The sequence below is a fragment of the Centrocercus urophasianus genome, unplaced genomic scaffold (genome assembly GCF_019232065.1).
Source record: "Centrocercus urophasianus isolate 14NV4802_14NV808 unplaced genomic scaffold, USGS_Curo_1.0 seq_31, whole genome shotgun sequence".
Classification (NCBI taxonomy): domain Eukaryota; kingdom Metazoa; phylum Chordata; class Aves; order Galliformes; family Phasianidae; genus Centrocercus; species Centrocercus urophasianus.
Genome location: NW_024884878.1, coordinates 454,254 through 576,499, shown reverse-complemented (window position 1 = coordinate 576,499; position 122,246 = coordinate 454,254). Strand labels below are relative to the sequence as shown.

The 122,246-nt window shown below is 40.6% G+C and overlaps 3 protein-coding genes across 8 annotated transcripts in view; 2 read left to right on the top strand and 1 right to left on the bottom strand.

The window, feature by feature from the left end:
* The first annotated feature begins 36,893 nt into the window (after positions 1 to 36,893).
* On the top strand, positions 36,894 to 69,657 carry GRAMD2B (GRAM domain containing 2B). 5 transcript variants are annotated; one of them, XM_042829486.1, is made up of 14 exons: positions 36,894 to 37,018; positions 52,065 to 52,187; positions 53,797 to 53,884; positions 54,176 to 54,242; positions 54,910 to 55,013; positions 59,086 to 59,181; positions 60,272 to 60,343; positions 60,464 to 60,544; positions 61,203 to 61,314; positions 62,435 to 62,557; positions 62,745 to 62,832; positions 63,226 to 63,327; positions 65,105 to 65,198; positions 68,434 to 69,657. In XM_042829486.1, the coding sequence occupies exons 1-14, from the start codon at positions 36,927 to 36,929 to the stop codon at positions 68,473 to 68,475; spliced, it is 1,284 nt and encodes a 427-aa protein (XP_042685420.1). In that variant the 5' UTR covers positions 36,894 to 36,926; the 3' UTR covers positions 68,476 to 69,657. The 5 variants fall into 5 exon arrangements, with proteins under 5 accessions (XP_042685420.1, XP_042685419.1, XP_042685418.1 ...); XM_042829485.1 differs by having other exon boundaries at positions 62,742 to 62,832; XM_042829484.1 differs by lacking the exon at positions 68,434 to 69,657 and adding an exon at positions 68,127 to 68,427 and having other exon boundaries at positions 62,742 to 62,832.
* Positions 69,658 to 82,351: 12,694 nt separating this feature from the next.
* On the bottom strand, positions 82,352 to 99,979 carry ALDH7A1 (aldehyde dehydrogenase 7 family member A1). Its single transcript, XM_042829487.1, has 18 exons — positions 99,857 to 99,979; positions 99,681 to 99,734; positions 99,420 to 99,485; positions 98,357 to 98,437; positions 96,593 to 96,716; positions 95,920 to 96,052; positions 95,265 to 95,309; positions 92,438 to 92,515; positions 91,647 to 91,744; positions 90,657 to 90,698; positions 87,925 to 88,019; positions 87,015 to 87,099; positions 86,631 to 86,737; positions 85,212 to 85,328; positions 84,701 to 84,798; positions 84,464 to 84,537; positions 83,444 to 83,519; positions 82,352 to 82,820 (listed from the first exon to the last, which is right to left on the bottom strand). The coding sequence occupies exons 1-18, from the start codon at positions 99,962 to 99,964 to the stop codon at positions 82,766 to 82,768; spliced, it is 1,536 nt and encodes a 511-aa protein (XP_042685421.1). The 5' UTR covers positions 99,965 to 99,979; the 3' UTR covers positions 82,352 to 82,765.
* A 20,357-nt stretch (positions 99,980 to 120,336) lies between these two features.
* LOC122166015 (protein fem-1 homolog C-like) overlaps positions 120,337 to 122,246 on the top strand; it is a 40,461-nt gene continuing 38,551 nt past the window's right edge. For both annotated transcript variants that reach the window (XM_042829474.1, XM_042829475.1), the window contains exons 1-2: positions 120,337 to 120,421; positions 120,599 to 121,335. In XM_042829474.1, the coding sequence (XP_042685408.1) occupies positions 120,792 to 121,335 (544 nt within the window). In that variant the 5' untranslated portion in view covers positions 120,337 to 120,421; positions 120,599 to 120,791. The remainder of the gene's footprint in view (positions 120,422 to 120,598; positions 121,336 to 122,246) is intronic.

Genomic DNA, 122,246 nt, shown 5'->3' with positions numbered 1-122,246 from the left:
ATCAGAATGTATAAGTAGTTGCCAAGCTAGCATCTCCTGCCGTATATCTACAAGTTAAGTTTACTTAACCAGTTCTTTTTCTCAGATTTTATTTTCCTAGGACATTTTATTCTTTCATCTTTCACCCCAATGTCCTCTGAATGGATTTGCCAGATGCAGATTTGAGGAAACATCCACAAGAAAATACATAAGGAAAGCCATCAAGAGTCATTTTCTCAAAGCATAACTTCATTGAGAATCAGTCAGTGCAAAAAAGTTTGCACACTTCATTATTGATTCCATACCTTCATATGTGTAAAAAAAGCTTGATTCTCCTTATTCATGCTTGTTCCTCACAGGGCTTCCGCCATCACTTAATTCCTGCTTGCTCTTTGTCACTTTGCCATTATCATGCCTTACCTCTGGTGATTTGAGTGCAGGACATCCCAGGACACTTCTTTCACAGGTGTATGTGAGTGGGTAAAGAACAACACTGCACTGGAGAAGGAGCATAAGGAAGGCATGTGACAGCACAAGGTAATCATGACTTGGACCTATATTACCAAATAAGAAAATCAGAAGAGTGTGTATATGAGGGAGGTTGCCAAACCATTCTAAAGACAATTATTATTTTGTCAAAGTTATAAGATTTGCTCTCATTCTCTTGTTAAATGAAAATACAAAAAAGTATCTTGCTTAATATGGTTCTCAAAATTAGTCAAAATCCTTAGTTCTAAGTGTCTGTAGTTTTTTTCAGACAGACTTTCTATCTGCTTATGCACAGCTGTACTTCTGGTTTAGAAGAGACACAGATCAAGAAAGTAGGTGCTCTCTCCTCTACTGAAGACTTCACAGGGAAATCAGCTGAAGGCATATACTGTTGTCAGCAACTGCGAGACCCCCCCACGGGATGTGACGCGATAGGCCCTCTCCCTGCTCTATGATTGATGTGTGGCACGTGCCCTTAGGGGCGTAGACGAAGCACATAGGTTATATAAGCTAGAGTTCACGTGTAATAAACGCCATTTTGCTGTTCATCATATTGGTGTGTGTGTGCAGTCATTTGGTCCTGGCCTGGTTTTAGGTCAGTACCATAGGAGGCAATGCAACAATGTACACAAAAATCTACACTTTTCTATTGTTTACCACCAGGCCAGTTATGACTTCTTTCTTTACACAGATGGTACATTCATGATATAAGAGCAACCACATGTACTTATCTATCTAATACTCAAGCTGATTGTGTTTTCATTGTTATTTTGACTCAGTGACTAATGTTAGGTTCCCCAGCTGTTTTCAGTCCTATTAAGGCACAGTTCTCCAAACTGTTAGTACACAAAGCCTGTATATTTAACCAAATACTTAAGGCACATGCCTAATTTGGACAGACACACATATCTTCCATATTGGCATTTCAGTTCTGCAGTTTGGAGATGTGAAAGAAGGTTTCTCCCCATGAGCCCATGCCTGCACAACATCTAGAAGTCAATCTTAGTGTTTCAAAGTCTTCAAAGATCTTGTTGCAATTCATACACTGACACACTGGTTTGCAAGCATTATCAAGAAGGACTTGATATTTACAACTTTACCAGCTGTTCACTTTTTCTTATACAAAGAGTCTTTAACTTTTCTGTAGGGTCTTACAGAAAGTTTAAAACAAAGATGCCTTCATTGCTATATATCTCCTCTTGTAAGAGGAGAAAAAACATCATGACAAGACAAATGAACCAAAAAAACAAACCAGTATGAGGCACAAAACAGTCTACTTCAGAAATAATTGGTATGCGCAGAGTACTTCTAGCTACAGAAGTCCCACAGCCTGCTAGCAGGAACACAAACTGTGCATTAGCTGAAACCTGTCTAACCCTGGGTAAGTAGTGCAAGGTTAAGGGCAGAGCAAGTCAGTGGTAGGCATAGCCTGAACTTCACAAGTGCTATTGATTTCTTTGATGGAGTCACTGAAGTGCTGTTGTACATTAAGTAGGGAGGAACAGGTGAAAACTGCATTAATTCAAATTGTTAAATCAATATGTAACAGCATATTTAGTGGCTGTTGACCTTAAATGTGCCTTCAGTAAGGCAAAGATGAATCAGAAAAGCCCGACTAACAGGCAATCCAGGTATCACAGTCAGAATTGAAGATATCTCTTCAAGATTTATTAAATATAGACATTCCTTGTTGCTACTTCGTTTTTTGTTGCAAGAAAAAGGGTCCTGCTACTTCATTGTATTGAACAAGAAGCAAGGATAAACCATTTTCTTTTAAATTCGTGCAGCTTGTTTAAACTGTTCATTCAGATAATCTTTGATACATAGTAGGAAGAAAAGAAGAAAAGATCTAATATTCCACCATAGCATGGTTTTTCTGATCTGAGAGCAGAGATATTTTTAATCATACTTCAGAAGAGAAGTAACGGTAAGATACAATCAAGTGAGAATGAGAGATAGGATGCTGACTTGTCTGAGTGGATGTAACCACTGCACACTGGTGGTGTTCCTTTCTCAGGGAGGTTAGTTGCACCCCAACTACAAATCCCTTTGAGCCATTGGAATTGTTTGCATGGGAAGAGGAAAATGTAAGATTTAATGAATTTTTCTTGTCAGCATAACACTCCAAAAATCGGAGCACTACAAAAAATACTAAGATTCAGATTTATTTCACTGTATTTTACACTCACAACAGCAGCCCAGAATGTACCAAAGCTACTGCTGACCTTGCTCCTCAGGTATCATCTATGCAGCCAGACTACTGGTCCATAGTGCACAACAAATGATTCAAAAACCATGTCATAATTAAAAGAATGGTGGCACTGCACTATTACATCCAGTAGAACAGAAGCATCTTGATCCATTCAACTGAATTAATAAGCTATATTAAACCACATCTCTTTCAATCAGCAAGGCCACTAAGTTATTAGTCAGGAAAGCTAGGTTCAGCTCCTTGCCTTTCCACAAACATCTTTCATTGCCAAGAAGCTATGTCAGACATAATTTTTTTCCATTCAATTACTCCTCTTTAGCAGAATGATAATACAGTTAAAACAAAAAGAGTGAGGTTTCATCTCAATTTTCAGCTAAGAAAAAAACTTAACACAGTGCTGTGATCTAACATGACAGGTACCTGAGCACCTCACAGTCGTTTGTTCACTCCAACCCCCCTGCCACATGCAGAGCCACCAAACTCCACATTTAATATTAGACCAGGCTGCCCAGGGCCCCATCCAACCTGGCCATAAACATCTCTATGGAGACATCCACAGCCTCTCTGGGCAGCTGTTCCAGCACCTCACCACTCTCACAGTAAAGAACTTCCCCCTGACATCCAACCTAAATCTTCCCTCCCTCAACTTAAAACCGTTTCCCCTTGTCCTGCAGTTATCTACCATTTCCAAGAGTTGATTCCCCTCCTGTTTGCAGGCTCTTTTTAGGTACTGAAAGGCTGCAATGAGGTCACCCTGCAGCCTTCTTTTCTGCAGGCTGAACAAGCCCAGCTCCCTCAGCTTGTCTTGGTAGGGGAGGTGCTGCAGCCCTCTGATCATTTCTGTGGCTCTCCTCTGGACCCTCTCCAACAGCTCCCTGTCTTTCTTGTACTGGGGGCTCCAGACCTGGACACGGTACTCAAAATAGGGCCTCCCAAGAGCAGAGTAGAGGGGGACAATCACCTCCCTGTCCCTGCTGGCCACCCCTCTGCTGATGGAGTTCAGGATACCATTTATTTTCTGAGCTGCAAGAGCACACTGCTGGCTCATGGTAAGTTTTTCATCCATCAGGACCCCCAGATCTTTCTCTGCAGTGCTGCTCTCAAGGGCCACTCCTCCTAGTCTGTATGGGATTCCTCCAGCCCAAGTGCAAAACCTCACACTTTGCTGTGTTGAACCTCATTAGATTCTTCCAGGCCCGCTTTTCTAGTCTGCTGAGGCCCCTCTGAATGGCATCCCTTCATTCAACTGTGTCAACCACACCACTCAGCTTGATGTCATCAGCAAACTTGCTGAGGGTGCAAGCAATTCTACCACTAATGTCACTGATAAAGATGCTAAAGAGCACTGGTCCCAAGACAGACCCCTAGGGGACGCTGCTCATTACCAGCCTCCACCTGTCATAGAACCATTAATCACCAGCCTTTGTCTGTGGCCTTTCAACCAATTTCTTATCCATCGAGTGGTCCACCCATCACATCCACGTCCCTCCATTTTGGAGATAACGATGTGGTGGGGGACCATGTCAAAGGCCTTGCTCAAGTCCAGGTAAATGACATTGGTCATTTTCCCTTGTCCATCAGTGCCATCACTCCATCATAGAAGCCACCAGATTGGTTAAGCATGAGCTTCTTCTGGTGAAGCCGTGCTGGCTGTCTCGGATCACAGCTCATTCTTCATGTGATCAAGCATTACGTCCAGGAGGATCTGTTCCATGATCTTCCCAGGCACAGAGGTGAGACTCACCAGCCTGCAGTTCCCTGGGTCCTCCTTGCTCCCCTTCTTATAAATGGGAGTGACGTGACCCTTCCTCCAGTCATCCGGGACCTCACCTGACAGCCTTGACTTTTCAAATATGATGGAGAGCAGCTCAGCACCCACAGCCAGCTCCTTCAGAGCCCTGGATGCATGCCATCCAGCCTCATAGACTTGTATGCATCTGGCACTGGTTGACTAACCAGGTGGCTTTTGCTAAATGTGTGCCCCAATGTTTGAATGTTCCAGCTCACTGCTCTCAGTGCAGTTTTTAACAGTATCCCACATTGCGTCATCAGACTTTCCTGGAGGCTGGTGTCTGATAGGGATGTGACACACCTACTCACTGCCATGCTCTTTCACCTAGGTGTTTATGAGGTTATTTCAAAACTGAGACCCATTGTCTGACACAATTCTTTCTGGGGTGTTGTGTCACCATAAGATTTGCTTTTCAAGACCGAGGATAGTGTTTTGGATGGTGGAATGGGACAAGGATATGTTTCCAGCCATCCTGTGATTCCTTCCACCATCCAGCAGTCAGGTGGAGGTAGAGTACTGATGTCTTCTCTCATCCAGCAATGCCTAAAGACAGCAGGATGGCCTTAACTTCTGCAAATTGGTTCAATTCACCCTTTCCTTCAGCAGCTTCTGCAGCTTGTCATGTAGGACTCCATACAGCAGGCTTCCATTTCCAATGCTACCCCGCAATGCAACAGGGCCCACCAGTGAATGAGACATAATTCTCATTTTCTGGCAGTTTGTTGTACACTGAAGCCTCTTCAGCACAAGCCACATCCTCTTCTTGCAATATTCCAAAATCTTTGCCTTCAGGACAGTTTTTATTCACTTCCAAGATCCTGGACAAATGCTATTTCCTGTTTGAGCCTGCTAGGTGATCAGTGCAATCCACTTACTCCACGTAGCATCAGTTGCAGGATATGTGGAGGGGACCCTCTCTCTGAACACCCAGCCCAGCACAGGTAGTCAGGGTGCCAAAAAAAAAGCTGTGCTTCAGTACCAACAACTTCTGAAGCAGCTCAGACCCTTTCATATGCTGCCAATATCTCACTTTCATTAAAAGTATAAGCTGCCTCAAATCCTCTGTATCCTCCATTCCAAAAACCTAGGGCTTGATTTCGACACTCCCCTGGGCATTTCTGGCAGAAGCTCCAGGTGCGGCCATTCTCCCCAGTTGCAGAGGAGTACAAGAATTTTACATCTGGTCCTGCCCAGACTGGCCCAAGACCTACTGCGTGAACTGTCTCCTGTTTAGTTTGTTCAGAGGTTTGTTATTGCTCAGGGCCCCATGTGAAGTCATTTTTCTTCTGAGTCACTTGATAGTTTACAAACAATAATCCAGAATACGTGTTCTCCAGAAGCCCACAACATATAAGAAAGCTTGTATTTCCTTTTTGCTAATTGGTGGAAACATAGCAGTTATTTCCTTGATCACTTCCATGATGTTTTTTTGCCATTTTATTCTTAAGAACTGGACATCCTATGCAGGTCCCTTGACCTTACCTTTCTTTATGGCGAAACTGACTTTTACGAGGCTTTGAATTATTTTCTTCCCTTATCAAAAACCTTTGCTGTGTTATCCCATGCAATTACGCATCAGTGTACTGCAGGTTCTCAGGAGCTTCTCCTGCAGTCCATTCTCAGTGCGAGAGGCAAGGTGGATACAACTATACTGCTCACTGTGCTGCAGAAACCCAGAAGACCTTGACTGCATCACCCAGAATCAGAGATCACAAATGGAACATCGGAGGCTTTTGGGAATAGAAGTTCTTCTTGGAGAGTTGGAATTCACATGAAACTGCTAGAGAACACAGGACTAGGAAGTATAGCTCCACAGTGCACTTTGCCTCTACACACAATAACCTGCTATATGATGTCATGATATGAAATGCTGATAAAACCAGGACACCCTCCAAGTAAAAGCAAACTGTGGCCTGCACTCTTCTGCTAAAGGGATTTGGAGAAACACACTAGTTATGCTACTTGTGGCACAGTCTGCCTTTGACTCTAGTTCATACTGCAGTTCTAGCATGTCTGACACACCAGCACGTAGCAGTGATGTGACTTCATTATGTCCATGAAGTCCACCATTAGCCTCCACTCTCTATTGAAATTTCACTCTGACCATATGGGACTGCTGAAGGGTGAATGAGTATTGCTTTTTACTACTTGGCTTTACAGTTGACAAGTCCATTTATGGATGGGAATTTCAGAGTCTCAGTTGATGTGATGTTTTGGCTGGTGCACCACTGTAGTAGCAGTCAGCACCTACTGTTCTGCTCCTAGCAGTCCTGTGTATAAGGTCCTCTTAGTGACCAGGCAAGGTAGACAACTCCTTAATGTCCTCCATACCCACGGTCACTATACCGAAAGCCAACTCATACCCTTCTGGGTCTTTGAAGTACCCTCTACTGATAATCTTAACCAAGGGCACACAGAAACTCCAGGCCAACCACAGTGGGGTGCTTTTGCCACTCTTTCCCAGTTAGGCTCAGCTCAGTAATTCATCAAGCACACTTTAAGAATTTGAACTGCATACTAATGTTAGAACGTTTCCTTTATTGACTAACTCTATTTACAATTACTTTGGTAGTAGCAGCAACCATGAAACAGCAAAAAAATATGTACAACTAAGTTACTTTGTGGCTTTCATTTCTCAAGACCTCCTAATAGAAAATCGTGTTTTCTTAACTTGGTTAACTTCTCAGTGTTACTAATATGATTTTAGTATTAACTGTTTAGCTAAATATTCAATTGCAAACACAAGGTTCATAAGTTAATGAAGAATTTTATAATGATATGCCTGCTAAATTTTTGAACACATACACCGGGGCCTAATAACTTAATTTAAAAAGCTCACTGAATCTTTTCTATTCATGATTTTTACCTGTATGGCTTGGAAATTTTCCTGTTGCTTTGAAGGTTAAGTCTGGAAAACTGAGATGTAATAGAGGCATCACCTTTCCTTTAATACCTGAGTTCAGGAGGCACTAGAAAGGCAGAGTGACTATGAATTAAGGAACAAGCTCATCCGAAATCAATTTTCTATTATAGCAGGACCTTAATGCAATACACTGGAGTCATGAATGTCATACAGACACATTTTCTAAAAGCTTATTTTCTTTTAATGCACCTTCCTGCTAAAAACAAAGAATACTATGCTGACTATGCCACTATATATATGTATATATAATACTATGCTATTAAAGCAGGAGCAATACAGATGTTTCCCTACTGATTCCATTTAATTCATTAGTGTAAAAGATCTAGAGTCAGAGCTCGTATAATTACGCCTTGGGTGAATTTGTTGAGTGGCTTCTTCTCTTTTGTTAACTCATTTTCATAACCAACTATTTATTTCCTGTTGTTTCATCAGTGAATGGATTTCATTGCCAAAGTAATTTCTTCTAGTTGGAAAAAACACAATCATGACAGAAAATAGCCTAATCTCTGCCAAAAAAAAAAAAAAAAAAAAAACAACCATGACAGGTTTTTTTCTATCATTCAGGTCTCCAAAAGATTTCAAACCAGCCTTGGTGCACACACAACAAACACAGAATCACAGAATCATACTGTCATGGTTTTGTGATTTTTGGCTTTCGGTATTCCACATCATAACATCATGTGGGGCACTGGGACTTTAACTGTCAATGCTCAAGTCCTGGGTACCTGCCCTGAAGAGAGGAAGAACTACATTCCCCAGGGGACCTTGCGGTCAGGGAGAGGAGGTTTAACTCCTGCAAGGCCACCTGATGTTCTCCTTCTCGCCTGCCCTTCGTCGTGGGCGCTGCTCCCGTCTCCCTGCTGCTCAACTGCACTGCGCATCTCACCTCAGCCTTGTGGTGAGGCCTATCCACCTTTCAGACATTCTCTCTCTCATTATATTTGATTTATTAGCTTCAATTCTGATTATATTGTATTATAGTATGTTATCTTGCATTCTGATAATATACTTAGTAAATTAGTTTGTTTCTCCACAGATCGGTGACGCTGTTTTAATTATTTTGGGGTCTCCTGTTTCTTTTTTTCCGGAGGCGCGGATCTGCGGATCCCTCCGCCACGCTCGTCACGGAACCGGGCCGAACCAGCCCGTAAACCGTTGGCACATACAATCACTTGAGTTGAAATTGACCCTTAAAGCTCATTTAGTACAACTTCCCTGCAATGAGCAGGGATACCTAAGGCTCACTCAGGTGTTCAGAGCCACATCCACTTTGACCTTGAGTGTCTCCGAACACATGCCATCCACCAACTCCCTGAAGCAAACTGTTCCAATGCCTCACTACCCTTATTGTAAAAAACATTTTCCTTATATCCATTCTAAATCTTCCCTGTTCTCAGCTGAAACCTTTTCCCCTTATGTTATCACAACAGATTATGCTAAAAATTCTACCTTCTCCTCCTTTGTTATAACCCTTCTTTAGATACTGAAAGGCTGCTCTCAGGTCACCTTGGAGCCTTCTCTTCTCCATGCTGCATATCCCCAGCTTTCAGCCTGTCCTCATAGGAGAGGTGTTCCATCCCTGGGATAATTTTTGAGGCTCTCCTCCGGGCACGCTCCAGCAGCTCCATGTCTCTTCTGTACTGAGGTCTCCTCATCTGGACTCAGTACTCTGGGTGAGGTCTCACCAGTGCAGAGTAGAGGGGCAGGATCACCTCCCTTGACCTGCTGGCAATTTTGATGCAGCCCAGGATATGATTGGCTTTCTGAGCTACCAGGGCACGTTGCTGTGTCATTCCCAGCTTGCCATCCACCAGTATCCCCCTGCTTTTCTTGCCAGAGCTGCGCTCAATCATTTCAGCCACCATCTTGTACTGGTAGTGGGAGTTGTCATTACCCAGGTACTTTCACTTGAGTTTCTTGAGTCTCACAAGGTTCTCCTGGGCCCACTGCTGAAGCCTGTTTAGGTCTCTATGGATGATATCTCATATATACCTTAGCTTTAATTTAACATCAGTTGTACTTCTTCATGACCGAGTTATATATGCCACAAAAAGAATCAGCAAAAGAAAGTTCTGTTTAAAATTCCTCACTGCTAAATAATGATTAACACTTGCTAACAGTTTTAAGACATCCAGTCACCCAGGAATATGCTATATTTGCTGCATTCACAAGTGACCTGCATTTGTTATTTTATACATGTTTCATCCCAATAGAAATGCTGCATCCATTCAAATGAGTGTATATCTACCAGTGACTGCCTTTTAACTAAATGTAATCATAGAAAGAAGCATCATGATTGCTGGAAACATTATGAAGTTTTCTTGTTGATTTTTGTAAAGGTAATCAAAAAAAAAAAAGCCCATCATTGGGCTTTTATGTTAGAGTGGGTTGTGTTTTACTGTGACAAAAAATTATGTCCTGTGCAAAGCTAGTTTTGTGCTGCAATGATGACAATCTTTTTAGGGCCAAATGCAAGTACCACTCTCAGGGTATATGTTGATATCAATAACAGAAATAACACAAGATCACAAATACATTAAGAGAGTATAACATCATTTCCTTCTGTGATACCTACAGGGTTTCCAGTAGGTAGAAAGGAATTACGTTAAATGAATGTTCTTCATTTACAACATGGTCATAGGAAGACATTAATTTGCTTGTCTCCGTGATATTTAGAGAAAAAGTTTTGATTAAAAAATAAACACTAGAGAAGCTACAAAAATAAAATAAGAATAATGAGTTATACGAAGGCTATAATAAAAATGTGTACCGTAAAACATTCACGTTCTCTTATTTCAACAGATTCATATCTCTTATTTTAAACTGGAGATGCTGGTGGACTTTTCAGAAGAGTTAGGCACTTGCTCTGCAAGCATAGCTGTAGGCATCATGTGTAATTGAAAGGCTGTATTTGTTAGGTATCCATTTTCAGCTGTGGTCAGATTTCAGAGCTACGTATCCAGCAACTCCTAGCATTTTACTTTGTCCTGCTGGATGCCAAAGTCCATTTATGACAAATCAGACTACTGAGGCATCCATTGGGACGTATAGTTTGTAACAAGGCCAAAAAAAAGGTGATTTTCTTTGGAACAGTGAAGGCATTCCTTAAATAAGAACTATTGCTCTGTCAAAGTATATTTTTCTATGTCTCACATTTCTGGCATCAGAAACTGTGAGAAAAACATGTCTGAGAGAGCATGCTTTTTACCACTTTTTACCTTTGTTTTTGACGCCTCTAATCGTAAAGGAAACAACATTGCTCTTGCCCAAACTTTCTTTTCTTAAAGTTTACAGAGAATCTTAGAAAGTTCCAGGGTTTTGTTTTGTTTTGTTTTGTTTTGTTTTTTTGTGTTGTTGCTGTTGTTGTTGTTTTGCCACAAAGGACCTGAAGATACAGCTGAAGATACAGATGTAAATTAGAAATAATGACATAACCTCATCTGCATACTGTATCACAGTATTAATTACCTTTTCTCTAACAAGATATTATGTGATTCTTTGATTCTATGTTTTACATCAGGATTTTAATACTGCTCAATAGTGAGTAAGAGTATCCTTCCTCATCTTAGGTAAAACAGTTTAATCATTAGAGGGTTCTCTTTATTCTTGTGCATAGAAAGCAAAGAGGATGTTAGCATCTCATTGGAGAATGGCCAGGAAGAGAGGCAAAATGATTTAATAATTAAGAAATCATGGAAGGGAGAAGGGTGGAGGAGCATTAAATATGCAGCATTTCATGCAAACTCCTGAAGAAATGTGATTATAATCAATGCTTGCTACAGTTTGTCCAGGCTTTTCATGTAGCAAGCAACACAAAAATCAGTAAGTGCAAAAGATTTGTGAGCTGAAACAGGAACGTCCTGTTATTGTAGCTACTCACTATTCCTTTCCTGTCCTTCTGTTCTGTGTTCTATAAAAAGTATAGAAGGAAAAGCTCATTTGCTGCATTGTCTCTTAAATTCACAGGAGGAAAAAAAAAAGAAAAAAAGAAAAAAAAAAAAAAGACATGTAACTCTAAACTGACAGTACTATTTAACAAAAGAAATACATGTAATGTTCACTGAGATATCAGAACCCAGGGAAGTTCCTTAAGGTAAAGTGCAGAGATTAGAAATCGTCTTAGGGCACACAGATTAAGCTCATACAAGAGGAAGCAATAGTTTAGCCAGTACTGCTCTGGGGCCACTGCAGTCTTATCAGCACCAACTTAAATATAACTAAGGCACCCTTACCATTAGAGTCTGAATATCTGTGATCCTGAAGTATTAGCATGCACAATTAAAACATTCCTAGATCAAGAGGTTCCTAAGCAGTCTACTAAATCTAACCTGGATGAAAATGTCATAAAAGTTTTTGTTTTCAAAAAGAGACACCAAAATAGACATTTCTAGAAGAAAAAACCTTTTTCCCACCAAGGGTTTGTCCAGAAACTTCTGTTACTTCCAGAGCATCAGCAAATTACTCCAAACTCATTCAGTTCAGACTTATTTCAAGTGCAAACTCTGTTACACACAGGTGAGTTCTACTGAACTGGAACAGTGTTGCACAGAACATTAAGGCACTAATATTCCAAGTATTGACACATGTACCCAGTTTGTCACAGACAAGTAAACTTGTTTAGTTCAACTACTGAGGGGTATCATACTGCACATAAGCATGATTGTGCTCAGGATCAAAATCTAACCTAAATTACAGACCCATATAAATGCTATAATATGCTCAGGTGATAGCAGAACAGACAAATACACATACATGTATACATGTACAGGTAGTAAATGTTATCCTTTCTGAATGGAACTCAAGGCTCTGTGCCAACGAGAACAGATGATCTTTATTAGACTTTCAGAGAAGAAATTGTCCAGCTCTGATGAGAATACTGATTTCGGATTTTAATTATTATTCTAATGGAAAGACTTTCATTTGCAATTGCACAGATCATTTTACAATTTAATAAAAAGTCAGCACAGTGGGAAAAAATTCTGCAGATATTCACCGAAGACCCAAATTTCTAGTATGATTTGTACACACATTTCAGAGAAAATGCACACTTGGTTATATTTTTATATAGTAGGAATAAGAGCTACAAGTAGGAGTAAGAGCTTCAGCAAGTTCTGATGTTTTAAAACGATTAACTTTGCTGCAAATATTGAAGTACAGAAATCCCATGATGATTGTTTGATATCATGTTCTTGAGAAATAGAGTAACTTCTCCAGAAACTCATGATGTTAAATGCTACCAGTGAAATAACCCTGACATTGCACTCTGCCATCTTAATAAAAAGCCCTCACACTTCCACAGAGCTAGTATTGTACAGACAATAATACTATGTGTCATAGCAAAGACAACTGAAAAAGAGCATGAGTTTTATTGACCAGGGGTGTGAATCTTGTATAACAGATCAGTAGCAAAGAATCACAGTGTGCCAAGTGCTCAGCAAAAGCACACATACTTTTGCTCTAGGTTTTAATCTTGTAGCTTACCTCACAAGCTACAAAATTGTTTTCTGAATCAAGTAAACTTCTCTTCTTCGTCAGAGGAATAATGGCATCCCTCAGTATTGTTCTCTTCTTTCAGAGCACTAACCGATTTACAGCTGATTAAAGCAACCAAACCAAAAGCACCACATCATACCATTCACTCTAGGTTCAGATGCATTGTACAACACTGCACATTTTTCAGGAATGGTCTGCTACACTTACAAAAAGACCTTATGACAGTTACACTGCAGTCCATGATACTTCTTCGGGCTAGGAAAATCCTACGGAGGTTTGCAAATGAGCATGCTGATGTAAGATTTTTCTACCTTATAGGTAAAAATGTGTCTCTCATACTGATTGTAAGGTAGCAGACACTTACGTAAGACAACAGCTTGGAACCACAAGCACGGGTTTTACAGAGTAACCCTACATTGTAACCTAAACTTCAGGTTTAAAAGGATCCTGGGAATCTTCTCTAACACTCCTGTTTATTGTGTGTGATTCAAATTCTTTGTTATCACATTACCGTGTCTTTTTTCTTCTTGAAATGATGGCAGCTAACCCTTCTTCAGATTCCCCATCTGCTTTGAGTGCAAACAAAGACCTGGTCTAAACAAACTGAGCACCAGCTGCATTGGCACTAAAGTCAGATTTAAAGGAAAAGCACCTGAAACAACCTATACGTTGAACCCACATGCAGAATGGTTTCTACCAAGAAAGACAGTCCCTTGGCAGCTGCTCCTCGGGACATGCTGACATCTGAACATAGGATGTCCACAGCTACCAAGCAACATGCTAAATCAACTGTTCAAATCTGAAGAGCCTGTACATCTTCACATGCAACTTTGCCACTTTCAGACCCTGTTGTAGCAGGAAACAGGAAGAATTTAAATTCCTCTCATCCCATTACTTGTACTGCAGTACAGAGGCCAAATCGCACCCAGAAACCAGAAGGCTTTTTATACTGCATCTGCTATTTCACCATACCACTTTATGCCAGCTGTACTAAAGCATATTTTCCTGGAAGGATTTCTCACTTTTCCATTCATGTGTCTAGCACATAGGCTACCTGCTCCAGACGTTGCTTTCAGCACTGGGAGCAGACTCATCTTTTTCTGTGCCAAATTTTCCTCACTGCCAAACTCTAAAATATCCTTATTAACCTAATCCTAACAGTGTTGTTGCAGGCAATTCAATTGTGAGAAAAACATAGGCTGCTTCAAAAGTAATTTCTCTTATTTATTTCAATGGAAACTATAGCAGATGCAAAGAGCACAACTACACTACTTGATGGAGAAAATTCCCAGCTATGAAATACTATTTTTCCACACGGACACTCGTTGCTCCAACTATCAAGTAGTATTACTGTGCTCTTAATATCTGTTGTAGTTTCCATGGAAGTAAACAGCAGATAATACTTCTGAAGGGATCAGTGTATTAAATGCCAGCACTGAATAATCATTTTCATGCATAGTAAAGTACTTGTGTTATCATTATCAACAACCAACTCCTCAGCCTGTGACAGTTCCAAGGACTCTTCACAATGAGTCAAGATGCAGGAAAGGTAGACAGAGACAAATAACCCCAGATGGAAAAAAATGGCCCACATTCCATGTACTAATTCATTCTGCCTCTGTCTTTTGCCATGGACCACATTATATTGTGACAAAGAGTTCTCACTGTTTTCAGACTGAATGAGACAGGTAAACCAATTCCTTAGCAGTGTCCAGAAATTGCTTCATGTGGGCATTACTCTGTTTTCATCTCAATAAATATTAGCTGCACCCAATTACCCAAATAATTTGCTCAGCCTTATTCTGTGTCCTCATAGGCTTAACAGCTGAGCATAGCAGAAACTTGTATGATGCAAAGAGACCCTGGTACTGCACCCAGAGACAGAGCTGATATCATTGCCTATAAAATGCGCAGATGATTTTAAAGGTTCTAATAAAATCGTTGTCTGTTCATATGTCAGACTTCCTTTTTATTTTGTTTGACATTTTGCATTCTTGTGTGAAAGAAGCTCCAAATAGTTCTCAATCCATCACTGCTTGCTTAGTTATTTATCTTTAGAATGTCATTTGAAGCTATCCTCGGCAAAGATGATTAATCTGAGAAATGCAGCAAGAACACAACTTTTTCATCAAAGGAGCCTAAAGAGATTGTATATCTGAACCAGTTGTTAGCAACAAAAGCTGAAGGCACACGTGGAAAGCATGCATTTCAGTGCTACAGCCCCCAGAAGCAGCACACAGGACCCAACACAACCTTCACTGTGTACCTTCAGTAAAAGTACTGCAGGTCAGAATAATATTTCCTTCAGTGGCTGCAATCTTTACACATTTCATCAACAACCTCTTTCACTTTTATGCACTGGGCACCCTGGACCCTGGAAGGAAAACAAAGCACTGAGAATTTAACAGCCAACTGAAGCTCCTTTGAGAAGAAATAAACACAGATATGCTCAGGTACCTTTATCTGCATTTATGACAGGCCTTAGAAATGACATATCACCACCTGCATGCTTTGGATTACTTTCTTTGGGTTGGGATGAGAAGAAAGACCAGTTTTCTAATAGGAAGCAAATGCTTGCATTTTGTTGAACAGCTAGCTGAGGGAAGAGTTTTATATTTATTAAAGTGCATTCAATAAATTTATTAGAATAAAGTTCACTCAATATGTGATACGGGAGGCATTACCAAATCTAATGTACTTTCTTGCTAATGGTGTTTGTTGTTGAGGAAGTGTACTGACACTCTTCTTCTTTCCTGTGCACAGTGACTTTGCATAATAAAATCAAGAACACTATGAAATCAAACACCTTGAGTCTATCTTATCATGTACCAGCTCATCCAGTTGTCAACAGCAAAAAAAGATGCAGGGAATGAGATTTGATTCACAACTAGAAATATCTGAAGAACTGCTTTCCTCAAGAGAAGAATTAAAAGGCACTAGATATTATTCTCCTAAACTGCAACAGAATGTCCAGTGGGTCTAGCTCAGACAAAAAATAAAAATTGAAGAAAAAAGAAAGCCAAAACAAAACAAAGAAACAAACAAACAAAATACCTAAACACTTACAATAATGAAAGCTGTTCAAGCTTTTTTGATATGACATCTAAATATTTCTTTTTCCTCAGGGACTTGTAACACACTGTCAAAGTAAGTTTTGTGCATTATTTCGGTATATATCCTTTTTCTTTTTTTCCAATTAAATTTAGAAAATCCCAGACAGAAAATGAATTTTTTATTAAAGCTTAGACAGTGTACAATCCAGAAATTCCAGATAGGCCTTTAAAGGCCTGAAGTGCATGACAAACAGAACAGATTTCTTATATCCCTAGCACAGTTCTTCACATCAAGTTAATTCCCAAAGTAACCCATACATCCACATGACAGATGAGCCATGGCTAAGGCAGTAGGACCTCACTAGTACTTATATAACATGGACAAGTCCAAATCTATTGTTCAGTAATCTTAGGTGTAAAAATGCAATACTGTGTCAGAGTGCAGACAGTGCTGAATTAAAAGCAACACAAGTTCTTACATAGAGAAAATATATCTGACTTCAATTTGTAAGTGCCTTTTGTTCTGTCATTTTCCATTAAAAACAGCAAATATGTCACAGTAAGGATTTGCTGTGTACTTTCAGATCACAACTTCCTCATGTGTTCCAGCATTCTCAGCTCAATCTCTTCAAAAAACCTTTAATTTTTCTTCTTGCAAAAACAAACTGTAGTTAAATTTCATTTTTGTGAAAATCAGAAGGACTAATCATGCTGGAAAATAAATGACTTAGATTACTGCTGAGGAGCCAGACTAGCTTTTGCTAAGTGCACTGTAGCAGTAACCAAAGGGTTCCTCCTAGATCATCACCATGTTGACATATGGACAACATTTGTAAAGGATGCTTTTTAATTGAAATGTCAATGTTATAGTTCTACAACAATAAATGTAAAAAGTGCGCTAAATTCTCCCTAAGCAGTAACAAAAAATAGTAATAATCAGTGCTATGCCAACCTGACTCGGAACCTACAGTCAGTCGCCGTTATTAGCTACAATCTATATAGTAAGGGAACGTCCGCCTCCAGTCCCAAGCGTGCGAAGGTCCGCCAGGTGGTGCTGTTCTATCAGAAATCCAGGAATTTGGGCTTCTGCTGGGGGTGAGAGGCAAAAAACAACAACAAAAAACGACGAACTGGAAAAACATTTGCTAAGGGTTTGAGGAAGTTTTTGTTTTTGTTATTTTAATTTTCACTGTCAAGAAAAGAGGATAAAGCTGCAGAGGGAAGTTCTATCAGCAGCATCTTACCTTTGTGACTGTGGCTGTATCACATCTTTGCTTGAGAAAATGGGGTAAGAATCCTGCTATTTAGGAAATCAAGGTTTTCTAAGTTCATTTTTAAAGGTTCTTCTCTAAAATAATTAATGCCTTAAATTACTCTAGTGATAATTTCTAATATCCAATCAAATCTTATGTTATCCCATTAGGAAGCATGCTTACTTTTATTAACTCAAAGAAACATTTGAAAACAGTTTACGTGGAAAATAATAACTTTCTTGTAAGTAAAAACAAACAAGCAAACTATACAGTTGGTATCAGAACTTGACTTTTTGTTTCCTGCATTTCTGTCGATTTATACACTGATAAATGCCACAGCTTCACTAGAAAGACTTTTTTTTTTTTTTTTTTTTAAGACATCCTACTGTATTTTGTCTGTACTTCAAATTAATAGTCTATGTTGTCCATAAATCTTGAGGGAATACTAGAAGGGAAAAGAGTTGCTAATCAGAAAGGGAAGATGATGTCTTGGCCAGATGGAGAAAACAGAAGAATAAAAAAAAAATTATAATAAATTATAGCATTTTCAGAAAAAAATGGTGTAAATGCTAGTTAGTAGTTTTGTGCATAATAAAAAGTTGAACACATATGGGACTATGAGGTACAGCGGGTAAGTTTTCTGAAGGGTAATGGGGAGAAAAGTGTCCAGTTGCTGTCATGGAGAGCAGAGCCCAGCACTGCCCCTTCACTCCCTGTGAAGAAGCTGCAGGTTGCCATGAGGCCTCCCCTCAGTCTCCTCTCTGGGCTGAACAAACCAAGGGAGCTCAGCTTCTCCTCATACATCTTCCTCTTCAGATCCTTCCCCATCTTTGTAGCCCTCCTTTGGCATTTCCCAATAGCTTTGCATCCTTATATCATGGTGCCCAAAGCCTCACACAGTGCCTGAGGTGAGGCCGCACCAGTACAGGGACAGTCCCTCTCTCACTGGCAGTACTGGGTCTGTGCACCCCAGGGTACAACAGGCTCTTTGGCTGCCAGGGCACACTGCTGACTCAGCTTCAGCATTCAATCAAACAGAACCTCCAGATCCCTTCCTGTGGAGCTGATTTCCAGCCTCTCATCCCCCAGTCTGTACATGTATCTATAGCTACCCTAGTCTGGCACCTGCTCTCATTAAACTTCATGTTGATGATGATTGCCCAGCTCTCCAATTTTTCAACATCTCTCTGCAAGGCCTCTCTGACCAGCTTAACTTCATGATGCCCATGAAGTTATTCAGTAAACCTTCAAGTCTAGTGTCAAAGTCATTGTTGAAAGCATTATAGAGAACTGTCCATAGAATGGAGCCTTGCAGAATTCCATTATATCAGGCTGGTTGCCTGATATAACCCTTTCAGTCTAAACAATTAGCCAACTGTTCACCCATTACATCGTGTTTTTGTTTAGCTGTAGGCTGGACATTTTGTCCAGAAGGATACTGTCAGAAACAGTATTGAAAGTTTTTCAAAATCCAAGAGGATTGCATCGACTGGCCCTTACTAACTGGATGGATAACCCTGTCATAAAAGGAGATTAAATTAGTTAAACAGCTGCCAGTCAACTGGGACCTCTCCAGATTCCCAAGATTGTTGAAAACCATAGAGAGGTCCTGTGATGATATCAGCCAGCTCCTCAGGTGCCCTAGAACGAATCCCATTGGGCCCCATTAGACTTATATGTTTCTAACAGAAAGCTCAGAAACAAAGATAAATCCTAAGCAGCTAAACACCACAAAGTTAGAGGGTCCCTCCCCTCTAGGCTGGTGGGATGGGGGAGAGAATCAGAAAAATAAAAGCAGAATCTGTAGGCTTAGGTAACTACTGAGTCAGAAAACAGAAATAACAGTAATGATAATAATGTATATGTATTTACTAAATAAGTAATGCACAGAGCAGCTTTTCACCACCAGCCAACCAGCCAGTCCCCAAGCAGCAGCTGTCTCCAACCCAGCCAACTCCCCATAGTTTAATAGTTTTTATGTGACGTGGTGTAATATATTATGAAACATCCCTTTGGCCAGTTCAGGTCAGCTGTCCTGGGTCTGCCTCCTCCCAGCTCCTTGTGTACCCCAGGTCTATCTCTGGCAGGACAGAACGGGAAGCTGAGAAAACTGAAATGTCCTTGGCTCTGTACAGCACTGTTCAGCAACAACTAAAACATAGGTATTTCATCAGCACTGTGTTGTTGTTGTTGGTTTTTTTTTTCGTAAAGCTGAGACATGGCATCATACTGTACACTATGAACAAAAACAACTCTGTACCAGCTGAAACTAGGACAATATTAAGTGAAGAACAGTTCTGGTGCTTTTCTGAAATCAGAAAACAATCTGCTGAAGGAAGCTTACACGTGTAAAGTTAAAATCACAATTTAAAATGCTTGTATATAATAGAAAACATAAACCATACTTTTAAGAATAGGATATGCTTCACAGTCACAGTATCAAGAATGGCCCGGGTTGGAAGGGACCTCAAGGATCATGAACCTCCAACCCCCCTGCCACATGCAGGGCCACCAAACTCCACCTTTTATACTAGACCAGGTTGCCCAGGGCCCCAATCAGTCTGGCCTTGAACATCTCTATGGATGGGACATCCACAGCCTCTCTGGGCAGCTGTTCCAGCACCTCACCACTCTCACAGTAAAGAACTTCCCCCTGACATCCAACCTAAATCTTCCCTCCCTCAACTTAAAACCATTTCCCCTTGTCCTGCAGTTATCTACCATTTCCAAGAGTTGATTCCCCTCCTGTTTGCAGGCTCCTTTTAGGTACTGAAAGGCTGCAATGACGTCACCCTGCAGCCTTCTTTTCTGCAGGCTGAACAAGCCCAGCTCCTTCAGCTTGTCTTGGTAGGGGAGGTGCTGCAGCCCTCTGATCATTTCTGTGGCTCTCCTCTGGACCCTCTCCAACAGCTCCCTGTCTTTCTTGTACTGGGGGCTCCAGACCTGGACACAGTACTCAAAATAGGGCCTCCCAAGAGCGGAGCAGAGGGGGACAATCACCTCCCTGTCCCTGCTGGCCACCCCTCCGCTGATGGAGTTCAGGATACCATTTATTTTCTGAGCTGCAAGAGCACACTGCTGGCTCATGGTAAGTTTTTCATCCATCAGGACCCCCAGATCTTTCTCTGCAGTGCTGCTCTCAAGGGCCGCTCCCCCTAGTCTGTATAGCCTGGGATTCCTCCAGCCCAAGTGCAAAACCTCACACTTTGCTGTGCTGAACCTCATTAGATTCTTCCAGGCCCGCTTTTCTAGTCTGCTGAGGCCCCTCTGAATGGCATCCCTTCATTCAACTGTGTCAACCACACCAGTCACCACTACAACCATACAACTCACCAGCAAACTTGCTGAGGGTGCACTCAATTCCACCATCGTTGTCACCGATAAAGATGTTACAGAGCACTGGTCCAAAGACAGACCCTGGGGGACGCCTCTCATTACCAGCCTCCACCTGACACAGAACACAGAATCACCAGCCTTTGTCTGTGGCCTTTCAACCAATTTCTTATCCATCAAGTCGTCCACCCATCACATCCACATCCCTCCAATTTGGAGATAACGATGTGGTGGGGGACCATGTCAAAGGCCTTGCTCAAGTCCAGGTAAATGACATTGGTCACTTTCCCTTGTCCACCAGTGCCGTCACTTCATCATAGAAGCCACCAGATTGGTCAAGCATGAGCTTCTCCTGGTGAAGCTGTGCTGGCAGTCTCGGATCACACACTCATTCCTCATGTGATCAAGCATGACATCCAGGAGGATCCATTCCATGATCTTCCCAGGCACAGAGGTGAGAATCACCTGTAGTTCCCTGGGTCCTCCTTGCTCCCCTTCTTATAAACAGGAGTGACGTGACCCTTCCTCCAGTCATCCGGGACCTCACCTGACAGCCATGATTTTTCCAATATGGTGGAGAGCAGCTCGGCAACCCCCTCAACCAGCTCCTTCAGAGCCCTGGCATGCACACCATCCAGCCCCATAGACCTGTACACATTCAGTCTCATGAGGCAGTCTCAGACTTGCTCTGCCCTTACAGTGGGGGGGGTTTACTGCCCTAGTCCCCACCTAGAGGTTTAGGGATGCAGGGCTCAGGGACATGAGATCTTGTGCTCTCAGGAAGGCATCCTTGAAGAGTAGCCAGCTCTCCTCAATGTCTTTGTCTTTAAGGACATCATCCCAGGGGATCTTGGCCAAGAATCCATTGAACAGCTTAAAGTTCACTCTTCTGCAGTTTGAGGTTCTGACCCCACTCTTTGCCAGGCGCACATTCCTCAAGATCACGAACTCGACCAGGGCATGATCATTGCATCCCAGGCTGCCTCCAACCTTAACACCTTTAATGATCTCCTCCGCATTGGTGAGCAGCAGGTCCAGCAGCGCTTCACCTTGGTCAGTCTGTCCAATACCTGAACCAGAAAGTTATCATCAGTGGATTCCAGGAGCCTCCTGGACCTCTTCCAGCTCGCTGTGAGGTCTTTGCAAGAGATATCCAGATGGTTGAAGTCCCCCACCAGCACTGTGGTAGGCCCACAAGAGCCTGTGAGCATGATGCCTCCTGCATCTGAAGCAAGAAAGCCTCGTCAACAGTCCCCCGTTGATCAGGGGAGTGTAGGCTTCTCATATCATTTCTTATGCTGTTAGCTTTCTAAATAGCTAGCTAGTGTTTCATGCGCTATAGTGGGCATTTTTCCAAATACAGAGTAACAGTGTGCACTATCGGACAAACTGAAGAGAAGAAATTCTAAGACCTCCTCCACCTTGCTTAAGTGAGAGACATATGCAGTTTGAACAGGCTTCTCAAACACTCAGCATTAATTGGTAACAGAGACTAGATAAAATCAGCTGAGTTCCCTTTGCCTTTGGCAAATACCTTCACATCTTCAAATTTCACTTAGTGTAATTGTAACAACAGGGTACTGTTATTCAATTCTCAAATGTGGTGTTAACTTCATTACCTTGTGTTTGTACAGTGTTTTAAGCTTCTCATTAGAACATCCACAGAGGTATTTTTGACTAATGAGGGACTATTGCTATTACCTATCACTGCACAAATCCGTCTGCATTACATGTAGCCAAAATGGGTCAAATTCTTCTAAATGATAAAAAGTGGGTGTCATAGAAATTCTTGCCATTATGCTGGGAAAAAAAAAAAAAAAAAAAAAAAAAAAAAAAAAAAAATCTAAACAGAGCTGGTAAACATCTCACTCACCAGCAGCAGAGTGCTGCAGAATACAGCCTCATCAGGCAGCCTGAGCTGCTGGCCAGGGGGCTCTGCCGACAGTGTGATGGGCTCCAGCCCCTCAACCCTCTCCTTCGAGCAGAACCCTCCACAGATACAGTGCTGCCTTCCCCACATAATGGAATGGAAGTGGCCCCAGAGATCTGAATATGCAGTGTACTCAAAACAAAACAAAACAAAAATCCTGTATCCAATAAAATGTTTGCTTCTGAAATAGCTCTCTTCAGGACAGTACACTTTCTAAGATTATCCTTGCTCTCAAGAAGGATGCTAAAGTATCTTTGCTCCCAAGAATGGGCTTAAGTAATTTAAAACCTGTACGTAGCTAAATATAATAAAATCTTCAAGGGAAAAGAGCCATACCTCCATTTGCTTCCTCTTCTGCTCCAGTAAGTTATCTTCTAATCACAGTTTAGAAAAAGAAAAAATGTGTTGCCTTTAACAGAATTGCACAAGGAAAGATAGCAGATTAAAGTAGATCTTCACATACACAGGGGCTGAAATTTATTTCTGAAAAGATGCTCAAAGGAAAATATTTTTTATTGTTTTTCAAATGTAACTTTATTTCACATTTAGGAGACAGTCTGTTGTATAATCATATAAGAGTAAGTCAGTCTCCCTAATTCTTTTTTGTGTTAGGCATAATAAAAACACACAGTAGAGGTTGTATGGAAATCTAACAGTGGGGCTCATATTATGACAGGACAGCCAGCCATCAGAGTAGTAAGCTGCCATCTTTCTGATAGAGCAGAAAGACAAGTCTAAATTTCCCGTATATTTATTTTTCTCGTGGACCAGTCTAATCATTTTCTGAGAAAGTCAAAGCAATCAAATCTATGATTCATTCAAACTGTGGGAAATTGCCTATCAGTTGAGTTTTTTCCATTCCTCCTATTAGGCTAACTGTTGCATCAGAGGATTATCTGACAATGGTCTGACTGATGAAACAGAATCACAGAATCACAGAATCACCCGGGTTGGAAGGGACCTCAAGGATCATGTAGTTCCAACCCCCCTGCCTAGCAGGGCCACCAAACACACACATTCAGATCAGGTTGCCCAGGACCCTGTCCAACCTGGCCTTAAACACATCCAAGGACGGGGCATCCACAACCTCCCTGGGCAGCCCGTTCCAGGGCCTAACCACTCTCCTTGTATAGAACTTCCCCCTAACATCCAACCTAAATCTTCCCTCCTTCAACTTCAATCCATTTCCCCTAGTCCTGCTGTTGTCAGCCCTTTTGAAGAGTTTACTCCCCTCGTGGGTGTAGGTTCCCTTCAGGTATTGATAGGCTGCAATGAGGTCACCCCGCAGCCTTCTCTTCTCCAGGCTGAACAAGCCCAACTCCCTCAGCCTGTCCTCATAGGGGAGGTGCTCCAGCCCCCTGATCATCTTAGTCGCCCTCCTCTGGACCCTTTCCAAAATCTCAATGTCTTTCTTGTACTGAGGGCTCCACACCTGGACACAGTACTCCAGATGGGGCCTCACAAGAGCCGAGTAGAGAGGGACGATCACCTCCCTGTCCCTGCTGAATCACCTGAAACCTGCTGAATTACATGAAACATGTAAAGTTTTTGTTTACCTCAGTGGAATTCTATGAAATGCCTCAAAATCTCATCTTATTTTAGCAATTTGCTTTACTGACATTCTAGGGCTGGCCTTGCTAGAGTTTTATTCCTGTTCTAATCTTGTTGCTGTTTTTCTGAAAGCTATATTAACAGCTGTTATCTCATTATGTGTCTCATATGTTGTTATTGGCTCATGCACTCCTGGTGCTGCCACACTGGATAAACACTGCTGGAATTTTAATATTTTATTCACTATGTTGAGTCATATAGCCCTCAAAAGAGGGTGCCAGTGCACAGCCAGTGACAGCACTGCACACTGTGCAGACCAGTACCTCATTTATAAATAGCTGTGTTCCATAAAGGAGAGCCTAAATGGATGATAGCCAGCATAAGCTATGCTTATACCTTAGATATGATTACAACCCTATGGGTAGGATGAGATTTTCAGCATTTCATTGAACCTATGTCATTCACCTCAGCAGTCGCCAGCCTGGTGAGATAAAGCCTCTTCTCAATTCTCAGCAGCATTTTACTGCAGGCTATAATCCTCACAGTCACCATACAAAGAATAAAAAGAAAGGTGCACTTTTTAATGTAAAAATCAAAGAAAAATGGCTAGCTTTGCACAGCTTCAGCCAAAGCGAATTGCCATTAGGTAACTGTAGCTCTGTGCACCTTTCTGCTGACACCCATGATTCTAGGGATCAAAACAGATTAATTATGCACAAGGATATTCATTTTAGGGCCCACAAATTACAATCTAGGGCAAGCTGATAAGACACCCCCTCATCAATTCTGCTATTTTTTGTAAAATCTATAAAGTTTTGTTGCTACACTCCAACCAAGACACAAACTATCTTAAAGTTGTACATAAAAGCATTTGCTACCATGTCAAATCACTAGTATGACATCTTGCCACGAATACAGCAGCTGGTTTCTTGTTCAAATTTATTCTGGGATAGCAGTAAAATTGAGTCTTTTCTTCAGAATGGAATTTCAGACATCTCCTTTTCTTTGTTTGTCTAATCAAATCTTCTTTTACCTTCACTTTAACCTGTAGTTTTTAGGCAGTTTATCAGTTATTTCCTTCTCAGCATAAACAAAGTTCTCACTCAGAATACCCAGATTTCACCACTTTTTTTTCCTCGTATCTGATAACATGAGATTATTTCATCATCATACAGTGACTTAGAATAAATGTAACACAATTACAGTTGCTCATGTTTTTCATGGTATGCCTTTACACAGAGTAAATACTTGTGGAACTGAGAAAACAAAAGTAAACCACCATTTCTATTACTGGATTAACTTTCTCTGAAAAAAATTCCCACCATAAGAGGATAGAAAATAAAAGAGATTGTAAAATTTTCAGGAGAAATAGTAACCTTTCAGTAGTGTCTGCACAGATGGAATAAAACTGTATGAGGTTCAAAGACACAAGTGACTAATTTTTTTCCTGCCTACCTATCAGAAGCAATTGCAACAGCACTAGACTCCACAATATACAGTCTAGTAGGAGAGCAGTACCGAGTGGCAAAGGTCAGAATTAAAGGACGTTGTTCAATGAGTGAGGAAAATATACATCTGCTTGGCAAAGTAAAGTGTTGAAAAAGTAGATTAGAGGAAGAAAAACAATAAAGAGAGAAAAACAGTTTTTGTGATGCTGGCCTTGAAGAAAAAAAAAAAAAAACTATGTATTCAAGCTTACACACCACTGAGCTACCAATCTCTTGAGAACACGGAAAACAATTCTCTGGGAAGAAATGAATGCACAGCAGATAGCTACACCATCAGGAGTATAAACTTCTCACTACACCTAATCCATTGCTGCAGAACAAGGAAAGATACATTGACAAAATTTGTGTCCGTTAACTACTGTTAAGAGATCTGAAAGAGCTCAACAAAGCACTGTCTCTGCCACATGCCTGTATATGTAGGTTGTAAGTAATGAGTCTTAGCGTGGAAATTACAGCAGATACAAAGAGTACAATAATACTACTTGATAGATCAAATTCTTAGTTACAAAACACTATTTTCCAACACAGTCATCACCATTAGCTGTATACTTTTGCCAGAGCAAGATCCTGAATGCCACATGTAAAAATCCGCTCCAGTGCAGGTGACTCAGTGTCACAGCTTCTGCTGCTGAGAGATACCACCCACCCCCTCATTGTGCTGACATCCTTGTTTGGTCTCAATAATTGCTCAAAAAGCGTCAGAGAATTTCAATGGGTGCCATTTTTTCCACATGGAGGAATTCAGCTCCACACCTTTGCTTCATATGCACTTCCATGCCAGATGCCATTCTGTCACGCTGCTCCTCTGCTGCCACCTGTTGCACAGCAAGAAAATGTAATAAAATACTGGTGGGAAGGTTCACCCTCTACTGCCATACTACCAGTATCCGCCTATGACATCGTGGACCAACATAATAATATAGGAGGCATTATTTTCAGAGTAGCTCTTGCAAGTGTAAAGTGTGTAGCAACCTAAAACTCCCCCACAGAATGAGAGCAGCTGCTGCAAGAAGTGGCACCATGCTTACGAAGTACAGTACATGACATACATGTATCACAGCAGGGCATTCTGCCTGCTGACCTTGCTGTTGAGAATGTCTTCCAAAAAAATTGCATGAATTCAGGTTTCATCTCATACATAGCCTTGTAAACTCCGAACTGCAATCCACCTTCTTTACAGGAGGGATGGTGTGGATCTGGAACAGCTCAGGGAAGCTGTGGATGCCCCGCAGGATCCCTGAAGGTGTTCAAGGCAAGGTTGGATGACACCTTGGGCAGCATGGTGGTGTCTGATGGTGGCAACCTTGCTCATGGCAGGGGGTTGGAAGTAAACAGGCTTTAACATCTTTTCTTACCCAAATGTAATTCTGTAAGCATATTCAACATGGTCATGTTATTGAAGGCTGAAAAGCACACACCTACCCTATGGAAGCAACATGACAGAAAACAGTGGTTTTGAAAGAGTCAGGGTGCTCGGTAAGAGAAGTTACCTGTTCTGTGGACAGCAGTGTGGGTGCGTAAACTTCAAGGAACTGAAATAAAGCCACAGTGGCTCCTTGCTGAAAAAAAATCCTGCAGTTATCTATTCATAGAAAAAATCAATTGCCCTTTTTCTGTACTTGCCTCCAAATGGCCAGGGGGAGCACAGTTGTCTTGCTGACTTTTTATGAAAGGGTTTCATTACACTTTCACATTTAAATAGTTAGTTTTCAAATGTAAATATTTCTCATTAATGATTCACAAATTCACTATATCACTTTGGCTTTCTAATCAGTTATAATGATGTTTGTTTCTTTTAAAAGGACTTGTTATCACAAGTGGGAGGATGTCAGCAAACAATGGAGCCAAGGCTGATTCTCTCCTTCCTAGAAGAGGAAAAGAGTTTCCTTTGATATATTTGTTGAAGTTTATAACAGAGTAGGAATACATAGGAATAAATTGAGAAATATTTCATTGTTCACCAGCCCTGCATCTATAATCTGTAATCAAGCAGCATCAGGTAAAACCTGAATCACAAAAAGGCCCAGATGGCAGGACCCAAATACATACAGCACAGCTACTGAAAAAGGTAGACATTCTGAAAATTTAATTCAGTAAAATTTTAAGCAGCTTGAGCACTGCTCCTAAATACAAGAGGCTTGATTTGTTCCATCTCACAGAAGATATCTAAAAGGATCAAGAGTACGTATTTAATTCTTTTCTTTCCTTTTTTTCTTTCAAGAAAAGAAAATCACTTATTTGAAATGTTCACTTTGGAGAAGATGGCTGTTTCATGTTTATGTGTGCTTCTTGACTCTAATGATATTTCTGAGTTTGAACAGTCAGTTTTTGTTTCTGCCATTTGTAGATATCATTATGATTTGTTTAGTAATGATCACAAGATAAAATTTATACTAAAAAAAAAGACTGCAGTTTTTAATAGTGGGAAAAAAACAAAAATGAACAAACAAACAAACAAACAAAAAAAAAAAAACCAGAGAGAAATATCCAGGTTGACATCAGAGTTTGACAAGATTTCCTTCAGCTCACCAATAAAACATGAGAACATTCCAAACGCAAACATACTGCTTCACCATTTCTTTATAGATGCTGAGAAAAGAAAGAGAGGGCTGAGAACAGAGCTACATTCCATGTGTTTGTTCAGTCTCACTGCAGATGCTTATTACCATGCAGAGCTGAAATGAAGATTAGCAGAAGTTCTGGAATCCTTGCAATGTTAACTCAATATTATACTGTGCTTATTGTTTCTTCAACTAACCTTATCACTTATTAACCTTATCATCATCTTCAACAAACAGCAATCCATGCAAATTTGCAATTAATATTTGCCAATTAAAAAAATATTGAGCAATCTGGTTTTGTCCAGTAGGTGTTTCATGCATTGAAGTTTAAAAGCTTATCTGTATTTCAGATTAACGGCATTGGCTTTATTTTATGGCAGCTACATGCAGGCATTTGCAAAAATAAATTACTGCAGGAGTGCAATCTAATAATTTTGTCATGTCAGAACAGGTGGATATAGTCACTTTTAAATATATACTGTTATATTGCTTGAACTTGGATAATAAGGGACAGAGCAGAATTCCTGAGACGATGTTAATTAACACTTTCGGTAAAAGTCTGTCAATGAGCCATCATCTGAATCAGAAATTGTTTTATATTCTTTTTATTAACTCATCAAAACAATTTATTGCTATTAATGCTGACATGCTACACCCAGACTAGATGAGATTTATTACAAAATAAACTTATGAAGTGCTCCAGATAAAAGAGAAAACTAGCTTATCATGTCACATGAATTTCTCACTTATTAACTGATTTTAAACTCCAGCCAGAGGTGTAATCAGACCAGAAGTGCATTTCCCACTGCAGTGAAAGGCTGTGCATTTGAAGGATCACTACATACCAACCAGAAGTTGCCTGACTCTGCAGTTAGCTCCATTAAAATGATGAGAAAAGGGAATTCTCTACATGATTCCATTTTTGAAATGCAGAGCAGCTTCGGAAAGTCAAGCAGCAGCCCTCCAGCCAGCCCTACGGAGAGTTCTGGATCAGTATTTCTAAGGTAAATTCAGAGACTTTTGACTGCTCTATGCATGCTAGATGCTGGGATGGAGAGTGCAGCAGCACAGCAGGGCACTGGCACAAAGAGACAAACACAATGGCTAAAATGCCTGTTAATTTTTGAAGGCAAGGCACACAGAGATGATCATACAACTTGGCATTGCTGAAAAATGAGAGTAATAGTGAGTGTAAATGGGAAATTTGTAAGAAAAGACAGAACAGTGTTGTTTTCTCTTTGTCTAACTATTACACTCATTTAGGGCTTTGAATGTGTACAATACACTAATACACGCAAGTCTTAAAATGACCTCTGCAGAGTCTAGGCTAGAACACAAATTGAGAAAATGTTTTCATGTGTGTTTTGGCCTACAGCTCACACAAGGTGAGATTGCTACAGGGTTTTATGATAGAAAAATCACAAAAAAAAAAAAAAAGTTTCAAGATGAAATCTCTTTTCTTTGAAGTGTGAAGTTGCTTGATTGTGGACTTACAGCTGCCCTGTAAGGCAGGAAGATTTCTTGGAAGATTTCTGGACAAATCATGCATATTTTTTGACAGCATGGATAAGTGAGGAAATGTAGTTTCAAAGCATTACTAGCACATACCTATGTGATTTGCAGGGATCACCTCTAGATACTGTCTGTGTGATTAAATCATATTTCTTTGTAGCAGGGTCACTTATCATATTACTAATTAGCTAACAAGTAAAAGTAAGTCTGTTGGCCTCATTTTTTCATCGTGTGAAATGTTTTGGCAGCTTTTTAAGACTGTATCTGTATGTCTTTCTTTCCAACCTAACTGCCCATCAGTCTGAACAAAGAGTAAGTAACCAGAAATTCGGTTAATTGGATGTCTTGAGAGCTCTTACCCAGAAGTAATTACTTAAAGCCTGCTTTTTGAAAAAACATCCACATGGCTCTTCGTATGCCTCTCCAGATTCATCTTGCAATTCGGCATCAAACATAAGTACATGCAGTGCTGGAGGGAGAGATCAACACAAGTTGGTGCTATTAAACTATTTGCAATTCAGGCAATAAGAATTTTATACTCTTTCCTCTCTCCCGCATGGAACGCCAAGCAGACACTTACCCACTTTTTATTTATCATTAGATAACATACAAAGCTATAAGTACTCTGATAACAATGTGATGAATCCATAAAAAGAGCAGAGTCCTTTTACTTCTGTTTCTCAGTAATCAAGCTGTCTTCCAAGTAGAAAGTGGCAGGATTAAGACCTAGATATCCAGTTTATTCAATCGCTGCTCCAGTAAGAAGGAATCGTTGGGATCTGGTGTGAAACAATACCTCCAACAGCAGCGAATACAGAATAACAGGATGTAAATACAAGTCTGTCTAATAAGAAACATGCATGATTATACACTGTGAGTTCAACAGCTCTACTGTTCTCACTGAACTTGCATTTCATGTGCTTGTCATAGTCACAATTTGCTTATCCAAGACAGAGCACATGAAAAATCAGGGAAACTACTCTTCAGAAAAAGAAATTTGGGTTTTCAGTTGATATTTTCAATACAATCCTACTCACTGAGGAGATATTTCCCAAAACTAAGATGTATCCACAGAGACTATTTTCTGTATTAATGATTGCTCCTTTTCATCCTAATTATTCATGCCTGAGGCCCCAAACTGACTATATACCTAGGTTTTATACACTTCTCTTTTCACTTCACTGTAATTGGCACCATGCAGATGAACATGAATTTGCCTGAATTCAGGAAGTTATTAACATTTCAGACAGGGAAGCTCACAGCTTATCACCATGGCAGCATGTTATTTCTGACACTGAGAGGAACTGATTTCAGAAGCAAATTAAGACTCTGGAGCTGTAGCTGAAGTGTCACCCACGCATAATTGTTTAGAGATTTGGACACACATATGAAGCATTTTATCACTATGAATGTACTGAGTTGCTCTGACATCTGAACAAAAAACTTCCCAGTATTCTAGGACAAAACATTGAACAAAAAAAGGAAAGAAAAAAGAAATCTCAACCACTGCAACCCATTTCTATAGTGCAAGCCACTATCCTGCATCAGATCTTCTGAATTTTTTTAAAAACTTTAAGTCTTGTGGTGCTGACCAATCTTCAGAATGACCCTGAAAAAAAACACATCAAACATGAGGAAATCAGAATCAGTTTTATCAGAACTACGGACAAAAAGTTCTGTGAGCATTAGTGAGCAGCAACATTGAAAAATAAGAAAAAAAAGTATTGCATGGAGAAGCTAAGATTTCTAAGGGCACAGTGATGGAAATGGATGTCAAAAGTGTCCTCAACATTGCTCCTGGTAGGTTGTCTTATTAAATCAATTAAACACTGTCCTTGTTTTTGCTGGCTGTGATTGGGCATTAATAACTTGCCTACTGCAGAATAAGAAAAAAAAATGTTTAACAGCTTGCAACATAAAATGTATACATCATAAATGATGAATGTATAAATGCATCCATATCCCTTCAAAGAGGTATCAGTGTATATATCTTTACAACACGCTGATTCAGTTGTATACATGTAATCAGATTATTCATTGGACACATAAATCGGTGCCTCAGATTGAAAACTGTTTGGTGCACTTTGTTTGAAAATTTTGTCCACGTAATCTATGCCCAGAGCCACTTGGATGACATTCAGGAGGCAGTAATGCCTCCTATTTTAGTGCATGGAAACTACGACAGATACAAAGAGCACAATAATGCTACTTGATAGAACAAATTCTTGCCTACAAAACATTATTTTTCAACAGTGTGATATATGAGCTTGATTCTTTTGAAATAATGCATCAATGTCTCATTTAACATCAATGATTGCAATTCTGAGTAGGTTCTCAAGGCAAAAGTAAAGATTTTTGATGAAATTTTACTCTTCCGGTACTTCATCCTTGAGAACTATTGTTCACAAGTGTACATACTGCCAAAAAGCAATGGCATGAATAAGTTGTGATTGTGAAGTGAGGTGTATTACTCTTCTCTAAGAGAAGTCTTACAAAGATTTGGTGAAGACACATGATCAATTCTTGAGTTGAATATCTGATACCAATTCTTTGCATTCCATTTGAAAATTCACAGGTAAGATATTTATGTTGACTAAAAATATTGACTATTTAAGTTGACAAGTATACTACATACATATATGCAGCAGTCTTAAAGCTTGTTTTCAAACTCCTTTGTCCAAACAGAAAGCAAGACTGAATACTCTCCCCTGTTTACAGGGCTGTATTTAGGCAATTATCAGAATGCACAGTTGCCATAAATTCATTGTTGCATTGCACCATCCCCATGTCCTGATTTCAGGCCATACCAATCACACACTGATGTGACCGTTTCTGAGCAGTGGGTGCATGCCTGGGGTCAGGCCAGGCTGCTAACTGGGGAAGAGTCACCTCCATGATGGTGCATTAATACACTAAATGCACTTTTCTTTCTCACATTGTGTAAGTATGCAGTGTATATCCTGCAGCTCTTTACAGTCTGTTGTGTGAAGGGCATGGGTATCACAATGGAAGTAAATGTGTTGATGGAGTACATGTAAAATGTGTCACATATTCACTATGAGGGAGGCTGGCACCACATCGTTAACACTCCATAAATTTTGTGAGAGAATCTCTCCCTTTTTCTTTCTGGATGCTACAGTGTATAATCGCAGTGTAGTCTGTTGCATTCATTTGCCTCAGAATTCAGTCACAACAGCCTCAGCACTCCTCACACAGTTTGTGATGAGAAATTCTCCATCTATGAATCCAGTCTACTTTACATGCCTTTGTCTCGCTCCAATTTATAGGAGGGAGAGGAGGTTCTTTTATTAAATAATATCTTACAGCCTTATACATCCACCTCTATGTCGAAAGGGTGATACAACCTTTGCAGTAAGCTAGGCTCCTTTCAACAACAACAGAAACTGATAAATAGATGGAATTCTAGCAAAAAGATAAGGTGAAACCTATCATCTGGTTTAGGTCTCTATAAAGCAATCTCACACTTCTAAAAATGAATAAATTGCTAAAATACTAATCCAAGTAGGGAACAGAGTGGTCAGGTGGTCAAAACAGCTTTTCACTCTTTACAGAACTGCACAACTCACTATTCTGGCACTAGCAATCTTCTAATATTTAGAACCTTGATTTATTACAAGCGAATTTATTTTCTATCAACATGATACCTTACCTCAGAATTTTCAAATGGAATGTATAGAATTGCAATCAAAAAGTTGATCATGTTTCTTTGCTGGACTTTTATAAGACCTCTCTTATGAGAGAGAAATATCCCTCACTTCACAATCACACCCTATTCTTGTCATTGTTTTTTGGCAGTATGCACATTCATGAACAACTGTTTTCAAGGATGAAATACAGGAAGAGTAAAATTCCATCACCAGTATCTGACGAACAGTCTGAGAATTCCCTAGGACCTGCAATCACTACCATCAAACCAGACCAATACATCAGTTTCGCAAAAAAAAAGGTCATATACTCCACGAGTTTTATGAGTTTGTTGCCCTTTTTCCGCTTGTTTTAATTGAAAATATTGAACATTAAAATAATTTTGTTACATATAGACATTAATTACATTTTTTATGAGGGCTGCTCTGAAAATTATCCCTCCTATTTTATTATATTGGACCATGATGTTAGAGGAGGATGTTGCTGATATGGCAGTCAAGGGTTAACCGTCCCTCCAACATTCTGTTACATTCTGTTGCCATAGGACACAAACAGCTGGCCTGGTAAAATAGTGTCCAACATGAAGTGTGGGTAAAGTAAAGGTGTGTCACTGAATTCCTCCACATAGAAAAAATTGCATCTATTGATATTTCTCAATGCTTGCTGAACAATTATGGAGACCAAACAATGGATGTGAGCATGAATTAGGCATTTCAGCAGCGGTGACACTGACAGTGGGGATCAGCTCCACTGGTGCAGATTTTTATCAGGATGGCATGGAAATTTCTGTTCATTGCTGGTGAAAATGCATAGCTAATGTTGACTGAGGAAAAAATAGTGTCTTGTAGCTGAGAATTTGCTCTATCAAACTGTCATTTTGCTCTTCGTGTCTAATCTCATTTCCATGGACATAAATAAAAGGCATTACTTTTGGAAAGACCTTTGTATATGCAACCCAAGATGAATTCCCTCTAAACAATGTGGCCCACGCAAGCCGAAAGGTTGGATACCCTTGGAAAAAGAAAACATTGTAATTGGGAGAGTGAATGGTGATCCAGCAATTTTGTTTCTCTGTGATTTCATATGTAACTTAAGTTATTTTTGTACAATAACAGCTTTTCATACTACCTCAACTCTACTTTTTCATCCTTTATTGTTTTGCCCTTTTCATCTTCGTTATTTCACCCTTTAATATAGACTTTTCAGGGCAGGAACAGTAAAAGATCCTTCACAGTTGTTTTTTTTTTTGCATATGTAAGATTCACTGTGCCTTACTAAATAAAAACAACGTTCTTGATCATATTCCACCCACATAAAGAGCTGCACACTATTCAATATTGTTTAATATAACACATTCAGAATCTTGTTACACTGGAATGCATTATTTTGTTCTGGAGTTGCTGCACCACGCACATTTTGATGAAGCTTGGCCACTTTTTCTTTTCCAAACCCTCCAAAAAGAACAAGCTATAGCAGCCCTTATTACTTCCACTGACATTAACAGAAGGTAATAGGAAAGAGACACTAAAGAATTGAAACTATGCCAGAACCAAGGCTCTGACAAGAGTAAAGATATCATTATATGCCACCAAGTATTATTCACTTCTAATGCCCAGGCAGCAAGCATCCCTTTATTTCAGTGTAACTTTCTTTTCACAGCAAATACCTTGGCTATTCAATACAGAATGCTTTGCATACCTCAGTAACAGAGCCGGTCAAAACTAGAGCAGAGACAAAGCTCCAGGAGACAAGCGATTTCTTCCTTTTTTTATGTCACCATGTCGAGGAATTAGTCTCTGGAATGAGCAAAACAGGCAGCAGTAGCATTTCTCTCACGCAGCTAAATCTGTCAGAGATTGAAAATCAAAGCACTCAGAAGGTGACTGATTTCTTTTTGTTCAAATATTTGGATGTCAGATTCTCACAACAGTGTAAATCAGCATTATACTGCTGGAGGGAGCAGAACAACACAAGAGGACTAAAATAGCAACTGATGCATTTTTAGTGCATCCCAGTAATGAAAAGCCTTCAAAAACAAGACAGAGGGCAGGCAGTCACTTTTCCTACTGATTCCAGACATACCGTGTACACCATGGTAGCACACACTTAGTGAGGACTATTCCTAGGAAACTCAAGGCCTCATGCAGGCTGCTGAACCCCAGCAAAGGATCTTGGCTTCTAGCAGATGTGGGAAGACAACCCTATTTGTAAGTAAGTTCCTGCTCTATTTGTTGCCCAAATGGCTGAAGTGAGACCTATTCTGTCATCCTTTCCATGAATGGGACTCAGCTCTGCAAAGCTCTGCAGGCAGTGCTAAGTTTGCTCAGGTGCTGAGTAGGACAGCACGAGGCAGTTTCACAGGTACAGGACGTAACAGGTGTGGATGATGTTTTCTACAACATACAGGTCTACAACATAGGCCTTGATTTTTACACTGAATAATGCAAAAATATTAGTTAATGATTTATCCCAGAAAATAACCTATTTTAAGTTCCTTCCTTTCTGCACACTTGTCACGCATTCTTTACAGCTGATTAGACTGGAGATAAAACACATCCAGTCTAGCTAAGATCGTTCAATCTCATTTTCTGCAGGTTCTGTGCACCCAATCAATTGCAGGACTCGTGAGCCTTTTAACCTTTAACTGTTGTTTCCTCTTAGTGAGTTCCCAAATATAGTGCAACATTTCTTAATACTGAGCTCCTCCTCTTTTACGCTGTGCAAGCATCAAGCAATGCACGAATCTTAGTAGTGCCACTGAAACACGTATTTGCATCTATATCCCGTCCTAATATCCACAGAGAACACTGCCACATATATATTTTGCCCATGAATTCCAGTGAAGTCTGATAGCTACAAAGAAAACTTCGTAGTGATTATTAACTCAAGGATATATTCTAAGATGTTAAGTCATTAATACTGACCCTAGCTTAGAGGTGCTACTTTGGCCTTTCTGAGGTCACTTTCCTAAAACCACAGGCTCTTTCTGCGTGATGATGTTTCATGAGACTAGCATCCCCCCACATTGAACAGCCACCCAACCGTTCATCACGTAATGAGAGCATTTCCCTTATATGTACCCTCATGTTTTGTGCTCGTCATGCAAAGCATTTTGCACCAAAATGCTGCCAGTTGGCAGCTGTGTCTGTGCAAAGATTCCCTTACAACCTGACAAGCACCAAGTGCAGGAACACGTTAGATTTCTTCTATTGTAGCCCACTTTCCCACTGATGACCAACCAGCCCGGGGTGGTGCAGAAACTCCTCCAAAGCCCCGGAAAGGTGGACGGGGCTCACGGCTAGCGAAGCCCCCGTTGGGGCGGGCATGAGTGGCGGGGATGGTAAGTGGGTGACAGAGCCCACGTACGAGAGCTTCCAACCTCCGCTGCGTGCAAAGACGCTTCTCTGCTGCCCTCGCATAAAGGCGCTCTTTTGCCCGAGCAGCACCTCGCGCTGCGGCGTCCCGCCGCACAACCGAGGCCGCAGAGGCTCCGCGACCAGCTTCACCACTAGGCGCAGGGGGAACCGTTTTAAGCAAAGCTTCCTTCGCGCTCCGCCCCCAGCTCCGCGCTCCGGCTCCACGGCGGCGGGGCCCGCCCCGGGGCGGGAGCAGCAGCGGAGCGGTCCGTCCCGTCCCGCCGCGGCGGCGGAGGGTCGCGCAGTGCGGTGCCGATGGTGCTCATGCCGGAGCAGCGCTGCGATGCGGAGGAGTGGAAGGCTGGGCGGCCGGCCGGCCGGCGGGAGCACAGGAGCGCTCTGCATCTGTGAGTAGGGCCAGGCGCGCGGACCCGGAGGGGCGGCCGGGGGGCTGGGGGTCCGTGCGCGTTGGCTGTGGTGCGAAGTTGAGGGGAAAGTGGTGAAGAGCGTCGCGCCGAAGCGCGGCCGCTATCCGCTGCGGTTTCCGGCAGATCGCGGAGTTGTGCTCCGCTCCTCCGGAAGCCTTCAACTCGGCCAAAAAGTGCTCGTGGCGAGCGGGGCCGGGCTTGAACACAGCAAAAGTGCTCCGGTGGGAAGGAGAACAGGCTGGCTGTCAAAGGGCACCGAGCAGCGCGAGGCGGGCAGTCCAGGGGCCGCAGCTTTGTCGTAAAAGAGGAAGCTTTTTCAAGAGGAAGAGTGAGAGAATGAGGGAAGAAATCATTACTTGCTCCTAGTATTCTTCCCCCCTAAGTATTTTTCTTCAAACAGTTGTAATCTCCTGGGGGGGTAAAAAAAAAAAAAAAAAAAAAAAAAAAAAGGAAAGAAAAAGGAGAACAAATTACTAGCAACAAGTTCCCTTTCTAGAGGGAAAGTCTGCGAAGTTCTGTATTTTTTTCGTTGGCAGCTGTATCCCCACTCTTTGAGTAGTTGTATTCCCAAAGTTTCTATCACAGTTGCAAAAAATAACTTGCCTGTCAGAGAGCAGCAATATTCAAAGCTTATTCTAAGTGTCCAATGTCCTGTGTGGCCACATTAGTGACTTCACATGGGAGGTGTAGCTCCATGGCCTCTAGAACCTTTTAACTTCCAGTCTTGTGTCCTTATCCCCACACGGAAATATGGCAACCTCATGAAGTTATTCAGGCGTTCAAAATTTGTGTCTGATTCTGCACTTAGGGCCAGGTGCACCAGACAGCATAGAAAAAAAGGTGATGTCAGAGCTGCTACACAATGCTCTGTTTTGTCCCATCTTTGAGAGGTGAATCTAGTGTAGTTTCAGAGGTAAGTCTTAACCAGCGTGATAAATGTTGAAAACTCCTGTTTAACATCTCTGGAAAGGGAAGGGAAGGGAATGGAAGGTCAAGTAACCTGGTTATGGTTCTGGGGGAAAAAAAAGACAGAGAGGATCTGATTGATGTTTATAAATACCTAAAGGGAGGCTGGAGGCAATTGGATAAGGTCAGACTTTTCTCTGTGGTCCCCAGCAACAGGACGAGGAACAATGGCCTAAAACTTGAACATAGGGTTTTCCATACTAACCTGCAGAGGAGCTTTTTTTACAGTAAGGGTGACAGAGCACTGCCCAGAGAGGTTGTGGAGTCTCCTTCTACGGAGATATTTAAGAGCTCTGTGAAGACCCACCTGTGCAACCTATTGTAGGGAACCTGCTTTAGCAGGGAGGTTGGATTCAGTGATCTCTTGAGGTCCCTTCCAACCCCTGCAATTCTGTGATTCCTAGCCATCAGTTTTTGTACCTACACCTAGAAAGTAGCATCTTGGTTTTTTGTTCTGCAGGCTACAGAATGTTCAGTAATGCTGGCCTGGGCAACAGGAGAATGAAAGTATTGAGGTAGCAGAAAATGTTGAAATACTAAATTAGAAAATTGTGTTAGTGTATAGTGACTGGAACCAAAGTTGGAATGTATTTACCAATCCTATTTTAACTGATAAGTGAATCCCCGAAGAAGTGCTGTGTTAGTTTGGCTCTGAGTTAATGTCAAAAGTAAAGTAACATTGGTTTGACTGAAGTGCAACTATGAGGCGATTGTTCAGCTGAAGAACAAAGACAGAATCTTGGTCTTGATTCTCTCAGAGGTGAGCTAGCAGAAAATTGAATTGCTGAAGATTTGTTTCTTTAAAAAAACAAACAACAACAACAACAACAAAAAACATAAATAAGCACGTGCATGTTGGGATGGAGGGAGTGTTCTTTCACTTCATGTAAAGCCCGGGAACAGTGTGCTACCAGCAGGGCTTGTGCTGGCTTCTCCTTGAAAAAAATTCCATTGGAGTGGCTGAGGACCACGGAATCTTAACATTTTCCAAAGCACAAGAGATTTATGTGCATGGATTCCTGTACTTCCTGAAGGTATGCTTGAAATATTGTTCTGTTTAGAGATGGACTTTATAGCTCAAAATGCTTCTGCAGCCATAGTGGTTTCCCAAGTACTCCTGTTGGATTGAAGCTGTAGAAGTTTTTATTTTAGTTAATTGATTTAAAGATTTAATCTGAGATTATATTAATCTGCTCCGTGATTTGCACAGGAAAATTTGAACATGTTTCAACTGATTTAGGAAATGGGATTCTCTGGCATATCCAGAAATAGGCTCATAGTCTCTACAAAGCTTGCATGACACTTGCAGGATAAAATACCCCAGTGGTTTCACTGGACAGAAGATGTGTGCTGTTATTCACACACAGAGTAGTGTTGTGCCAAAACTTTGTTGTTAAGTGGAAATTTTTGCAATTGAACTGTAAGTTGCTGGGCAGAAAACACTTCCAAGCAGTCACCAGTACCTGTTGTATCCTAACATGGATAGCTGGTATGTGGTCCAGCACCAGAAAGGAATTAACTGTTGCATTGTATAGAATAGAAGTTTGTTTCTCTGACTTGCAAGTGGGGTGTATTCTTGGGACACTTGTGATGTTGCTCTAAGAGGCTGGAAGCCTCACTGCATGGATTGCTGTTGAAACAGAAGTTGTGTCACAGGAAACGGGGCCGTGCATGACGGAGAAATGGCAACGATGTACTAACATGTGGTGCATATTCAGTGTCAGCATCTTTGTTTTTTCACATGTATTTGTTTATGTTGTGTCAGGACAGAAATTTTTGGATTCCACAAGCAGTATTTATCCTGAGACCATTATATCTGTCTGCACTTAAGGCAGTGTACTGAATTACTGAATGGTAAGGTGTTGCTAACGTTAAATGGAGCGATGTTGCAGGCACAAGGTGGCATCCGGCTACTGAGTATAACTTAAGCAAATGAGGAGCTGAGACTTACAACACTGAAAGATTTGGAAACTTTTCCTTTTTTTTTTCTTTGAACAGAATAGGGTCCTGAGGAACATGTACTACTGAAAGCAGTGGAAAATGCTTATACTCAAATTATGTACTTCTTGGAAAAGATAGAATGTGATTTTTATGGTGCTTTTCTCTGTATTGTGCTGCAATAACAGATGTTAGCTCAAAACTACTTACCAACTGATAAGTGAAAAGTTTTTTTTATTGGTTGACCTGTGCATAAACACAACTCATTAACCTTTGTCTTTAACTACATTACTTGAAGTATAAAAAGGACAGAGGTAAGTGATGATTGCTTAGTACTTATTAGAAGTTGTAAGCTCTGATCCAGATCCTTTCCAGCAGTTAAACTCCTACTATGTGTTTGTTATATGTGGTCTTTTTATTATTATTATTGATTGTTTGTTTTTCAAGGACTGCAGGGCACTGTAGGTGTGTGCCTACATACATGTTCTACACTAAATGGCACAATGCATCTTATTTTTTTAATTCTTCCCTGTTAGTTCTTTCTTATTCTTTGTAGTATCATTTGCATTGTGTAACCTGAAAATAAGGTTACGTCTGTAAAGTGAAACATTTCAATTTCAGATGTGACATAATAGAGTTTTCTGGTCTGGACAATATTTTTTTGTTCATAATTGTTTTTAATTGATCCTTTTTCTTTTCCTATTTTGTTCATGTATATACATGCTAAAGTTACAAGGCAACTTTTCTTTAAAAAAACAAACAACAAACAAGTGCCATGTTTAAGTGCATTTAACTTGTGTGCAGGTTTAAGTATCTCATGAATCTGAACTGATGTTTTCTTTGTACCAAAGTGCATCACTGATCAGCCTGAAATGCTCCCAAATGTGCTGCCCTTTACTCTTTATTTGTGGTCTATGAGAACTGTGAACTATGAGAACTTAATACTCTTTGCAGATAAGCATTAGGCACTGGGATTGATTGCTGGTGTTTGACAGGTGATACCATGCTTACTGATACCACTGCTGGGACCAATAGTCTCCATGTTCTCTACATGGTAGTTGCCACAACTGTATACTACACTGGTTAGCTGGAAAACTTATACCCACATCATCTCAACTAGACTGGGATAAAAGAAGTAAACTTGCAGTGTTAGAGCTAGTTCTGTGTTTTCACTGTGTCTTGAAGCAGATGATAAAACCTTCAGCCCTCAAATAAAATTTTACCTGGAACAGACATTCTTCAGCCTCTGTCCTTGAAAAATAACATGCTAAGGTGAGGACGGTTAGTAAGCTTCCAGAAAAACTAGCAGGAAATAATGTGGAAGTTACAGGTGGGCAGCAGGGAAACTCAGCAGGACAGAGGATGTACTGATAGAATGAAGTGTTCCTCCTCTCAGGTAGAAAATGTCTGGATATTTCACTGTGAAACAGTAGTTCCTGATAAACCTCAAGAGTCAGTCCTTCCTAGGTGTACTGTAGACATCCATTCCTATGGGCAGTTCAGTGATTGAGCTGTCTGGCAATCTTGGCATGGAAGAAATGCTAAGTTTGAGGCAACTGGTGCAAATATTGGCAGACAGATTGGTTCAGTTATACATTGGTAAACCCACATAGTCTCTTCTTGGGAAAGCTGCTCTGGCACCCTTTTTCCTTAAAGTGTGATTTTTAACACAATTGGAAAGGAAATCTTGCAAGCCACTAATGCGTGCCTCATTAGACTTGTTTAGAGGCCTAGCTTCTGCTTCCCTCCTCCTTGCTAGTTTACTAATACATTCTTTTGACTTCTCGTTATTTTTTTTTTTTTTTTTAGTTTAGCCTGTCTATTAAACAGACCACCTGTAGTTCTTGAGGACAATTTTGTAATTACAACTTATTCTGCACTAGTTGAAGTTTTGTTTGGCTTTCCTCTGGACAAGAAGCAATGTTATAGTACGAAAGTCTAAAGTGTAATGAAATTTTATATTTGTTCTTTAGATCTTCAGAAATCTTAGAGTCCATGTAAATTTGCTAAGCCCAGCATAGGAAGGACTGATTATTGCCCTTCAGAATGGCATGTAGACCATGAAAAAGCGCAGTAAAATGAAGATTTACAGACTCAGTGTCCTGTGATGCAGAAAATAGAAAGACAGCCTAGCACAACAGAGATCTGGTCACTATTTGTTACATTTGATTCTGATAATGTGTTTTTCAAGACTGTGAAAGAAAAATGATTTTTTATATGCTGTGTTACAGTCAAAGTTGCTGCTGTGATTAATGCTGGGTAGAACCATTGTTAACAGTATTTCCTACTAAGAAACAGTGACTTTTGTATTAGATAAATTTATATTGTCCTTTTCTGTGAATACATGAATTATAGATTGCGGAGATAATTATGAGAAAATATACATTGTTAGACCCTTGGAGAGCAGGGAGCCTCCAGTAGTTACTTCACTTTAATCAGTTTGCATCCTTAATGTAAAGTATGATAAAACAGGGTACATGGACACAATTAGATAATTATTTTCGTTTCAATTGGACATTAGTCTTTGTTGTGTACATTTCTTGTTGGAAAACCTACAAAACCAGATGTTGTAGTTGGACACTCCTTTAAGTAACTTCTTTAAGTTTTTTGTGCACAACTACTTGCCTTTTGTGCAGAGAAACCTCCTTAATGCTTGTAGATTACCTGCTGTCAACACCAGCAATCAAAGAAACTGCTACATGATAAACCCCCATCATACTTCTATTCGTGAATATCCTGATTGAAAAACCAAAGAACCAATTATTTTTGGTTGGTTTTTTTTTTTTTTTTTTTTGGCTTTGCATTTATTAAAGCAGTTTGTGTGCAGCATATGGCGTTATTATGTAAAAAGAGTGAAGAACCAGAAGTGATCAAGTGATTCCTGGCAGCCTTAGTTTATACCTGTGAGAACAGGGGAAGGAAATAAGGTATACATAGGTTTGCTTCCAAACTTCTGCAATCCATTACACTTTTGCCTTCTTAATAGCAGTCACCAATATAGTTGCTTATGCCTTGGGTTTTGTTTGCTTGACTATTTGTTTATTTAAATCCTGATGCAGTCTGATATAACTGTAGACATTTTCTTTTTCCAAAAACACGGTTAATGCTGGCAGCCAAGTCTCATATCATGTAGAGGCATGTTTGTGCTTTTTCTCCAAGGCAAAGCTTCGGAGAGTGAGGCCAAACCTTTGCACTTCTGCTCTGATGATCATGCCTCATTTATAAGGATGTTCGTGCTGTTCTAGAGAGAAATTTATGCTGTTTCTGCCTGAATTATACAGCAGATTGAACTGGTAGACACGTAAGCGCCTTTATCCTGTTTTCTACATCCTGAACAAATCATAGGTAAAAAAATTCTACTTTCTGATCCCTTCTTCCTATGACCTCTGGAAGCTAAGGATAACAATGTGGCATAATCTAAGGCTGCATACTTTTTCTTCAATAGAAACTATGATTCTAGGATTCTCGCTTTTGCTAGGTAGGGCAGAGCTAGTAATCAGAAAAAACTTCCCACCTTAAGGCTTCCAGCCAAGTGGGGAAGGAAAAGAATGCATGCTCCAGTCCAAATATGAAGGAACATCTTTCCCTAAGGCATGAGTGGCCAACCTTTCTGCTTGTCTGGGCAGCACTGAGTGAAGAGGAATTGTCTTGGGCTGCATATAAAATATACAATGTAATTAAAATATATAAGTAACAAAATGTTTTTCTAATGTAGATATTTTTAATAAAACAAAAAATGGCAACAAAAAGATAAAACCAGTGTGTGGCCATATTTTTGTGAAACTAGTGCATCACTGTTTGGTTTAGTAGAAGTGGTTGTGCTTCTTGTAAGTTCTCAAGTGTTCATCAGAGGTTTTTGATTAAATTTTACTCTTCTGTGCATCATCCTTGAAAACAGTTGTTCACAAATGTACATATGTCCAAAAAGTGATGACATGAATAAAATGTAGTTGTGACACAAGGAATACTTTTTTCTCATAAGATAGGTCATGTGAAAGTCCAGTAAAGAGACATGATCAAATTTTTCCTTCAGTTGGATGTCTGATTGCAACTTTTTACATTCAGTTTGAAGTTTTGATGATAATATATTTATGTCAACTGAAAATGGAGACACAAATATACCCAAAAAATTGATGAATTTTTTTGACAATCTTCAAAGTTATTCTCAAATTCCTTTATCAAAATGGAAAGCAGGGCTGCATATTTCTCACTAAATATGCAGGTCTGTGTTTAGCCAGCACGTCAAAATGCATAAAATTTTTTGCTGTACTGTAAGCTTTCCGTAATTTTACTTCAAACAATGTTGTGGTTTGAAATGTGGTACAGCAAAGTTGACTTTCACTTTGAAGATGCATGTTTGATTCACAAAAAAGAGTAGCCAAATCCACCAAAAATGCTAAATCTGTGAGCCATTTTTAATCTTCAAATGCTGGCACATACTTAAGAAGCTCCTGGAACTGGTAGTGATTCAACCCTGTTTTTGTTTAATTTGGACACGTTGTATCTGCGGTGCTTGTCCGCAAGTTGCATGCCTGCCTCGAGGGCTTCTGCATTTTTCTTTTTTTTTTTCTTTTTTCCTCATAAATATCCCTATCAGTAAGATCTGTGTCATGTGTTGGTCTTGGCCAACAACTATTCAGATGAATAGTTGTTGGGCCCCCTGCTGTGACTTCTTTGAAAATTGCATCTCAAAAATCTTGTGGAGTTGAGCAAACGCATGTGCAAGAAGGCTTTTTCTTTTTGAAGTCCATATCTGAAATGGAAACTCTTAACAAGACAAGAAAGCTAAATGGCTTATGTTCCAGTTCTAATGTTAACCTAATAAAATATCTTGTTATAATGTTTCACGTTTCAGAGCACTGGGAATTCTTCTGTGTTGTTTCTTTTTTTTTTTTTTTTCCCCCCCATGGAACTTGATAGCAGTCTGGTTTTGATTAGACAGAGAATACTGCCAGTTAATAATAGATGGTATTTGGAGCAGAGAATTTACATACTTGCTGATGACGTCTGCGGTGTCACAGTGATCTTTCTGATGTCCAAGTGTGAAAGTTGATCTGGTTATTATGTGAAATGTCTGTTCAGGTGAGAAAAAAACTGACTCCTCCTGCTCTTTGTTAACAAAGTTGGAGGGGTTTCTTTTCAAGACTAACTCACAAATTTCATTCATCCTTTTAATAAATACACAGAAATACGGACACTTGAAACACATGTAGTTGTGTTCCTAGAGATGGCTGTGAAATACAGCACATTAAATAAATCTGAAATGAAATAGCTTGACATATAGAACACTATAAAAATGTCTTCGACTACTAATAATCGGTTTTAACTGATATCAGGTTCCCACTTACACCTACAGATGTATTACATCAAAGATATGCCTAGAGTATAACATGTGTTATATGTTATTATGCACCCATCAATGTCTGTATGATATTCAGTTAGCATACCACTATATAATGTTGTCTCCGTTATTCCATATTTGGCTATAGTTTATTAAGAATAAAATTAGTCTTGAACAGCTTGAAATAGTTGGAATTCAGCTGGGTTTACACCAAGCACGTCCAACCCATGGCCTGCAGGCTGCACCTGGCCCAGCTGAATCTGTGCTGTGGCCACCCCCTACCCCACACCATCATGGCGAAGTCCTTCCCCGCTGAGCAGCTCAGCCCAGCCCTGTGCATGCACCCATTGCACACCAACAAGGACACATTAGTGTGCAGTTTGCACTGTCTGTCCTGAAACTAGGACACAGGAAGGGTGCAGTGCTTAATAAAGTTATGGCAGATAGTCACGTGCATTCATACGTTCCCTAAACACAGTCCTGTGAATAGGGAAGAACATACATCCTTGCTTTATTTTCTGATAAAGGAAGTTGAGAACTAGTTTCAAGATAAACAAAAAAAAAAAATACCTTTTTTGACAATTTGCAACTCTATTTTCAGCAAACATAAATAAATTACCCGCTGATACGGAATGTACTGAGTTGCAGTCAGGTGTTCAACTCAAAGAAAAATTGGTCATGTGTCTCTGTGGTTATGGTTTCCGTGGTAATAAATAGGTAGTAAATAAGAGGCATTTCTACATATATACATATATACATACTCCCTACATATATGCAGCCCAAGACAATTTCTATTGACTCAACACAGCTCAGACAAGCCAAAAGGTTGGGCACCCGTGGTTTTACCCATTTACTTTTCTGCTTTAAGTGTGGGGTACTTGCTGAGTATGTCAAAACACGCAAATATTGAATACGTTCTGCTGGGATACATTATGTCTGTTCTTAATATAGCAGCTGTTAATGAATTCGTTGTTGCTTTGTGATTAGGGGGACTCACATTCATTTTCTGTCTTTTTTGATAGTTCAGGAGTCTCAAAGACAATCAATGCTTATCTTTCCAGTTGCATAGTAGAAGTACTTGGTCTTAGAAATAGGTAAGAACATAACATTTAGAGTTAGGGTAGTATAGTTAGATAGTGGTTGGACTTGATGATCTTTAAGGTCTTTTCCAACCAGAGTGATTCTATGATTCTATAACAGTATTCAGTGGCATATTTCTTTAGGGGATGTACTTTCCCCCATTAGCAGTGCTTGTGCCACATAGCACTGTGCTGTGGCTGTACAGATACTAGAGTCTGTGGGCATTTTGCCCTCAAGTGACCAATCTGTGTAGAAACATACAGCTCTAAAATCCTTGAGCACTGTTGATGATTTATCCAGTACTGCTTTAATTTGCTATGAAGAGGACAGTAGGATAGTTTACAAAGAAAAGAAAGTATTTTATTCAGTCCTTGAGAGAAATAATTCAACTATATAAGGTATGAATGCAAACCTATCAGATGAAATACTTCAGAGTGCAGTTACATGACCAAAAAAGGTTTGTTCAGACTGGCTTGGGGTAGAAAAGAGTTTTAATGGAATGACAGGACATACCTTCTGAATCTTCTGAAAGAAGATCTACAACTCAAGCAAGTTTAGGCTGAGTGAAAGGAATGCTGAGAAGATTGTTCCATAGGGGAATGGTAAGTCAAGGGATATCTGTGCTAAGGAAGTAGCCTCTGACTGCAGCACACTTTGCAGTGTCCTTTCAAACATTAGCATATTTCATCACACAGCCTTGCAGTCATCTTTGCCTGAAGGCTGTCTCTGCTACATTTTGAGCCTCTCCCTTTCATTTTTAGCTTTTGAAAGAATAAACAGTTCATCTGAATTTATTCTCATCTGCAAGTAAGAATAGCTTAAGTAACACGATCTATTAATGTTTTGGCCTTGTGCACAGGTTCAGTTTCTTAGACAAATCCCTTTGATCTGCTTGTAGCTGTCAAGTAAATGCAATAAATGAGCTGAAAGGTACAAGATGTCATTATGTTTGTGATAAATACGTCCATATATGTTGTACCAAGCCCACTTGAGGACAGTAAAGAAGTTACTGGGCTTGTTCAGTCTGGAGAAGAGAGATTTCAGGAAAACCTCACTGCAGCATTCCAGTACTTCAGTAGGAGTGGAAGTGACTTTTTACACAGTCTGATAGTGATAGGACAAGGGAGAATGTCTTTTAAAATAAAAGGGGAGATCTAGGTGAGATGTTAAGAAGAAATTCTTTACTCACAGGGTGGTAAGGCACTGGAACAGCTTGCCTGGAGCTGGTACCTGGTTGTAGGTGCCCCATCGCTGAAGACTTTCAAGGCCAGGTTGGATGGGGCCCAGGCAGTCTGACCTTGTGGTTGGCAACCAGTCCCCAGCGGGGGGCTTGAAACTTGATGGTCTTTAAGATGCTTTCCAACCTAGGCCATCCTGTTCCTGTGATATTCCTCACTACTTTGGTTGATCTTTTCCAATAAAGCATCTTTCTAACTGCAGCTGCAAAATTAATCCTTGTTGGATAGAAGTGATGAAGAAGGGCTGCAGGACTTATAATATAACACAATAATCCTTTGTCCACAAAGGGTATATTATAGCAATGCTGACCCCTGTTAAACCCTAAGAAAATTTTATTTTCACTGTGCTTGGCAAACAGCTGAAGTTGCAACTAGCACCTTTGATTATTGACACAGAACAAGTAGCCTGGCTTTCCTTTGAATGTCTTTACGAAGCTTTGTAGGAAAGTCTGTGTGTTCTGTCGGGAGACAGCAAACCTTATCTGGTTCTGAAGTTCTTGTCTGAGACGTGTTTGTGTCTGCAAGACTGTATCTATTACAAGCTGGCCATTCTTCAAGGCTTGCTTTCCAAACTGCGGCCTGTTAGCACATCTCTGGTATATTACTTTTGTTCAGCATTTCTCATTCAAACAAGTTTGGAAGGGAACTGGGAAAAAAATATACGTTTTAGAATTCTTTTTTCTATGAAAGGATCCCGCTGAGTTAATAGGGCACAACTTATTTTCACAGGCAGTCTGCATTTTCCAGGTGCTGCAGAAGATTAGCTTCGAACAGGAAAACTGTTGAAAGTCCAAAAGCTTTGTGCCATACAAGCAGCTCAACAAAGGTGTCTGTCAGAAAGCATTTATGTCACAGAAACCATTCAAATCGGAAGAGATGAAGTTCCTCTGACTTTTGATATACATTACTGATAATACAACTCTGAATTCTTCATTACAGTGAAACTTTGTCTATTTGCTATGATTAATGTATTCCTTTCATTTTTCCTTTTATGTGATTTAATCTTACAGTACTCACATCTTGTTATTTGTGCATATTTTAAAAACAAACATTTTTACAAGAAGTTTACGTATACTGCTTATAACTACGGTTTATTTATTGATGGATTTTAGAGACTTTTTTTTTCTCTTAGCAGTTATTTTATATCAGCTTAGTAATAGTACCAAGTGCACTATGTTCAATGTAAAAAATGTTTATTTTCCAATCAACAAGGTGCTGTTTCAAAGTTTACATTCTTTGCTCTAATGCTTGCAAACATCATTTATTTAAATGCAACTGTTGTTAACAGTAGTAGTAAGGATAATATTGTTTCTGTGATGCTCTTGATCTTTTGTTTGTTTTGCATGGGTTGCTGAGTCTTGTGATCTTTTTACAAAGTATTTATGAATCCTGACTTAGACTTGAATATGTAAGGAGCACTTTAATTTACTTTTGACCTGATAAATGCTGTTTTTAGGTCATGCCATGATCTTTCCTTCTCTGGAAGGTCAACTAAAATAAGACTCCTTCTGACATTTTGAAGATAATTATTAGGAAATTAGCCACTATACAGAGCTACAAATACCAGAAGTACAAGGACAAATTCTTGTGTAGTGTTTAATTATGTGAAAGGTCAATGTGAAGGGGGTGTAAGTAAGCAAGACTGTGGTGGCTGGGAGGAGCATACCCTATCACTGCTTTCAGTAGGACGCGCATATGAGGACATTTCCTCTCTCTTGAGATGTTTTGAACCCAGTTATTGCCTAGGCACATGCCTTCTGTTCTCAACTGAAGGAGACAATCGTGGATATTCAGCATCAGCCTGGATACTTTCCTGTGCAACCTGCTGTAGGGAGCATGCATTAGCAAGGGAAGCTTGTACTTGATGATCCCCTGAAGTCCCATCCGACCCCTCTTTGGAGAGGCAACCAGGGAAAGGAACAGGGAATAATTTGTGGGTGGGGAAAAGGGAGTATGAGTGGTAAGTAATAATGTGTTTAGGAGTAACAAAACATCTTACTATACTTGTGAGCGTAAGGGAATACTAAACCCCAGGGCATATGTTCTTTTTCACAAGCTTTTTGTAGTAAGTGTGGTTGTTGACTCGGGCTGCTTTGATCTGCCAGTAGTATTGCCTTGTCAGAATAAGCAGGCTGTCCAGCCTCATACTTGCAGGATTTGCAGGCTTTGAGAATAAAGGCGCTCCTGTAACTGTGGGGAGCACCTTAGTTTGACAGTTCTATCCTCATAAAATGTTTAACAATATAAAATTGCTTATTTGGGTTTTTCATTCAAAAGATTGAGCTCCAGCTAAATCATATCATTTCATTCTAATGTATGTAGGCCGAAAGTAAAAGCCAGTGCCTTGTGGTCAGGCAGAGCCAGTCCAAGAACAAAACAACTCGGAAACAATTTATTTTTTCCTTATAAACTTTAGTGCTGTGACCCTTTCATGCAAAGTGTGAACTGATTTAGCAAGTGTCAACTCAGTGCCCCTGTGGTGAAGACTGTTAAGTGATGGGGAAGAATTAGAAAGGGGGATAATTGCCATATGGAAACATAAGACTTTTTGAGAACAAATCTCAGAATCAGCAAGGCAAAACTTCATGGCTTTAACCCTAATTTAGCTGTGAATTAGAACACTATTAAATTCATTATATCTTCAGTAAGACATTGTGAGCTGTATCTTCTGATCTTATTTACCAAAGCATAATCAAAGCTGAAAATATTATGCTCTTACTAAAACCAAGTGGAATTAGTCTGGGAATCTTTGTCAGCAAAGCTGTTACCTTATTAGGAAAAATAAACTTCCTATTGATACAACAGTCTCACTTGATGGCAGTGATGACTATGTTGTCATCATAGAATTGTAGAAATTAAACATCGTAAAGAAAAATTTCTGTAAATGCTCTCATCTGTGTTCAGGCATTTAGATTACAGGCAGCATAATTTGTTTTTCTTTCATGTGGAAGCTTTAGTCTTCCATAAAAGGGTGTGTTTATATGTTGCATCTACTTGTCATGTCTTATTTTAAAGCATTAACATTCTTCAGACCTTGCTATTTGTAATGGCATTTTCCTCTAAGTTTTCTGAGGTGAGAAAATGATGAGGGAAGGGCTTTAACATATTGCTTATTGCTGATTCTTGTGTGCATTTCTGAAACAGTGCTATGTGCTATGAAAGGACAGTGCACTGTGACAGTTCTGCAGAAAGAAATAGCACTTTCGACACATGGAGTGGGCCCTTCATTTGTTAGTTTTGTGCAGATCAGGTCTTGTGGAAAAGGTAAGTGAGGCAAAGTACAATCCAATGTCCTCATGCAACAGTGAGCAACAAATACTCTGTTAAGAGTTAGGTGTTACCATGCATAATGTTTATCTCTCAACCTGCCAATCAAAGTAACTTCCGTTAGTCATCATATCTAAGTGCTAAAAGTGAAATGCATTTTTCCAAAATGAGACTGTACATTTGGAAAGGAAACCAGAGCTGCAAATGTCATGAGCACTGTAACATCTGTGGCAAGATTGCAGTTTACCTCTCCTCATTACTGAAATTCCAGCACTCTTAACTGTTGAGATGTATAATGATAAAATCATAGAATGGCTTAGGTTGGAAGGGACCTTAAAACCACCTATTTCAACCCCCTTGCCATGAGTAGTGTTATCATCCAACTACATGTGCTGCCTGGAGCATCCGTCCAACCTGGCTTTGAATGCTTCCAGGGATGGGGTGTCCACAACTTCTCTGGGCAGCCTATTCCAGAGCTTGACCATCCTCTGAGTAAAACATTTATTCCTATGATCTAAGCTAAATCTCCTCTCTTTTAGGACAAGCCATTGTCCCTTGTCCTGTCACTATCAGATCACGTAAAAAGTCTGTCCCCCTCCTGCTTGTAAGCTCCCTTCAAGGACTGGAATGCCACAATTAGGTCTCACTGAAACCTCTTCTTCAGGCTAAACAAGCACAGCTCCCTCAATTGTCATAAGAGAGGTGCTCCAGTTCTGTGGTCTTCATGGCTCTTCTCTGTACATGCTCCAACAGCTCCATATCTTTCTTGTGCTGGGGCCTCAGCCTGGATGCACTACTCCAGATGGGGCCTTAAAATGGCAGAGTGGAGGGGAACAGTTACTTTTCCTCGCTCTTCCTGAGTGCTACATCATCCATATATCCAGTTTCTTCTACTGGTCTGTTGCTCTTTTTCTGCCTGGAAAGTCTCCAGGCAGAAAAATTCTGCCAGTCTCCAGTCAAGAAGAACCAGGAGAACACTACTTGTGCTTCTGAACACTTCAACATCTTTCTAATGAATATAAAGTCCTGATGTAATACTGACAAGTTAATAGATGCAGACTTTTCAGGACATCAGTGTAAAGGATGTCATAATTTTGTTTTTCATTTTGTTCAATAGTGACAATATGGCAAAGTGGCATTTGGCATTGGTATGAATCCTGCAATACACATTGCTTTTTTTTTTTTCCCCCTGCAGTTCTGATGTAGAAAATGGAACCAGTGAAAGAAGAAAGCCAGGAAAATCACCTCCTGTTTTGCTGCAAACTCCTACCAGTGAAGTGGAACATTTTGATGATGGAAAGAAAGTTGATTTTGCTAGGTAATGGTCAGGAATATTGTCAGGTTTCTGCTAATTAAAAAATCAGAAGGGGAAGCTGAGCTGAGAAATGAGATTTATCAGATACCCCATTTGTGGGTTAGCTTGCACCCTAAGCAGGTAAGCAGGGAGCCTACATCCTGAGGCTGCCATGGCAGCAGCAGTCAGAAGAGTGGTAGTATGAACTCTTGGGTTGGATTAGCTTTCCTCTTGTAGGGAAGAATGCACTGCACTGTAACCACTGCTGGTTACGTCCTGTTCACAGCCAGGTTGACGCAGTCTAACTGAGCTGCAGTTTGAGTCCTGGGTTATTGTAGAATATTTTCTTGCTAGTGTGCTTATCCACTATAAAGCTATAACAAAAGAATATTTTTGGACTCTGCACTTTATATTGTATCAGATGACTGCAGTCTCTCTTAAAGAAACTGAAGTAATAATTTTTTTTTTTTTTTTTTAAAAGAAAACAACTTCTGAAGGGCAAATTTTGCATTCCTTTCACTTTCAACTGGGCAGCTAATGCAGAAGTCAGTGGTCAACCTGACAGAGTGGTTGTGGTCACAGGGCAGGTAGTTACAAAGCAGCACTTAAATTTTTGAAGCATCTTTGAGAGAAATACATGATAACTTTTTATGTAAAACTTCTTTTCAGTTTAATCCCTCTCATACAGTTTGACTCTATGCTATATGGAAGGATTGGCATAAGGCAAAGCTAGCTGTTCGGTTTGACTGGTACATTGCACAGAAACGTGAATATGCCTACAGATGTATATTGGAGGCTTCTTCTGTGAGGGACCACCTGAGAAAAACACAGCCAGTCCCCCAGCTGTATAATCTCTTTCCTAAATTTATTTATACCCCTAATTTAAGGTTCCTCTCACTCTTAGCCCTGAAATAAGCAGAATTTATTTTCCTATCATCCTCAGAGATTTTCCTCTGTGCTCTTTCTACTTCTGAGCTGTTTGGCTTTTTTATGTTGTTGTTGCTTTTTCTTTCAGTATGAATTGCTAAGGGTGTACAGGTACAACAGCTTCCTATAAAAAGAGCATTCATAGTCCTTTTTGATTTATTGGAAACTTCACTTCCAGAATTGCTGGTTGTCTTACTGATTTCCATACACTGGTGTTTGCAGCCATTTTCTGAGTGTACATTCTTGTTTTCTCTGTTGCACTTTCCAAACAACCTCCCTTCTTCTAGTATAAGTTCATAGCTTCGACTGCACTAGCTTGAACTCTCTGCTACTAAGGTTTGACTTTTATTACATTACCAAGTGAATTGCTTAATGTTTCTTATGTTGCTTGGAAACAAACATGGAGCAAGGCACAATGATGATCCATTAAACCTATAAAAATGCTTTGAACATTTTTTTTCCTTATAACTAGTGGTCTAAAATATTCCTTCTAAGTTAAAAATAGACCTCTTGGAGGACTGACCTAATTCAAGATTAAGACAGACTCCTATACATTGCTATGTACTACTTCAAAAATCAGGTTGTAGCAGTTGAAAGATTAATGTGTCTCACAGAAAAAAAAAAGTCCTGTTGATAACTTAAAAGGCAAATTAAATGAGGTCAATAATCTTACATGGCATGCTTTTTTTTTAATTATTATTTTCAGGACAAAGAGCAGTACAGAAAGTCCCCTCCTGACAGTGGAAAGCAAGAATGATTCCAAAATTGAAAGGAAAAAACATATCTCAAATCAGGTAGGGAGAAGATGGACTTTTTTTGTTGATGACTGGGAAGAGCAAATACAGAACTGGAAGAGCATCCTTGTTTACTAGTATTCTATTTCCTGGTTATGTAAGGATGTAGGTCCCTTTTTTCATCTTAGATCAGAACACCTTAATAGGCATATAGCAAAAATGATGATGTGCTGTAAAACAAATAGGCAGAAGGAGAAGAAAATGGGAGTATAGGAAGTGATGTGAGTCACTTAATTGTAAGAATATCTAATAAGGCATGTGTCTTTCGTGGTGGGCCTTTTTGTTTTTTAGCTGAAGGCAAATGCACACTTTCATAAGCTGTTTCTGGATGTTTCCATTGATGAGCCACTGAAACAAAGTGAGTATTAAGACCCTTATATTGCTGGCTGTGGATCAAAATACTGTTAATATCTGCCAACTCTGGTGGCATAAAAAAAGCACTACCCCAATTTTAAAAAACTTTAACTCCAGCTGCCTGGAGCTGCAAGGCTTCATTTGCTTGAAGGGGTGTTTCTGTTACAGTCTTGTAAAATGTATATTTCTTTGTTCTTCGTGTGTTTAGCATCTTTTGGTGTTGTAGCTCACTTTGTACTTCTTAACAGAGTAACCTTGAGCAATGTTTTGAAAACTGGTCTAAAGCTTTGTAGGAATCTAGGTGGCACTCTGTCGAAAAAGTGTCTTGGCATCTAAGACCCTCTTGCATATTACACATTTCAATCTTTATTCTTCATCTGTTTTGAATTAAAGTAAAGCTTGTGAAATCTTCTGAGCTTTTCTATACTTGTGAAACTTTTTCAGTGTATCAAGGTTTAGAGTGACAGAATCGTTTGAGTTGAGAGAGGCCTTTAAAGATTGCCTAGTTCAAATCCCCTGCAATGATCAGGGATGGTTTGACATTGTTTGTTAAAAGGTATATACCCAAACAGGTAATGGGTAAAAAAATAAATAAATAAAAAAAAGAGCAAAAAAAATGCCAGTGTGTGTTGTGTGTACACTAAAAGTTACAGAATATCTTTATACTTTAGGTTTTACCTGTGCTCTCCAGAAAGAAATTCTTTATCAAGGAAAGCTGTTCCTTTCTGAAAACTGGATTTGTTTCCATTCCAAGGTTTTTGGTAAAGACACTAAGGTTAGTACTAAATCATAGTACAGTTCCTTAGAAATCTTGTCATCACTTGAAATTTGCTTTATTATGCAAGGCTAGAAAACTTCTAATACCTTCAAGTGTTACTGAAAAGAATGACTATGCCCAAAAGTCTCTCTAAAGCAGGAGTACTATTACTATTAGAGAACCAGTCATCGCTTTAAGGATTTCCTGTCTGAAAAAATACGTAAGAAAATAACTTGACATGGAATTACAAAGGCTGCCAAACTCACACAGCTGTAATTGTATGAAACTGGCTCTTTTGAGTTAACTTTGGAAAAGAGAAGGAGGAGGCAGGGTGCAAAGTATAAGGGCTAGTTGGGGAAATGGTGGGAAGGATCAAGCACGCTCATTAACAGTTAAATAAAAAAAAAAAACAACACCAAAACTGACTCCAGAGTGAACTTGCAAAGGCCTGAGGGGATTCTTCTACCTCTTCCTTCTGTTCTACATGAACAGAGAAAGTCTAGTAGGCTTTCACTTGTGAGCCTAGTGTAAAGAACAGAACAGACTTGAACAGCTGGGACGATCCTAATTACTCTTTTCTCAGTACAGATATGACCTGCATAACGTTTTATCCCCCTTTGAGGAACATTATGCATATAGTTAAAATTGCACTGCACCCAAAAATATGCATGTTCTTTTTTGTTGATTTGGAAGTTTTGGGGTCTTTGTCGAAATAAACTCTTCTCTGTCTTTGATCTTTTATTGGAAAGAAGCATGATTTGCAGTAAGGATTTTTTTGGCTTCTTTCTTTCACAAGTACTTCATTGAATTACTTGCTTTTTACATCAAGACCCTTTCTCAGTGGTGCTGACACCAGTTTAGGGAGTTCACAATACATTCTTTCTGTTCTGTCAGCTTTTGTGCTGGAACACAGTATATCTTTGACAGGGACTTTAAGAAGGTAGAATATGTTTCTTAAAAATGATTAAAATTATTAATGACACATTACTGAGACTGGCTCTATAACTTATTACATATTATTGCTTGGGTCAAGAAACTGGACTATTGTTTCCTAGTTGATGCATTATATTAATTAAGTGTAAGTAATATATTAATATGTATGATGTTGGTGTGCATGTCACTGAAAGCCAGACAAAGAAATCAAAATTAATGAAGGATTGGATGCCATCATTTAAGTTCATAGCATCTATCTTGTCAGGTAATTTCATTAAAATTGAAGTTGCTGCCTGTGTCCTGCATAGCACAAATGAATGTGCCTTGACCTACTCCAAACTGTGGGGCAGCTTTCTAAAATTCAAGCTTAGCTTGAATTTTACATGATTAATACATGATTAAAATCTAATAAAATACCTGCCAAGTTGAAGAGAAAGACGTGGAATAAAAGCTGCTAAATGATAATCATTTAGAACTGGCAAATGATATTAGTAAAATGTCAGCAGTGTGAGTGTATGTATATATTCATATAAATGATGCAAAGGGAAACAGGAGATAAAGTAGATAAGTTTTCAGAATGTGTCTGTAGTGATATTCCAAGCAATCAGTCCTGAGTCCCTGTTTTAGAAAACATTGAGAGGGGAGAAAAACGAAAATGAGAATGAAAAAAGAGAGAGGCCTGGTCATGTAGTTCCAGTTGTCTTCCCTGCCTCCACAACACACACACTTGATTCAGTCACAAATAGCAGGCATAGATTTTTAGACATATCATCAACAAAACAACAGGGAAATTGGCAGTATAATGAAGAATCGTGTAGTAAGGGAGGAGGAAATCAGGCTTGACAGGAAGAACCGTTTTCATAGATGCCACATATATTGACAGAGTTACCAAGATGCAAAACCTCTATTGCTTGAAAGTTTAAACTTAGCCGTAACCCATCTGCTGAGAGAAGTAGCAGGTCTACATGTTCTATTACATTTATCAGGACAAGTTCTACCTACAGATTTTCTTCTTTTAAAATCTTTGGTGGTTGAAATAGTCATGAAAATAAGGAGATTTGAACCTGCAATGTAAACACTTTGTGTGTTCAGAAATAAAAGAATCCTTCTGCAGGATTTAACAGGCTTTGAAAGACTTTGCTGTCTTTCCAGGTTCTTCTATTTTGGCTGTATGTATTGACCACCAGTCTTCTCTGGAGCTAAGCATCATCCTAGTTGCTTTTCAAGATGCCTGCATGTAAACTTGTTTCCTGAAATAATTATTACTCCAGATAGAAATAAAATACTAGCAGTGATTTTCCCATTTTAATCTAATGCTTAAGTAAGAATGCAATAAGCAAGTACTTAATCCCACTTAAGTATTCTTTAGTCTTGATTACAGTAATGTTATCCATCAAAATTGCATGCAGCAGAATGCCATTAACATCTCTTATTTAAAGTGCCTTGAGGTGGACTGAACCAACTAGAAAACTTCTAGGCTGCGTTTTTTTTATCACTGCTATTTGCAGATTTTCTGCTGATAAATCTTTGGGAGTGGTAGGTTTCATTTATTTTCTCGGTGGTGGTGGTTGTTATGGTTGTTGTTGTTTTTTTCAGCAACGCAAACTGTATTCTGACCACATGACAATTCTGTTCTGTCTTCCTGTCAAACAAGCATCATATCCACTCCCTTCTTTCCACTCAAGAAACAGCCTTTTTTGAACAGAAGTGTTGCAGAATCTTTTTGGATCAAGAAAACATTCAGTTCAGGAAAAGTATAATGGAGAATCTATTTAATTAGCCATAACTATTATATAATAACTATTTAATTAGTTTGCAAAAGACTTGGCATCTGAAGCCAACAAATAGAATTGGCGTGTTTAGATAAGATAAATAATTGATATAAAATAGAATTAGATAGAATAATCAGTGTCCAGATTAAAAACTGTGTTCAGACTTAGAGATTCTTAGACTCAGGCATAGGCCTAACAATAATATATAGTTACAGGCATTGGCTGTTGTTGTGGTTGTGCTTTTTTCTCTTTTCTTTTTTCTTTCTTCTTTTTCTTTCCTTTTTTTTTTTTTTTTTTTTTTTCTTCTTTTTAATAAAACTGAGTACTGAATGAATGAATGAACAAATGACTTTCTAGCCTGCAGATGACAGAGGAATATCTAGCCATGCTTAAGCAGTGGCTGGTTATCTTGCATCCAGATGAAGCACACTTCTTGTTAGTTCCAAAAAATATATATATTTTTAATGGCTTGGTGTTGCTTTGCACTTATTGCTCTGAACAAAAGTTAATGAAGGTTTATGAAATTGCACAGAGAAACCTTGTTCTCCTGCATTAATGTGTTTTTAATTCTGTGCTCTGATCGCTCAGTGCTCAATCTCTGGACACTTTTAATCTTAGTTTGAAATTTCTCAAACTATTGAGGCAGGTGTTCTCAACAGTAGCTGTAGCCTATCCATGTATATCTTGGATTATTTTATTTGCCTAACTTTTTAAGCCCAAAGCTTTTCAACTGCAAGTCAAACCAGCTATTCAGTCCTTCATAATACAAGATTTACAGAAAGAGCCCACGCATAACATTTTAACTGAAATACTCTGAAATATAGCACCACGCATATTACTGAAGGGGTTGGATAAAAACACTAAGCAGGAGGAAAATTTGGGAACTTTTCAGTGTAAAGGTAGCCAGTTTGGGTGGCACACAGGAATGGGTATAAATAAGTCAGAGGGCTTGTGGTTACTGGATCTTTCAGTGATACTCATGGACAAGCTGTTTACTCAGCTGTTAAGTGCAAATGAAAGGATCTGTAAGTGGTGAAAAGAGCTATTTTTTATTCTTCAATACCCTGTTGTCTGATTTGTTTTGTTCCTCAGCAAAACGCCTAGCTTTAAGACTACTTGCTTCTGGAGATCTACAGTGAACGAAGCTTCCAGTCTTTTAAGAGCATCTGATGAAAATAGAACTAAAAATAGTTAAGAAATAATATTAATCTGAAATCACACCTGTTCCATATGAATTGTTAGTAATCAAGGACATAGAGGAGAAATCCTTACGTGGAGAGCATTGAAAGTCTGGCTTATCACAGTTGGTAGGCTGGCTACTTGTGGAACAGCATGCAGGTTTGTATGCATGTACTGAGACTAATACTGCCATGGTCTTGTTGTAGATCAGCATACCTGTGCTCTCAGTGACACTTCTGAAGAAAACCAAGACTGCCCTTCTTGTGCCAAATGCTCTGATCATAGCAACAGTCACAGACAGAGTAAGTACATAGAGGACAATGCTATTGTACCCTGCCTGTTCTCCTTTTCATTTTTCAACATCTTTTGTCCTCTCTACTTACTAGCACTCATATCATGAGAGATTCTTGAAGGTGCCAGCTGGTCATTTAAGCAGGTAGAGAAATTGGTCACGTGTAGTCATTTAGATTTAGAATCCCACAGGGTCTGGTTTCTTACCAGATAATTTGAGCTACTTCTGCCTCCTCAAGTGTCAGACAAGGGCTATGTAGAACTTGATGAGAAAATAAGAAATGCAACCTCTTGTTGTCAGCTGTTGCCTGTAAGCTATCATTCCTTGTTCTCCAAGACTTCTGTGTAGTGACACCCCAGGAAGTGTGTGCAGGAAGTGTTCTCTGCCTTGCTGGCAGCTCTTCACAATGTTCAGGCATTTTTCTGGGGTCTCTCACCCGATCAGCGATACCTTAGATGCAGCAAAATGCAGTTTATCCCTACAATCTCAGTAGTAATTGCATCAATTAGTAGAAAATGTGATTATCCTAAGAAAAAAACAAAAACAAAACCATTTTCTCTGCAGAAATGTTTTTGAACTTGGGCATTTTTTTTTAAGAGTAGGAAATTATTTTTTTTTCCACTCAGAGTGTGGTGAACAGGTTGTCCAAGGAGGTTGTAGATACTCCATCCCTGGAGGCATTCAAGGCCAGGCTGGATGTGGTTCTGGGCAGCCTGGTCTGGTGATTGGTGACCCTGCACATAACAGGGGGGCTGAAACCAGATGATCATTGTGGTCCTTTTCAACCCAGACCATTCTAGGATTCTATGAAAACATAGCATGCAAAGTTTTTAAGACAAACAAACCAAGAAATTAAAATTATAGATCTGGACTATGCTGTTTTCTGCAGTAGAACATGGCAAATTTTATGTGCCTGTTCTGTGTTCCCTGCGATTAACCTCAGTTCTTAATCTCAGAAGGAGTGGAGGTTTTCCTTGCTACATGAAAGTTCTTGAAAATAGGTGGTTTTGCTGATTAGATAGCTGTCAGTTTAAGTAAGATGAAAGGAAACTTGTGCTGTGTGTCTTTTCTCAAATGATTTTGGAACTTTTGTTTTTCAGTATATGTTTGTCTCCTTACTCTCCAGAGATACAACCTACAAGCTATTAAAATCTATATGTAGACATCTTGAGGTAAGTACTAAAGGGAATGAAGAAATGCAGATTTATGTTTGTTATTACTGCTTTAGCACTTTTAACTGCTGGGCAATTGCTAGGAGTGTTTCTTGTTAAAGCTGCTGCCTTTTTTTTCAGGATACGAGTATGGGCAACAGTCCCAGTCCATCTTCTGTTGAAAATAGCTTCAGGGCTGATCGTCCTACAACTCTGTCCCTGGTAAATGGCTTCGATGTTTGTTCTTTAGTCGCTCTGCTCTGTTCATTGCAAATCCTTGTAATGTCTGAAGGAAGGAGAGCAAAGAAAATTATGACATCTGTTTGTAAAAATTCCATGAACTTTTTAACATTAAGAAGCAGTGATAGCATAGGTCTAGCTTGATTAATTAGATATATATTGTGTATGTCTTAGATATATTACAGGGTGTGTATGCCCTACATATTTCTCTTGCTGTCAGATATCACTGCTCTGTGTACTTACTTAACAGTCGCTGCTTCCTCTGACATTAGCTATTTTCAGAGTATTTCTTTTACAGTCCTTCCATTGTGAGCCAGTTCAGAAAGCTGAAAGAGCTGTGTCTCCACATGTGAAGACCGGATTCTGACTCTAGAAATGCCTGCTCTGGACTTGTTCATCTAGCAATCTTTCTTTTGCAGGCATACTTAATCTTCTCAGTTGAACTAAGGCAGGGAATGATGCTTAAATTCTGGTGGTTATAAGTGGTCTGCTTATTTTGCTAACCAGATTTCAACATCTTGTGTTATCAAAAATTACTTCTGTTCAGGCAGTTTTAAGTATGTAATTGTTAGTTCAGTTTCTACATGGAAGTCAGAGGAAATAAGGTTAATTAGACTTGCTATGACTGTTTTCCCACCAGGATTTCAATGAAGACTATTCTGATCTGGATGGAATAGTACAGGAGCAGAGACAGGAGATGGAGGAGTCCAGCAGCACAGGCTCACAGACACCGGAGCTGGAACGCTTCCAAGGTGAGTAGGATCATGGAGCTCCAAGAACATGGGAACAGATTAGTTCTAGGTTTTGCTTCTGTAATTCCTTCCGATGTAGAAGTGGATCTGTGTTCTCCACAGTCCTGCAGACTAGTTAGGTACAGTCTTCCTCCAGGTTGCGAGAGCTGAATTTCCCGTTATGTTGCGCTTTGTAATCCAGAATTAAATAATGACTTGATCACCATCAGGCTTGATTTATCACTACTGACTCCAATTGCATTCACCATCTGTTTCATATGCCTCTTATCAATTATACTGTCACAGATCTAGCTTAGCAAACATTCATGCTTCCTTTCTCTTCCTCTTTCTCTCTTTTTCTCTTTCTCTTTCCTTGACACTTTCCCCTTTCTTTTTCATTTTTAATTTAAAAAAACTATTATAAAATAGCTCAAGTTATAAAAAACTGTCTTCTAATCAGTGCGAATAAATATTATGTGCTGTGGTAGATTTTAGTAATCAAAACTATTTCATATGATTTTATGTTTCTGTTTTATGAACCTTAATTCTGTTCTTTGTGGTCATCAAGGCTCCTGAAGATATCATCCATTGTTCATTCTTACTTCAAGTTTTTCACCTTGTTAGCAAGAATGCTGTGTAGGTGTCACAGAATCACAGAATGGCCTGGGTTGAAAGGGATGTCAAGGATCATGAATCTCCAACCTCCCTGCCACCAGCAGGGAGGTGAGCTGGGCCACCAGCCTCCCCATTTAGTACTAGACCAGGCTGCCCAGGGCCCTATCATCTCTGTAGCATATTCAGTCCTTTTGAGAGATTGCTTTTTTGTCTGTTTAATCTTCAGTCTGGAAATTCAGTGATAATCTGTGGAACTTGAATGGGTTGCCTTCTCTTGAATAACCTGGAAGTATAAACGTACCATACACAATCCCTTTCAGTCCACATGCTTTTCTTCTCCTTTGTCATTATGTGCAGTTATTACATGGATTATTTTAAGTCCTGTAAAATAACACCTGCTTTCTATCTATGTTCAAAGTACGTCTCTTAAAACCCTTCTGTTACCATATTCCTTGGCTAACTTAAGCTACAAATGGTTTCCTTTGACCTCATATTTCAGCTCTATTAAAAATCTTGCTTTTGACAGACTATCGCGTTGTTGAGACACAGACTCACTTGAAAGTTTCGAAGGCTGAAACAAAGTCTGTCCGTTCTGATGCACGCAGTAAATGGGCACCTGAAGGAAAAGCCAGAAACTGCCTTCGAAATGGTAGGAAATTAAGGGCAGATCCTCAGCTGAAGTTAGTTGAGTCCAACTCACCTAGTTACGTCAGTTCATGTAATATGGAAGATTTCTTCCTGTTCATCTCTCTGTTCGTGTTATCTGTTGCATGCTTTAAAACACCATTGTGTCTTTGGTGTTTCCTGATCAAAACAACGTGTTCTTTCCCTAGCAGGTCGTTCTGAACCTTTCAGATTCTTTCACAAGGATAAGTTACAGAAGCTCTTATCTCTGAACCACATACTTATATTTTATGCAGTTCTGTAAGTAAACAATTGATATCAAGATTGTTGAGCAACTCTGTTCTTTTTATGTATTATCTCAGCTTTGCTTGAAAAAGAGGAAATTGATGAAAACTTTGGCCTTTATATCTTTTCAGAACTAGAAATGCCAGGATAGACCTATTTAACAGGCCTTTTACTTCTAAAAGCCAAGGATTTTTTGGTTCAGGAATTGTTGGAGAGTTTAAACTACTTGCACTTAGCAGAGCCATACTCAAGGTTCAGACTTTCAAAACTATCTGAATGCTACCAGTACCTGTACAGCATGTACAAATACTGATTTAAGTGTCTTTTAATGTTGCATTTGTGAGATGTCTCTGACATTCCCATGTCCATATAAACATAACTGATATATCTTACTTTTTTCTCTTACAGTGTCTGTGTTTTATTATTTTCTACCTTCTACATGAGATACAAAATCAATGTCCTGGAAGAACGTCTTATCTCCATTGCATCTTTTGATTCACATTTTAAGGAGTAAGATGAACTCTATAACTATTTCAATTAAAAATAAAAAATACTTCTCCAGTATCTCATGCTAATCCAGTCTTTTCAGAAACTCCTGTGTTACTGTTGTGCCCTCATGAAACTTAATGTAGTTCTTGTGTCTGCACAAGCCTCATCTCATGGTTTCCCTTTCAAGACTTTTAATGCAAGCAAATGGCATGATGTAGTATTGCTTTCAGGATGTTTCAGATAACTGTAAATAATGGTAGTGTAAACTGCTGAAATGAGCTTCTTTCCAGATAATGATTCTGTGAAAAAAGTTATGCCTTTAGTCTTAGTGTCATTTGATTAACCTGCCATGACAGAAGGTATTTTGTAATCTTTAGGCTAATACATCTGACTTACTTTTAGGGTGTTTTTAAGAGCCTTGAGCTGCCCAACTCCTCTTTAGAGACTGACATCATGTCTTGCAAAAATAAATAATAACAGCAACAACAACAACAAAATAGAAACTACAACTAGTTCTTCATGTCTTTGAAGAGAACTGGCAAAAAATGCATCATAAGAAAAGGTGTCTATGACTGCTCTCAGTATGGAGTAGAAGGCTAGAAAATAACTAAATCATATTTCCTGGTTGCACTTATGGAGTATTCAAACTATATAAAATTAGAAAACATGCCATTAGTTTGTGGCAAATCCAGTGAAGAAGAAGTGTAGGACTGCAGATCTTTTATTATAAGTCTCCTAGCAATTATTTAGTAGTTTCATTCTATAACTGTGGAAGAGCTTAAGTCATGGATATGATCTTCCCCTCCTTTTTTTCAGCCCCTCTGTTGCATGAACAGAAAATCTGCAAATTCAAAGGGAGATGCAGCAGTATGTCATATGGGCATCCTCAGAAAACTTAGGACAGAAGGGAGTTCAGCTGGATACTGAAAATACGATGACTTTATTTAGCATCAAATTTTGCATTAACTCTTCTCACCCTCTCACTACTTAATTTTTCTGAGCTTCTCTGAAAAGCGTGACTCAGTCATTTCTAAACCTCACTGCAAAGATTGCTGTGACATGGTGCAGTTAGCAATCCTGGCAGCTAAAGAAGCACCACCTGAAAAACAGGAGAAAACAAAATTCCAGACAGCTGTACCCAGGTGGAATGGAGCTTTCTGCAAAGTGTTTCAGACTTAGTCATATTGTCATTCTGAACAATGGCTGTGCTGCTTAGGATCCACAGAACACAGCTGAAAGCTGAGTTGCGTATATGACAAAGCTAGGTTCTTAAGAGGAAGGAAATAGTGATTTATCTTAAACAGGCTTGCATTTATATTTTATCAGTAGTATGGGAAGAAGCGTAAACTTACATAGTAGTAGGCAATATGGAAAGCCATTTTCCCACTTTTTGCATATTTTGACTAACAGGATCATCTGAAGCACTCTTACACAGAAAGGTCCTATTTTCTGTTGTTCTGATACTAAAGCAGGGGTACAGGATGGCCTAATGTGCACTCGTACTGTGCCAAGGGGCTGTGCTTTTTGGTTTTCTCCAAGTCACAAGACACAGAACTTATGCAGCTCTCCAGCTTATTTCTAGATGGAAAACTTCACAGCTATTTCTACTCTACATCTGGAGAGTGAAATAACGTAAGGAATGTAGTCAGAAGTACAGAAGTGACTTAGAGCTTTGTTTCTGTAAACAAGTACAGTTCACAATGCTGCCATTCAAATAATTCATATCTGAATGTGGCTTTCAGCTCTGCTTTCCATTTTCTCATTCCCATCACACAAATTTCTTCATTCTGTTTGACAGACATCCAGCGCACCAACGTTTGGAATCTCACTTGCAAGTTAATGCTGATGCCTTCTGCGATGAGTTAACCACTAATCTTATGAAATTGGAAAAGGTAACTTTGTATGATATGATGCACATGCCAGTAATGCTCATTAGGTTCTTCTTGAATTTCTTTGGTCGGTTTTTTTGAAGGTACCAAGGCACTCACAGATTTCATGCTACAAACTAGCATGTTTTACTAGAGGATGCACTGTTTTCTTGGGCTGTAAGTTAGCCAGTGTATAAGCATTGGTCTGTGTAGCTGCTATGCCTTGAGCTGAGGCTCAACACCAAAAATATTACTAGACCAATCAGGCCAGGGGTAATAATTATATTTGATTATCTTGATTTTTTTTTAATTCTGTCCATCAGAGTTAAGGATTCTAAAGTTAACAGGAAATTTCCTTAGCAGGAATTCCTTGTCTGGGGCCTTTGTTTGGGTTTTGGTTTTCTGGTTAAGAAAAGCTGTGCTGGCGTTCATATGGAGTCATCCTCTTCATACAAAATGGCTGGAATCCATCTCTCTTCTCTAACACAAATGCTGCTGCTGCACCAGCTGTCTAAGTCACTGTACCTGAGCTTTGCCTATACCTTTGCTCTTCACTATCCAACAATTGCAAGCCTAAATGCACTTGCTGGAATAGGAAATTTGTGCAGAACGTGAGCGGATGGGGAGAACTGATTTCCACTTTATGAACTGTGGTGAGTTTGCCTTGGCCTACAGTCAGACCTACCAGCTCAGCAGCTCTCTCACTCCTCAGCAGAACAGGGGAAGAAAATAGGATGAAAAGGACTGTGGATCAAGATAAATGCAAAGAAATTGCTTATCAGTTACTATTAGAAGCAAAACAGACTCAGCTTGGGAAAAATCAGTATATTTTCATTTGGTGATGAGAAACAAAGACAAATGTTAGAACAGCACCTTTCCTTGCCTTTCTCCCAGGCTCATCTTCTCTCCTGACTTTTCCTTTCCCGGCACCAGACTATTCTCTTGGGGTTCAGTGTAAGGATTATTGTCACTAAATATCAGTTTTCAATCTGCCACTGCTTCCTTTCATTTCTCTTCTGCTCCAGTTGCATTTTATCCTGCACTGATGTGGGCTCCTGCAAAGGCAGAAGTACTTCAGGAAACTTCCAACTGTTCTGGCATGCATGGCCTCTCCGTAGCCTCCATGGGACACCTTCACCCCTCCTCTTCTCCTGTCTCCTCCTTGGCCTTGATGTTCCCTATGCAGTTTCTGTTTTTCTCTTCTCTCTCCATCTGATGTTTTTGCTTTGTATTCAGTGCACCTTCCCAGATGCACCACTGCCATGGCTGCTGGGCTCTGCTTTATATGAGGTGGATCCATTGAAGCCTGCTGGAACAAGCTGTGCTTGGCACTGGGCAGCCCCAGCATCAGCTCACAGCCCACCCCACCACCGAATCTTTGACACCTCTACCTGCTACTAAGCAAATGGAACGGGTGTGTTGGGGAGATGTCAGAATCAACTGGCTAAGCATGGGGAAAATAAATAAATAAATAAATAAATTAGTGGAGTGAAAACAGAAGTTACTGACATTCCTGTGTGATTAAATCAGATGGGGTTTTTTGCCTGTTTCTAAAACTGGCTTTTTTGCCAAGGTTATTCAGTGAGTTTTTTTTTTCCCCTCAAAGTAGGTTTCTCAATTAGCATGAAGGTTATGTAATATTACTGTTACCCATGTGACACTGGATCAAGAGAGTCTCTTCCAAAAATATTTCCCTCCATACTTATCTCTGCATGCTCTTGATGATAACATATGAACACCAGAGAAGAAATCTTACCAGATGATTACTAAGTTACAATCTTTAGCCAAATTAGTCCATCTAAGAAGTTATTACCTTCCAGCTGTCTGGGACAAGTCTTCAAATGGCAAGATTGGAAGACCTCGCTTTGTTTCAGTGGGAAGCTTGCAAAACAACAGGACTAGGCAGGCACAGTCTCTTTCATTGTCTCTGCCAGGACATACAGTAAAAGGCAGCTGGATGTTGGAGCTGTTCTCAAGAAGTGACCCTTGGTCCTCAATTAGAGTCTTAAGTCATGTACTTCTCTCATTTAGCGTCTAGAGAATTGAACACTTGTCATTGCAAAACAGTCACAACTCTGTCAGCTGCTTCTCAAGTTAAATGAGAACTGCATGTAGCTGCCACAACCAGTAGTTAGAACGTTGTTTGACTGCTGCAAAATTGGCAGAAATCTATAAGTTATACGCTCAAGTTACTGCAGTTGTTTAACTGCTTTATACGTCTTAGTGAAAAGTGCTAGTAATTGACTTCAGCTGGCTTCAACAGCAAAACTAATGCAGAAGTTTCAGTGCAAACTGTCATCTCTTCCTCCCTTCTTGCGAGGCTGCAGCACTATAAACTGCTTCCCAGAAACTGTCTAGGTTAAAAATGGAAAATTACTCTTCAGTTAGTAAATGTTTAGCGCAGAAGTATTCTGCCCTGATTTTTCAAGTGACCTACTTCATACTTGGAGTCCAGAAATTCCCATGACCTAGCAGAATTGTGCTTTGGCTTTTAAATATTTTTAACATGCCATCAGAACACACTGTGTATTAAGACAAAGTGTTACAAGTGGCTGAAAAAAACTGTGGCCTGATTTTACTCATTTCTTTATTTTAACATAGCTTGTTAAATGGAAACACATGTGTAAGGGTCTAACAAAACTGTTTTTCACTGTTCTTGAAAAAGACATCCGGGACAGCAGTTCAGTGAGGAGGGTTTGAGAGGTGATGTTCCTGAGCAGGAATTACAGTATACAGTAGTATAATCAATACATGGGCATAGGGACACATATCTGCTTGTGGTTAGATGAGCTTATTTTGCTGCATACATCAGAAGCCTCTGTAGTTGAAGCTGTTCTAAAACTATTTGAATTACTGAAACCTAGGAGCTGTGACTTTTACGTCCAGAGCTTGTATTTTGTTTTGACTGAGTTACAAATTTTGGATTTATTGAAAATTTCTTTCTGGCTCTAGTTTCGTTCTCCTGTCTCCTATCTGATGAAGAAAAGAACCCATGGGAGGTTGCAGGAGACACCTGTAAGCGATATCGGCTTGGTTTCAGTTGCTCAGCTAAGCATTCTGCTGACTGATCATATCTGGATGCTTCTTTGACTCTTGTCATTTAATATGAATACTCTCACTTAGTACGAATACCACTGGTATAAATAGCAGTGACAGAATTAAGAAGCACACAGAGAATATATTGAAGAATGTCTTGATTTTCTTAAAAATGTAGTACAACACTTTCTGTTTCCCAATCATTTTTATCTCTTTTTCTAAGATACAGAATAACTTACAGAAACTGCTTGAAGATGGTGAATGAAATGTTTATGTTCTTGGACTGCTTCAGACTTCGTTCATCTTGCTTGACAAACAGATTCAAAGGAGCTCTGCTGGACGGAGTTCAAGCTTCTTTATTTTCAGTCCAAGCCAAGGTTAAACTGGTGATGCTCATGTCGCAACTCAGAAAGTCATGTTATTGTTTAACTGTGTTTGTCTGCATGTTTTGAAAATAAGGGTTTTTTTTTTTTCCTTCTTTATTGTGTGTGAAGTAATTAATGGATTTTACAGTTTGTTTGATTTTAGCTTTCCTTACACCAGTGCAAACCTGAAGCAACTCCTTTTACCTCAGCCTTCCTTTTCTGCCTCTCTTCATGTACTTGTAAGTAAGCATTTCAGACACGATTCATATGCTGACATGTTGCATGAATGAGCTGGTGTGTGTCTCACAGCTGTGGCTATGGATCAGGGCTGTGCTTTTTACTTTCTGTCCTATCATCCCAAACATTAAAACCAAACACCTTCGTGTTTGATTCTGTGCAGTACTGAATGTTTAATGTGTGCTTAAGCTCTCAGGTGCTGTAAAAAGTCTCGATTCCATGTTCTGTGGCACTGGATCACTGCTGAGCATGAAGTCCATTTCTACTGGGGATTCATTTTACGTCAAAGTCGAGCTTGAAATATGTGTGAACTTGCCAACTCACCATTAAATTGCTTGTGAATAGCATTATGGGTATGACATGTCTGTCTGGAAAACCAACTGTTTTTTCTATCTGCTCTGTCTCTGTCCTTTAAGTTAATTCATCAGTGTGAAGATCTCAGCTAGCTTTCCTTAGAGCTGCATAGAGCCTTGGTTAGCCAAGCAAGTACATTTCATATTCCAATTTATATAAGTCTAGTCCTGATATGGAACAGATATTTCCAAATAATAGAAACTGACAAATTACTGAAATTATTTTTATTGCCACGTTCTTAACTGAAAGAAAAGGTGGACATCTGCTTTATTATATCACAATATTTTTTCACCTTACCTAGTAGGATAACTGTTTTGGATTTTTTTTAGCTTTCTGATTCACAGAGCAGACTGGTTCATCTGAAAAAGCAAAATTTAGGATAATGACAACTTGTGTATGCAATATTACTGTTTATATATGCTCTGCATTTTATAACCATTTCTGTGAAATGCACCTTACTTTGTTTAAATAAACTTTTTTGAAACAAGCAACTCAGTACTATGATTTATGAGGAAGTTTTTCACTTGGAGGGTGGTGAGGCACTGGAACAGGTTGCCCAAGGAGGCTGTGGATGCCCCATCCCTGGAGGCATTCAAGGCCAGGCTGGATGTGGCTCTGGGCAGCCTGCTGTGGTGGTTGGTGTCCCTGCACATAGCAGGGAGGTTGAAACTGGGTGATCATTGTGGTTCTTTTCAACCCAGGCCATTCTATGATCCCATGATTCTGTGGTTCTATGATTTGGATCATCCTACTCCCATCCATCGATTTTAATCAAACATGATACTCAGGATCTTGAATAGGCTTATTCTACACGGTGCAAAGGAACTGCATCCTGCCTGTGTGTTTCCACTTGCTTATTAATACTCAGAGGAGAAAGGCAAAACAATGTGATCAAATTTCATCTTTTTGGCCTCCATTCAGCCATCTTTTCTCAGATGTTTCCTCCTTGAGGGATAAGGGATGTTGAGGCAGCTGAGAGATACATTCATGCTTTGTAAGATGGCTGCTTAGCACAAGTTTTCATCTAAGTGTGTTTGGCTAGAAATCTGTGAGATCGACTGTTCTCCCTATTACAATCCCTATCTTTCCTTTCTCAGCCAGCACAGGATTATTGGAAAACCTGTTTTTGCAAGAAAACTGTTGAAAAAGCTATTTTTTCTATCCTTCCATCCTTCCTTTTCCCTACTTTCCTCTTCTTCCACAGTTCCACTGTTTATGCAGTTTTGTGCTCTTTCCTCACGTTTTCACTTTTCTATTTACTTACCTTTTCTGTCTGTTTCAGTATAAAGGCTGTAGTTCTATTTGTGATGCTTTAAAACTGAGGTCACAAGTCACTTTTGTCAAAGGAGCATCTGGGTAGTTTAATTATATCCATCAGCTGGTCTGAATTAGTTTATTACTCCTTTAGATCAGCAAAGATGTGCTTTGCTATATAAAAACAAGAGAGAGTATTACATAAAGCAGACAGGCTAAACCTGTAGGCAGGCTTATCACCAGCCATAAGCAAACAGAATAACTGTAGAGGTGAAAGAGTAATCCAGGGTAGAGGGCGTCCTTTAGCCTGTATGACTGCATGCCAGGGGAGGTGAGTCTGGACAAAGGTGTGCAGCAGTTTCTCATAGGGGGGAAGAAGCAGCAGTTAGAGTTTTTGACTGTGGTCACTTCAGCTCACCAGGTCTTTATATGTGGTAGCCTTCCCTCAGCTCTTCGGTTTGTAACCTCACTCCTTATTTTTCTAGAGGTAGGATGAGGATGCCTCAAGGATTTCATGCTGGTCTGCAAATAGGATGTACTGGTTGTGCAGAAATAAGCAGGAAATGAGGTCGCTGGGGAAAGTCAGAAATCAATAAATATTCAGCACGGATTGTTAATGGCGATAATAAATAGGTCGATTTTTAAAAATCATCCTTTTTATCTTCCTTCCTACTTTCTTTTTTCTTGTTATTTCAATTATGAAATAATTCACAACTTAGAGGCAGAAAAAATGAGGACTAAGTCCCAGTAGCTGTGAGGCGTGTAGTTATAGGTAGTGCTGGGCTCTGTCAAGCTGCTAGGAAACTGGAGATGTGTGGAAAGCAACAAGGGTGCATTAGTAATATATTTCCTACTTGTAGTTGCTGTGCCAATTATTTTTCCCTACTAGTCCCAGCCCAACCTGCTTCAGTTCTTGTGAGTTCTTACTGTAAGGGGGGAAAAAAACATTGCTTTCTTTCTCAGAAATGGTGTTTGAAGAAAGTGCCAAAGCACTTCGGTGATTGTGGGTGGGAGAGCTAGACAAGACCTGACTTTTCCATGGTTCATTCTGGCAATATCCAGCAAATAAAAGCCCTTGCAGCATGGTTTTCTCCACTTTACGGGTATGGACTTGGACCAAATAACTGAGGAATGGAATATGTTATCAACATGGTCTTTTGGTATTTCTGAATTCATCTAACTGCAGACTACTGCCAAGAGGAAGAGTCTTTCCTTTCCTTTATTCCCTCTGCCATACTCCCAGCTATTGTTCATTTTCACAGAAAGGAATAGGAATGGGAAAGCGAAGTAGTGTGCGTTTGGAGAGGCTGGGTGGTTGAGGGGTTGTAGAATTCATTTTCTGCCACATTACTTGCCTGAACTGCTAGGACTGAGGGATATCACATGTATGCTACTGCTCATGTGAAGTTTGCTCTCCAAGGAAAACAAATGTTGCCCTTCTCAGTGGAACACCAACAGTAGCAGCTTGACTAACGTTTGCAAAGAGTACAGATGGTTTTGTGTGTGTGTGTGTTTGATGTTCATACCATCACTGCTTTCACCTGACTGTTTATGCAGTTATACAGTATTGTTCCCAGCTTTCTTTTACACCTGCTCTTTCATTTCCTGACTTTGTGCTGACAGTCAGCTGATCAACATTAAATACACCTCTGGGTTGATGCTTTACAGACCTTTTAAGGTGATGGCTCAGCTGATTCACCTGCAGCTGCCTGTGAGGTGCTATGCCCAAGGATACGTGAGGTTTTTCCTTTACAGAGCAGGTGTGATGTGCAGTAAACATAATGAAAAAGCTGGTTATTCATGCAGAACACTGAGCAAATAGTTTCTTTCATGTTCAGTGTGTGTGATTTTTGTGAGCAGTAGAGGAATAATATTGTTTGAAAAGATTTTGGCAGGATTTTTCAGTTTGCCTGGTGAGGCTGTCGGAGCCTGACATGCAGATTTGCTCAAGGAGAAAAATGGACTAATCTTTTTTGGCAAATCTCAATTTATGATTGTTTGTTTTGCTGTCTTAAGTTATAAATTTGATATGATCCCCTTTTATAATTATGACGTTTCACAGTAGCCTATGGCTAAGTGAACAACCACAACAAGGCATGTGCCAGTAAATTTCATTTAGATGTCTCTTAGATTATTCCATTAATCAGTGGCATTGTTGGATTTTGACTAAAAATCAAATGCATAAAATAAAGCAATGTACAGTATGTGCACTAACTCAGTAGCACCTAACAGGCTTTTAATCCCCAAGCTTCACAAAGTATTATGATGCTAATATGCCTATCATAACTATTCCCACCCAAAATATAGACTTTCAGGGATACGTACTTGGTTGCTATTTTGACTTTCTGCTTCTATTGACCCTCAAGTTTCTATTTAGAAGCATGGAATCATGCAATTGTTTAGGTTGGAAAGACCCTTAAGATGGATGGAATTCAAGGCACTTGTATGTTAGCAAAGCCTTCCCTAAACTGAATTGTCTGATACAAATCATAGAATAACATTTCAAATATCCACTGTTAAGGTGACATTTGCTTTGCAAAAATCACTTCAAATTTTGTGCCACAATGTGTAGATTTTTGTGCCAAAAAACTTCCATCCCCTGGAAGGGAAGCCAAAAACTTTTGCAACAGGGTAACTGTTCCCAAAGGAGTAACCAGAGGTTGGCTAGCTGCTTACTGAATAGGCATTGCAGTTAAAATATAGTTGGCAAGAATTACCTCCTTGAAGAATGCCTTAGAAATCATTGCCCTCCAAATACATATCATGTTCGTTATGCTTGCTGGCTGCCAGCCTCTGAACACAGTGTAGACATGTTTTTTTCCCCCCGCATTTTTTGCTTTTATCCTTTGAGCACAGAGTATGTGCCAGTGTATTTTTATTATGTGTGTAACATGCTTGCCATGCCAGTTTCTGTACTGACTTTATTTGGCTGGTGCTTGGAAGTATATTATGTTCTTACAGTTGAAAGATATATTTTTCCATGATTATTTAACAAACAAGCTCATGCATGGTGATATACAAGGAGCATCCTGTTCTGAAAGTGTGATATATTGAGCTTAATAACAAGGATTTGTTAGTTTTCAGCGCCACACAAGAAAGGCCTCTGTTAATTGCTTACTTAATGATATTGTGAAGGTAATTTTCCACTGAGCAGGCATTTTAGCAGTAATGAGCAAGAGATTAAAGGAAAATCACTTATATGTGCTCTCAAGTACAAAATTAAAACCCAACTCTTCACACTATCTTCACACAAATAAGGAAGAAGTCTTTCCAAGAAGAAAAGCTAATGAGTAACTCAGTTATTCCCCTACATGCTGGACCTGCCATACAGAGCAGTACATAGCTCTGAATCTTCCTAGGGCTTTCAGCTTGCTAGTGTGGCAATGCACACACGTGGCTGCATGCTGGTGAAGAAGCAAGGTGAGAAAAAAATCAGCCTGTGTGTATGTAGTGAACCATGAACCCTCTCTCACAGATTAATCATGTGAATAATAATTGCTTTGTGATATTGGTTTATGATACTAGCATGAAGATAAGTCCTTATTTGCTTTCTCATAAAATAATTCTAAGAAGTAATACAACTAACATGCAAGAAAAAAAAAATCGATGTCAGCTGACTTGAAGATGGACAGACACTCTTTCAGGCCAGTGATAATTGCAATTTGCTCATCTAAAAAACTTCAAATTCTTGACTGTGGAAAATGCATCTTCCAGGCTTCTCTTCAATGTCCTCTGGCGCATTTCTGCTTCTGTAATCTCTCTTTGGCCATCACAGTAGCTCCATCCATGAAACCAGTTTGTGGCTTGAAGTCTAATTAATGAAACCAAGGCTGTTGTATTTGGGTTAGAAGTAAAGAAACTAGAGTGTTCAGAGCCAGCTATTGAGAACTCAGTTGGTTATTCCCTCCTCTACCTCTACTTTTCTTCCTGAGTAGTCTGATATTTTTGATTTTTGCACTTGGGCCAGAGGAATCCCATACATCTATACAGTCTGGAGGGAGTGGTCCTTGAGAGCAGCCCTGCAGAGAAGAACCTGGGGGTCCTGATAGATGAAAAACTTACCATGAGCCAGCAGTGTGCTCCTGCAGCTCAGAAAGCAAATGTATCCTGGGCTCCATGAGCAGAGGGGTGGCCAGCAGGGACAGGGAGGTGATTGTCCCCCTCTACTCTGCTCTTGGGAGGCCCTATTTTGAGTACTGTGTCCAGGCCTGGAGCCCCCAGTACAAGAAAGACAGAGAGCTGTTGGAGAGGGTCTGGAGTAGAGCCACAAAGATAACGAACTGGAGCACCTCCCCTATGAGGACAGGCTGAGGGAGCTGGGCTTGTTCAGCCTGGAGCAAAGAAGGCTGTGGGGTGACCTCATTGCAGCCTTTCAGTACCTAAAGGGAGCCTGCAAACAGGAGGGGAATCAACTCTTTGAAAGGGTCGATAACTGCAGGACAAGGGTAAACGGTTTTAAGTTGAGGGAGGGAAGATTAGGTTGGATGTCAGGAGAAGTTCTCTACCATGGGAGTGGTGAGGTGCTGGAACAGCTGCCCAGAGAGGTTGTGGATGCCCCGTCCCTGGAGTTGTTCAAGGCCAGGTTGGATGGGGCCCTGGGCAGCCTGGTCTGGTATTAAACGTGGAGGTTGGTGGCCCTGCATGTGGCAGGGGGGTTGGAGATTCAGATCCTTGAGGTCCCTTCCAACCTGGGCCATTCTGTGATTCTGTCATATAACCTGCATCCATAAGTTGATCTGGTAAATAATAACTCATACGAAAAACATAGTTAACTTTCCAACAGATATATGAATACAAAGAAGATTCTGTAAGACAGTCCAATAGCAAAAGAATGAATGCCCATCCAGCAATGCCAGAAATCTAGGAGATTTACTGCCATTACTTTCTTTCTGTATAGTTTACTGTAACATTATACCATGAAAAAAAAATAAAAATAAAAAAAATTGAAAAGCACAAGAATATTCTGAGCAGTATCTCTGTACATCTGCCCTGCTGCCCTGCGACTCTCTGCTTCCCCAAAACTCCTTGGCATAGATGGGTGAGATGGACCAAATGCATCAGCAGAGATTAGTTAGTCTTCCAAGCAGCTCTGGTTGCTCTATTAGCATCAGAGGAAAATCCTCAATTTGTATGGAAGATGATCAGTAACAAAGTATTTATCCTGTAACGATTCTTTTGGTTTGTGATACTCAGGAAGCACATAGAGTGACGCAGCTCAACAAGTGCTATTTCCAATCTACAGAAATACGACTTTTTTTTAAAGGTGTTCCAACCTTTAATATTGAAGTTGGAATTTTCTGTCATAGCACGTGTGTTCCAGGAGAAGGTGGAGCGTCAACTAAGTCCCGTATTCACTTTTCTTCTGCAAAAGCAAAGTTACTTGCTGACACATTTCATTAGCTTTCCTCCATGGCTTTAGTAGTGAAATTAACCTCTCGGCAGCAACACCAAGAAGTTATCATCCCCCTCATTTCTTAGTTAGTTTGCTTTTTGTATTCACTTCTATTTCATGAATTAACAGCAACCTTTTTGTAAGAAGCAGATCCAGCATGTCATGAGTTTTTTCTTAATATTTAAAATAAATAATCTCTTTAAGCTAATTCTAGGAATTCCATTTATGCATCTCATTTTGTGGTTCTCTTTGCACCGGGGTAATACATAACAACTATACAGAAAAGTACCTAGTGTCCTACAGGATATTTAATTTTTAGTTCATCACTGTTAACATTTTCATTACCTTAAATATAATTAATATAAAATGTTCACAGAATTGATATTGAAGTCAACTTATTCACACACTCTTTTGTTTGTTTGTTTGTTTTAAATAATATCTTTGATATTAGATAAGCAAACCAAATATGTCTTGCAATTCATTATTAGGATCCTGGTCTTTCCAAATTAAGGCTTGGAATGGAATCAAGGTGCTGATCAAGCAAGAGTGTGCCTTTATTTATTAAAAGACAGGTGAGCAAGGGAGGATAAAGAAAAGAGAAGAAAAGGAGAGAGAGGAAAAAGGAGAAGAAAGCAAGGCACTACTGTTGATCCTGTGTGTCCAGAGGATCCATCCTCCTTCTTCTGGGGAAGTAAGAATGTGGTGAGGCATGTGCTGCTGGCTGTGGGGCTGGCAGTGCTTTTTTAATGCCATATAATGTCCCTTTGTGGTTATGGTTGAGGGAGGAACGTATCCGAGACCACCTTCAGGAAGATAGCTACCTCCTGGCTTCTGCGTACCAAGATGGGCCTCTTCATGAAACTACCACTGCCTTGAATGTACAAGAAAATTCACCAAAGTCTAAAAAAAACCCGAAAAGTCAGAGATTGAAGACTGAATTCTATACGTACTGCTAAGATATCATGCACAGAGTATTTGGATACAAGATCCTTTTTAATTTTTTAACTGAACACAGAAGATCCAGCAAGAGAAAAGGTAAATAAGAATGAAAACAGTGCATGCAAGGGAGGGAGATCCACCTAACTTGCGCATGGTAGAGCAAAATCTCGGTACAGATTTATGCCGAACTTAAACATAATCAGTGATTCTCCCAGAATTCGCATACAAACTCATTATATTGCTGAGAACCCCTAGCATACGTTCCCTTCCCCTCATGCGTGCATCGTGAGCAGTGGGGGTCTCCTCCTGGTGGCAGTGGGATGAAGGCTCATCATCTTCCTCGCAAAGGCGCGTAGTCTTCCTTGCTGTTAACTCTTGACCCTGCAGGAGGGGCAGCCCCCGCACCAGTTCTAACTTGCCTTGTGGACATCTTATCACTTACTCACTAAATGTCCTCGAGTTGTTCTCAAAACTCTTATCTTTATGTCCTTCACCACTCACACACTATCCTAATCCCAGTTTGTTGCCATCCCCATTCTTTTAGCAGCCTCTGCGTATTTTCTTCTGCAAACTATCTTTTATCCTTTGTTTCTGTGAACCATCTTTTACTCTTCAATGGGGAACGCCCTGTGCAGCCCCTTCCAGAGTTTGACCACCTTCTCCATGAAGAAACTATTCCTCACGGACAACCTAAACCTGTCCTGGTACAACTTGAGGCCAGTTCCTCATGCTCTACCACTTGTGACCTGAGGAAAAAGACCAACACTGTCCTACGTGAACTACTTTTAGGTAGTTGTAGAAAGCAATGGGATCTCTCCTGAGCCTCCTCGACATTAAACAGCCTCAGTTCCCTCAGCCACTCCTAATAAATTATGTTTTCTAGTCCCTTCACCAGTTTCTTTGCCCTTCTCTGGAAGCATTTCAGCAACTCAACATCCTTTTGTAGTGAGAGGCCCAAAACACTTCCAGCTCCCTGGACTGCTTTCTAAGAAAAACATTTTGCTGAACAACCTGAGCGTTTCTGTGCACATGTAAGGGTGTTACTGCTGCTGTTATTACCGTGTGGTGTCCTGGGCCATCCAAGGAAGGTGGTTGAACTTGGAAAATTTTAAGCTGCACAGGATTTTCACTACTGCATAATCAGCCCGCTCCTGGCTCCACATGGGGAAATGGCCCCCAGTTGTACTCTCATTGCCCCCAAACTTCTTCGCTTGACTTGGAAAATTTTAAATCTCCAGCAATTTCACCAATTCTGATAGTTGCTACTTCTGGGGACACTGCCACCTAAAGCTTTGTACCACTGCTGTTCAATGAGAGGGTGCATTCCCATTGGTTGCTGGTCCCATCAGTGGGAAACCTCAAAGAGGAGACCCATTTCTCTTTAAATTGAACCAGGCACATTAGTTGCCTAAGTAAATGAGCTCGTACACTCCTAACAATGCCTGATGATGGAAAACTACAGTATTCTTACAAATCTTGCCAGGACTAAACGTGAACGGTGCTGCAAAATTTTTTGGCATCATTGCAGAAGACGCCATTTGGGAAGAAAACACCAATCTTTCATTATTTGAAATAGTTTTGATGTTTCCCCCAGCATTTGTCTCAAAATAAATAACTAAATAAATAAATAAATAGCAGCCTTATTAAGAAAGTGGCTAGAAAACTACTTCAGCAATAAGTTAATAGCAGCAGTCTGGGTTCTCATCTCTTAATACCCAAGAAGCGGTCAAAACTACAAGTCTCTATAAGGTGATGGTCTTTGGGCTGTAAGGGCACATCTCTATGCTTTGCCTGATTACATAACATACTGTAGTGCAATTAAAGCATGAATTGCTGTGCCGGGTGGGCATGGATTGGCACAGAGGTCTGAGCAAACTGTGGCTTCTGGCTCAGGGCCTTTTGGCAGCAGTGCAAATTGCAACACTGGAGAAGCAGCACTATGAATCTGCTGCCAGCATGCTCCTATCAGTAACGATTACTTGATGAAAAAAAAAAAAAAGGCAATAATTTTACTAATAAAGTCTAGTTGGCTTAGTAAGGGCACTTCTAATGGAAAAACGTGAGCAGAACAAAAGGTGTCCATTCACACCTCTGTTGCAGAATCAGTGGATTTTCAAGTTCCCCTCGATGTTATGCAACCAGCCAATTTCTTTTCTGAGGATCACTAATGAGATGGGAGTTGCTAACCTAGGATTTTATTGCCAGTAATGTGAGTCATGCCCTTCACCACAGGGGTGAGTGGCCTTTTGAATAACCAACGCCACCTGCTTTCTTTCACATCTCTAGCCATTAGCTAGGGATTAGCTATTAAACTCTTTGTATCTGTTGCAGTTTCTATGGAAATTAATAGAAGGCACTACTTTCAAAGCAACCAATGTATTTCTTAAATATTTGTTATCCCCCGGAGGTGAGTACTTGGCTGAAACAGTATTATTTTTGTCTTTTGGAATTAAACTGTTGTATTAGAACTGTATTAACCAGCTAAGGCTTTTACAGAATAAAGTGGATTTAAATCCCGACAAAGAATGAATAGTTACAGTTGTGCTGGAACATAACAGACCTTCAGAAGAACAGCATTGTGTTTTCCATATAAAAAAGCACTTTGGTGGCCGAAGAACTTCATGAAGGATTGCAATCAATCCAGTTGTTTACAAACCTCAGACATATAGCAAGTTACAGCATGCTTTCCTCAGGTAGGAAATACCAAATACAAGGCATTGTAAAAGTCCTTGCCCTTCCATGACTTCTGTTCAAACGTTTTACTTTCTGTGATTAAGTCACTTGCTCATAGGTAAGTCTTAAAAATTTGTGTTCGCTTTCACATAGAGAACAGACACAAGTGTGTATCACACTGCTGTAAGTAACACATTCAGCTGCTATTTGCAAAATCCAATTAGCAGTCTACTATTGACAAATAGCATTACCTGGTTCGAGTGCCAGCAATCCGCTACTTCCTCTGCTTTTAGAAACCGTGATAGGATGCAATAAAACAGAGGAGAAGCAGCAGTTCAAAGCCTGCGGTTCCGAGTTTTTAACATTCACTAAAATAGGCAGCTGCTGTGTATGTTCAAAAGTAAAAATAAAAATTGCAGTTTGTGTTTTTCTTCAGTTAAAAATAATATTGCAAAAAGAAAGTTACTTGCAACAATGTTCCATCAATATAGTTGCACAGTAAGCAATACTGTGCTAATGAATAAATTATTGATCGTGTGTCATTTAACACTTGTTATTCACTGGTGTTACACACTAAAATGGTAATTAACTTTCTGCAACCATGGAGAATTTGTATTATAACTGCAAGTTCCATTATGTTGCATGCAGTAGCTCCAAGACATAAATTGCTTGGAGAGCAGATTAAATGTTACCATTATCGGTTGCACTGCCATAGTAGAAGTCAAATGTCAATACAGGTATCATGGTCTATGGAATCGTAATTTGCACACTCAGCACAAGTTAGTCTGAAATCACAACCTACCTACAGAGAGAATCTGTTATCTGTCCACACAAAGTGCATACAGCGGGGTTATTTATGATATGCAGAAGTACTTAAAAAAGTATTCGAAGCTGAGAGTCCTCTGCAAAGCTATTCAAAAGATGGTTTTATTAAGAATCGTTAGATCAAAACTTCAAATTAAACTTCGAAAATAATTTAGCATGATTGCTGTAACGCTCAGTCACCCTCATGATCATGTTCCTGTGCTGTTTTTTTGCATTCATTTTTATTTTTAGAATCTAATCACAGAATCACAGAATGGCCAGGCTTGGAAGGCACCTCTAGGCACGTCATGAATCTGCAACCCCCTGCCACATGCAGGGCCACCAACCTCCACGTTTAATACCAGCCCAGGCTGCCCAGGACCCCATCCAACCTGGCCTTGAACACCTCCAGGGACGGGGCATCCACAGCCTCTCTGGGCAGCTGTTCAGCACCTCACCACTCTCTGTAAAGAATTTCCCCCTGACATCCAACCTAAATCTCTGTTGTTAAGAGATTTTCATTGAGACTTCCACTGCCACAGAATGTGTTAAAGAATACGGCTTGTACAATTTGTGCTATTTTTAGAGAAATTAAAATTGAGTTTTGTCTGCTGATGATCTGTCAGCTTTTCATATGTGCAAATACATAACATTGTTTTTTTGAAATTTGTCTCATAGTTAAACATCCAAGCCCAAATAACTGCAGATCTTTTCATCCAGCTGTAAGAGACTTGTGAACTTCAGTAGGTATCTTAGTTTCAGCTGAGACAGAATTGCTTTCTTGAGAATATCTGGTATGATGCAATGTTTTACCAACAATTTTGGCAACAGAGCAGTGTTTATAGTCACTGCTAAGCAGTGTCATGCAGAGCCAAGGCCATACATAGCAAAGGGCTAAAGGAGCTGGGAGGGAACAGAGCTGGGACAGCTGACTTACACTGGCCAAAGGGATATTCCATACCATATGACATCATGGGGAAGGAGTTTTGAAGGGGGTGGAAATTCATCTTTTTCTCTTCCATTGCTCAAGTGCTTGCTGGGCATTGTTGGGGAGTGGTGGTCAATTGCTTGTGCATCACTTGTTAAACACATTCATAGGCACACATACACACATATAGTCCTGTTACCCTTTTCCTTTTTTTCCTATAGTAGTAAACATTTTTATCTCAACCTACAAGTTCTACTTATTTTTTTCCCCAATTCTCTCACCCCTTGGGAACGGGGGCAGTGAGCGACTGACTGCGCTGCTCAGCCACCTGCCTAGATAAACCACAGCAGTGAGAAAAAGAACTTTGCCTACTCTCTATTCTTCAAGAAATGCTATTCAAAACTTTCTGTAACACAGCTTATAAAATTCAAAATGTTGTTTTAAAACAGTAGCTATTGTGATGTGAAAGACCGGGCAGTGTTGGGTGTGTTGGTTCTTTTGGAGAGTTTGGACAATGCTGCTGTCAAATTCTAGAATAGAGGTAAATCTAAAGCCCAATTAGAAGTTCTAGAATTTAAGTCCAAAATAAATGTTTTTTCTTATGTTTACAGATAGTCTGTCACAGCAAGTTTCCACAGAGTGGAAAAAAAAAAATTTCCAGAAGTAACAGATAAAAATATCTCTGAAGTTACTCAGTGGATAGAATCAGCCTGGAAGTGCTATGGCTCTTCTTGTCTTGCATTCCAAACCAAAGTTCCCAGCCGAGTTCCCCATGGGCATAACTTTCAGTCTCCATGAGAAAAATAATTTGAAACATGACATAAACATTTCCCCAGAGAATCCCTGCTCAAGGAGTATTCCCCCTCACTGCGTATCAGGTTCTTCGGTTTGTTTGACCCCAGGGTGTCACAAGGGCCCTGACAACCAACTCTGAATTCTAGCTGTAGGGATGGTTAGAAAAGGCTGCAGTAATTCTTGATCCTATCTGTAATCTCCCAGCATATGGAGTTAAAGTTCTCTTTCTGAAGGAGGCAGGAAAACTGAAGTGGTTCATTTAGCCTAGCGACACTTCTCCTAACTGTCAGCTCAGTGTGTGAAAACGGCCAGCCTGCTGAATGCTCCTGCTCCAAAACAAGAAGCAAAAACACTTAGTAGCCCAAGAGATTTCACAAAATGTAAGTTTATTTATGCATTGAGAAACAGCCCCGTACTGCCCACCCCCCCAGCACTACTTATCTGTACAAAACTCAGCGTGTAGTTTGAAGCACAGATCTACCAAATGGAAAAATAACAGGAAATAGTAAGGAGGCAAGGGAGAGAGACACTGAAGGACAGTGATAAGGCAACAGAAGATTATCTAGCCCACCTCAATTCAAGATTATTAACTCCAGTCACTTCCCCTTCTTCCCAAACATTCTGTGTTCCATATTTGAAGATGAAGTAGTGATTTTAAACATCAGAAGTTATACAGTCTTTTAGAGTATCTGATTTTCTGACAGAATTAGCACTCTAGTAGCTGAATTTCAGATCATTTTCCTCACCACGAGTATTAGAAGGTACATGGTTTTGAAATGTTAGGAGAGTTCCTGGCACAGCATTCACGAGGTTGTTACTGAAACTTGATTCCTTGAGCCAAAGGTAAATCCTTGCTGTAGTTGATTGTACTGGAAGAGAAACAATTATTTAGAGAGATCAGTGAGATGGGTCATGCAGCCTCCTTCATATGTACACAGCTTCTGACCAGCTGCATGGTAACCAAGTCAGCACAGGAAAGGCAGGAAATAGCAAGAAGGAACAGCAATGCCTGACTGCTAGAAGATACCCTTCACAAGATTCATAGAGAGATATCCAACACTTCAATAAGTCACACACACACAGGCAAAACTGGCCCCTCTCTCCGTGGTTCCTCTTCATGTATTTTCTGAGAAGTTTCAGTTATCTCATTTTTTGCTAACATTAACATCAGGCAAGAGGTAAAAGAAAGAACATTATAAAGCAAAAAACAATGTTTAAAGAGTAATTTATGTTTCCAGATCACATAAACCACCCTGCTCTGTAAAAGGACATGTTCATCTTAAAGAATAGTGAATGAAGAAATGTTTAATGAAATCATTCTCTATTGGGAACACAGACATAATTTCTTACATGATAAGAAAGATAATCATGTAAAAGTGCAATTTTTCTCACATTTAGTGAAAATAACATCCTGTAGTCAGAGAATTGTTTTGGGCTTTAGCAAAGTCTGTATGTAATTTTATATTTGTTTGAAAAGAAAAATGTGTTTTACCATGTTGACCTTTTCATATAAAGCTTCCATGAATCACTTCCAGATTCTCTTCCTCCACCAGTATGCTTCTCACCACCTGTAGGAAAAAGGTTATAAATGGAAACACAACATTTTTTTTTGAGCATAGGAACCTGGATTAACTCAAGGAGGATCAACAACTGTAAAAACTCATGGAATAAACTTCCCTATCCTTTGTTCTAAGCCTGAAATAAATTACCAAGTCACCACTACATACAACTCACACAGTTAGTTCTCTCTTCCCTTCTTGACTCAAAAACTACCTGCTTGAAATTGAAAATCTCACCGTGCTGGTGACAGAGGATGTTGTTTTAAAGATATTTTCTTTAAACATGAGGCGATTGCACCAGAATGTGCTGGTTCTTTACTGTTCAAATGATCAGTGAATATCTCTTCTTCCTTCCTCCACTTTCTTTAGTATAGCAAAAAATAAATGAGACAAAAATCTTGGGAAGTTCTCACAAAGCACTCTATGCTTTAGTTTTTGTGTGCATATGCAAACATATGCAAAAAATGTGTTCCAGACTGTTTTAAATAAAACTTAGATTTAGACAGTTTTCCACTCAGCCATGTCCCTAAACATGTTTTGAGCATACCTCCGAGTTCCTATTCCCTAATGAAAGAAACAAAGATAAGTACAGTACTCAAAAATCAAACAGAAATATTTTTACAAGATGGACCCCAACTACCTCTAGTCATTTTTCTCATTTTTGGCTACAGCACTGCAATTCAAATTAACTTCATTCCTTTCTTCAGATTAGTTATTTAGATGGATTGATTAAAGCCTTGAAAAAATAAGATGAGATCCAAGTTACACTAGTTTTACTTTAATGCTTTAATTTGGTCTCTAGCTGAAGCTTTTCTTTTCACGAAAAGCTAATAATTAGACAAATGAAGAGTCACTGAAAAATGAAACCTCAATAATAATATCAAGTCACTAGATCTGGCACTAGAGATTTCACTGTTTAAAGAAAGAAGAAGCATACACTGAAAGTAACGTACCGAAAGCACCACCGATCTCTGCCCCACTCGTTGGGATGTTGACATTCACAATGCCACAGTCAGATCCCTTTGGTCTGTGGACAAAGATAAGGCAGCTACTGATCAGGATCAGCAAAGACTCGCTCCATAAAATAAGAGCTAAGCAATGTTCAGCTAGCACCACATGTAGGTATAAAAACAAAACAAAATACAGTAATCTTAAGTTTTAATAATGTAAAAAATTATTCTGAATTATACCCAAGCCAGCGAAAAATCCTTCCCAAATCCCTGGTAAAGATGCTGCTGGAAAGACCTTGTTTTACTTCATTATTCCAAGCAAAAACCTCCTCTTCCTCCTAGAAAGAAGGAATGACAATAGTTGAAGCACATCTATTTAAAGTAATTAAAAAAATAGCAGTGTTAAGAAAATTCCAGTATATTACAGGTGTAATGCAAATAAACAGAATACCACTTTGCAAATACATGTGTAACAAATCAAGGATAGGATACCCTCACCACTTCAGAGAAAGACAAAACTTGCTATAAAGCAGGCTGACATAAATGAGAAGATCTGTTCCTGCACAAACTTAGCTCAATATCAGTGCTCTTCACAGAACATGCATAAATGTAGCTATGTGATGAGATATGCCATTACAGTGCAGAACAACAGCTTCTCCAACTGTCAAGAAAACTGCATATAGACAACATGCATCAGAAAATGCTCTCCTGAAATCCCTGACACCGGGCACAAATCACTTTGCTATTTTACCTTAAATTTCAGCACATACAGTATGGGAGCAAATGTCTCTGTGTGGACAATGGGTGCGTTATGGGCAAGGCCAATCACAATGGTTGGTTCAACATAGTTTCCAGGGCGATTTATAACCTTCAAAATACAAAAGAAAAGAACTGAGTAAGTGCAGCCAATCTAGCATCCCGCCTAGTACTTGTGTAGGAAGGGAATCCTTCATAGTTTTATTACTGTACTTGCACCTGTCAATCAGAGCTTGCAGTTCAGATCATCTGAGCAGATAACCTGGAATTTACTTATTTACATGTTTAATATACAGAAGTATAACTTAGTTTGCTAAATAAGTATTTAAATCTCCAAGTCTACCAACTGAAAAAAGAAGTTACTTTCTCTGACTTTAAAGCTGATCAGTGAGTCAACTAGAAATCTGAAGGCAGCAGGAACCATGAGGTGTCTGTAAAAACAACAGTTCTTAATTGATTAACTCCTGGAGAAATAAACATCACATATGAAATCTGCACTGAAAGTAATGCCTCCTATTTCATAATGTTGGTACACAACATCAAAGGTGGATGACAGTGATATGGCAGTAGATACTGAACCTTCCCACCAATATTACAGTATGTTTTCTTGCCATGAGACAGATGGCAGCAGGGGGGGGGGCAGACTGATGAAACAGTCTGACATGGAAATGTGTATGAAGCAAAACTGTGGAACTGAATTTCTCCTTGCAGAAAAAAATGGCACCCACAACATTCATTAACACTTGCTGAATGCTTATATTGACCAAACGGTGGATGTCAGCACAGTGAGGCAGTAGGTGGTGCATTTTAGCAGTGGTGACAGCAGGTCACCTCTGCTGGTGCAGACTTCAACAAGTGTTACACGCAGGCTCTTGTTTATCACTGCTGAAAATGCATAGATAATGGTGTTGAATATGTAGAAAAATAGGGTTTTGTAGGTGAGAGTTTGATCTATCAAACAGTGTTAGTATGTTCTTTGTATTTGTTGTCATTCCCATGGAAATAAACAGGAAGCAACTTCAGGCAAATAATGAAGATGTGTCAGAGACTTCTTTGAATCTTCAGCATTTCTCAAAGTTTGAGACAGTGAACCCAATTCACTGTTCAAGAACAGCAATTTTTCTTTGTTATGTGCCCCACAGTCACCATTTACATTGCTGTCAGTATTTTCACCATCCTCTGAGATGGAAGAGTAGTGCAGGGAATTGCTGAAAACTCATAGCCATTTCTTGGTATTCTATATAAGCCTATCTTTACTGTAAGCACAGGACTCCAATTTGGACATTTCATGACTGACTGACATCCCATAATTGATGACATAAACTGAAAACACAATCTTGGCCTAAGCCACAATGCTAGTGTATTGTTTTTCCCTAGAAAATTAACTGCAGAAAGGAGAATAAAAGTAACTCACCTTTCCGCCATAGACCACAGAGCCACCTTGTTGTTTCGCTTGTTCTACTGCATCAAGAAACACCTTCACTGCTTCTTTAGTATGAAGGGGACCGTACAGAGTGTCAGCTAAAGAAAAACCCAAATACATTATTTCAGGAAAACTGAAACTTTTAATAACATTCTTACAAAATTTGATGAGTAACTATTTAATCTGCCCGAGATGAACAGTGATGACAGGATTCTTTATCTCCCCTTCAGGGCTTGTACTCTGCACAAAACTAGCTATATCCATTCTCTGGTAAACTGCTAAAATTAGGTATCTTTGACCTATACTTTAGAACTTAAACAGAAAGGTGCAAACTCAAATGTCTCCTAAACCCATCAGTTGGAAACTGCTACTTACAGTCCCACGGATCACCGATGCGGACCTGGGCGTAGGCCTTTGCAAGCTTCTCCACCACCTCATCGTGGATGCTTTCATGGAGGAACTAAACAAAACGTGGTAAGAAGACTGTAAGCCAGCAAAGCCTATGTCATTCCTTTTGAACTACTACTGCACTTTGAAGACTGCCAAAGGAAGTGTAGAGGTAGTGCTGCTCATATTTGGCAAATACTGTGCTTAAATGAATACAACAGAAAGTTTGAAAACAGGAGCACCACCAAGAAAGCAAATCGTGAAGATTTAAAAGAAACAAAGGTGCAAAAACCCATTTTAAAGTAACTCCACTGGAGATTTATGATTATTCCACAGAGTAATCATAATGTTTTATCATAAGTGGACAAATTTGCAGTCATTCCTCAAATTACAGCAATAAAGTAAAGCTACAGCCTTTATGACAAAAATGCATCTGATCAACACAATTACGAAAAGACTATGGAGATGCATGCTGACATTGTAATACTTCTACATTTCTTCAAAATGGCCGGTTTGAAAAATTGGGAAAGAAACATCAGGAGACAAATGCATCCTTGCTCTTCTGAAATTCCACAAACAAAAACCTGAACCAGCCACAATCAAATTTAAGTTCTGGCATCAAAAGTGGAAACAAAGAAAACATGAGCATTATTTTTCTGAGTTTTAGGACCATGTGAGAAACACATTCACAGAAGCCCTCTGGCGCTAGAATTGCAGTGACAAACTACAAGTATCTTCTTTTTCTATCACCACACCGATATCAGAGAGAATAAAAAACACCTAGCAAATATTTCTTATTCTCCATAATATAAGTCACCAACAGGAATTTCCTGAGCTAATTTAGAATTAATTTTTGAAGTCAGATCTATCCAAACCAGTTCAGTTAAGATTTACACACCAGTCTTCTGGCAGTTGTGCATCGCTGACCCGCTGTTCCCACAGCAGCAAACAGAGTAGAGGGGATGACTAGGTTCAGGTCTGCATCTTCGAACACTTAACAGAAGTTAAACATCAGTATGTTAATAAAGAAAAGGTGCAAAATGGTGTTTAAGTGCTGAAGGCTCCCTAAATTTGCTAGATTTAAGACACTAAATGGCATGCAATAAATTCTAGCAAGCCACTCCAGAAGTATGAAGAATAGCAGCAACAGCACAGTACATGAGTGCACACAAAAGCTGCTCAGAAAGCAATGCCTCTTGTTTCACTATGTTGACCCATGTTGGCAGTGGCATGGCAGTAGGGACTGAACCTTCCCACAGTAAGTCCACTACATCTTGTTGCCATGAGGCAGATGGCAGCAGAGGGGCATTTGGATAAAACAGCACCTGATATGGAAGTGCATATAAAACAAATGTGTAACTGAATCCCTCTGTGAGGTAAAAATTGCACCCAGTGACACTCAACACTTGCTGAACATTCATGGAGACCAAACAGCGGATGTTACCACAGTGAGGCAGTGGGTGGTGTGTTTCAGCAGTGGTGACAGTGCCAAGACACACCATGTACAGGACAGTCATGCACAGCTGTCACACCACAAAATGAAGAGCATCTCAAACAACTCATTTGCACTAATCAGTGAATTACAATCAGGGAGTTGTGTACGGAGCTGAGTATCAGCTCCAGTGTGTTGGAAATGATGGTGAACATCACAATGTTTGCACCAGGGGGATTCCACAAATAACAGGAACAGGAGGAACAAGGTACGCAGGTTTATCAGGATCTACTGAACCAATGCAAAGCTGATGGTAACAACTTCCTGGATCACATCACTACCAGAGACGAAATGTAGTTTCACCACTACAAACCATAGTCAAAATGGAAGTCCACGAAATAGTGAAGCATGAATTCCCCATCAAAGTTCAATATACAGCCCTCAGTGGGTAATGTGTTCAGACTATCTTTTGGGTCAGAAAAAAAGTGGTCCTCCTGGATTTCTTGGAACATTGTCAAATCATCCACTGTGACTGCTACAACACAACACTAGGAGGACAGCTCAAACTTCTACAGATAGAGCAGAGAAGACAACCCTCCTCTAGAAACATGTCAATGCCATGCTGCCCCACGGAGCCAAATGACACTCAGCTGGACTGTCCTCACACCCCCTGCACAGTCTGGATTTCATGTCTTCTGACTTCCATTTGATTGGGCAGATGAAAGAAACTGCATGAGCAACATTTTCCTAGCAGCTATGCAGTCAGAACAGCTGGGAAACGGGCTCACCTCCACTGGTGCACATCTGCATGAGCATGGCATGCAGGCACCTGTTCATTGCTGGCAAAAATGCATAGCTAATGGTGTTGACTACATTGTACCTGAGAATCTGCTCTACCAAATAGTGTTACTGAGCTCTTTGTTACAGTCTCCATGGACATAAGTAGGAGGCATTACTTTCAAAATGACTTGTGTACAAAAACACCTCAAAATTTCCATCCTTACACACCTGAACTAAAGACACATACAATTGGACATAAACAGATCTCTCAACTACTGTATAGAGCCTTTCATGACAAAGCTTGTAAACAAACTCAGCTTCATTTTAACTTAACAAAGGACAATTAATTTCTTGCCCTTCTCCACCCTCCCTCCATGAGATGTGTAGTAGCATGAAGAGAAGTGTATGCAGGTGGCACACAAGAAAATAGTAGCTACAATGCACAGCTACCCAATGTAAATGTGAGATGAAAATAAGCTGAAGAAATCTGTGGCTAGAAGACATGGAAATATTTAATAATAATAATTATATTTAATAATAATAAACTAAGGCAAGTAAGTGTAAGACCCAGAGGATTCCGAAAATATCACTCAGTTTAACTAGACCCACAGAATTTGGGGGAGACAAATCTGACTAAAAGTCCAAGCAAGTAAAGTTTAAGCCTTCATTCAAAGTCAACTTCAGAAAAAAATGGACTTTTATATGAAAAAAATAAACATTCTTCACTAACTGTACAGAAAGTTCATGCTATTCTATACAAGAAAAAAAATAGACTACTCAAACTGGATTTTTGAAAGTGCTTAATATTCTAGACAGGCAATTATATTGGTTCAAACCAAAAGAAAGGTGAAGGAAAAGGCATTAATAAAAAATATGAACAGCAGTTTAGGTATTCAGGTGGTTTCTACTTTCTCTCTTTCTAATGTTCATTTTTACAGCATTTATTTTATTTTTGCCTGTTAATCAGAACATGATCTAAATCACTTAAACCTGTGAAACAGGCTATTGAAATGAATACCTACGTGCTCTACTTCCAAAGACTTTAAGTGGTCAAATACTATCATCGGTGTCATTCATAGGTCTGTGCATACGTATGCACACGTTCTTTTACTCTGCAGTGCTAAAAATTGCGCCCAAGTGTTCAGATCCTAAAGTCAAATTTCATTAGCAGCACTGTTCACAACCCCGTGCCATTCAACACAAAACTAACATCTTGAACTCTCAATTTTATCCTGAATCACTGCCCCCTCAGCAACACCTAAGACAGAAGATTATAAAAACACACAAAAATGTTCTACTGAGCACTTTTTAAGCTCCACTGAAAGAAAAAAAGAAAAAAAAGAACAATTTGTTACAAGCATATGTATACTAAGTTTCAAATAATATTCATGGGACTAAATTTCTACACTGTATATTACCAATGATGGCATTGTTTCCTCCCAGTTCCAGCAGACTTCGGCCTAATAAAGACATACAAAAATTACATGAGTCGTACATCTATTCAGTATGCATTTCAGCAAAGTCATCAGTAACTGAATTTAGATTTCATTCCACTTTATTTTCTGGACAGAAATTTTTAGGCATCACTGTCAACAAATTGCACTAGCCAGAGGAGTAAATTACATTGGATACTGCATCTATAACAGACTGTGAAGGATGACAACCTGGAGAACAGCTGGAAAAGAAAAAAGCTTAAAAAAATGAGGTAAAATTGCAGTAGAAAGGAAAAGAAGAAAGCAAAACAAGCTGCAGAATAAATAATACGAGGCAGATGAAGATTAGGAGGTGCTGTGCATACAAAAATGAATAAATTAACACTTCAGCAGTCTTAATTATTTCCCTAGCAACTGCTTTATCTCAAAACTAAAAGAAGGAATCACCATCTACTTATGAATGAAAGTTTGCAATCTATTCTGAATTCTTTTTGGCACTTAAGACAATCTTGTCCACAATACATTCTTTTTAAAACTAAAAACTTAGAACCCTGCAACTGTGCATGGTTTCACACCTATGCAATTTTTATTGTAGGTATTTGAAGACATATCTCAAAGGTCCTACATTTTCTCCTATATTTATTAGGAGTAGAGGTGAAGGGATATTTTTTCATGAATGGATTTGCCAAAAAACTGTCATCTGTCAGTCTCTGTAAGACAGTCACTAGAACTTATTCCAAATTAACTACAGTAAAATGGGTTTGTGGAAATCTTGGGGGGAAAAAAGCAACAACTGAATTGTGACTGAAGCAGAAGAAAAAGCAGTAGCTACATCTGAGGTGCTTCATCTTACCTTCATCAAGATGAAAAAATGTTAAAACAGGAGATAGGTGAAACAAGTTGTATTTTAAAATCCTACGAGGTTTACCCTACCTTTCCCAACCACAAAAAGAGAAAGAAAAGACTCCCACTCACCGAATCTCTCCTGAACCATGAGCGCTACCTGCTTGCCCACTTCCGTGCTGCCAGTGAAAGACAGCAGGTCCATTCTCCCATCTCTCGCCATTGCTGTCCTGCACAACAGGACATGCCACCACATTTACAGAAAGAGTAAACTGCTGGAAAAGCTGCTCACACCTCCCACGTAAACCAAACATTTCGTAAACGACTGAAAAGCCATCAGGAAAGCTTCTTATCTCTCAGAGAAGAGGGACAAGACTGCTTCCCTGCCCTGCTTCATGCCACATAATAAGTGCATCACCTGTACAATTAAATACATGCCAAAGAACACAGTGTGATCAGTTTCAATTGTTCCGTTCCCTAAGAAGACAAGCACCCCTACAACTTTAATAGCTATCATCTATTTTGATATCACTTCTCTTGAAATGCTGAGCTACGCATTTGTAGGAGAAATTTATACATTTCAGGGCCTCCAAGCAATGTCACACATCCATGCACAGCTGCGCAGCTTAGTGTAAGCATGGAACATGGGGAATCATTCTTCTCTACAAATGGTCTGAAAAACTGATGGACTAAAAAAAATAAATCAAAAAAAAGAGTAAGATGAGTGAAATTTTATGTAGGCCATATTTTTGGGTGTAACCACATGCAGTAGAACGGAAACTGATCCACATCTCTTCATTTCTTCACTTAACTTGAATGTCTGGTAAGTTACTTGTTAGTAGCTAATGTCACAATAGCAAGCTGGAATACATAGTATGTTTACATTAGATACATACTCACAAAACACAAGAAACATTACCTACCCAATGTCTGCTCCACCACAGACCAAAGAACAGACAGCTCCAGGCATCTTGTTATCCTCCAAGACCTTGGCAATTATCCTAAAATCAAAAACATAAAAAATTCAATTATCCAATGGGTGCATATAATAGGCAATGAGCTATTAAAGACACATGAGAGAGCCTCAGATTATCATTATTTTCTTTTTTTAAAGCAACAGTCTCGCAGACAGTTTATACAATAAATACTCAAGCATATTACAATCATTGTTCAGGCAGAAAAACACCTGAAAATACATTCCCTATGCATCCACATAACTGGCACAGAGAAGCATTAGAGCATTGTATAAAAATCTTGTCCCTACAATCTTTCACCATTAGAAAGAGATGTTTACATAACTTCAAGAAGTTACTTAAAAATCACAGAATTAGTGGAGCTGGAAAGAGCCTGTGGAGATCACCTAGTCCACCCCTCAATGTAGGCTGCACGAGAAAGAGTCCAGGTGGGTCTTGAATGTCTCTAGAGAATGAGGCTCCACAATCTCTCCAGTGCTCTGTCAGCCCCACAGTAAATAATTTTTTTTTCTCAACTTCATACAAAACCTCCTCTGTTCCAGTTGAAGCCTCGTCCTCTCACGGGGCACCACCAAAAAGAGCCTGGCCCTATCCACTCGACTTCTACCTTTTACATATTCATAAGCATTGATAAGATCTTCCCTCAGTCTTCTCCAAGCTAAACAGTCCCAGGCATCTCAGACTTTTTGCACAGGGGAAAAATTCCTGGCTCCTAATCATCTTTGTGGCTCTCCATTGCAATCTCTCTGGTAGCTCCCCATCTTTCTTGAGCTGAGGAGCCTGCAACTGGACACAGTACTCCAGATGTGGCCTCACCAAAAGCAGAATAGAGGGGAAGGAATCACCTCGCCGGACCTCCTGCCCATCCTCCTTTTTATCCTCTCAGGATACCACTGGACTTCTTAGCCACAAAGGCACACCACTGGCTCACAGCCAACCTGTTGTCCACCAGAACACACAGATCCTTCTCCATAGAGCACCTTTCCAGAAAGTCAGCCCCTAACCTATACTCATGCATGAGTATATTCTCCCCAGATGCAGGATTCTACATTTGACCTTATTCAATTTCACCAGGTTCCCCTCTGCCCAACTCTCCAGCCTGTCCAGGTCTTGCTGAATAGCAGCACTGCCTTCTGGTGTGCCAGCCACTACTCTCTGCTTTGCAACATCAGCAAGCTTGCTGAGGGTGTACTCTATCCCTTTCTTCAGGTCACTGATGAAGATGTTAAAGACCAGATGCAGTACTGATCCCTGGAGAACACTCTGCTAGCTACAGGCCTCTAAACAGATTCTGCACCACTCATTACAACCCTCCGAGTCACCCAGATCTCAGTCTACCCTCACTTTATACTCATAGATCTCACACTTCCTAAGCTTACCTACAAGGATGTTACAGGAGACAGGGTCAAAAGCCTTGCTTATGTCAAGGTTAACAGCATCCACTGCTTTCCCCTCATCTACCCACAGAATTCCACCAGGTTGGTCAAGCATGATTTCCCCTTAGTGCTGACTACTCCTGAAAACCTTATTTTCTTCCACTTGCTTGGAGATGACATCCATAATAAATTGTTCCATCACTTTCCCAGAGACAGAGATGAAGCTGAGTGGTCTGTAGTTTCCAGAGTCTTTCCTTTTGCCCTTTATGAAGGCTGGAGAGACATTGGCTGTTTCAGTCCTCACACCTCTCCTGTTCTCCATGACCTTTCAAAGATGATAGAAATTGGTTCAGTGATCACTTCTGCCAGCTCTCTCATCACCAACAGGTGCATCCCATCATGGCACAAGGATGTATACACGTTGAGTTTGCCTGGATGATCTCTGACCAAATCCTGCTCCACCAAGGGGAAGTCTTCCCTTCTTCAGGTTCTCTCTCTTATCCCCAAAATCTGAGATTACTGTGGGTCAGTCTTAACAATAACAATATAACAATACTGAAGCAAGGAGGCATTTAGGAACTGCCTTCTACGTGTCCTCCACTACTGAGGCACCCATCTTATTCAGCAGCACACCCACACACCCACATTTTCCCTAGACTTCCTTTCGTTATTAATATACTTAAAGAAGCCCTTCTTGTTTTTCTTGATCACCCTAGTCAGATATAATACTTGCAACTAGTCTGGGGCCATGTTCTTAGGTCCACATTAAAGTTACAAGACTATAAAGTTAGTCATTTTAAAAGAGTCATTTATATTTTGCATAAAACTTCTTTGCATCATGCAGCAGATACACACTTAAAATGCCAGCATAGTAAGGAAAGTAGCAATAACTCTAGAGCAAGTATCACTATGACATTTATTTGTCAGTGTTCTCCTTTCTATCAGGAATGAGTTCTGAACCCTGGAAAGCCATGCAATGATGTTACTAGTTCTGGATAATAATGACTGTGCAAACATATCTTCAGGAGATAGATCTATAGAGCCAACCAAAAGAATTTGCCACCCTCAAAAAATGAAAAAAAACATAACCAAGTGCTGATGTTGGGCTTCAAAAGAAATGGATGATTCAGAAATATGAGAGATTAAGGATAGCTGAATTTTACAAGCTATTCATCTTCTACAGCAAAGCAAACAACACAGCTAGATGCTCCTCAGTGGAAGCACAAAACTAGACCCAGAAAAAAAAAAAAAAGGGCAACAGTATAGGCAACAAGCAATATACACTGTGTATTATTACATTATATGTTACAAGGGAAAAGAAGTTCTCACACTAAGCACTATCTCACCGATAAAACAGTTTGTTTAAAAAGGAAAACAGAAAGCAAGGAACCAGAACTCACTTTGTAACAGCTACGCTTGTGAGAGAAGTTGTGGGAGCACCTTTCCTGGAAAAAAAAAAAAAAAAAAAAAAAAAACATTGTTTTCAATTTTTCAAATGAAAAATAGTTTAATTATGCAGTTATTACAGTCTGTCAAATACAGCATGCTTAAGCAGGTTGTCAGACGTTTGTTAAGGCAAGAACTCAAATGCTTCTGTACAGCACTGAGCATTTAGAGCTGATGAGCTCAGTGCGAACTGGAGACGTTGCCAGACATTATAATGAAGCAGACAGATGGAAGAGAAGCAGGAGTGGAGAGAAAGCAAAGTTATTATTAAGATCCTTAATTTTATCTCTACCTGTTCTGAAAAATACTGATTTTCTGTTACTATCAATGTTGCTAAGCCTCAATTTACGTTTTCACCAATTTGCCATCTGACTAAATCCTGAATGGGTCTGGATCTCAAAACCTCATGAAAGACATTAACAAGGTTACAAAAAAAAAAAAAAATTGCACTTTTTGACTCACATACCTTACAAAAAACAGAAATTAGCCCTACATGAAATAGAATCAAATATGTGGAAACACTTGAAATATGATAACAGTTACATGCATGAGAAAAGAGTTCTGCAATTTTAAAATACTGCTACATCATGCTGGGCAGCTGTGCCTTACCAGAGACAAGCATTTCCACAGATCATTGCAATTGCACTGTTCCACCCATACACTGCCACAGGGAAGTTAAAGGCTGTGATGATTCCCACTAACCCAACAGGATTCCACTGCTCTATTAGAGCATGACCAGTTCCTGAAGGAAAAGAGAACATGATTTGTATCCATTCAATGAATGCATAAGATGCTGTGAGGAGGGGGCCTGTCACTATTCCTCTGTCTATCAGAGCAGTAGCTTGTAGAGAGCTGTATTACAAGGGCTCTGCAGCTTACTGCAGCAAGATTAGCTAGATTGTGGGGAAAAAAACTAATGATAGTGAGAAAATTTATCATTTTAACTACTCAGTCAATAGAATGTTGGTTGCTCAGTAACAGCTGACAAAAGGCTTCACATTTTTAAGCATACTGACAAAATTTTTACATGCTTTCCTCCAGCACCTCTACTACAGAGATGGCAGAGAGAATATAATGCTTCATGGAGGAAAAATTGCCTCTCCTGATGCATGCCATAGGACAGATACTTCATTAGGTGGCACTACTGTGCACATCTACTTATAGGCAACATGCTTGATAAATAACTCAAGCACAGAGATTTCAGTGCAGTACATCCTCATCCTTCCACTAACATGAAAACCAGAAGTTGAAACAAGGGTGAAGAAAAAACCAGAACACATACTTTCTGAAGGCAAAACAGGTCCACCAATCATTCGGGACAAACCAACAGCATAGTCGCAGACATCAACATACTCCTGCACTTCCCCAACACCTTCAACATAAATCTTTCCCATTTCCAACGAGACCTGAAAATATTAATAACAAGATATATATATATTTTTAATACACATCAATTTCCAACACATTTTCTCTCCTACTACTACCAGGCATATATGCACACCAAGTAAAATTCAATATAGACTTTTTCAATATAAGACATTCAATTCTACCTGAGTTATTCAAAGCTTAAAGAAACAACACAACAGATAAAGGAGTCACATTCTCATACAGTAGGAGGAAATTAATAAAGGTAAATAATAGAGAAAATTTAAAAAAAAAAAAAAATCTAATGAGAGAATTATTCAACAGCAATGAATCTCGCAGCTTGGGGTTAAAGAACATTTCTTTTCAGTCAGGACATTTGCATACATTTTTTAATACAATGTGGAGTAAATTGGAAAAGAGGGATAACTACCCCACAACAACACAGTCATTTAAATTTTTCATGAGCAAACGACTCATTTTTACAGCATCTCAAAGCAATTATGCAAGATTCAGTTTTCAAACACTGCTGAAAACGAACGCACATCTTCAGTCTTTCAGCAACCTGTTTAATATCTTTTCCTAAACTATGGCCCTCTGTTAAAAACATGCTGCATGTACACGGCAACCAGACTGCCAATGAGTATGCTGATATCTGAAATTCACTCGTATGAACTGAGAAGTCCCCTGTTCACTCCCATTTCATTTTACAGTGATATTACGATACAAGCAACTTTACACAAATATCACCTACCACTTGAAGCTGAGGATTGTACTTTGAAAAAGCAAAGATTAAGACAGAGCTGACTAAACACATTCATAGGTATTTCTACGGTGCCTGTTGTCCCAAAGACTTGCTAGGCTACTCTGCTCACAGGGAACTCCACATCTGACTTCTGCTTCAACCTAAAGAACAGGGAGCCATTAAAGAAGTGAGGACACGAGCTCATGTAACACATTTGCTGGATAGCTGTTTAGAATTTGAGCACACTCAGAACAGGATGTCTGGACAGCTCAAGATAGAAGGAAGAGCCTGTAGGCTAACAATATGAGCTTACCTACATGAAGTTATTCAAGGACAGCCGTTTCTGAACAGCAGCACATATAGGTGAGAACTGTAAAAGGATAGCAGCAAGGTCCCCCCTTGGACTCTTTTCTTCCCTAGCCACCAAATAGTGTCTTAAAGGAATGGTCCTTCTGCCTTTCCATCTGACACAGCAGTGGAAGAAGATCTCATTAAGACTATATCACCTTCTGAAGCCTTATACCTCCACATCTCAATTCTCAAAACCCTACAGATCACCAGAAAAGAGCTCAAGGTTAGAAGCTCTGTATCAGAGGGAAGTCTTTTTCAGGACATTTTTAGTACACAACAGGGAGCAACAGATCAGGTACAATGAGAAAACAGCATGGCAGCAGTTATAACATTCTTCCCTTGCCCGTGTACAGGCTCAAAATGAATTACACTTTTTTTTTTATCCCCACTACAAATGCGAAAAATCATTTTCATTTTCAGTATACAATGTTAGAATGCTTTTTTACACATTACATCTAAAATCTTTTAAGCAAGTTAACAGAACTAACAGCATTTTAACAGCCATTAAGATTAGTAATGCACAGTATGTTAAGACCATCGCAAAAGAGTTTTGACCACTTTACACCCCTGCTTCCTAAAATACTTTACCAAGCTTCCGAGAGCTTTGATTTTTTGTCTCAGGGCATCACCAATCTGTCGTACTATTTCTCCACGCTTAGGTGCAGGGATCTAGAAAAAAAAAAAAAGAATACATTTGAAATTGAACATCTGTAACTTCTTCTATATTATATTCACTTTCTATGCCTGCAGCAAGAGATCACTGATTGTAGTAATTTTTCACTCTCTTCCCAAGACATGCTAACTTGTTCATTTTTATCACACAGTTTTATGACAAGTTTCTTCCTACCTCACAGAGATTATGCATTAAATTGCTTTCAGATTATAAGCTGGCACCTACTCACTAATATTACAAATTGTAACAAAATAATGTTTTAAGATATCTCAAAGAAGCTGTGGTATTTCCCAAGTTTTTGTTCTCTTCAGGTTAGGAATAAAACAGAATGCTTGACACCTTACAAATTCAGTTATATCAAAGAAATGTCCAGTGTCTGTAAAAACAAGCAAAAAACAGATGCTTGCACAGGGACAAGACAACTAAAGCTTCCTACGGGGAAACAGCAGACTGATACAGCAACGTAATAGAAAAGTTTTGGAATAATAGCAGTTCTGTGAATAATCAGGATTCAACGTATGGTCAAATACACACAGTCAAAACCAGCAGGTTTACTCACACCACAAAAGCAAGGTTATCTCCAGGAGTTCGAAATCCAAATACCCTGCAGAACTCTCATGGGAGAAAGCATACTAAATGTGATCTTCAATATACATATAAGAGGGTAATTCCTTGCTTATAAGATTTCAGAACTTCAGCAGAGCTGCTGGCGATAGCTTACGGGCACTAACTTGGGTAAACACGCCAGGTTTCTTAAAACAAGCATTTCTCAGAAGTCAACATGCTTATTTTTGTGCTTAGTGGTTATGAATGCTAGCTGTGCAGGTCTACATTTGAGGCTGGCCCTCACTACAGATCTTTGCTTTTCATATGTGGCACGATCATGCTTTTGCATCTCCAACCAACAGGGCAATGTAACAGCCTCTAACTGCCAGAGACACAATTAAAAACACAAAGGCCATGTAACTGATAACTTACATCAGCCCAGACTTTCCATGCCTCCTTAGCCTTCCTCACTGTTTCTTCATAATCCTCCAAACTAGCCTGCATGAAGAAGCAAGTCAAAGAGAAAGTCAGGAATACTGAAACCCCAAAGCAAACTCCATAGAAAAGCCTTTGTGCCCAGCTCGAGCACAGGGCGCCTCATGGAAAGGCCGCACTACGAAAGATCGCCCCCAGAGATTTATATCCTCTCACAGGACACAGACGGACACAAGCGGACACAGCCTGCTCTCCTACCTGCCGCACTCTGGCGATGGGCTGGTTGTTCGCAGGACAGTACGTGGTCACCACCTAGAGCAGAAGGACAGCGTCAGCCGACAGACAAGAGGCCGCACACCGATCCGGGCAGACATCCGCCCAGCAGCCCCGCTCTTCCCTCCCTCCCACGCTGCCCACCCTTTCCCTGGCCTCACCTGGCCGCCGCCGCCCCAGCGCCCATTGTACACGCCCGGGTTGTCTTCCTGCAGGCCCAGCTCCCGCAGCCAGGCGTACTGCGGCTGGCCGACCAGCAGCGAGGACATGGCGGCCGCGGACCGCCGCCACCCGGCCCGATTCAGCAGCGGCAGCAGCGAGACGGCAGCACGGCGCCAACCCAGCATCGCCGGCAGCCGCGCGCGCGTGGCGGGGGGGACGCTGCGATGGCCGCAGGGCCCGTCCTCACGCAGCCCGCGCCGATTGGTGGGGGCGTGGCGGCGCCCCCCGACAGGCGGCGACCCCTCTCGGCGGCGCCCCCTGTCGGTCGGCGGTGTGCCAGCCGCGCAGCCCCTGCCGCCCCTGGCCGTCCTCAAAAGCGCCGCCCGCCGCCCCTGCTGATCCTAATTTCGTGTATACCGACTAGCGCAATTACTGCACTTGGTACACATTCCTCTTGCAAAACTGCAAGTGATTTTTAACCCATGCTTTTCATCCGTAGCTTCCTCTGACAGGCTTCTGAAACATAGACAGCAGGGCGTTTGAAACTAGATGACCCTTGACATCCTTCTCAGCACAGGCCTTTCTATTGATTCTTCGATGATTATCATGAAATACCATTTGGTTTTGGGGGTGTAATATTTTCGGAATAGCTGAATCAATTGGGAATAAATGCTGATACTAGCGTCTAAATGCCTGATCACTTTCTAAAAGGACCACAGATCCAAATCCACAAATCACAGGACTGCTTTGACACTGTGCTTTTGTAAACTTGATCTCAAGAAATTATCCTGAGGATGGGACAACAAATCAAGAGCTGATTGCTCACTGTTCGGCCTGCAGAGCCTACCAAGAGGGCCCTGGTCAGAGCTGGAACACCTTCTGCGCCTTTCACGTTGGCCACCAAAACATGTCAGGTAAGTTTCAGTTTCACACTTGACCTGGGGTGAGTTAGCTCTGATCTAGTGACCCAGAGGTGTAAAGCATCCTTCAAGCTGCTTTGCCTCCTGATTACTGTTAGTCATAGCACAAACTATCACCTTCTCAAAAGGTTAAATTAGTATAGATCAAATATATACATGAAATAGGTTCCATTTTTCTGAACAGCTTTATGCACTTGGAACTTCAGCAGTTCCTCATAGGCCTCAGGGAACAATAGGCTTTTGAAGGAGTATCTGGCTCACTTAATTGATAGGCGTTTATGGGCATAACTGTCATTGCATATTATTCATCCAGTATGATAAACCACCAGCAGAACAGAAGCCCTCTGCTTTATGTTTGAAGTTGTCAAGAAACTTTGTGGAAAGTACGGATTCCAGTTACTCTACTGAAACTTCTCAGAGATGACCCCCATAAGATCATCTCTGAGGCTTTGATGTCTCCCAAAGGGATAATAATAGACAGGAGAAATACAGTAGCATAAGGATGCAGGCTTTCTTCGGTATTAAATACCGACATCTTCGGTATTAAATACCTGACAGAATTAACAGGCCTTAATAGCTCTAGCCAGCCTCACACAAGCCTCCAATCCTCACTCCCACTCATACAGACTCTATCAGACCAGGTACCAGTTCAGTCCTTGGATCCTCTCTGCCTGAGTTGTGCTGAGCTATGGTTGTGGCCATACTGCTGCCTGGCCAGGTAACCCAGTGAGCCAGACCTGGGGCTGCTGACCTCTGTCCTCCACTGTCAGCTGCCAGCTAAGTCAGTGACACATTGACTTCCCGTCTTGACCTTGGACCTGCCTTGTCACCACTTTATGGTGTTTTGGTCTACACCACAACTTTGGTGGTGACCCCTGTCCTGCTAGCTGCACTATTCCCTCTGGCTTCCTGGGGAGCAAGAGGCCTTGCTGGGGCTGCTTTTTTACAATGATCTTTGTAAGGTAGTAATTACTGATGTATTTCACTGTCTGGAATTTCACCTGTTTTTTTGCATAATATATATGCCTGAATGTGTATTTCACAGTAACACCTACAAAGTGCCCATCCCAGGGATTGGGCTCTACAGGAGAAAAATAAAACAAAGGGGAAAAATGGAAAAAATGGGAGGGAAAAAAAAAGTGGGATTGAAATGTTTAGATCAGTGGCTGTGGATTCAAGCAAGAAGTTTCTACTTTCTAGCTCCTGCATGTACTTTCTCTTTCTCCGTAAGAGAAAGTGAGCAGTTTCTTCAGCAGTTTCTTCAGCTATGACTACAAATGTCTATTGGTATAGCAGCTATTGGTCAAGCTGAAAGAAAATGGAAACTCTGGCACTATGCCTCACTTGGACCTCTTCTCTTTTGCTAAAGAATGTTCCAACAGTTCACACTGCCTCTGCAACAGTTGTTGCCAAAGTCCTTTCAGGAGGAACATGGTCACACTACTCTGCAACATTGTGGTCAGTGATCAAATATGCCAAATATGTGTTACAGCTTGAGTATTACATTGGTTTTTTGGACCACCTGCTGTAGTGAACCAGATGTGCCCAAGTCCACATCTAAATCTAATATTCAACTCAAACAAACAAACAAAACAAAACAAAACAAAACAAAAAAAAAAAAAAAAAAAAAGATTGATTATGGCTTCACTAGGCTTCTATAACATCTGGATTGCTTCTATATTGCTTCCCTTCTCAGTCATGCCTAATTCATGTTATTACTTTTGGGCACTACACACATTTGTGAACAGCTCTTTTCCAGGTTGAAGTACAGGAAGAACAAAATTTCATCAGAAATCTTTGATGAGCACCTTGAGGCCTCACTGAGAATTTCTTCTATCAAATAGTGTTACTGTGCTCTTTGTATGACTTGTAGTCTCCATGGGAATAATCAGGAGGTATTCCTTTCTAAAGTACCTACATATATGCATCTCAAAGCAATTTCTCTTCTCTAGGTGCAACCCAAGCAAGCCAAAAGATGGGGCACATAGTAAAAGGATACAGTAAAAATGTGCAACAGTGAGCTGTGCAACAGACAGGCTGAGATAAAAACCCAGATGAGGGGCCCACAATCTTTTTGGGCTGATGTGTGCATGCAGATGGACTTCCTAGGAAGCATAAGAGCTGCCCAGACCTTTGGTGGTCTGGAGCTCTAGAATCTGGAAGAAATCCAAGGTACTGAGTTAGGTGGAGGGTGTTGTGAGTACAGGTTTGCCCAGCTTGCTGAGCTTTTTGAGCAGCTGATCAGGCTGTGAGAGGAAGTCACCAGGCTGAGATGAATCCTGCAATTGGATAGAGAGATTGACACCTGCTATCATGGTGTGGCACAGGCAGATGAACAGCCCTGTCTTAGGACACTGCAAAGGGTAAAATGCAAGTAGGCTTCCAACAGAGGTCAGTACTGGGGTTTGTCCAGTTTAATTTCTTTATTGATGACCTGGGGAAGGGGACTGAGTAAATCTGCAGGCAGCACCCAGGTGGAAGGGATCTGGACAGACTAGATAGCTGGGCTGAGGTCAGTGGGATTAAGTTCAACAAGACTAAGTGTCGTGTCCTGCAATCTGGCCACAACAACCTCAGGCAATGCTACAGGCTTGGGGCAGAGTAGAAGAAATGGACCTGGGCATGTTGGTCATGTTCAGCTGAACATGAGTCAAGAGTGTGCCCAGGTGGCCAAGAAGGCCAATGGCAACCTGGAAATAGTGTCGCCAGCAGGAGCAGGGAAGTGACTGTCCCTCTGTACTCAGTCATGCTGAAGTTGCACTGTGAGTATGGTGTTCAGTTTTGTGCCCTTCACTACAGGAAAGACATTGAGGCCCTGGAGAGCGTTCAGAGAACGGCAATGAAGCTGCGAGGGGTCTGGAACACAAGTCTTATGAGGAGTGGCTGAGAGAGCTGGGATTGTTCAGTATGGAGAAGAGGAGGCTCAGGGGTGACTTTACCATTCTCTACAACTACCTGAAGGGTTGTTATGATGAGGTGGGGGTTGCCTGTTCTCCCATGTAGCTAGCAACAGGATGAGAGAGAATGGCCTCAAATTGCATCAGCGGAAATACTTAGGAAATACTTTAGGAAATACTTCTCCAAGAGAGTGTTCAGGCACTGGAAAGGGCTGTCCAGGGAGGTGGTGGAGTCACTACGCCTGGAGGTGTTCAAGAATCATTTAGATGTTGTACTGAGGGACATACTTTAGTGGGAAATAGTGGAAGTAGATGGATGGTTGGACTAGATGATCTTAGAAGTCTTTTCCAACCTTGGTGATTCTATTCTAAGCACAGGCACATAAGCACATGACATAGGAAGATAATATGCAGGCTTGTGCAGTATCTTGTCAGGGAGTACAGTAAAAAAGTGTACTGCATGCTGTGTGAAAATGGTTCCCAAATAGCATTGTATGAAATCACCAAAAGTTATGTGTCATTAAACATGATCATGCAGTTCTCTAGATTGATTTCTTGAGCAATATTCACTTAGAATTCTTGGCTGCAATTAGAACTTTGTGGTTGCAAAAATAGTTCAGAAGAAAAGGATGATAATGTCTGAATTTCTGATACAGTTGTCTGTAATACTATTTTGTCACAAAAACTTGCATCTAACCTGTGCTGATCAAGAAGAGAGATTAGGACACAAAGTAGAAGTATTAAATATAAATTTTTATTCTTGTGCATGAAGTGATCTGGCTATATTGGGACATTCTGAGTGTCTTTTACATAGATTTTGTATCTTTCAGGTATAATATAAATTAGCCAGTCACTAATTAACATAGACTAATGACTTCCACTCACAGTAAAAATTAGCAAACTCAACTATTACTTATTTTGTAACAGTTACTTATCTATGATGTCAGACAATGATGAGCTGGGCTGGATATCAAGAGGGGGCTAAGATGCTAGCATTACCTTGGTTGTTTTTCTTGTAAGTCTCTACTACTCTGGTCATCTGAGTAGCAAAGTCTGTATCTCCAGGGCAATGTGCTTGTGCCCTTTTAGTTTGCTTACTCAAGCACATACAATACCAAAGTCCCCAGTAAAATTCCACTGATCAGCATATGAGGCAAACAAACGCACTGTAATATTTAATGATTAGTACTTTTGTCAGGGAGGAAAATTTCATCACAATGAGGAATGTTAATGGAATGGAAATGAGTGGAAAGAGTGAGGTATGTACGTGTTTATCTAGAAGTGGTGACAGTTATAGTCCAGCAGGAAGAGTATACTGACTGAATGCATACAACATGTGTAGGAGAAAATTTTCTTCATGCTCACTGTGTTTCAATTGATGGACAACATTCTAGAGGATGGTCCAGTGCCAAGAACTTGACAGGCACCACTGGTGATTCCCTTTTTCTGTCATCAGGGTGGAATAGCAGCTGCTTCTTCTACTTTATGAGAGTCTCTATTCTGCATCCCCACTTATTCTCTTTTATTTACTTCTTTCTCAGTGCAAGTTGCTCCAAGTGCAACTCATATGGTCTTTGCCTGTAGCAAATTGTTTTGCTGATCTCTGTCGATTTGACTTTTTTTTCTCCCTTTGTAATTTTCCATCTGATACAACATGATCTGACAGCAGGACAGTGTTGACCTGATAACAGTGGAATGTCACTTTCCATTGTAGGTAGGTCTGAAACAGTCTCTTTAACAAAGGGGGGTAATGCTGAACAGAACCTATCCAAAGCAAAGTGCACACATTCTGGGTGAAGAGCTCTCCTCTTCCAAGCAGACTCGAAGGCTCTTTTCCACCCGTGTTTCTCATAGACTGCTAGGGAAAATCAGGTGTCCACATCTGTCATCCTGCTCCCCACCAACAGAGATATGTTGAGATGGAGAAACTAAATAGCACCTGTCTACCACTGCATGTGCTTCAGCAGCCTATCAAAACTTGCCTGTTCTCAAAGAAAATTAAAGGCAAATGTCCTGGGAGGAACAGCACAAGTTCCCAAACTTTCTCCAAAAATGGCATTCATCAGAAATAAAGGTGTACTGAACTCATTTTCTGTCTCTTCACTTACTGCTGTAAGCTTGACAGTAAAGCTGTTTTCCTTAGGATTCAGAGGAGGTAAACCTGAATGGGTCCTACCTGGAGCTGTGTCTTCCTCAGACACAGGGCTGATTTGGGCAGCTGAGGGTCCATAGGTGATACATGAGTGATGAATTAGATTAAAAATAAAGGATTGAAATTAAGCTGCTAGAGTTCTACGAAGAGGCACTGGAGGAAATACTTTCCATTCAGCAGTGGTAAGCATATGCAGATTCCTGCTGACACAAAACAGCTATGTGGGGAGAGCTGCATTAGCTATTTTAGGTTGAAACCTCCACTGCCCAGATAGGTGCTGAGGAATGGATCCTCCATGGGAGAGTCTCTGTGGATATTTCATAGAGTCATAAAGTCATAGAATGGCTTGGGTTGGTAGGGACTCCAAGAATCATCAAGTTCCAACCCCCCTGACACAGGCAGTGCTGCTAGCTGCTAGATCAGGTACTAGATCAGATTGCCCAGGGCCAATAGTGGGGGACAATCACCTCCTTGACCCTGTTAGTCACTCATCTTCTAATGGAGCCCAGGATATACTGGCCTTCCAGGCTGCACTGACTGTGACCTTCTAAATTCTTTATCCACCAGATAGCCCATCCTTCCATACCTCTCTAATTCAAAGATAATGAAATGGTGGGGGACCATGTCAAAGGCTTTGTGGACGTCCAGGTAGATGATATTTGTTGCCTTCCCTTTTTCCACCAATATCGTCACTCGTGGAATCGTAGAAGGCCACCAGACTGGTCAGGCATGATTTGCCCTTGGTGAAGCTGTGCTGGCTGTCTCAGATCACCTGCTCATCCCTCGTGTACCTTAACATGTCTCCCAGGAGGATCTGTTCCATGATCTTCCCATCACAGACAGAAGTGAGGCTCACCAGATTGTACTTCCCCAAGTCCTCTTCCTTCCTTTCTTATAAATTTTTCCAACACCCAGGGACTGCACCTGACTTTTCAAATATGATGGAAAGCATTTCAGCAGCCACCTCAGACTGCTCCTTTAGGACTCTGGGATGCACATCATCCAGCCCCATAGACTTGTACACATTCAGTTTCATGAGTCCATCTTGGACTTGCCCTTATTGTTTGGGGGTGTTTGCTCTCCCGGTTCCCACCTGGAGGTCCAGGTTCAGGGATGTAAGAATCTTGGAGGACAATAAAGACAGAGGCAAAGAACTCACTGAGTATAGAGAGCATTCTCTGTATCTGTTGTAGCCAGTCCTCCTTTCCCTTTTAGCAGAGCAGGTACGCTCTCTGTGGCCTATCTCTTCTGACCTTTGTACATGTGGAATCTCTTCTTGTCTTTAACATGTCTTGCCAAGTTAAGTATTTCACTAAAGACCACCAAGAGTTAATCTCCAACTGAAATTAAATGGAATATCATTTTCTGTATTCTAGTTCCAGGACTGAGGCCCAGGTGGAGTTCAAGCTGCCTGTTGTAGAATATTTAAAATACTGAAGTGCTTCATTTTGGTTACACAAGTTTGAATCCTTGGGAAAAGTGGCAGCATCTTTAAAGAGGACTGGGTGTGGGATTTTTGATAAATGGTATGTTTTTTCATCCTCCTGCACCATCAAAAATGAGAACACAAAATTCTTCCCATAGGGTATGAAGTGCCTAGATTTCTGAAGTAACTGGGACATGATATTCTAGGCCCAAGCCCTGTGCTTATCATCTGAATTAACTGAGGCTTTGCTGAATTTCTCCAAAATCATAGGCTGAAAAGTTCAGAAAGGAGAGAAAACTTGTCTTGAGAATTCCCTGAGATGATGCAAATCTTGTATTAGTTATCATGAGGTGGGTTTCTGTTCTGATGTGGGTTTAGTCATGATAACAATATTTCCAATAAAATTAATGTACTTGCAAAATTCTTTGGGACATACAGATCTCTGTGGCCACCACCACGTCTAGAGTGTTTTGTAGAAGGACAGAACATTTGTGAATGAGTGAAGAATGAGCAGTGCATGCAGGCTGGCATCCCAAAGGCAACCAGGGACCTGCCTGCCAGGGTAGACAGGGCTGCAGTAGAGATGAAATCTGTTTAGGTCACCAGATCTTCAGTAAGTCAGTACCAGTTCCACTTCCAAGCTTTGTCACTGGAAGACTCAGCTAACTTGGAGCACGGATGACCTGTTATGTTTTTTGAACCTGAGGGCAGCTACCCAAGCTGTGCCATGGTTGTCCAAATTTTGGCTTGCCTGAGCCACATCGAGTGAAGAGTAATAGTCTTGGGACACATATACATAGGTAATTCTGAAAACAATGGCTTCTTAATTATTTCCAGGGAAACTACAACAGATACAAAGAGCACTGTAATACTATTTGATAGACCAAATTCTCAGCTACAAAACCTTATCTTTTCAACATAGTCACAACCATTAGCCACTCATTTTTGCCAGCAATGAAGAGCCTGCAAGGCATGCTTATGAAAATCTGTGCCAGCTGAGGCGATCACTCATGCTGTTGCCACTGCTGAAACACAGCACCCATAGCCTCACTGTGCTGACATCCACCGTTTAGTCTGCATAAATGTTCAGCAAGCATCAATGAATGTCTGAGTGCAATTTTTTCCCCATGGAGAAATTCAGTTCCACACCATTGCTCCACCTATACTTCCATGTCAAATGCCATTTTGTCTGACTGTCCCTCTGCTGCTGTCTCTCACATTGCAGCAAAATGTAAAGGAATACTGGTGGGAAGTTTCAACCTCTAGTGATGTATCACCAACATCAGCCTCTGACTGATGTCATGGGCTAACATCATAAAGTAGGGAGCATTACTTCTGGAGCAACTCTCATAATACATATAATACAGTTAAAGTATATAGGTAATGACTTATTTTAATGTTTAATATTTTTTATTAAAACATTTTTTAAAAAAGAGAACAACAAGACCATAAAAGTAGTGGGATATTTGCCTGGAGAAAAGAAGGCTGCAGGGTGACCTGATTGCAGCCTTCCATTACCTAAAGGGAACCTAGAAACAGGAGGTGAGTCAACTCTTTGAAAGGGTAGATAACTGCAGGACAAGGGGAAATAGTTTTAAGTTGAGGGAGGGAAGATTTAGATTGGATGTCAGGGGGAAGTTCTTTACAGAGAGAGTGGTGAGGTGCTGGAACAGCTGCCCAGAGAGGCTGTGGATCCATGGAGGTGCTCAAGGCCAGGTTGGATGGGGCCCTGGGCAGCCTGGTCTGGTATTAAACGTGGAGGTTTGTGGCCCTGCCTGTGGCACGGGGTTGGAGATTCATGATCCTGAGGTGCCTTCCAACCTGGGCCATTCTATGTGTCTATGATTCTATGACATCTTTTTTTTTTTTTTTTGTGATTTTTTGAAACTAATTACAAAGTCACAAAGTCACAGAACTGTAGGGGCTGGAAGCTGCTTTACCAATTGACAGGGCCAACAGGAAAGACACAGACACCAACAAAACAGATAGGCCTATTTTACAGTCTGTTTAAAATAATACTAAAATGAAGCAGTGCATATAGTTAAAAGATAAGGCTAACAGTAAAGAAAATAAGCAAATCTGTTCATTACTATATGAATATAGTGATTAAGTGACACAGTGATTAAGAATACAGTGATTAAGTGATTGGAAAATACTTTACCTATTGCCCTAATAATTTACCATCAGCCTGATCCAGTTGCTGGGGTGCTCTGGTTGCAGCAAGGAACTGGAAAACCTATTCTGGCAATTGGAAAGTTTTATGGTGGTGCATCCACCCCATAGGTGTGGCCTCCAAAGTCACTGCAAGCAGACCCAGCCCTTATACCACTGAATAAAAAAATCTGTGTAGCAGCATAAACTAGGTGTTAGGTATGTCTAGACAGAAAAGGTAATCAGTGCTTTTCTACACATATTGAATAGGACAGACATAGATGGCTTGCGTTTGGAAAAGCATTCTACTTTGAGTACTCCACTGGCTGCTTGTTTGCAGCCTCATGAAGTATAGATGTCCTGTGTTCACTGCCAGTGAGCGCACCTGCTGAGAGTAAGCTGCTTAAGTGTGTGCAGAGCTGACGGTAAGCTCTGACATGAGATGCATTTCCTTATCAGGTATACAGGATCTTGAATGTCACTGATTTCACTTCTTGAAGTTGAAAGGAGACTTAAGCTGAAGAGTGGAGGTCTTATTTTTGCAAAGGATTACCTTTACTCACACAATGCAGCTTTCTTTCAGCCATTATGACATTACAGACAGAAATCTTTGCAGAAGGCAAGTGATGCAATTCCTTGAGAATTTGCTCAAATATTCCTGTGGGAACTGAATAGTAAAAATCACTCTGCTTTTAGAAAATAGCACCAATGTAAAAGAAGGGATAACTATATAAATCATCTTTATCTGTGACATACACTTTCATTACTCCGACCAACTCTCTCTCACATGCATTTTGAACCTTGCCTTAGAAAAGAAAGCAGATGCGTACAGGCATTTCCTTTTTTTTTTTTTACAGTCAAGGAAACTAATTTTTTTTTTTTTCTTTTGTACAGAATGCTTCCATCTTCTTGAAATGAAAGTGCTGCTTGTCTTATTCCTGAGAAAATGCTGTTTCCTTTCCTGTATATGGACATTGCTTCCAAGAGAGGGCAGCAAACAAACACAGAAACCACATGCCTGGTGCTACAATAGGTTATATGTGAATTTATTCCAAGGGATCATTAGAACAGAACTTTGCATCTCACCGTAATTATGTTGGAAGCATTTAACTTGCTGCCAACTCATTCCTACTCCAAAACAAGCCTTCGGTTTGTTTCGTTTTCTTTGTGTTTTCTCTCGAACAAAAGAAATGAGCCAAAACATTTGCTGAATCATTTGAAAACAATTGCTGCAATGTGAAAGCACGACCAGATGCAACAAAGGCTGCTCTGGAGTGAGTGCAGAAGGGACAGATTCCACCCTGCATTCCCACTCCTGCAGCTCACAGGGTACTAACAGCATATAATTAATCAACAAGAACACATAAAGCTAAGTTCTCTTCATTTCCATGTGTAAGATGTCTTAACTGTTCATGCTGTAACCTTCCCATTGCAGACTTTTACAGATAGTATGCTGTCTTGCTCTGCAGCAGGTAGCACTTTTTCTGAAATCCATCATTGTTGTAATTTTAGAGCCATCTCTCTCCTGTTCAAGGCTGCACGACCAGATCAGCACGTGTTATTAAAGACATTTTTATTCTAGCATCTGTTGACCATATCTGTGGGAATACAAGAAAAACTGTTCAGAGCAGCAGCTGTGGAACAAGATAAACAGTCTGAGAACCAAGGACACCTCTAGAAGAAGAAAAAATATCTCACGGCTCTGATTAGATAAGCACCTGCATGAACAGTTGAAGAGTGTTTGTAGAACGCTCTGTTGACATGTAAAGGTGGATGGGAAAGATGTAGGGGCGGATGGGAAAGCTAGAAAAAGAAAACTTGTGAAGATATATAGAATCATAGAATCATAGAATCACTAAGGTTGGAAAAGACCTAAAAGATCATCCAGTCCAACCGTTCACCTATCACCAATAGCTCCCACTAAACCATATACGTGATGTGAGAACTTGTAATAAATTATTTGGATTGTTCACGTCTGAGCTCGTGCATCAGATGCTGTACATATCTGGGCTGAACATGTTTCAGGCACAAAAGCAATTCAGCTGGGGCAGCTTGTACTTTCAAGATCTCAAGATCAGAGTATCATATTCACTGTAGGCCCTCACTTAGAGGGAAGTGCCACATTCCAGTAGAGGACACTTGCTCCACAACAGGCCTTTTCCTGCTGCATGACACATGCACTGTGGCTGCCCAAGCCCTGCTCCTCCACTGCCAAACAAAGATAATAGTACTTCACACAGCTGTGGGGAACACCTGAGGCTGTAGTGGTAAAGCAGAGCTAACATTTAGTGACGGAAGGAGCAGAAACCAGGACCCAACACTCCATACAGAACTGAAAGGATTTAGAACCATGGGACAGCACAGTATAGTAGATGATTCTTGTCACAGGTCCTATGCTTGGACCTGAACGAATTTATGTGACTTAATCTTGTGCCCAAGGAAGGAAAAGCTGCAAGACAGACTTGACACAGGAAGTAGCTGTGAGTGCTCCTGATAGATGTCTCAGAGCAGGTAGGGCAGGACAGCACCTAGTCCACCATCAGCACACCCAGACCTAGGGTGCTTGCTTAAGAAGCCTCAGCCTGGTAAGGGAGGACATCCATGGTGGATTTACCTGTGGATTTGCTCATGTCTGTAAAATGTGTCCATGGTATTAAGCATCCCTGCTCTTCCAGCTTATTTGCACAAGGGGAGGATGCCCCTATATGCTTAGTTTCAGCCATATAAACAACAATTAAAGGAATAAACAGGAATGAGACAGCTCAAAGGCTGTTTGTGTGAGTTTTCCAGTGTCCTCCACCTCATCAACTTTATCTGGAGCAGAGCACAGAGGGATGGATAACCCTCCAGGCTGCACTCTCAGCAAAGCATCTCCCTTCACAGGACAGGCTCCATCTATGGTGACAGGTGCGTATCCACATGATACATCAGACCTATTCATGAGTGACAGAGGGCTCAGCATCTCATTCATCAAGGAAGAGGGCTGGCAAGTATTGAACTGGAAGTGTGGCTTTTCTCTCAATTTTTCTTTCATTGCATGATAGCTTCCTTCAGACAAACCAGTATGTGGCATTTTAAAAAGACAGAGAATTCTTCTTCAGCATTGCCCTAACACTTTGTAGCTTTTTTTGCTTTCTTATTTCTTTTTTTGTTTGTTTGTTTGTTTTCAGAGAGGAGACAACAGATGCTAGTCACATCAGCAAACCTTTCCAGAGAATGACTATTGTAATAGGCAGTTCTAAGCCCAAACAAACTTCCCTCACCAGACAGCTGAGAGAGGCTAGCAATCAGAATACAGGCCAGAAAGACTCTACGTTAACTGATAATCTGCATGGTCAATCTATTGAAATCAGAGCTGCTACATTGAGAAATAGGTATGTAGATATTTTGACTTTGTTGCATTCGTGATGTTTTTATATACAAAATCATTTTCAGTTGTGCTTTGTTATTTCAATGGAAACATTCTGGCTCATTTACATTAAATACAGGTATATTTTTTAGAGGAAAAAATCAGACAACTGTGATGGAGATAATGGTCTTCAGGGTAACTGTTGTGAGCTGAAGTGGGAAGACCCACAGAACTTGCATTGTTTTGAATCACTTTTATTTTTGTTTCCAAATATCTAGGCTCTTATCCATTATGGACAGAGTTAAGAAAAACCTTCATTGGTGCTTTTTCTTCCTGTGTTTGATAAAACTGCCACCTGTAATTCAGTAATCCACCTTACCTTAGTTTTCAGAATAGTTGGGTATTGCTGGTATAGACTGCAACTGCTAAAAGAACATTGGAAATCTTAGTGGTTTTTTGTTTGTTTGGTTTTGTTTTTTTTCCTGGAGGAAATGCAATCAAAGCATAGCAGATTATTATTTTCTGAAGAACAAAAAAAAACAAAACAAAACATATTCTGAATGTGAGGGCAGTCATCTCCTACAGCTGTAAGCAAGGATATCAATTCATATGTCATCTCCGGCCAAAACTGTGCTTTGCTGAAGAGAAAAGACTGTGAGAGGGGCTCCGATGTTGGGATCTGTACTGACACTGTAGTAGTGGGGAGGCAGCCACCATGGTACTTGTGCCACTGCCTGCATTGCAGCATGATTTTGGACATACGGTTTTGCATTCTGCCTCTGTTCTACTTTGCAAGAAAGGAGAATATTAGCTGTGTATTTCTGCCCCAAAGCTGGGGCAAGAACCATTTACAAACACACAAAGTGCTCCAATGCTGCAACCACCTGCAGGTCATACTCCTGTCCCATGGGAGAGGAATGCACAGATCCGGGGACGTGCTGAGGTAGCCCTGACCCACCAAGCCCCAAGTCTCAGGTGCACTGCCCACGTGGACAGGCAGCTGCCTTCAGACAGAGGCACACTTCACCATAAGTGGAGGTGATATGTTGCGTCCCTGAATCTCTCATCCCACTGGCACTGCTGGAGCTGCTGGAGCAGAGCCACAAGGAAGGTTCCAACTGTGGGTGTATTTCTGAGTTCCTCTGCTGGTGCTGATTGTTTTAACTTTTCTTACGGTATCTTTTTCTTCTGTCTGGTGTAAATTTAGATTTTCTTGTAATACTTAAATTGGTAAATGTAAGACAGCCCATCTATAGTGTACAGTATATAAAACCACACTTCTGGGAAGATTATGCACAATAGGCAGAAAATAAAAGGAAAGGAGAATTGGAAAAATCTCAGAGGAAAGGGAGGAGGAGAGGTGAATCCCCAGCTATTATGCAGCCAAATATTTCCAAAAAGGGAAGCTTATTCTCAGGCTCCTGCTCCTTAGCTACCAAGTCAGTACACCGCTGTTAGCTGTTCTTTCCATTTCTATAAAGTCATTTCTTCTGGCTGCTCCCAGGAGACATCAGTAGCTCTGCAGTAAGACACCAATACTTGCAAGCAATATCCTACTGTCCTGCTTCCAGGCAACGCCTGGGAGCAAAAGTCTCCAGGTCATGCATGTCTAAATGCTATTCTCTTTCATGAGCCATTTCAAATGAAAAATGTTCCCGCAGTGTAATACTACCTGCTGATGCTGCTGCATACTCCCTACAAGAACCACACTTACAGCTATTCTGCATGCTAGATGCCTGCCCGTAAAAATTATCATCTCATTTTAGTATCGACAAATGCAGCTTGTCATTACTGGTGCCATGCCCAACCTCTGTTTCAGAAATCTTTACCTTTCCCATTGTATGATATGTGCCTGTAGCTGAGCACTGCTGGACTTACTGGGCTGCTTAGTGTGCTACCCAGCAGCAGCCAGCTGCCCAGCCATTGAGAGCCTGCCAGAGAGTTGCAGACCTCAGCTAAGCAAAGCTCCTGTCACAAGATTCAGACTGCACCCTCTGTTGACTGCTGCTTCTACGTGCCTCTTGTAAGTTGGCTGTGTTTGGGCTGTCTGCAGTGTTCTCAGAGTATGTATTTTCCAGTGCTTAAAAGAATGTGTGGAACTATTATGAGATTAAATTTGTATCATGCACTAAGAAAAGCCTGAGAAATGTGTAATGTCATCCAGCTATGATCTGCCCTTGCTCTCATGCTTGTGATGTGAGCAATGGAGACGCTAGCTGGGTCACCTTACCCCATCATCAATATGGTAAAAGAATTTGTGAGCATACCACCAAGTGAGCAACAGAGCACAATACACTGCAGATATGAAATTAAGTCTGAGGCTGAATTTCCCCTCTGCAGAATATGGAGCGCAGTTGCCATGACAATAACATTTGTAGATTCTTCCTTGCATCCCAGAGCACACTGCAACAGACAGCCCTGACATCACCTCTTCCCTATGAAGGTCCCGAATTTGGAAATCAGTGGTGGTGAGGCTAAGGGCTGCTCCAAGCACTTGCATCTCCCACCCACTCTGGGGCAACTTGCATGAGGATGGAGACACCTTCCTGGTGCCTGGGTATTGAACAGCTCAGGAAGCACATTGGAAAATTGTTCTGCAACGTGTCTGGTGGGTTAGGTGCTGATTGGCCTCTGAAGGCACAACAGCAACCTCTGTGCCTTATTACTTACAGCTGTAAGCAAGGATAGCAATCCATATGTTGCTATCTGTATTTTATTTGCCAAAATTTATTAACTGGAATAAGACATATGCTCTTCTTTATCTCACTAAAAAGTATATTCCTGTTGCAAAATTTCTAGCCCAATCAACTTGTCATGTGGCAAACATGAAGCACAGGTGCCATGTCACTTATTCATCCCATAGAGAAAGGGCAGGGTTAAGTTGAACTAGAAGCTCTTCTTCTCAGAAGACAGAAATTCTCATTCAGCATAACTGCTAGGAGGGACAAAAGGCTATCAAAACACAGCCATTCAGCCTTCCCACGCCTTCTCAAATTTCAGTGCCAGGGATGGTTTTCCTGAGCATCTTGGCTGGCAGCCAGAGCTGGGGGTACCTAAGGAGAGGACTGTGGCTATGTATCCAAGGTATTGCTAGAATAAATTCAAGGGATCTATAAATCTTAAATAAACTAAGGCCATCTGTGAAGAACAGGTTTAATAAGCTCAGTGTCATCAGTGTAAAAAAAAAAACCAACAAGCAAACAGCTCCAATCTGCTCCAGAAACCTCTTCTGAGGAGTGTTTGTGAGAAGCCCTACTACAGTAAAATAATCTGTGCAAAAAAAAAAAAAAAAAAAAAAGGAGAGAGTAGATGCTCATATATTGCAGCAATGGAACAGGGAGGCCTGATGAGGAGGGAACTGGCTGCTGTGTATCTGCTGGAGGTTTGCTCAGAAAGGCAAACTAAGGGTTGCTGCTGAGGGGGTTACGCAGGCAGATAAGGTGGCCAACGTTGGCTGTGGCCAGGAGCAAGCAGCTCCATAAGGAGAACTGTCCCCCAGAAGTCCAGTCTTTCTTTGCAAAAAGCCACCAGGCAGACAGGCAGAGGAGACATTCCCATGCAAGGGAACTGGAAATATTGAGACCGAAGCCTTGTGATGCAATAAGCCTGCTAGCCTAGAGTGAAGCCAGGCTTTAAAATAGCTTTCTGACCAGCCAATACCAATATTTCTCAGCAGTAACTTGGGAACAGTGGTCAGAAGTAGACCAACAGAAAAGTCACAACTTGCAATCTAATGAGAAACAGCTCCCAAAGATGAGGGGTAGCATATTTGTGTCTGACCAGCTGCCACTGCGAATGTTCTGAAGGCAGAAAATGAGAAGCCCCTTCTTACCTGCAGACACCCCTACACACACAGACAGCGCACTGGCCTGCAGGTTTCTGGTTATATTCAGGAAGACAACACTCATTCAAACTGCATGTTGCTGCTGCTGCACACTTCCAGGGACAGCTACAGCTGCAGATGTCTGAAATGCACGGCCACACATCAAAGCCTAGGGCTGGAGGATAGCAGAACATTCCCAGCCATCCCACAGCTTCTGCTGCAGCTGCTTCATGCTGTGCCAGGCCATGCCATGCAGTGTTGCAGTCCTGCCTGTTGCCTAGCATTCATGTTGTATTGTGTCTATCCTCTGTGCTAGTGCTGCTTACAGCAAACGCAGCATTTCTCTGGTTTCCAACTGCTCCTGTTCTACTGAGTCTACTTGAGGGAAAGCAGCTTTTTACCACAGAGATGCTTGCTTCCAATGCTTTGGACCACCTAGAGCCTTCTTGAGCTCTGTTTCATTTCAGATGATCTGCTCCCTGCTTTTTCTGAGTGTGATCTAATCAATCAGTGGAGGGATGCATATTATCAAATATCACAGCTAGCCTAATAGGCACCATGGTAGGTGAAATACTTGTACTATATTTAGAAAACAAAGGTTATTTTTTGTTCTACTCACTGAGGAGATCTTTTCTGTTTCATACCTACAATTCCATTTATCTGTATCAAAGCTGTCAGGCCTGGTCTTTGCCTTGGCCTGTGAGCAAAGAAGGGAAAAGAGCAGGAGGATAATATGGATGGGGTAAAAAAGGGCAGGACAGAGACTGTGAGCAACCTCCCCCAGGATTTCACTTGTGTAATAAACCAGAACAGGTATAGCCTGCAGGATGTAAGAGGCTTTTGGTGTCACAAGGTCTTGACCTGGATTTTAGCAAATCAAGGGATTAGTCACACCAGCTCACTGCATGCAAAGCCACCACACACAACCGGTGTCTCTCTGGTGGTGGATCCCACCAGGGCACAGCATGACTTGCTCTGGCCTGGGTAGCACCATGAGAATTACCACCTATGTCTAATGGTTAAAGTAGAGCAGACTAATTTTTAATGAGTTTGCTATCTACAGTTCAGTCAACTGCTGTCTTGAAACAACCATACCAATCAATCTGGGAATATTTTATAAGTGGCAAATAGTGCTTAAAGGAAGAATTTTAATTTTGGCAGTTTAAATTTAAATTATGCTGTATTAAATTCACTAGTTTTACTGTTTGGAATAGCACTTGTACACTTTCAATAAGTAGACCACTGTGCACATTTAGGGAAGTGAATCAATAAATCACTTTCCATTATACATGTATATACATGTATATGTGTACATATATGCATATAAATAATTTAAAAGCCTGCAAAATTGGCGTGATTAGTGCATGTTTTTACATGCACTATTGTAACTATATTGTAACTAGATTGATTACTATTTCCTTATTTATCTCTCCAATTTCTTAGTACAACTATAGAAAATTAGAGAGCCAAATATTGACGTGGCTTTCAGTGAGGTAAAATCCTAGCTCAGCTGACATTGTTGGAGGCAAAGTTTCATCTTTTCTCTCCAGAGCACATGGGCAGAGGTGCTCATTTACCTGCTGAAGTGAGGAATTAAAGGACCAAACCTCTCCCTCTTGGCCTGTGTCCACGCATGAGCTACAGAATGTAATTCACCGTTGTGAATTAATGGCCCAGGGAGAAGGAAAGCTAACAACTTGCAGAGTTGAAGCAGAGAAGGGCTTTCTACCATGCAGCCAAGCACAAACACTACTCAGGATATATGCAGGCTGGGGAGGGGTCAGAAGTTTTTCAAGCCTTCCCTCCAGCTTTGGGGCACAGGTTTACATCCCCTGGCCAGCTCACATGACACAGTCCTATACATTCTTCCTAATTTAACTCTTGGCCAGACCAGCCTGGGTAACTGAGTACTTCTTGAGATAGGACATGAGATATGTAAATGATGAAGAACAGCTGGAACACACATCTGCCTTGCAAAATGCAGCACAGAAATGTAGGAATTAGCTCAGTATCTAGCAAAAGTATAGTCATGCTGGGGGGTACTCCATGGCCTGTGATGAAAAGTGGGAAAAAAAATTTCAAGGGATCTCCATGTTAATAAAGACTTTTAGTGTCTACACTGAGAGCTGAGATACAGCTTCTTCATGAAGAAGCTGCAGGTTGCCATGAGGCCTCCCCTCAGTCTCCTCTCTGGGCTGAACAAACCAAGGGAGCTCAGCTTCTCCTCATACATCTTTCTCTCCAGATCCTTCCCCATCTTTGTAGCCCTCCTTTGGCATTCCCCAATAGCTTTGCATCCTTCTTATATCATGGTGCCCAAAGCCTCACACAGTGCCTGAGGTGAGGCCGCACCAGTACAGGGACGGTCCCTCTCTCACTGGCAGTACTGGGTCTGTGCACCCCAGGGTACAACAGGCTCTTTGGCTGCCAGGGCACACTGCTGACTCAGCTTCAGCATTCAATCAAACAGAACCTCCAGATCCCTTCCTGTGGAGCTGCCTCTCATCTCCCAGTCAGTAGATATAATCATGGCTGCCCCGCCCAGGTGCAGAATCCATCACTTGCTCTTAAACTTCACGTGGCTGGTGGCTGCCAGGCCCATGTTTTGTCAGGAACTCTCTACAAGGCTCCTCAGCCATCAAGGGAGCCAACATCTCCTCCCAATTTAGTGTTGTCCACAAACTTAGTATGTCTCCAAGTCCTGAATCCAAGTCACTGATGAGAACACTGAAGAGAACAGCCTGTAAAATGGAGCCTTGCAGAACCCTTCGTGACTGGCTGCCAGCCTCATCCAATTCCATTTACTGAACACTTTAAGCATGAGACTTCTGTTAATTGTTCACCCATCACAGTATGTTTTTGTCGAGCTGTAGGCTGGATATTTTGTCCAGAAGGATACTGTGAGAAACAGAAGTGGAAGTTTTGCTGAAATGCAAAAATATTACATTCATGGTCTTCTCTTGGTCATCTAGATGGGTGACCTTGTCATAAAAGCAGATTAAATTAGTTAAGCAGGACCTCCCTGTGTGAAGCCACATTGGCTGTCACCAACTACTGCACTTTCAAATGTTTTTCAGTAACTCCCAGCATAACTGCTGCTATGTTTTATTTAACAATTTATTTCTGTTTAGATCCATTGGTTTATCACTTCCCTATTCCCTAAAGGGCAGACCTGCTCCCTTCCCCCCAGCGCGCTACTTATATACACTGTGTGTATATGTTATATATTATATATATTATGTAACACTGTGTTATATACACAGCCCAATCCCATTGTAAACGACCGTGAGAGCGCTTCCAGAACTCCACAAACGATTCCATGCTAACGGCACCTTCCTACCAGGATATTATTTTCGACGCTCAGCACGCACTTCCCTCTTCACATTCCCCCCACACACCGCTGATTAAAACTTGTAAGCCTTCAATCACTCCTCAGTTCCATCCGCGTACCTCCCAAAGCTTCCCTACCCCTTTATAGCTCCCATTTACACGCTTCTGCCTTTTCCTTGACCCCACAACCCACACTAACAGCCGCCACCTCCAGGCTGCGCCCCACAGCTCTCACTGCGTCCCGCGCCACGCGGAGACCCACCCCTTCCGCCCTCAGCCCCCCGCCTTGCCTCTCTCCCGCGGCTGCGCAGTCCCTCCCTCCGTCCGCCCCCAGTGGCTGCCGGGCGCCCGCGCGGGTTCTTCATTGGCGGCGGTTCTGCCTGCTAGGCTACGCTGCGTCCTGGTGTGCGGCCGCGGCTGAGCGTCTGCGGCGGGCCGCGGTCTGTCATGGAGACGCTGGATCGGGGGCGGCGGGCGGCGGGAGCGTCCGCTTGAAAGCGGCGGCCCCGCGGGAAGGTAACCCTTGGTCCGGGCAGGGCGGTGGCGGTTGCGCTGCCGCGGGCAGGGCTCGGTCCGGCCGCCGTCCTGGGGCGGCGCTGCACGGCGCCGGGAGGGTCCGCGAGAGGCCGCTGGATGGGTCGTGCTGGGTGTCTGCGGGAAGGGTGGAAGCATTCTGGATTGTTTTTCTTGCAGATCTGTCAAGGAGAGGCGGTGATTGGTCTGGACCTCGCTCACGGACTCCATGTTGTCCCGTCTAGGTGAAACCGACCCGAGAGAAATTTGGGGGCTTGCTGTTGAGCGGTTGTGCTGCCGGGAGGTTCGTGCTCGTGACTGAAAGAAAAGAAGCAGGCGTGCATCTGCCCGCAGCTGGAGAGGTGCAGGCTAGATGGATCTAAAGACAGCGGTGTTCAATGCAGCTCGTGAAGGCAAGCTGCGGCTCCTTTCCAAGTTACTGGCAAGCAAAACAAAAGAAGAGGTGGCCTTACTGATGTCAGAAAAAACCGATGGTGCCACACCACTTCTGGTGGCTGCCCGTTATGGTCACCTTGACATGGTGGAGTACTTGTTGGACCATTGCTCTGCATCCATAGAAGTTGGCGGTTCGGTGAGTTTTGACGGTGAGACCATTGAGGGAGCTCCACCGCTCTGGGCAGCGTCCGCTGCCGGCCACTTGAACGTGGTTCAGTCCCTGTTGGATCGTGGTGCTTCTGTCAACAACACAACCCTGACAAATTCAACGCCCCTCAGAGCTGCCTGTTTCGATGGCCACCTGGAGATAGTAAAGTACCTTGTGGAGCACAAAGCAGACCTGGAAGTATCAAACCGCCATGGGCACACGTGCTTGATGATTTCCTGTTATAAAGGCCACAAAGAAATTGCTCAGTATTTACTTGAAAAAGGAGCTGATGTTAACAGAAAAAGTGTTAAAGGTAAGTTGTTTTATGTTCCTAGATAGAATTACACCTTTAGGAGACTGTGAGAATCCAAAAATAGTCTCATGTAGATGAGGAAGAGATGAACTGTACTCAGCTATGTCGTTACTGTTTCTTCAGTGTACACTGTTAACACTGACAAGACAATTTATTTCTAGACTGATTAATATTAAGCCTCACATTCTTAAAATGACATATGAACTGACTCCTATGCACATGCAGAAAGCGCACAAACTTCTGCTGAGAACGACTGTTGGTTAATAGACTCAAGTACTCGAGTGTGTAAGCATGTATTTCTAGTTTTTTAACGCTGTTTCTTAAAAAAAAAAAGCTGTACTTAAAATTGACTTGTGCCACTAAAACTGGAATAGAGAAAGATGTAAGAAAAGAGAAAAGAATCTTTCCTACTCTGTAAAGAAATGAGAACTTTACTCTTCCCCCTCCTCTCCCTTCAAATTTTTGCATCTTTTTGGGACTTTATTTTTTTAAATGTTAGTAAACAAAAGTGTACATTAGGATTTAAAAAAAGAAAAGTTGTTTCAGGTGACTGAGCAATAACATTAGGATATCTATGAAATAGAAGCAAAGTTATGCCCCTCACAATTCACACCACTGGCAGTCCTGCTGTTGCAGACTCAAAGTGAAAATCTGACATTTTGGCTTCAGTAGGAATTGCATAGCCTGCTTGGCTGAACCACTGCTATGTTTTGCTATACATCAGAATTTTATGTGGTTGTGATATTAGCCTAAAAAAGCATGTCAAGTATTCCAGGTTGCAGTTAATTTTTATCTCACTGACCCAGGTTTGTGTGTTTATTGTGTTTCAGTGGTTTATTTTATGTATTTTTTTCTGTGTGTGTGTATTTATATATATATATATATATTTATTTTTACTAAATTCAAAAGTC

What these genes read in the sequence shown, in the direction of transcription:
- ALDH7A1 (XM_042829487.1), bottom strand. Translation starts at nt 99,964, where the DNA reads ATGTCCTCGCTGCTGGTCGGCCAGCCGCAGTACGCCTGGCTGCGGGAG. An exon ending in AGGATTTTTCGCTGGCTTGG is followed by an intron (nt 84,538 to 84,700) that starts GTATAATTCAGA and finishes CTTTGTCCACAG; the next exon opens with ACCAAAGGGATCTGACTGTG. An exon ending in AGAGATCGGTGGTGCTTTCG is followed by an intron (nt 83,520 to 84,463) that starts GTACGTTACTTT and finishes TTTTTCCTACAG; the next exon opens with GTGGTGAGAAGCATACTGGT.
- GRAMD2B (XM_042829482.1), top strand. Translation starts at nt 36,927, where the DNA reads ATGGTGCTCATGCCGGAGCAGCGCTGCGATGCGGAGGAGTGGAAGGCT. An exon ending in GGAGCTGGAACGCTTCCAAG is followed by an intron (nt 61,315 to 62,434) that starts GTGAGTAGGATC and finishes TGCTTTTGACAG; the next exon opens with ACTATCGCGTTGTTGAGACA. An exon ending in TTTGATTCACATTTTAAGGA is followed by an intron (nt 63,328 to 65,104) that starts GTAAGATGAACT and finishes TCTGTTTGACAG; the next exon opens with ACATCCAGCGCACCAACGTT.